Here is a 126302-nt window from a genome sequence, read left to right as displayed (position 1 = left end):
GTGTACTATATCGGGAGATGGGTGCAATTTAGGACAAGACAACACATCCCGGGAAGATATTTAAAGGGCTTCCGTCCTCCCCATTGCACCATGCAGGCTAAAATGGGCCAGGCAGGACCAAGCCCAGAAGACAGAGAGAGAGAGTCACACTACCCAACTCTTTTTATCAGGGCTTGCTGTTCCTAATGTATTTAGGACATATTATTTAGTAGAAAAGAATGCTAAAAAAGGTACTTTCTGAAACAAATTTCAAGGTATGCTTTGAGAAAGTGGGAAGTGGGTGTTTCAGTAAAGGGAAGCCTTCTTTACATGTTGGTCAGAAATGTTTGGGGAAACAAAGAAACTGTTTATAATTTAAAAGCCTGCTTTTTTTCAATCCATACAACGGAGAACTTTCTCAAGGAATATTGTATTAATCATCAAGAGAAGTTTCATTTCTGCAGACTGTTGACTTCCAAGAATCAAAAAGGACTTCTTATATATTTGGGGGGGGGGGGGGGGGGGGGGGGTTCTGTGGACTATTTTCCTTTTGTTTGTTACACAGACTGACAAGTGAACTGGTAGAGATGGAACTTAGGCTTATGAGTGTTTTAACTATGCGTCGTTCCTCCGAAGGCCGCAGATGTATCATGCATTTCCCAAAACACAAAGCATGTGTCGATACTGATTGGATAGAAAAAAGGCAGTGCTCAGATCAGCTTTCTCCATTCAAATCTTACCTTAACATCAGAATTATTTCACAATACTGACAACGGATCAGCTCCTAGAGATATAACCTGTGGCTGCAAATATTGAGGTGGCTTAACCTAGCCTATTCAAATACTTACCCAATATTTCTGCACTAAATAACATATACTGTATGGTACATCATTGCGCTGATGTTACACATTGTGTAATATATTGAGGCAAACATTAGGGTACAATTAGCTAAATATAGCTCAATTGATTGAACATGAAATTAATTTCAACATGATTTAAATATATAGGCCTTATTAGCCTATACTGTAGTCTATTTATATTTTAATGCATTCATCTCAGTTTTTTATTTGAAGCATCCTTTGCTTGTTTGTAACAATTGCAAAAACACTGGCAACTTTGTATTTGTAGTCAACTTCGTTTGGAAATATACACACCCCTTGACTTTTTTGTTGTGTTACAGCCTGAATTTAAAATGGATTAAATTGAGATTTTGTGCCACTGGCCCACACACAATACCCCATAATGTCAAAGTGGAATCATGTATTCATACATTTTTACAAATGCTGAAATGTCTTGTGAAAATAACTATTTAACCCATTTGTTATTATGGCAAGCCTAAATAAGTTCAGGAGTAACAATTTGCTTAACAAGTCACATAAGTTGCAATAATAGTGTTTAACATCATTTTTGAATGACTACCTCATCTCTGGAACCCACGCATACAATTATCTGTAACGTCCCTCAATCGAGCAGGGAATTTCCAACACAGATTCAACTATGAAGACCATGGCGGATTTCCAATGCTTCGCAAAGAAGGGCACCAATTGGTAGATAGGTAAAAAAAAAGCTGACATTGAATATCCCTTTGAGCATAGTGAAGTTATTAAGGACACTTTGATTAGTGTATCAATACACCCAGTCACTACAAAGATACAGGCGTCCTTCCTAAAGGAGAGGATGGAAACCGCTCAGGGATTTCACCCAGGCCAATGGTGACTTTAAAATGGTTACAGCGTTTAATGAATGTGATAGGAGAAAACAACAACAATACTAACATAAATGAGTGAAAAAGAAGGAAGCATGTACAGAATAAAAACATTTAAAAACATGCATTCTGCTTGCAATCAGGCACTAAAGTAAAACTGCAAAGAAAATAGGCAAAGAAATGTCCTGAATACAAAGCGTGCAAATCCAACACAACACATCACTGTGTGCCACTCTTTATGTTTTCAAGCATGGTGGTGGCTGCATCGTGTTATGGGTATGCTCATGAGTGTTTTCTGAAGGCAGTAAACTTCTTAATTCTATGTTTAGCAAAGACCTTCTGTGTATAAAGTGACGAGGAAGGGCAAAAAAGCATCTCATGACGCACTTAGCCTTTCTGATAAATAACAAGCATTTTCAAGTGCAGTAACAATGGTTTTGGGAAAAAGCTCCGAGATTTAACAATGCTCCTACAAAGGTTCTAACGATGAACTTAGCCTTAAGATGCTTTTGGGAAACCGTGCCCTGTTAAGATCTATCCTTATTTCATTGTCTTGCTGATGGATCATTTGGATTTTTGCATATTATTTTGGATTTCTTGCTTTTGGAACAAAACGTGTACTTTAATTGGAGGACAAAGACATTTAGCATGATTTAGCATTTTCATTTGTGATTCAGAGGCTGATCCTATACATTTGAGTTGATTTTGGGGGTATTTTGTTTTGCTTAGAGTCTGTATGTCAGCTGATTCAATTGTGAATACTCATAATTGTTTCCATGATATTCGTGACTTACATTATATTTCTATTCGCTGCATTGGGTTTACAGCTAGTCTACCGTTATAAAACACAATCATAAATACCTGTTACTAAATGGTTCCTAGTGGTGCAAAACACAGCAAATCTAGCATTTGTTAATGAGAGCAGTGCAATGGTTTGGGGTCACTCTGGGTCACTGTAGTGTTTCCGTGCTTCTGCCAAGGTTAAAGGCCAAAGTGGCAATCCCTGTCCCTGCACACACATGCACACACAAGCAGCTCCTCCTCCACTGCGATGGATGATTTTGGGGACAGGTGTTTCTCCCAGGGCCTTAGCGTGTGTGACGTGTAGAGTGTTGCGTGTACTGTGTGGGGTGTGAACCTCCAGATGTATGGAAGACACTGTGTAGGACTTCTACTGTGTATCACAACACAGATGGGGCCATGTATATGCGATTTTCATGGTATAACCTATCAATGTTGTGACAACATCACAGTATGCACCATAACCTTAATGCTTAATATTGCCAGCCCTCCCTATTTTTGACTTTACCTGTGGTCTACCTTGTGTGAGGCAAAATTAGGAATAACTGACTGCTACTGGCACCTGAGAGAGAAGGAGAGAGAAGAACACAAGGATCCACAGCAGTGTAGAGGGACCAAGACAGAGTGGTGACTGAAAAATAATAGAAAAGTGGCTACAGAGAATGAATGGAATAGTGGCAGTAGAGGATGAATGGAAAAGGGAGAGAGCGAGAAAGAGAGTGCGTGTGATGGTACTTCAGGCCCTTGGCTGAATGGTCCCCTATCTGGAACATGGTCACCCATGGCTAACTGTATGTTAGTTGGGCCCATTCCATGGTTAGGCTGCCTCTGGCTAGGGAGCATATGCCCGCACTGGGCTACCAGGTGTCCATTTGGAAACCTTGTTAAGTTATTACTTAACAGCAACTCTTCTGTTTCATCACACGTTAGTTCACCACAGGCCCACATAGCAGTCATTTTACCGTTAAAGCTATTGTGGAGAGTATTGCATTTTTTCTTCATGCCATTATACCTATTTACTTTTATGTGTCATGACATAGAAAACCTTACCACTATCTTTTAATAGGTCATGTCTGATCTCCCCTAACATTTATTTCATGACCCAACACACACACACACCCTCACACACGGTACACACAAACATCGTACACACACACACTTGTGAGCGTCCGTCCCTCAGCAGCCCATTAGGTGATTAGGTAACATCAAGGCCTCCCAGGCGGATGGCAGTAATGAACCACAAATTTGGATCTAGACGATCCGTACGCGCTGAGAGGCCGTCTCATTGGGTGTCTCACACTTACTCCATGTTCCAAACCCTACACCTCAGGTTCCAAACCCTACAACAGCCCCATTTTACCCCTCTGAATTGGGGCCTTAGAGGGGGGGGGGGGGGGGGGGGGGGGGGAGAGGTGGGAGGGGTATCTAATATCCTTCCACAGATCAACCAACCGGACGTTTGAGTTCTTTCAATTTCCAGCTTCATGCTGTTAGTTAGACCAGACAGGAAGCAGCTCCCAATAGATGTGGGTGTCTAGGCTACAAAAGGTGGTAAAATTAAACATTACAAATGGTCAGAGGACAAAGGTTGTGTTACCGATATGTGAGCTTAACAAGTGATACTGGCAGTGGCAAGTACAGTGTAGGATTTAATTCTCTCTAAAGTTACATTAGAGCAGACTAACAGGAAGGAAAGAGAAGGCTACGCTACCCTTTCTACACACCTGTGCCCATGTTTCAACATCAGTAACTTGATAACTCATGGGAGACCAAGCAGTGTGTACTCTGTACAATATCCTGATAGCTTCGATGAGATGGTAGCTATTTCCTTGACAGCACATGGTATCCATTGTTTAGATATTACTCACACAGAGTTGGCTCTGAGGCCAACAGAGAGAATAAGAATACATCTGACGAGTGGAAGAAATGTGAGATGTGATGAAGCATGTAAGTCCCACACAAGTATGGACTGACTGTTAATGTCTCTGGCAGCACTATCGTTGATAGTGAGGATGATAAGTAGTCTGGCATCCAAACTGATTTAGGGCTAGATTCAATCCGTAAGTTTGTATCGTGATAAACCTTTTAAGGGAATTTCCGATTGAGCCAACCAATGCAGTGTTGACCATGAATGCAGTCTCTGCAAACGCAGGAACGTTGCTTTTAAATTTCAATCCCGCTATAGGGTGGGTCTTCACTGTTTCACTGTTGTTTCACTTACAACAATGACATTAACGAAGTCAGAAGATCAGACAACCAGTGGGAGAATCACGTGAGCACAGGTGCCACAAGATGTTCCTCACTGAGACGTTACTAGCTATCAAATCATTGCCTCCTTTGTCCTTGTTTTCTCAAAGAACTTTAGAGGTGAGGATGCAAGGTCCCTCCCTAAGACCCCTTCTCCTATGAGCTTTGAGAGGAATTGAGGAAACAAGGACAGAGGAACCAAAGGTACCATATTCTTACATAGTGGACTACTGTGGACCAGAGCCTTGACCAGAAACCTATGGCTCTGATGTCAAGAATGGAGCTATAGACGATTGCTGCCGTTTTACAGGCTCCTGACCAATTATGCTATTTTGTGTGTTTTTTTATGCAGGCCTTAACTTTTTTGGTACAAAATGTGTCCGCCATAATTTCCTTTGACCGAAAATGGCTTCTAGACATCAGAGCAGTGATCACTAACCTCGATTTGAATTAAGAGTTCTAATGAGTGGGAAGCTCTAAACATTCGGCTTACTTCAGGGCAGGCCCTAATTCCCGGGACTCGAAAGAGGAAGCGACGGCGAAAAAGAGGCATGTGAGGCGGCCTCCTAATGAGATTACGTTAGCGAACAAATAGACCACCATTGCTCACTGTTCTGTTGGCGAATGTGCAGTCACTGGAGAACAAACTGGATGAACTCTGCTTGAGACAATTCTATCAACTGGACTTGAGTCTTGACTGAACAAGAACAGGGATAATATATACAATATCTTAAGGGATTCTCCATGCATTGTCTAGATCAGACAGCAACCTCAGGTGTGTTTCTTTGTTAACAGCAGCTGGTGTGCGATCTCTAATGTTAAGTAAGTTCCATGTTTTTGCTCGCCTTTTTAAGCTACTGACCAAACTATTTACAAAGATAATTTTCATCTATATTTTTCATAGCTTGTCTATTTACCACCACAAACTGATGCTGGCACTAAGACCAGACTCAATGAGCTGTATAGGACCATAAGCAAACAAAAATGCACATCCAGAGGCGTCGCTGCTTGTGTGCAGGGATTTTTTTTTTAATTAACCTAATTTTAACCAGCAGGTCACCTGTGCAACTAAAAGGCAATAAAACTCTTGATCCCCTTTACTCCACACACAGAAATGCATACAAGGCTCTCCCTCGTCTTCCCTTTGGCAAATCTGACCATAACTATATCCTCCTTTTTCCTGCTTAAAAGCAAAAACTTAAAAAGGAAGTACCAGTGACGCGCTCAATATGGAAATGGTCCGATGAAGTGGATGATACAGGACTCTTTTACTAGCACAGACTAGAATATGTTCCGGGATTCATTCAAAACAATGAGAAGTTCACCACATCAGTCAACGGCTTCATTAATATGCGCATAGATGACGTCATCCCCACAGTGACCGTACATAGCACAACCAGAAACCATGGATTACAGGCAACATCCGCACTGAGCTAAAGGCTAGAGTTGCCGCTTTCAAGGAGCAGGACACTAATCCGGATACTTATAAGAAATCTCGCTACGACCTCCTACGAGCCATCAAACTGGCAAAACATCAATAGAGGACTAAGATTGAGTTCTACTGATGCTCGTTGGATGTGGCAGGGTTTGCAAACTATTAGGGATTACAAAGGGAAACCCAGTTGAGAACTGCCCATTGACGAGAGCCTACCAGACGAGCAAAGTGCCTTAAATACTCACTTCGAGGCATGAGAGCACCAACTCTGTGTGATCTGTGTGAGCTCGCTCTCCGTAGCTGGTGTACACACACACGCTCACACACACATGAATATTGTGGCCACACGCACACTTTTAAACTCTTCACATGCACTGCTGTTACTCTGTTATTATCTATCTTGATTGCCTAGTCACTTTTACCCCTACCTACATGCATGCTGAACACAAATTTAAATGCAACATTTAACAATTTCTAAGATTTTACTGAATTACAGTTTATATAAGGAAATCAGTCAATTTAAATAAATAAATGACGCTCTAATCTATGGATCTCACTTGACTACGAATACAGATATGCATCTGTTGGTCACAGATACAAAAATAAAAGTCTGTGGATCAGAAAACCAGTCAGTATCTGGTGTGACCACCATTTTCCTCATGCAGAGCGACACATCTCCTTCACATAGAGTTGATCAGGTTGTTGATTGTGGCCTGTGGAATGTTGTCCCACTCCTCTTCAATGGCTTTGTGAAGTTGCTGGATATTGGAAGGAACTGGAACAAACTCTCGTACACGTCAATCCAGAGCATCCCAAACATGCTCAATGGGTGACATGTCTGGTAAGTTTGCAGGCCATTGAAGAAGTGGGACATTTTCAACTTGCAGTAATTGTGTACAGATCCTTGCGACATGGGGCCGTGCGTTATCAATGGGCCTCATAATCTCATCATGATATCGCTAGCATCGATAAGATGCAATTGCGTACAACGAAATCTTTTAAAACGACGTTGGAGGCTGCTTATGGTAGAGAAATGTACTAGTTCCCTTTAAATAATTTTACTCCTCATTGTTGGGAAAGGACTTTGTTGGGAAAGCATTTCACGGTAAAGTCTCCACCTGTTGTATTCGGCACGTGACAAATACAATTTGATTTGTATGGCTTCTTTTCAGATAGATTTTTGTACATTTTAATGTTGCAATAATAGGATCTGAGCCAAGTGTTTGAGCGAGCAAGAGAACATAATTTTGATGGCAAACCCTGATACCAATTTCTCTGTCTCGCAGAGAAATAGAACAGCTAATTTTCAGCCACTCGTGAGTCTCATTTGAATTTCCTGGTGCATCAGGAAATTGTGTATTACATATGTGCACTACATATGAAATAGGGTGCCATTTAGGAAGCATCCCATAGGTGTAGGCGTAGGTGTACCCCGTCCTAGCAACAATCTGAGAATGACCTAGGCACCACTGAGTGATAAGGACCATATATTGAGCTCTGAGGACCAGCATGCCTTGCTGAGTGGCATATGCTCTCTTAGTGTAACCACCAAATCACCTTCACTAGTCTAACCCTGCACAGTGAAGGGAGGGGGAGCACAAGTGGGTTTTCTGTGTGTGTGCATGTGTGTTTGTGTATGTGTGTTAATGACTAAGACAAATCTGTTCCCCCACTAAAACCGTATTTCCAATTTCAGAAAACACCTATGTCTTGCCCCCATCAAATCTCAAAACATGCTTGATGGTTTATCATCCATGATGCGCATTTCATAAATGCTCTACATTCGCCAGTGAATTCGTAGCTGGTGTTGTGCTCTCCAGCATTTCAACTCACTCTTATGTAAGGTGGGTTGTGTAACAATTGTGGATACATTTTTATTTGGGATATAGCCTCACCTCCCAAACACTCCCCAATGAGCCAGAAAGGTCAGATCATCCACAGGGATTGCCCGGACAGGGGGTGAAGAGGAAGGCGGTGGGGGCAGACAGAGGACAGGGGGGGGGGGGGGGGGGGGGGTTGGCACACACCCATGCACACGCACACACTTGCAGACACTCACTCACTCTCATGCAGCACTGAGAATTATGGCAACCCCTCTTGTTTGATTACTGTAAGTATTAAAAGGACAAGACTACACCACCTTAACCCCGAGACAGTTTTCAAGGTGGCGGCGTAACACAAACGCATATACGCACGCACAGGCATGCACACATACGCATGCACACACACTCACACAAACAAACATCTATGTAAGTTTAAACTGGCAACAAGAAATCAACCAACACATTCATGACCACACCAACAGGTAGTGCAGGTATTGGATTGTGTGTGTATGTGTGTATTTTATGTGTGTAAACTTGTGTATGTTTTGGACTCTGCAATATTATAATTAATATGTTTATGTATGGTGTCAAGGTTGTTGAAAATGTGTGTTACTTAATGTGTGTTCAGTTGTTTGTGTGTACACTGAGCATCAGGCTGCATCTCAGTGCCAACGCAGTTCTTCGGGAACGGACAAGCGCATAGTCTAAAAATGCCAACCACAGTGACACAGACGGAAAGAGGGAGGTAAGAGAGAGAGAGAGGGGGCAGTGATCAACAGTGAGTGAGCGAGAGATAGAACTGCAGCAGACCTGGATCAGATAGCAGAGATAGAGAGAAAGAGCGAGAGACAGAGAAAGAAGAGAGGGTGACTGTGGATTGGACAAGGTTGGGGGAAACGTTGATTTAAACAAGTGGACCCCTCCAGAGAGAGAGAGAGAGAGGGAGAGAGAGAGATCCCCAAAGATCATTCAGACCGGAATATCATGCTTCTTTTCCCAGAAAATTGTTACCTAGAAATGTTACATTTGGGGGTTCTGGTCATTTGCGAAGGGCTACTTTCCTTCCCAATTTTCCCATCTATCTATTTCTGAAAACGAGAACACCTATCGAGTGCGTCTTGCTGGAACAGGTGTTGTGTTGTGCAGCGGTACGGTCCCTGTCCTGTCACTGCGTTGTGTTGTGCAGACACTTTTCCTGAACGGAGAAAGAGACTATTGACGACCAGGACCAATCGAGATGAAGAAGCTCAGCGGGTTTTTCCGGTTCTGCCTCACTCGGATGGAGTGGTTCTACCCATAAAGCATCTGAAGAGAATTAGCCAGAACCCAGCAGAGAACATGCTACAGTTTGGCTAAAGAACCTTAGCGAGCAGAAGGGGAACTGGAAAACCTCTGTGGAAATCTCTGTACCTCTGTTCTAGAACAGTTGGAGAAAGGGAACTTTAACTTGAACAAATAGGGATCATCACATCACAAGGTAAGCAGCTGGACTATCAGACTGGCATTGATTGACACCTGTGAAGGAATTAATTTACCACCTCTTTCTTCAACAGCTGTCTAGTGCAGATTCATTACCCTGAAAATCTGACAACTGACATTTTGGATGTAGCCTACATTCTCTGTTAAAATAACAGTTGTTGTACAGAAATACACGTTTATAATCATACATATTGTTTTGAGGGCCGGAAAGGGTCAGAGAGGAGTCTAAGAGAACGGTATGGATATTAATTTCTCTGGTATGGTTCGCCGCTGGCATCCTAGAAACTGTATTGAGCAGCTACGGTGTGAAACACACCAGCTGGCACAGATGACGTTTTCTACCTGCTCCCAACCTGCAGTACATCTGGGACATAACGAATTGAACCTGGGGCAACATGTTAATGCTTAAGCTGTTCTAAAACTGAACCTGCATGGGTCTAATGGGAACACACTGATGAGACCGTTGAGGAGTAGATAGCTTGAATTCATACTCAAATATAGGTACCGTTATCTAGGCTATTAGTAAAGAGAGTAATTTTCCTCTCACTAAACAGTCCAGACAATTGCACCAGGAATCACTGTTTCAAAGTCAATCATTATCTAGCTAAGTAATGTTTATATTTTACCTTTATTTAACTAGGCAAGTCAGTTAAGAACAAATTCTTATTTTCAATGACGGCCTAGGAACAGTGGGTTAACTGCCTTGTTCAGAGGCAGAACGAGAGATTTTTACCTTGTCAGCTCAGGGATTCGATCTTGCAACCTTTCAGTTACTAGTCCAACACTCTAACAACTAGGCTACCTGCCGTTCGATATATATATCAATTGAACATTATATCAATTGAACATTTTCAAAATAATAATTTCTCCCAGGAACAACATTATTGAATAGTTCTCACGGTTTTGGATCTGTATTTATATATTTCAAAGTTTTTATACATAAATATTTTTAATTTTACCCCCTTTTTCTCCCCAATTTCATGGTATCCAATTGTATCCAATCTTGTCTCATCGCTACAACTCCCGTACGGGCTCGGGAGAGACAAAGGTCGAGAGCTATGCGTCCTCCGAAACACAACCCAACCAAGCCGCACTGCTTCTTAATTAACACAGCGCGCATCCAACCCGGAAGCCAGCCGCACCAATGTGTCGGAGGAAACACCATGCACCTAGCGACCTGGTCAGCGTGCATTGCGCCCGGCCCGCCACAGGAGTCGCTAGTGCACGATGAGACAAGGATATCCCTACATGCCAAACCCTCCCTAACCCGGACGACACTAGGCCAATTGTGCGTCGCCCCATGGACCTCCCGGTCGCATCTGGCTGCGACAGAGCCTGGGCTCAAACCCAGAGTCTCTGGTGGCACAGCTAGCACTGTAATGCAGTACCTTAGACCACTAAGTCTATATATATACACTAATATATATATATATATATATATATATATATATATTTTAAACATAGGGGATGGATCAGCTTTAATATTACAGATAGATTGTTGCTTCCATCAATGTAATTGTCTGCATCATTTCCAATCCCCCATATCTTTTTGGGGTACAGTTTTTATATATATATATATATATATATATATATATATATATATATATATATATATATATATATATATATACAGTGCCTTGCGACAGTATTCGGCCCCCTTGAACTTTGCGACCTTTTGCCACAGGCATCAAACATAAAGATATAAAACTGTATTCTTTTGTAAAGAATCAACAACAAGTGGGACACAATCATGAAGTGGAACGACATTTATTGGATATTTCAAACTTTTTTAACAAATCAAAAACTGAAAAATTGTGCGTGCAAAATTATTCAGCCCCTTTACTTTCAGTGCAGCTGTCACACCCTGACCATAGTTTACTTTGTATGTTTCTATGTTTTGGTTGGTCAGGGTGTGATCTGAGTGGGCATTCTATGTTACATGTCTAGTTTGTCCAGTTCTATGTTCGGCCTGATATGGTTCTCAATCAGAGGCAGGTGTTCGTCATTGTCTCTGATTGGGAACCATATTTAGGTAGCCTGGGTTTCACTGTGTGTTTGTGGGTGATTGTTCCTGTCTATGTGTTTTCACAAGATAGGGCTGTTTAGGTTTTCGTTACGTTCATTACGTCCTTTATTTTGTAGTGTTTGTATTGATTCGTGTTTTACGTTTGTTTATTAAAACATGGATCGAAATCTACACGCTGCTTTTTGGTCCGATCCTTGTTCTACCTCTTCATCAGAGGAGGAGATAGAAGAAAGCCGTTACAGAATCACCCACCACCAACGGACCAAGCAGCGTGTCAATAGGCAGCAACAGCAGCGAAAAGAGGAGATACATAGTAAGGATTTCTGGACATGGGAGGAAATCCTCGACGGGAGAGGACCCTGGGCTAAACCAGGGGAGTGTAGCCGCACCAAGGTGCAGCAGGAGAAGGAACAGAGGCAGCAGCAGCAGGAGCAGCTGCAGTGGGAGAGGCTGCACCACCTGGAGAAATGGACATGGGAGGAGGAACTGGACGGTAAAGGACCCTGGGCTCAGCCTGGAGAATATCGCCGCCCCAAGGAAGAACTGGAGGCGGCGAAAGCTGAGAGGCGCAGATATGAGGAGGCAGCACGACGTAGCGGATGGAAGCCTGAGAGGCAGCCCCAAAAATGTATTGGGGGGGGGCTAACAGGGAGTATGGCTACGCCAGGTAGGAGACCTGGGCAGACTCCCTGTGCTTACCGGGGGGCTAGAGAAACCGGACAGGCACCGTGTTATGCAGTGGTGCGGTGCGGTATATTCCAGCTCCGCGTGTCGGCCGGGCTAGATTGAGCGTCGAGCCTAATGCCATGAAGCCGGCTCTACGCAGCTGGTCCCCAGTGCGTCTCCTTGGGCCGGCTTACATGGCACCAGCCTTGCTCTCGGTGTCTCCGGTTCGCCTGCATAGCCCAGTGCGGGCTATTCCACCTCGCCGCACTGGCAGGGCGACCGTGAGCATTCAACCAGGTAAGGTTGGGCAGGCTCGGTGCTCAAGAGCTCCAGTGCGCCTGCACGGTCCGGTTTTTCCAGTACCACCTCCACACCCCAGCCCTCCGGTAGCAGCTCCCCGCACCAGGCTTCCTGTGCGTGTCCTCGGCCCAGTACCACCAGTGCCAGCACCACGCATCAGGCCTACAGTGCGCCTCGCCTGTCCAGCGCTGCCAGAGCCTTCCTCCTCTTCAGCGCTGTCGGAGTCTCCCGCCTGTTTAGCGCTGTCAGAGCTTTCCGCCTCTACAGCGCTGCCGTAGTCTCCCGCCTGTTCGGAACTGCCAGTCTGCAAGGAGCTGCCAGTCTGCAAGGAGCTGCCAGTCTGCAAGGAGCTGCCAGTCTGCATTGAGCTGCCAGTCTGCATAGAGCTGCCAGTCTGCAAGGAGCTGCCAGTCTGCAAGGAGCTGCCAGTCTGCAAGGAGCCGCCAGAGCTGCCAGTCTGCAGGATGCCGCCAAAGCTGCCAGTTTGCAAGGATCCGCCAGAGCTGCCAGTCTGCAAGGAGCCGCCAGAGCTGCCAGTTAGCATGGAGCAGCCAGAGCCGCCAGTCAGCATGGAGCAGCCAGGGCCGCCAGTCAGCATGGAGCAGCCAGGGCCGCCAGTCAGCATGGAGCTGCCAGAGCAGCCAGTCAGCATGGAGCAGCCAGTCAGCATGGAGCAGCCAGAGCTGCCAGTCAGCATGGAGCAGCCAGAGCTGCCAGTCAGCATGGAGCAGCCAGAGCTGCCAGTCAGCATGGAGCAGCCAGAGCTGTCAGTCAGCATGGAGCAGCCAGTCAGCATGGAGCAGCCAGAGCTGCCAGTCAGCATGGGGCAGCCAGTCAGCATGGAGCAGCCAGATCTGCCAGTCAACCAGACTCTTCCAGATCTGCCAGTCGACCAGACTCTTCCAGATCTGCCAGTCGACCAGACTCTTCCAGATCTGCCAGTCGACCAGACTCTTCCAGATCTGCCAGTCGACCAGACTCTTCCAGATTCTCCAGTCAGCCAGGATCTGCTAGATCCAACTACCTGCCTGGGCTTCCTCTCAGTGCTGAGCTTCCTCTCAGTGCTGAGCTTCCTCTCAGTGCTGAGCTACCCATCAGTCCCGAGCTACCTCTGTCCCGAGCTGCCCCTCTGTCCCGAGCGGTCATTAAGGAGGGTAACCTATCTAGGGATGCTAAGGAGGTGGACTAAAACTATTGTGGAGTGGGGTCCACGTCCAGCGCCAGAGCCGCCACCGCGGACAGATGCCCACCCAGACCCTCCCCTATAGGTTCAGGTTTTGCGGCCGGAGTCCGCACCTTGGGGGGGGTACTGTCACACCCTGACCATAGTTTACTTTGTATGTTCCTATGTTTTGGTTGGTCAGGGTGTGATCTGAGTGGGCATTCTATGTTACATGTCTAGTTTGTCCAGTTCTATGTTCGGCCTGATATGGTTCTCAATCAGAGGCAGGTGTTCGTCATTGTCTCTGATTGGGAACCATATTTAGGTAGCCTGGGTTTCACTGTGTGTTTGTGGGTGATTGTTCCTGTCTATGTGTTTTCACAAGATAGGGCTGTTTAGGTTTTCGTTACGTTCATTACGTCCTTTATTTTGTAGTGTTTGTATTGATTCGTGTTTTACGTTTGTTTATTAAAACATGGATCGAAATCTACACGCTGCTTTTTGGTCCGATCCTTGTTCTACCTCTTCATCAGAGGAGGAGATAGAAGAAAGCCGTTACAGCAGCAAACGCTCTCCAGAAGTTCAGTGAGGATCTCTGAATGATCCAATGTTGACCTAAATGACTAATGATGATAAATACAATCCACCTGTGTGTAATCAAGTCTCCGTATAAATGCACCTGCACTGTGATAGTCTCAGAGGTCCGTTAAAAGCGCAGAGAGCATCATGAAGAACAAGGAACACACCAGGCAGGTCCGAGATACTGTTGTGAAGAAGTTTAAAGCCGGATTTGGATACAAAAAGATTTCCCAAGCTTTAAACATCCCAAGGAGCACTGTGCAAGCGATAATATTGAAATGGAGGGAGTATCAGACCACTGCAAATCTACCAAGACCTGGCCGTCCCTCTAAACTTTCAGCTCATACAAGGAGAAGACTGATCAGAGATGCAGCCAAGAGGCCCATGATCACTCTGGATGAACTGCAGAGATCTACAGCTGAGGTGGGAGACTCTGTCCATAGGACAACAATCAGTCGTATATTGCACAAATCTGGCCTTTATGGAAGAGTGGCAAGAAGAAAGCCATTTCTTAAAGATATCCATAAAAAGTGTTGTTTAAAGTTTGCCACAAGCCACCTGGGAGACACACCAAACATGTGGAAGAAGGTGCTCTGGTCAGATGAAACCAAAATTGAACTTGTTGGCAACAATGCAAAACGTTATGTTTGGCGTAAAAGCAACACAGCTGAACACACCCTCCCCACTGTCAAACATGGTGGTGGCAGCATCATGGTTTGGGCCTGCTTTTCTTCAGCAGGGACAGGGAAGATGGTTAAAATTGATGGGAAGATGGATGGAGCCAAATACAGGACCATTCTGGAAGAAAACCTGATGGAGTCTGCAAAAGACCTGAGACTGGGACGGAGATTTGTCTTCCAACAAGATTGATCCAAAACATAAAGCAAAATCTACAATGGAATGGTTCAAAAATAAACATATCCAGGAATGGCCAAGTCAAAGTTCAGACCTGAATCCAATCGAGAATCTGTGGAAAGAACTGAAAACTGCTGTTCACAAATGCTCTCCATCCAACCTCACTGAGCTCGAGCTGTTTTGCAAGGAGGAATGGGAAAAAATGTCAGTCTCTCGATGTGCAAAACTGATAGAGACATACCCCAAGCGACTTACAGCTGTAATCGCAGCAAAAGGTGGCGCTACAAAGTATTAAGGGGGCTGAATAATTTTGCACGCCCAATTTTTCAGTTTTTGATTTGTTAAAAAAGTTTGAAATATCCAATAAATGTCGTTCCACTTCATGATTGTGTCCCACTTGTTGTTGATTCTTCACAAAAATATACAGTTTTATATCTTTATGTTTGAAGCCTGAAATGTGGCAAAAGGTCGCAAAGTTCAAGGGGGCCGAATACTTTTGCAAGGCACTGTATATATATATATATATATATATATATATATATATACACACATACTGTACATATATACACACATACTGTACATGTAGGTGAGATGGAAGGTGTGTATGAATGGACTTTGGAATGCCAACTGCCAGAATAGCTAGTAAAGTTTTTCAATGGGATCTACCCATAGTGGGAGCCTGGGCAACTGAAATGTCTGACCTTTTCAACTGTGAATATCTGTATGAAAACCGGATTAAGGGAGACATAGATGTGATTACAAAACAACTGTTGCTGCAATATGAAATAAAATGGGTGGAGGTGATTAATTATAAACCCAAATTGAGAGCCTTTTGTTTGATTAAGGGTGAATTCGTGTGTGAGAGATATATTATATATAACCTACCTAGCAAGAGATCGCTATGTGCACAGGTAAAATCAGGGATGTTGTCTCTCTGCGTATTAAAACAGGTGAGTTCAGGGATATTGCCTCTGCGTATTGAAACAGGTCAGTATTGTGGTGAAATGAAAGAGGAAAGGACATAACGAATTAATTAAATAGTATGCGCAAAACACTAGTCTCAACGTCAACAGTGAAGCGGCGACTCCGGGGCGCTGGCCTTCTAGGCAAAGTTGCAAAGAAAAAGCCATATGTCAGACTGGCCAATAAGAAGAAAAGATTAAGATGGGCAAAAGAACACAGACACTGGACAGAGGAACTCTGCCTAGAAGAGCTTGTTTATTAATCCCATAGGTATGGGTTGCCAATTGGCGATTTGACACCAAAATAACATTTCATTCATTCATTTGTCATTCTTTCATTCATATATATATATATATATATATATATAAACATTCATACATATACACCTATATGTACATACCCACATATATATAGAATATACCTTCCTTTATTATTCCCCACAAACCCTACCACCGCTCCCCCAATTAGGGTAAACTAATAAACAATAACACTTAGGCTTCTGCTTCCAGCTTATACATACTATACACATTTTATAGACACAATTTATTTTACAATAGATATATCTTGTTTGTTTTTAGTCCTGGCCTTCCTCTGTTTCTGATGTTCATCCACTTTGATTTCTATTTTCCATATATTTGTAGCTGTGCTATTTCACAAAAATTCTGAACCTATATACACTTGAGATAGGCTCGGTGATGGTGCAACTGCTGAGCATCTGAGTGTATGGTTGTTTGTGAGGGAAAGGGGTTGAGTGTATATGAGTGTATGAGTGTTTGTGTGGGTGTGTCAGTGTGTATGTTAGATGTTAGAGACAATATAGGATGAATCACAATAATTGTTTTCAAAAATAATAATTGCTTTCTAAATGTAATTTTTGTAATACTGGTAAGAGTTAACAAACCTTTGCATAAACTGCCTAGATTACTACAAATATGAATGGCTAATGGAAATTAAGAGAAACAGGATTTTTTTTTAAATACATTTATTTTTTAATAGCTATATGTAATACAAATCGAGGTGAGGGCAATGGAAATGCTTTTGCCGGTTGATCTGCTTCTGTTCTGTGGGTGGCACTGTGTGGTCTTTCGAAGGATGGTCACGGTCTCTCCAGGGCCATGGGATCCGGGTGGTTGGGGGTGGTCTGTCGGTCATTGGGATGACAACCCAACTTGGGATGAGGAAGCGTTTTAGCGGGTGGAATGGTGGGGACCAATTGGAGTTTATTTAGTAGCAATACAAATATCATGGTACAGCTATATAGACACTCAATCATCATGTTACTTTTTAATGGTACATTTACAAACATGTATTATGATAAATCTAATTGAAACTTGTGTCTCATTATGGTAATTGGTGAAATAAGTATAGCCAGTTATAATTGTAATGGCTTAGCAGATAATAAGAAAAGAAGATCAGTATTTACCTGGATAAAAGAGAAGGAATATATTATCTATTGTTTACAGGAAACTCATTCAACAATTTTAGATTAAGTTTTGTGGAAAAAAGGACTGGTGTAAAGAAATTCAAAAGGAGCCATCACCCCTTCACCCCATCTTAATCAACAGTAATTTTGATCCAAATGTGCAAATTGTCCAAACAGATCCTCAAGGTAGATGGATGATTTTAAATATGTTATTGGACCATGAACAGATATGGCTTATTAACCTATACGGTCTAAATAATGATGATCCATGCTTCTTTGAAAATGTATCAACCCTACAAGCAACATTATTATGGTGGGAGATTAAAATACGGTTTTAAATACCTTTATGGGCCGTAAAGGAAATCACACTACAAACTATCACCCTCAGGCATTTAAGGAAATCATGAATGTCATGGATATATTGGAATTAGTGGATATATGGAGGCTTAAATACCCTGACCTAGTGCGATATACATGGAGGAGGCTTAAACAAGCTAGTCATCTTGATTACTCTCTTATGTCGTTCCTTTCTGGCACCAAAAGTTTAAAAAGTATTGATTGGAGACCATCACATAATTGGCATACATATTACTCTTACAGAATTTCCACGTCGGCAGGGACATTGGAAATTGAATCAAAGCCTACTGGATGATAACTTGTTTTTAACTAGGACAGAGGCTACCATAGAGTCTCAGAGTGAGTAGAAGAAAAACAAAAATAAATGGAGGAACTTATTCAACAAAGATACAGTGTAATATATTATGAAAAATAAAGCGAACTGGATGGAATATGGGGGAAAATGCACCAAATTATTTTTCAATCTTTGACATAGAAATGCCACCAAAATTGTTTTACTGAAACTTCTTCCAAATGATGGAGTCACTCATGATTCACTGAACAATATTTTGAAAGAGAAAGTAAAGTACTTTTCGTTTCAGTCTCCTCCATCTCCACTAACCGAAGCAAATTGTATGGATTTTATTTATATTAATAATGTAAAATTAACATCTGTACAGAAAGACTCATGTGAAGGCCAAATTACAGAGGAGGAACTTCTTGATGCAATTAAAGCCTTTATGTCTGGGAAAACTCCAGGGCTGGATGGCATACCAGTGGAGGTACACCAAACTTTTTTTGATATACTCAGAGGACCATTATTAGCATGTTTTAACCAATCCTATATAAATGGCAGATCCAAATGTTTTGAGTAAATAACAATACATACTTTTTTTTGTTTAGCTCGTTGAAAGATGAATAATCAAAATAAAGTTGATGTATCATGCATTTTTTTCCCACTATTAAAAGCAGAATGATAGCCTACTCACTTGGTATTATGGATATTTTACAATATACAATGTTTCTTTACTCACTCACAACTATTTTGTTTGATCACTGAAATAAGCAAATGGTTGTTAGTTACATCAGAAGTTGAAATAAGTACCTGAAAATGCCATGTACCAGCACTATGTGTCCTGTAATACACACGTGTTCAGGTCCAATCATATTGTGGCTCCCGAGTGGCGCAGAGGACTAAGGCACTGCATCTCACTGCTAGAGGTGTCAGCACAGACTCTGGTTCGAGGCTGTTCCAGGCTGTATCACAACCGACTGTGATTGGGAGTCCTATAGAACGGTGCACAATTGCCCCACTGTTGTCCGGGTAAGGGTTTGGCTGGGGTAGGCCATCCTTGTAAATAAGAATGTATTCTTAACTGACTTAGTTGACCTTGTTAAACTGACCTAGTTAAATAAAGGTTAAATAAAAAAACATATAAACCTTTCTCTATTCCTAGGTGTCAGCTGGTATGAATGGGGATTCAGTTCAAATCAATGGATCAACAGAAACAGCCATGCTTACATTTAGTCATTTATTGTACTTTGTAGTTTTAGTTGATCATCTGGTAAAAAAATGTGTGATTACTGAATCACTGTATAGCTTGAGATCAACAAGGTGGTTTATTTGGAGTCTATCTGATTCAGGGCAAAACTTACCCCATGAGCTGTTCTAATTGTCTTTCATTTACAGTGGCAGTTGCAATATCAACCAATAACAAATGACTGTACATAATGATTTCTAGATCGAATAGACAAGTATTTACTTGACAGATTTTTCAGATACAAATGTAAGTGGAATTCATTTACATACAGCTTCCAAATATTTCTGAGACCTTCACAGAATTTAAAATCATTGTAAAATGTCTGTGTCTGTTTCATACAATTAACATTTAATGAGTGTGCCACTTCATATTTCACTATGTTTAATAGAACATGTACAGTACGTGTACTTTTGGACAGTTGTTTGGACAGTTAAATTAGTGTGTGTTCTGTTGCTGTCTGTCATCACCACCACCATCTGACACCATACCAAGACCAGCTCTGTGCTCTCTTTCCCTCTTAGTTTACAGCAATAGCAGGACACACATGTAAACCCCCTTCCACCCTCCCACCTCTCCCTCCCTCCCGTTTCACAGTTTGTTTCTGCCCCAAACTTGCCAGCTTCCAACACCAGCTGGCTGTATCGGAGTCACAAGCGCCTTCCTAACGAATCAATCAGGTTTCGGTGCACGGCGGTGGGAAACCCAATTATGTAGACGATGATGCTTCCAAGCTATGAACTACGTGTAAAGAGCATCTGGCTAGTGGTGGGGTGTGATGACAAATAGCACCCTATTTCCTAAAGTAGTGCACTAAATAGGGAATAGGGTGCCATTTGTGTTGACAAAGCATAACAAGTGTCTCAATCTTACTTTGGAACAGATAGTACCTTCAGAAAGTATTGACGCCCCTTTACATTTTTTCACATTTTGTTGTGTTACAAAGTGGGATAAAACTGATTAATTAAAACTAATAAAAAGTCATTTTTTGTTAGCGACCTACACAAAATAATGTCCAAGTAGAAGAACAATTTTAACATTTGTAAAACAATGAAGAAAATTAAAACCGTAATATATCTTAATTTGATAAGTATTCAACACCCTGAGTAAATACATGTTTGGCAGCGATTACAGCTGTGAGTCTTTCTGGGTAAGTCTAAGAGTATTGCACACTTGGATTCCATAATATTTGGACCCTATTCGGTCCCGCTTTAAATTATGTTTAGCTTATAAAAGTTATGTAAAATCCAGAAAATTATGTCATGGCTTTAGAAGCTTCTGATTGACTAATTGACTAATTTAAGTCAATTGGAGGTGTCCCTGAATATGTACTTTAAGGCCTACCTTCAAACTCAGTGCCTCGTTGCTAGACATCATGGGAAAATTTTAAAAAATCAGCCAAGACATCAGAAAAAAAATTGTAGACCTCCACAAGTCTGCTTCATCCTTGGGAGCAATTTACAAACGCCTGAAAGAACCACGTTCATCTGTACAAACAATAGTACCCAAGTATAAACACCATGGGGCCACGCAGCCGTCATACCGCTCAGCAAGGAGACACGTTCTGTCTCCAAGAGATGAACATACTTTGGTGCGCAAAGTGCATTTCAATCCCACAACAGCAAAGGACACTTTGAAGATGTTGGAGGAAACAGGTACAAAAGCATCTATATCCACAGTAAAACAAGTCCTATATCGACATAACCTGAAAGGCTGCTCAGCAAGGAAGAAGCCACTGCTCCAAAACTGCCATAAAAAAGCCAGACTACGGTTTGCAACTGCACATGGGGACAAAGATCGTACTTTTTGGAGAAATGTCCTCTGGTCTGATGAGACAAAAATAGAGCTGTTTGGTCATAATGACCATCGTAATGTTTGGAGGAAAAAGGGGGAGGCTTGCAAACAGAAGAACACCATCGCAACTGTGAAGCACGGGGGTGACAGCATCATGTTGTGGGGGTGCTTTGCTGCAGGAGGAACTGGTGCACTTCACAAAATAGATGGCATCACAAGGAGGAAAATGATGTGGATATATTGAAGCAACATCTCAAGACATCAGTGTACCTATGATGAAAATTACAGGCCTCTCTCATCTTTTTAAGTGGGAGAACTTGCACAATTGGTGGCTGACTAAATACTTTTTTGCCCCACTGTGTATATACAGTATATATATATATATGTCCCCTTGTCCTCAAGTTTTATCATTGGAGTGGGATACAAAAGGATTCACAGGTGTGCTTTAGGACCATGCGGACGCCTCCAAGCGGTCGGGTAGGCTGTTTGGAGTGTTTATCCTACTGGAGAATTAAAACAAAATACAAATATGCTCCCCCACTTCTAAAACCAAAGTTGCTCCCCTACATATTGGCTTAGAGCAGGAACTATTCTGGGTGCAGCAGTATAAGTATGGGAATACTCAGTAGGGTCTGTAGACCGTATACATGGTGTCATTTCATGGGGCTCTGAATAATACAGTGTTGCTGACCTTTTACTCCACCCATTCCACTGGCGGCTGCATCACATCACATGTGCGATTGCTGCACTACAGAAAACCTGCTAGCCAAACAACAGTGCTGGGCATGCTCACTGAATTAAAGGGCAACTACACTCAAAAATCTACATTTCTTTAGACTTCAAAAGTCATCCCCTGATGTGGTTTAAGCATTGTTGTGAACAAATAAATCCAATGTTGTTGTTCTTCTATTAAATGAGTGTGAATAAATGGGGTAAACCAGAAAAAATCGGGGAAATCCGAAGCCTGGAAAAACGAAACCAAGAAAACGGAATTTGAAAAAAAAAGAAGTAGGCAGATTTTAAAAGGCCCTACCAACCATTTATTTTGCTGTGCATGACTGCACTTTAGAGTGTGTGTCATCCTACAGCACAGCATTTTGGGGAAGTTGAGGTCAGGTCCAATATTGTCTATGCACCCAAGAGGGAAAGAGGTTGGGCCATCCTAGGAATATTTTAGTGAAATATAATATATACAGTTTTGCAGACACTTTTATCCAAAGCTACTTACAGTCATGCGTAAATACATTTTAACATATGGGTGGTCCAATGAATCGAACCCAATATCCTGCCATTGCAATGCTCTACCAATATGCATGATAGGGTTGTGAATCCTCAATTTAATATGATTTATTGGCCCTTTATTAAGTGATGCTTTTGCCACCCTTTATAAAGCACAAGTTTATGCCATATTTGTCAGTGGGTTATGTCACATTTGACATTGGTGGTTGTTTCACAGTTATGCAACATTTATAAAATCACGGCATACAGTTGTAGATGATTTGTAACACATTTAGGATGTCTTTATGAAGTCTCTATAAGCTGCATGTAATTTTAAGCGGGACCCATTATTCTCTAAAAAATTCTTCATGTTCTGTCAAGTTGGTTGTTGATCATTGTCAGACAGACATTTTCAAGTTTTGCCATAGATTTTCAAGACGATTTAAGTCAAAACTGTAACTAGACCACTTAGGAACATTCATTGTTAAGCAATTCCAGTGCAACTCCAGTGTCTTCAGAAAATATTCATACCTCTTAACTTATTCCACATATTGTATGTAAGCCAATCAGGAACATTCAATGTCGTCTTGGTACAAAACTCCAGTGTATATTTGGCCTTGTGTTTTGGGTTATTGTCCTGCTGAAAGGTGAATTTGCCTCCCAGTGTCTATTAGAAAGCAGACTGAACCAGATTTTCCTTGAGGATTTTGCCTGTGCTTAGCTCAATTCCATTTATTTTTATCCTTAAAAACTCCCTCGACCTTGCTGATGACAAGCCTACCCAGAACATGCAGCCACCACCATGGTTGAAAATATGAAAAGTGGTAGTCAGTGATGTGTTGTGTTGAATTTGCCCCAAACATAATGCCTTGTATTCAGGACTGTAACGGCAGATCTCCTCTTCTGCTGAAGAGGAGTAAGGATCGGAGAGACAACTGCCTCTGATTGAGAACCATACTAGGCCGAAACAGAGGCCAAACATAGAAAAACAAACATAGACTGTCCACCCCAAATCACGCCCTGACCATACTAAATAAAGACAAAACAAAGGAAATAATGCCCCCCCGGGCATCTGTCCGTGGTGGCGGCTCTGGCGCGGGACGTGGACCCCACTTCACCACAGTTTTTGTCCGCCTCCTCAACCGCCCCCGTGGCTTCTTATGAGCGGCGACCCTCGCCGCCGACCTCCGACTGGGAACCCTAGCCATGAGTCCCAAATGGACGGGAGATCCCCGCAGCGCCGGACAGACGGGAGACTCCGGCAGCGCCGGACAGGCGGAAGACTCCGGTAGCTCCGGAGTGAAGGGCGATTCTGGCATACAAACTCATACTACTCAACGATGCACCAAAAAAAGAGCCTATTAGTTTCCTCAAAAGCAAACAAAGAAAAGCTCCATAATCATATAAATAAAATACACTACACACATCAAATGTGCGTAAATGTTCTGACGGCTCTGGCAGCTCCTGGCTGACTGATGGTTCTGGCAGCTCCTGGCTGGCTGGCGGCTCCTGGTTAACTGATGGCTCTGGCGGCTCCTGGCTGACTGACGGCTCTGGCAGCTCCTGGCTGACTGACGGCTCTGGCAGCTCCTGGCTGACTGGCGGCTCTGGAGGCTCCTGGCTGGCTGGCGGCTCTGACGGCCCCTGGCTGGCTGGCGACTCTGGTGGCTCCTGGCGGCTCTGGCGGCTCCTGGATGACTGGTGGCTCTGGCGGCTCAGGACAGACTGGCGGCTCTGGCGGCTCAGGATAGACTAGCGGCTCTGACGGCTCAGGACAGACTGGCAGCTCTGGCGATTCAGGACAGATGGGGAGACTCTGGCGGCTCAGAACAGACGGGAGACTGGCGGCTCAGGACAGGAGACTCTGGCGGCTCAGGACAGACGGGAGACTCTGGCAGCGCTAGAGAGGAGGAAGGCTCTAGCAGCGCTGGACAGGCGGGAACACCTGTAGGCAGAAGACGGAGAGACTGGTGCGGGGGGCTGCCACCGGAGGGCTGGTGCGTGGAGGTGGCACTGTATAGACCGGACCGTGCAGGCACACTGGAGCTCTTGAGCATTCAACCTTACCTGGTTGAATGCTCCTGGTAGCCAGGCCATTGCGGAGAGGTGGAATTGCCCACACTGGGCTGTGCTGGCGAACCGGGGACACCATGCGTAAGGCTGGTGCCATGCACTCCGGCCCGAGGAGACGCACTGGAGACCAGATGCGTAAAGCCGGCTTCATGGCATCTGGCTCGATGCCCACTCTAGCCCGGCCGATACGAGGAGCTGGAATGTACCACACCGGGCTATGCACACGCACTGGGGAGACTGTGCGCTCCACCGCATAACACAGTGCCTGCCCGGTTCCTCTCTCTCTCCGGGAAGCACGGGAAGTTGGCGCAGGTCTCCTACCTGGCTTCGCCACACTCTCCGTGTGCCTCCCCCCCAAGACATTTTTGGGGCTGCCTCTCGTGCTTCCAGCCGCTCTGCCGTGCTAGCTCCTCATAATGCCGCCTCTCTGCTTTCGTTGCTTCCAGCTCTGCTTTGGGGCAGCGATATTCCCCTGGCTGTTCCCAGGGTCCTTTACCGTCCAGAATCTCCTCCCAAGTCCAGTTCTCCAGGTATCGCTGCCTCTCCTGCTGCTACTGCTGCTGCCTGTAACCACGCTGCTTGGTCCTTGGTTGGTGGGTGTTTCTGTAACGGCATTCCTCCTCCTCCTGTGAGGAGGAGAAGTGAGAAGGATCGGAGGACCAATACGCAGCATGGTAAGTGTCCATAATGTTTTTAATAAAGACAAATGAACACTCAAACAAAAACAATAAACGATAACGTGAAATCTACAAAAACCGAAACAGTACCGTGTGGCGACAAACACACACACGGAAACAAACAACCACAAACCAACAGTGAAACCCAGGATACCTAAGTATGATTCTCAATCAGAGACAACTAACGACACCTGCCTCTGATTGAGAACCATACTAGGCCGAAACAGAAACCAAACATAGAGAAACAAACAGACTGCCCACCCCAACTCACGCCCTGACCATACTAAATAAAGACAAAACAAAGGAAATAAAGGTCAGAACATGACAAGGACATAAAGTTAATTTATTTGCCACATTTTTCACAGATTTAATTTAGTACCTTATTGCAAACAGGATGCATGTTTTGGAATATTTTTATTCCTTACAGGCTTCCTTCTTTTCACTCTGTCATTTAGGTTAGTATTGTGGAGTAACTACCATGTTGTTGATCCATCCTCAGTTGCCTCCAATCACAGCCATTAAACTCTGAAACTGTTTTAAAGTCACCATTAGCCTCATGGTGATATCCCTGAGAGTTAGGAAGGACACCTGTATTTTTGTAGTGACTGGGAGTATTGTTACACCATCCAAAGTTTAATGAAATAACTTCAACATGTTCAAAGGGATATTCAAAGTCTGCTTCATTTATTTGCTATATCCACCTACCAATCAGTGCCGTTCTTTGCAAGGCATTGGAAAACCTCTCTGGCTTAGCCGCGGGTAGTAGGGGTGCTGAGGGTGCTGCACCACCCCCAGAAAAATCTGAATAAAAAAATATATGCATGAAAAAATTTAATTGTTCAAAAAAGTACTTCACTGTGTCTTTCCCAGTCCTGTATTAGCAGACCGATATAGCCGTCTGTAGCATGGGTAAAAAATAAATAATCTGCGCCTCCGTGGTAAACTCTTAACAGCTAAGACTGCAATTTCTTGTCCCAGAGTCCCACTTAACAGACAGTTTGAAACCTGCTTGACAGCTGTTAACCTGCTTAACCTAAGCTGCTAGCTAAGCTGCTAGCCATTAACTAACGAAGATAGCTGCTTTGATTTTCCCAATTTGGGACTGCCTCTTCTCATGGAGGCCTCCCCATTACCGACCGGATATTTAATGCAAGAACTAAGAAGGACTGTAGGACCGAGCTGTCTACCCTAAGCAAGCAAATCTCAGTGTTGCACAACTTGCAGAGAAAGCCATGGCCTTCTCCTTCTCTACACCTCAGGCTGGATGTCGTTTCGATATGGTGAGAGTATCACCGCCCTTTTACCACTCTTTGACTGACTGGCCAGTCCTTCACAGGGACCTCTCACAGGAGAAGTCTCCCCTGTCTGTGGACAATGGAACAGGACTGACACTTTTAGAGGACCTAGCGGATGCCACAGGCTCCAATCCCATTCTCCAGCAATGGGACGGCAGGTAGCCTAGTGGTTAGAGTGTTGGGCCAGTAACTGAAAAGTTGCTAGATTGAATCCCTGAGCTGACAAGGAAAAATTTGATGTTAACCCACTGTTCCTAGGCTGTCATTGTAAGTAAGAATTTGTTCTTAACTGACTTGCCTAGTTAAGTAAACAAATGGAAACATGTCAGTTGCTGTAAGCCTATGGTGAACAGGGCTTCTTTGGCTTTGCGAAGCCCAATCCAGACATTAAGGATCCCTGTGGCCTTGGAGGTGGGATCCTACCTCGGGTTAAGATCTTCCCAGCTCCCCCCCCCTTATCAGACTGTGAGGGTGTCTGAACTTCGGCCCCTTTATCAGCCATGATGGACTCTACGACTGGCTACTCGAGGGGCCTCCTAAACCATTCGAGGCGATTAAATGTCTGGAACTCCTCTGCCATTTCACCAGCTGTCATCATTGGCAGCTCTATGGTGAAAAAATATTTTGGTTCCCGGGGCCAAAACCCTGTGCTTTCCTGGAGGATGATTACATTACAAGGCTGCTTCTTACCGTTCTACGACAGCTGCCGGGGGCTGATGCTGTCATAGTTCATGTGGGGTCAAATGACATTAGGAATATTAGATCGGAACTAATGAAACTAGATTTTAGAGAACGTCTAGCTTTGAAAGACTCCAAAAATAGGCCAATTATGTCAGGCCCTGTACCATCGCTGGGCCGCGGCTGAGAAAGATTAAGGAGGCTACTGGCATTACACATCTGGCTAAAAGACTACTGTAGCTCTGTTAACATAACTTTTAAAGAGTCCATTCAAGTCATCTTGGTGCCTGGACCTTGTCCGCGTATTTCAAGGCCGAGTTGAGACAATTATTTATCTGTGACTCAAGCCCTGCTCACTTAATCCCTACCATTGTGTCGCTGGGTTGTCGTAGTATGCTGCAAGTGTACATTGTCCCAGGAGTGTTGTGAAGTCATAATGTAAGTAACCTAATTTATGATCCTCTAACTCCCCAGAATGCCTGTCAATGCAACGGCTATTGTCAGCAGTAATCATGTGCCTATGAACCTGAGTTATACTGTAAGCAATGAGGCGGTTTGCCCTAGTAGGGAGCCCACTGTGTGCAATTCACCCTGCACTATCAGCTCCAACATAAATATTACTGTCATGTCTACCTCTACTAAGCCTCGTAAAGCAATAAATAGTAAAGCAATAAAAACGATTGAGAATCCCAGAAAAGTGCCCACATTAACATACAGTCAGGTCCATAAGTTTTTTCATTTTTATTTATTTTACCAGGCAAGTCAGTTAAGAACAAATTCTTATTTTCAATGACGGCCTGGGAACAGTGGGTTAACTGCCTGTTCAGGGGCAGAACGACAGATTTGTACCTTGTCAGCTCGGGGGTTTGAACTCGCAACCTTCCGGTTACTAGTCCAACGCTCTAACCACTAGGCTACCCTGCCACCCCAAGTATTTGGACAGTGACACAATTTCCATCATTTTGGCTCTGTACGCCACCACAATGTATTTGAAAGGAAACAATCAAGATGTGATTTAAATGTAGACTTTCATCTTTGTCAAAATTATTGTATGAACCGTGTAGGAATTACAACCCTTTTTATACATAGACCCTAAATTTTAGGGGCTCAAAAGTAATTGGACAAACTAACATAATCATAAATGAAATTGTGAGTTTTAATACTTGGTAGGAAATCATTTGCTGTCAATGACTGTCTGAAACCTGGAACCACCAGACATCACCAGATGCTGGGTTTGTTCCCTGGTGGTGTTCTGCCAGGCCTTTACTGCAGCTGTCTTGGAGCATTTTGGCTTCAGTTTTATCTTCAGCAAGTGAAATGCATGCTCAATTGGATTCAGCTCAGGGGAATGACTTGGCCATTGCAGAACCTTCCACTTCTTTGCCTTAAAAAAGTATTGGGTTGCTTTCACAGTATGTGCCGGGTCATTGTCCATCTGCACTGTGAAGTGCCGTCCAACGAGTTTTGAAGCATTTGGCTGAATCTGAGCAGATAATATAGCCCTAAACACTTGATAATTCACCCTGCTGCTTTTGTCAGCAGTCACATCAACAATAAATACAAGGGAACCAGTTCCATTGGCAACCATACATGCCCACGCCATAACACTACCTCCACCATAATTCACAGATGAGGTGGTATGCTTCGGATCATGAGCAGTTCCTTCCCTTCTCCATACTCTTCTCTTCCCATTATTAAGGTGCAAGTTGATCTTTGTCTCATCTGTCCATAGGATGTTGTTCCAAAACTGTACATCCTTTTTTAGATGTTTTTGGGCAAAAACTCTAATCTGGTTGTTTTTGAGGCTTACCAATGGTTTACATATTGTGGTAAACCCTCTGTATTTACTCTAATCTTCTCTTGATTGTTGACTTCGATACAGATACGCCTACCTCCTAGAGGGTGTTCTTGATCTGGCCACCTGTGAAGTGGTTTTTCTTCACCAGGGAAATAATTATTCTGTCATCCACCACCGTTGTTTTCCGTGGTCTTCTGGGCCTTTTGGTGTTCCTGAGCTCACCAGTGTGTTCTTTCTTTTTAAGAATGTACCAAATAGTTGATTTGGCCACACCTAATGTTTTTGCTATCTCGCTGATGGGTTTGCTTAGATTTCCAACCTTGCTTCACTGGCAGTGACAGCTCTTTGGACTTCATATTGAGGGTTAACAGCAGAAGAAGAGAAGAGACACGAATGCCAATGGGGGTGGTGTTGCTGTTTATATTCAGAGTGATATTCCTGTAAAGTGGTCCCGTGTAAGCTCAGTTGGTAGAGCATGGCACTTGCAATGCCAGGGTTGTGGGTTCAATACCCATGGGGGACCAGTATGAAAATGCATGCACTCACTATTGTAAGTCGCTCTGGATAAGAGTGTCTGCTAAAGGATGGAAATGTAAGGCTTAGAGAGGAGGTTCACCTGCCTCACCTAAAGTCCAATCTTGTGGGAAGTTGCTAAGACAAATGAGATCATACAAGTGGTTTTGTAGTGATTCCTGTGTTGAAGCTGTAAAGAATATTTGCTTCACTGTTGTGTGTAATGAGAAGCAACCAGACACTGCACTTGATGTATTTATTAAATTAGTTATTCCAGTTACTAATAAGCATGCACCCATTTAAGAAAATGACTGTAAAAACGGTTAAGTCCCAGTGGATAGATGAGGAATTGAAAAATGGTATGGTTGAGTGGGGTGAGGGAAAAGGAATGGCAAATGAGTCTGGCTGCACAGCTCATCATCAAACATACTGTCAATTGAGAAATCATGTGACTAAACAAAAATAAGAACAAACTGTACTATGAAACAAAGATAAAGAATCATAGTGAAAAGCTTAAATGAAAATGTGGACAAAAACGTGAACTCAGCTTCATCCTTCATTGAATCAAATGGTTTATTCATCACAAAACCACTGATATTTCCAATTACTTTAATGAATGTTTCACTGGCAAGATTAGCAAATTTAGGCATAACATTCCAACAAACTCTGAATCTACATATGCATTCATAACTGACCAAATTATGAAAGACAAACATTGTAATTTTGAATTCTGTAAAGTAAGTGTGAAAAAATTATTGTTGTCTATCAACAATGACAATGACTATATTGCCACTCCTATTTGCCATTTCTTCAATCTAAGCCTACAGGAAAGGGTGTGCTTTCAGGCCTGAAGGGAAGCAAGTCATTCCAGTACCCAAGAATAGCAAAGCACCCTTTCCTGGCTCAAACAGCCGACCAATCATTAATCTCACCTTCGCTGTTTTTATAATGAGAACGTGACCAAAAAACAGGTTCCTTTTTTAACTGAAGGATTTGTATGCAAAGGCAATTGGTCAGTTTACCAACCCTTAGTAAACTTTTGGAAATAACTTTGGCAAGTCAAATTCAAGGACTTTCAGGGACTTTTTTCAAGCACTTAATTGTAATTTTCAAGTTCCTCAAAGTTATACAACTTAATATATCATATGATTGTACATATAGTGCCTAATATAGAACCCCCCTGACTAAATAGATTGTATGATTGTATGCTGTAGCGTTAAGATTTCCCTTCACTGGAACGAAAGGGCCTAGCCCGAACCATGAAAAATAGCCCCAGACCATTATTACTCCTCCACCAAACATTAAAGTTAGCACTATTCATTGGGGCAGGTGGTTGGAAAGATGGCATCCTATGACGGTGCCTTGTTGAAAGTCACTGAGCTCTTCAGTACGGGCTATTCTACTGCCATTGTTTGTCTATGGAGATCACAAGGCAGTATGCTCAATTTTATACAACTGTCAGCAACGGGTGTAGCTGAAACAGCCAAATTAACTCATTTGAAGGTGTGCCCACATACCTTTGGCCATGTAGTATATGTGGCACACATAATAAAGCCATGAATAGCGGTAGCATTAATCTCACCATCGCTGTTTTTAATGAGAATGTGACCAAAAAACAGGTTCCTTTTTTTTAACGGAAGGATTTGTATGCAAAGGCAAATTGAAGCCAACATTAGATGTTGTCCTCCTCATAATAACCGCACGTGGTTTTACCACAACAGAGTAGCGCAAAAACCCTTCAACTGAAGCAGTAGGAAACAAAAGAAAGTGACCACATCTCTCACAAAAACTGAAATCACATATGATTATAAAGGAGCAGGATAATTTATAAATTGGCTACAATAATTACAAGGACATTTCAAGCACTAAATTGACAAAATGTCTGATTTTCAGGGTAGGCCTATTCCAGTATTTGAATTTCGGAGGTCCAAATTCAAGCAAGATGCAAAACAAAATGTACGTGTCATGTTATTTCATTACCAGATCATATTGTGAATAAACCCACTAGTCCATCTAATTTTGTGTCATTATCTACAGAATAAGGAATAGAAATAGTGTTCGGTGTTGCGCAATAGTATATCCTAAACAATTGCGCACAGTAGACTCGGTGTCCAATCCGAGGCACAAAAGCATTACCTTGATACTTTCTCTGTTAAATCTAACGAGACAACGAAATCTAACGAAATCAAGTAGACAACAACCGACGATCAACATCAATTCGCTAGGGATATTTTATATCCAACGTGTATCCAGGAACAGCTGTCTTCACAGGTGTAAGGAATGAGACACCAAAATGTTCCGGACATTCCTCATGAACACCTTTTTTCCAGCACTTAGAATGTTGTTGCATTGCTCTATCACAACAGCTGTTCATCACTTGACTGTCATTCTGAAAATTCCTTCCTGGATCAGATGATGATGTGTGAAAATATCACGGCATAACAAATCAGCTGTACACAAAATGCCACTCCAACAAGTATTATGCATAATTATTGAAGAACCACAGTAATGACGGTATCAATTTAGAATTTAAGTGTCAAGGTAAGGTGACTCTTTTGGTTAGAAGCATTCAATTTTGCAATCACATTTATTATTACAGGGTTCAAGTTCCATGTCTAATTTGACTAATTAATGCTTAATATATGATATGACAACTTACACTTCAATAAATGCAGCGAAAGAAAACTGATATTTTATGTCACACAATTTTGGACAAATCCATCAAGACACCAACCAAGCCCTCAACTGGCAGCTTCATTAAATATTACACTTAAACCACCAGTATCAATGTCAACAGTGAAGAGACGACTCCGGGATGCTGGCCTTCTAGGCAGAGTTGCAAAGAAAAAGTAAAATCTCTATCCAGCGTCTGTGTTATTTTGCCCATCTTAATCTTTTCTTTTTTTGGCCAGTCTGAGATATGGCTTTATCTTTGCAACTCTGCCTAGAAGGCCAGCATCCAGGAGTCGCCTCTTCACTGTTGATGTTGAGACTGGTGTTTTGTGGGTACTATTTAACGAAGCTGCCAGTTGAGGGCTTGTGAGGCGTCTGTTTCTCAAACTAGATACTTTAATGTACTTGTCCTCTTGCTCAGTTGTGCACCGTTGCCTCCCACTCCTCTTTCTATTCTGGTTAGAGACAGTTTGTGCTGTTCTGTGAAGGGAGTAGTACACAGCATTGTACCGGATCTTCAGTTTCTTGGCAATTTCTCGCATGGAATAGCCTTCCTTTCTCAGAACAAGAATAGACTGACAAGTTTCAGAAGAAATGTCTTTGTTTCTGGCTGTTTTGAGCCTGTAATTGAACCCACAAATGCTGATGCTTCAGATACTCAAAAAGTCTAAAGAAGGTCGGTTTTATTGCTTCTTTAATCAGGACAACAGTTTTCAGCTGTGCTAAAATAATTGCAAAATGATGAAAAATGAATGAATGAATGATCAATTAGCCTTTTAAAATTATAAACTTGGATTAGCTAACACAATGTGCCACTGGAACACAGGAGTAATGGTTGCTGATAATGGGCCTCTGTACGCCTATGTCGATATTCTATAAAAATATCTGCTGTTTCTAGCTACAATAGTCATTTACAACATTAACAATGTCTACACTGTATTTCTGATAAATTTGATGTTATTTTAATGGACAAAAAATGTGCTTTTCTTTCAAAAACAAGGACAGTTATAAGTGACCCCAAACTTTTGAACGGTAGCGTATGTTTCTTCTCATCAATCTACATACAATAACCCATAATGACAAAGAAAAAAAAGTTTTTTTTAGATGTTTTTGCAAATGTATAAAATAAAAAATAAAAAAACTGAAATACCATATTTACCTAATTGTTCAGACACTTTGCTATTAGACTCGAAATTTAGCTCAGGAGCATCCTGTTTCCATTGATCATCCTTGAGATGCTTCTACAACTTGATTGGAGTCCACCTGTTGTAAATTCAATTGATTGGACATGATTTGGAAGGGCACACACCTGTCTATATAAGGTCCCACATTTGACAGTGCATGTAAGAGCAAAAACCAAGCCATGAGGTCGAAGGAATTGTCCATAGAGCACCGAGACAGGATTGTGTCGAGGCACAGATCTGGGGAAAGGTAACAAAACATTTCTGCAGCATTGAAGGTCCCCAAGAACAAAGTGGCCTCCATCAATCTGAAATGGATGAAGTTTGGAACCACCAAGACTCTTTCTATTTTTAACTAGGCAAGACAGTTGTTTATTTACAATGACAGCCTACCTTGGCCAAACCCGACAAAGCTGGGCTAATTGTGCGCCGCCCTATTGGACCCCCAATCACGGCCGGATGTGATACAGCCTAGAGCTGGCCACCGGGCCAAACTCAGCAATCGGGGGAGAAAGGCTCTGACAAAGCTCCAGAGTTACTCTCTGGAGATGGGAGAACCTTGCAGAAGGACAACCATCTCTGCATCACTCAACCAATCAGGCCTTTATGTTAGAGTGGCCAGGCAAAAGCCACTCCTCAGTGAAAGGCACATGACAGCCCACTTGGAGTTTGCCAAAAGGCACCTAAGGGCACATGACAACCATATCTGCAGCACTCCATCAATCAGGCCTTTATGGGAGAGTAGCCAGACGAAAGCCACTCCTCAGTAATAGGCACATGACAGCCCGCTTGGAGTTTGCCAAAAAGCACCTAAAGGGCTCTCAGACCATGAGAAACAAGATTCTCTGGTCTGATAAAACCAAGACTGAACTCTTTGGCCTGAATGCCAAGCATCACATCAGGAGGAAACCTGGCACCGTATCTACGTTGAAGCATGGTAGTGGCAGCATCATGCTGTGGGGATGTTTTTAAGCGGCAGAGACTGGGAGACTAGTCAGGGTCGAGGGAACGATGAACGGAGCGAAGTACAGAGAGATCCTTGATGAAAACCTGCTCCAGAGCGCTCAGGACCTCACACTGGGGGCGAAGGTTCACCTTCCAACAAGACAATGACCCTAAGCACACAGCCAAGACAATGCAGGAGTGGCTTCGGAACAAGTCTCTGAATGTCCTTGAGTGGCTCAGCCAGAGCCCGGACTTGAACCCAATCTAACATCTCTGGAGAGACCTTGAAAATAGCTGTGCAGCGACTCTCCCCATCCAACCTGACAGAGCTTGAGAGGATCTGCAGAGAATAATGGGAGAAACTCCTCAAATATAGGTGTGCCAAGCAAGGACTAGGGAGTTTTCAAAGATAAAAATAAATGCAATAGAGCTAAGGACAGGCAAAATCCGAGAGGAAAACCTGGCTCAGTCTGCTTTACAACAGACAATGGGAGACAGGGGTGTTAGACTTTGTATACACTCTTAGAAAAATAAGTGCTATCTAGAACCTAAATGGGTTCTTCAGCTGTCTCCATAGGAGAACCCTTTGAACCCTATACAGGGTTCTACATTGAACCCAAAATAGTTCTACCTGGAACCAAAAAGGGTTCTACTATAGGGACAGCTGAATAAATCATTTGAAATCCTTTATTATAAGAGTGTTGGCTCTGTAGATATATAAATCAGAACTCTGTTTGTCAAAGGCTTAGGGTAGGATGGGAGGCAGGGATGCATAGGAGTAATGTTCAGTTAACACTATTTACATGTACTTAAAGGATGGTATTGATAACACCTTTCATTGCACCTGCGAGTGTTGCCACATCTTTGTTGACCACGCATTCATTCAACATCATTGTCATTTCTAACATTACAGCTTGGCAGCATTGGTCAACATAAAAGTGTCTCCGTACTTTTTGGACATGCATTTATTCTATCTTTATTTTACTGCAATGAAAGGGGTGCTTTTATTTTCTTCTCTCCAGGCATATTATAATAAATACATTGAAGGAAAGGTGTAATGAAACATTCATGTAAGGCATTATGAGATGTTGAGATGCCACTATCCTACATACCCCCTTCTAGTAAACTGTGGCAGAACATTTCTTCCTCAGTTGTCAGACTCACTGGGACAGAAAGGGCACAAATGGGTCTTGTGTGCCCAGCTACTCCTCTCCCCCCTCTGTTCTCCCTCCCCACTGTCTCCCCTCCCTCTCCTATCTCCTCTTCCTCCCCTTGTATCTCCTCCCTCTGTGTCTACGTCGGTCCCTTCGTCTCCCCTTCCTCCCTTCTGTCTCCCCTCCCCATTTTCTCCCCCATTCTCCCCCATATCCCATCCATTCCCCCATCTCCGCTGTCTCCATCCAGGTGGGACACTTTGACCTTGTTCTGCTGCTGGCTAGACCAATCTCTGAACAGAGCTCAGATAGACTGAGCAATACCAGGCCAGCTCTTCTTAACTCAGCAGATAGTAAAAAGCATATGGTTTAGTGGTAGTTAACAACACACGTGGCTCTTATTAACAGAGACCAGGATTAGATCCCTGTGTCCACTCTTCCTGCTGTGTCTCCTCCTTATTTATCTTCCGCTCTGTTTCCACAATGTCTTATAAAACGTGAAAAAACTCTGCATTATATTAGACCAGATTTCTCTCCAGACCATCTCGCAGAGCAGATAAAAGATCCTAACGTCCTAAATTGGCAGTGTAATATTGTGTATAACATTCTGCCGTTCAGACAAACAGCCAAGCAAACAAGCATCCCTGACTGTTCTCCTGTTGCCGTGGTGATTCTTTGAGAGTGCCGCTGGGTCTCATGGGAGCTGGTTTGGTGATGGGCATGTCGACAGTCTGGTCTGTCAGGGACCTGCCGTCCTTTGCTGTCACGTCTACTCCCGCTCCTCCCCTCCAGCGTTCAACGTCGCCGGTATACTAACCACCGGTCCTGGCATCTATCATTACGCGCACCTGCACTTCATCATGAGGCATACCTGACCTCCATTACCTCACTTATTACCTCCGCTATATCTGGCACTCCCTTAGGTTCTTTCACCAGTCAGTATTGTTTATGTGTTTATGTGAAGACGCCACTGCTATGTTGTCTCGGTCCATGTTTGTTTTATTAAACGTACCACCTGCACCTACTTCAGCATTACATTTGCATATGGATGCCTTCCCCGATCAGCACGTGTCATGATGTCATCCTCCTCCGGCACTGTATGTCGGGAGTTTTACATTCAGGTTGCATCCCAAATGGTACCCTTTTTCCTAAAGTGCATAATGGGCCCTAGTCGAAAGTAATGCACTATATAGGGAATAGGGTTCCATAGGGGATGTAGCTTCAGAATATGAGCACAGTAAGATGACAGCTGTCTCATCTGATTGGGCACAGGTAAACCTGAGATGAAAGGATGCCAAGGGGGACAGAGAGACGTGTAATTATTTATTTATTTGTTTATTATTAAAATTCTGTTATGAGGGAGACCTGGACAGGGACAGATGGAAATTTATACAGAGCTAATGTCCACGTTCAGTCTGTGGTTCTCTGGCTGTAATTTGTATGAGTCTGTCCTTGATCTCATGCCTTTATCTAATCTCTGTCTCATTGGTCTGTGCAGCCTGTCTGTCTCTCCCCTAGGCATATATAAATGTGTCATAAGGTTTTATCTGCCTCGAGTTCACCCACCTTTTTGACGTCTACATCCCTGCTGTTGATGTTATTGTGGACGGAAGAGGAGATCTCGATTGACTAATATAATGGCTGAAACTAGTAGTAGTTAAAGTAGTTAAGAGGAAGGGAAGAGAGGATTTGAGGATAGGACAGAGGAAAGACTGAAATTCAACCTTCGTAGTTTGATTCAGGAAGCGCAGAGGACGCAAAGGACTGAGACAGGAGTGATGTCCTGACCAGCCAGAAACAGCCCCGCAATATGACAATAGCACACTAAAGCTCCTCTAGTCAGATGATTATCTACAGTACATCACTGAAGTCTGGAATAACCTAATCCGGACTCAATCCACCCAGCTCAAACACACACGTACACATGTGCACAAATACACATGCGCACGCACACAGTCTTATATAACTAACCTTGTGGGGACACACAATTCAGTCCCATTCAAAATCCTTTTTTCCCTAACGTCTAATCCTCACCATTACCTTACCCATACCATAACTCTAAACCCAAAATCTAACCTTAACCCTAACCCTATAAACCTAACTATAGCTCCTATTAATTGAACAGACATCCCCATTAAAGTCTAAACGGGTAACAATTTAAAAGTGCTGAGCGATGAGGTCGGTTCAGTTTTGGTGTAACGGTTCTCTTGTTGTGGAGTAGAGGCGGACCAAAACGCAGCGTGGTGGTTGTTCATTGTTTTTTAATGAAGACACTATACATGAACAAACTAACGAAAACAAGAAACGTGAGAACTCAAAACAGCCCGATCTGGTGCAAACACAAAGACAGGAACAATCACCCACAAACACACAGTGAAACCCAGGCTACCTAAGTATGATTCTCAATCAGAGACAACTAATGACACCTGCCTCTGATTGAGAACCATACTAGGCCGAAAACATAGAACTGCCCCAAAACATAGAAAAACAAACATAGACTGCCCACCCAACTCACGCCCTGACCATACTAAATAAATACAAAAACAAAGGAAATAGAGGTCAGAACGTGACATTTGGTTCGAATATTTTTAAAATCATTTGGTTTGGATAATTTTTTTAAACATTAAATGCACCATGTATTATGTGGGTTGAATGCTGTAACAACTCAGAATAAAACAATTAATAAAAGTCCCATAATGGTAGTGACTGCCCATTACTCCTTCACGCTTATTAACCATAATTTATTCACATTACTTTAATGAAATATTTCAGTTATTGTGTATATTACATTTGTTTTATTTGATGACTATTATTTAATTCCAAGTCAACATCTCATCTCTATAGAGGTGCTGCCTAACCAACATTTCTGTTAATCGCTCAGCACTACATTCTAGTAATTATATTTCTATTCCCTCCGTGTTGTCTTTTTCCCTATTGTCAAAACACCTCCACTGCAGCTGGATTCCAGATCCAGAGCATTCTGTGGTGCAGGGAGGAGAGAGGGAAGTGAGGCTTGAAGGCAGAGGTGGATATTTAGGCCATGGGCTGTGTGTGCTGTGAGAAGAAGGGGGAGAGGAGAAAGGGACAAGCAAGGTTCCCTAGGGGTCTCTTACAGAAGTCCCAGGGGACGCCACTTCACAGTCCTTCCTGTATCCAAAAGACGTCACACAACTAAACAGACACGGAATGAGCACATTCTCAACACTTGGGACCAGGTTTATTCGCATTGTCCTGACTGACCCAATGCTTCACTAAGGTATCATTCAACCATGAAAATATTTAAGCCCCAAGTAAACCCACCATGACAATTTGAAACACAGCAATTTCTCACACTCATAGGACACCCAGGAATCAGCTCAAGTTAAATGCTACTAATTATAATTTCAGTATTACTAAGAGGCATAACTTGAATACATATGACTCATGACTCACACACCAAAAGCACAAGGGAGCCCTAATACCCTCATTTACACACAGAGTTATGGAACAGGTTGCCTCTGAAGCATACTGTCTGGACTTACAGTACTGTAGGTGTTTGTCCCCATAGGTGTATGGCACCCTATATAATGTACTACTTTTGACCAGGGCCCAGCGCTGCCAACAAGACCAACCAAGCATTGCAATTTTAAATTCTGTAAAGTGAGTGTGGAAGAGGGGGGAAATGATTGTTGTATGTTGATAATGACAAGCCACCGGGGTTCTGACAACTTGGATGGAAAATTAGTTAAGAAAATAGGGGACGATATTGCCACTCCTTTTGGCCATATCTTAGATCTAAGCCTACTAAAAAGTGTGCCCTCAGCCTGGAGGGAAGCATTTATGTTACCCAAAGTATTTATGTTACCCAAGGATAGTAAAGCCCCTTTACTGCCTTAAATAGCTGACCAATCAGTCTGTTACTGTCAGGTGCGTGAATGAGGACCCAAAAGCGAATTAACAAACAGAGTTTCTTTAATGATGAACACACGTGGGCTCAGATGGACAGGTAGATTCCGACAGGACAGGACAAGGTTGCAGCAAACACGATGATAGTCTGGTTCAGGCATGAGACACACAAACAAGAATCCGACAAAGACAGGAGCAGAAACAGAGAGAGATATAGGGACCTAATCAGAGGGAAAAAGGGAACAGGTGGGAAAAGGGGTGAATGAGGTAGTCAGAGAAGACAAGGAACAGCTGGGGGAAAGAGGGACAGAAACGGTAACCTAGTACGACCAGCAGAGGGAGACAGGGTGAAAGGAAAGGACAGAAAGACATAACATGACAATACATGACAGTACCCCCCCACTCACCGAGCGCCTCCTGGCGCACTCGAGGAGGAAACCTGGCGGCAACGGAGGAAATCCTCGATCAGCGCACGGTCCAGCACGTCCCGAGAGGGAACCCAACTCCTCTCCTCAGGACCGTACCCCTCCCAATCTACGAGGTACTGGTGACCACGGCCCCGAGGACGCATGTCCAAAATCCTACGGACCCTGTAAATGGGTGCGCCCTCGACAAGGATGGGGGGGGGGGGGGAAGACGAGCGGGGGCGCGAAGAACGGGCTTGATACAGGAGACATGGAAGACCGGGTGGACGCGACGAAGGTATCGCGGAAGAAGAAGTCGAACTGCGACAGGATTAATGACCCGAGAAATACGGAACGGACCAATGAACCGCGGGGTCAACTTGCGAGAAGCCGTCTTAAGGGGAAGGTTCTGAGTGGAGAGCCAAACTCTCTGACCGCGACAATATCTAGGACTCTTAGTTCTACGCTTATTAGCAGCCCTCACAGTCTGCGTCCTATAACGGCAAAGTGCAGACCTGACCCTCTTCCAGGTGCGCTCGCAACGTTGGACAAAAGCCTGAGCGGAGGGGACGCTGGACTCGGCGAACTGAGATGAGAACAGCGGAGGCTGGTACCCGAGGCTACTCTGAAAAGGAGATAGCCCGGTCGCAGACGAAGGAAGCGAGTTGTGGGCGTATTCTGCCCAGGGGAGCTGTTCTGACCAAGACGCAGGGTTGCGAAAAGAAAGACTGCGTAAGATGCGACCAATAGTCTGATTGGCCCGTTCTGCTTGACCGTTAGACTGGGGGTGAAAGCCGGAAGAGAGACTGACGGAAGCCCCAATCAAACGGCAAAACTCCCTCCAAAATTGAGACGTGAATTGCGGACCTCTGTCCGAAACGACGTCTGACGGAAGGCCATGAATTCTGAAAACATTCTCGATGATGATTTGTGCCGTCTCTTTAGCAGAAGGAAGCTTAGCAAGGGGAATGAAATGAGCCGCCTTAGAGAACCTATCGACAACCGTAAGAATAACAGTCTTCCCCGCTGACGAAGGCAGTCCGGTGACAAAATCTAAGGCGATGTGAGACCACGGTCGAGAGGGAATGGGAAGCGGCCTGAGACGGCCGGCAGGAGGGGAGTTACCGGACTTAGTCTGCGCGCAGACCGAACAAGCAGCCACGAAACGACGCGTGTCATGCTCCCGGGTGGGCCACCAAAAACGCTGGCGAATGGAAGCAAGCGTACCCCGAACGCCAGGGTGGCCGGCTAACTTGGCAGAGTGAGCCCACTGAAGAACGGCCAGACGAGTAGGAACGGGAACGAAAAGAAGGTTCCTAGGACAAGCGCGCGGCGACGGAGTGTGAGTGAGCGCTTGCTTTACCTGCCTCTCAATTCCCCAGACAGTCAACCCGACAACACGCCCCTCAGGGAGAATCCCATCGGGGTCAGTGGAGGCTACTGAAGAACTGAAGAGACGAGATAAAGCATCAGGCTTGGTGTTCTTAGAGCCCGGACGATAAGAAATCACGAACTCGAAACGAGCGAAAAACAGCGCCCAACGCGCCTGACGCGCATTAAGTCGTTTGGCAGAACGGATGTACTCAAGGTTCCTATGGTCAGTCCAAACGACAAAAGGAACGGTCGCCCCCTCCAACCACTGTCGCCATTTGCCTAGGGCTAACCGGATGGCGAGCAGTTCGCGGTTTCCCACATCATAGTTACGTTCCGACGGCGACAGGCGATGAGAAAAATACGCGCATGGGTGGACCTTGTCGTCAGAGAGGGAGCGCTGAGAAAGAATGGCTCCCACGCCCACCTCTGACGCGTCAACCTCGACAACGAACTGTCTAGAGACGTCAGGTGTAACAAGGATAGGAGCGGATGTAAAACGATTCTTGAGGAGATCAAAAGCTCCCTGGGCGGAAACGGACCACTTAAAGCACGTCTTGACAGAAGTAAGGGCTGTGAGAGGAGCTGCCACCTGACCGAAATTACGGATGAAACGACGATAGAAGTTCGCGAAGCCGAGAAAGCGCTGCAGCTCGACGCGTGACTTAGGGGCGGGCCAATCAATGACAGCTTGGACCTTAGCGGGATCCATCTTAATGCCTTCAGCGGAAATAACAGAACCGAGAAATGTGACGGAGGAGGCATGAAAAGTGCACTTCTCAGCCTTCACAAAAAGACAATTCTCTAAAAGGCGCTGGAGGACACGTCGAACGTGCTGAACATGAATCTGGAGTGACGGTGAAAAAATCAGGATATCGTCAAGGTAAACGAAAACAAAGATGTTCAGCATGTCTCTCAGGACATCATTGACTAATGCCTGAAAGACAGCTGGAGCGTTAGCGAGGCCGAAAGGAAGAACCCGGTATTCAAAGTGCCCTAACGGAGTGTTAAACGCCGTCTTCCACTCGTCCCCCTCCCTGATGCGCACGAGATGGTAAGCGTTACGAAGGTCCAACTTAGTGAAAAACCTGGCTCCCTGCAGGATCTCGAAGGCTGAAGACATAAGAGGAAGCGGATAACGATTCTTCACTGTTATGTCATTCAGCCCTCGATAATCTATGCAGGGGCGCAGAGACCCGTCCTTCTTCTTGACAAAAAAAAACCCCGCTCCGGCGGGAGAGGAGGAGGGGACTATGGTACCGGCGTCAAGAGCTACAGACAAATAATCCTCGAGAGCCTTACGTTCGGGAGCCGACAGAGAGTATAGTCTACCCCGGGGGGGAGTGGTTCCCGGAAGGAGATCAATACTACAATCATACGACCGGTGTGGAGGAAGAGAGGTGGCCCTGGACCGACTGAACACCGTGCGCAGATCGTGATATTCCTCCGGCACCCCTGTCAAATCACCAGGCTCCTCCTGTGAAGAAGAGACAGAGGAAACAGGAGGGATAGCAGACATTAAACATTTCACATGACAAGAGACGTTCCAGGAGAGGATAGAATTACTAGACCAATTAATGGAAGGATTATGACAAACTAGCCAGGGATGGCCCAAAACAACAGGTGTAAAAGGTGAACGAAAAATTAAAAAAGAAATGGTTTCGCTATGATTACCAGAAACAGTGAGGGTTAAAGGTAGCGTCTCACGCTGAATCCTGGGGAGAGGACTACCATCCAGGGCGAACAAGGCCGTGGACTCCCTTAACTGTCTGAGAGGAATGTCATGTTCCCGAGCCCAGGTCTCGTCCATAAAACAGCCCTCCGCCCCAGAGTCTATTAAGGCACTGCAGGAAGCTGACGAACCGGTCCAGCGTAGATGGAACGACAAGGTAGTGCAGGATCTTGAAGGAGAGACAGGAGTAGTAGCGCTCACCAGTAGCCCTCCGCTTACTGATGAGCTCTGGCTTTTACTGGACATGAAGTGACAAAATGACCAGCAGAACCGCAATAGAGACAGAGGCGGTTGGTGATTCTCCGTTCCCTCTCCTTAGTCGAGATGCGGATACCTCCCAGCTGCATAGGCTCAGCTCCCGAGCCGGCAGAGGAAGATGGTAGTGATGCGGAGAGGGGGGCAACGGAGAACGCGAGCTCCTTTCCACGAGCTCGGTGACGAAGATCAACCCGTCGCTCAATGCGAATAGCGAGTTCAATCAAGGAATCCACGCTGGAAGGAACCTCCCGGGAGAGAATCTCATCCTTTACCTCTGCGCGGAGACCCTCCAGAAGACGAGCGAGCAAAGCCGGCTCGTTCCAGCCACTGGAGGCAGCAAGAGTGCGAAACTCAATAGAGTAGTCTGTTATGGATCGATTGCCTTGACATAGGGAAGACAGGGCCCTGGAAGCCTCCTCCCCAAAAACAGATCGATCAAAAACCCGTATCATCTCCTCCTTAAAGTCCTGATACTGGTTAGTACACTCAGCCCTTGCCTCCCAGATTGCCGTGCCCCACTCACGAGCCCGTCCAGTAAGGAGAGATATGACGTAGGCGACACGAGCAGTGCTCCTGGCGTAAGTGTTGGGCTGGAGAGAAAACACAATATCACACTGGGTGAGGAACGAGCGGCATTCAGTGGGCTCCCCAGAGTAACACGGCGGGTTATTGATTCTGGGCTCCGGAGATTCGAAAGCCCTGGAAGTGGCCGGTGGATCGAGGCGGAGATGGTGAACCTGTTCTGTGAGGTTGGAGACTTGGGTGGCCAGGGTCTCAACGGCATGTCGAGCAGCAGACAATTCCTGCTCGTGTCTGCCTAGCATCGCTCCCTGGATCTCGACGGCTGAGTGGAGAGGATCCGAAGTCGCTGGGTCCATTCTTGGTCGGATTCTTCTGTCAGGTGCGTGAATGAGGACCCAAAAGCGAATTAACAAACAGAGTTTCTTTAATGATGAACACACGTGGGCTCAGATGGACAGGTAGATTCCGACAGGACAGGACAAGGTTGCAGCAAACACGATGATAGTCTGGTTCAGGCATGAGACACACAAACAAGAATCCGACAAAGACAGGAGCAGAAACAGAGAGAGATATAGGGACCTAATCAGAGGGAAAAAGGGAACAGGTGGGAAAAGGGGTGAATGAGGTAGTCAGAGAAGACAAGGAACAGCTGGGGGAAAGAGGGACAGAAACGGTAACCTAGTACGACCAGCAGAGGGAGACAGGGTGAAAGGAAAGGACAGAAAGACACAACATGACAATACATGACAGTTACCAACCCAAAGCAAACTTTTGGAAAACATTGTTTGACCAGATACAATCTTATTTTTTTGTAAACAAATTGACAACAGACTTTCAGCACGCTTATAGGGAAGGACATTCAATGGCACTTACACAAATGAATGGCTGAGAGAAATGTATCATCAAAAATTGTGGGAGCTGTTTTGTTAGACTTCAGTGCAGCTTTTGACATTATCGATCATAGTATATTGCTGGAAAAGCTAATGTGTTATGGCTTTACACCCCCTGCTATATTGTGGATAAAGAGTATAACAGAACACAGAGTGCGTTCTTCAATGGAAGCCTCTCCAACATAATCCAGGAATTCCCCAAGGCAGCTGTCTAGGCCCATTACTTTTTTCAATCTTTACTAATGAATTGCCACTGTTTTTGAGTAAAGCCAGTGTGTCTATGTATGTGGATGACTCAACACTATACACGTCAGCTATCACAGCAAATGAAATCACTGCAACACTTAACAAAGAGCTGCAGTTAGTTTCAGAATGGGTGGCAAGTAATAAGTTCAATATTTCAAAAACTAAAAGCATTGTGTTTGGGACAAATCGTTCACTAAACCAGAAACTTAAACTAAATATTGTTATAAATAATGAGGAAATTGAGCAAGTTGAGGTGACTAAACTGTTTGGAGTAACCCTGGATTGTGAACTGTCATGGTCAAAATATGTTGATGCAAGAGTAGCTGAGCTGGGGAGAAATCTGACAATAAAACAGCACTGCTCTGCCTTTTAAACAACACTATCAACAAGGCAGGTCCCACAGGCCCTAGTTTTGTCACACCTATTCAGTGGTGTGGTCAGGTGCAACAAAGAGGGACCTCAGAAAATTATAATTGGCTCAGAACAGGGCAGCACGGCTGGCCCTTAAATGTACAGTTGGGAGAACAAGTATTTGATACACTGCCAATTTTGCAGGTTTTCCTACTTACAAAGCATGTAGAGGTCTGTAATTCTTATCATAGGTACACTTCAACTGTGAGAGACGGAATCTAAAACAAAAATCCAGAAAATCACATTGTATGATTTTTCAGTAATTAATTTGCATTTCATTGCATGACATAAGTATTTGATACATCAGAAAAGCAGAACTTAATATTTGGTACAGAAACCTTTGTTTGCAATTACAGAGATCATACATTTCCTGTAGTTCTTGCACACACTGCAGCAGGGATTTTGGCCCACTCCTCCATACAGACATTCTCCAGATCCTTCAGGTTTCGAGGCTGTCACTGGACAATACGGACTTTCAGCTCCCTCCAAAGATTTTCTATTGGGTTCAGGTCTGGAGACTGGCTAGGCCACTCCAGGACCTTGAGATGCTTCTATTGGAGCCACTCCTTAGTTGCCCTGGCTGTGTGTTTCGGGTCATTGTCATGCTGGAAAACCCAGCCACGACCCATCTTCAATGCTCTTACTGAGGGAAGGAGGTTGTTGGCCAAGATCTCGTGATACATGGCCCCATCCATCCTTCCCTCAATATGGTGCAGTCGTCCTGTCCCCTTTGCAGAAAAGCATCCCCAAAGAATGATGTTTCCACCTCCATGCTTCACGGTTGGGATGGTGTTCTTGGGGTTGTACTCATCCTTCTTCTTCCTCCAAACACGGAGAGTGGAGTTTAGACCAAAAAGCTCTATTTTTGTCTCATCAGATCACATGACCTTCTCCCATTCCTCCTCTGGATCATCCAGATGGTCATTGGCAAACTTCAGACGGGCCTGGACATGCGTTGGCTTGAGCAGGGGGACCTTGCGTGCGCTGCAGGATTTTAATCCATGACCGCGTAGTGTGTTACTAATGGTTTTCTTTGAGACTGTGGTCCCACCTCTCTTCGGGTCATTGACCAGGTCCTGCCGTGTAGTTCTGGGCTGATCCCTCACCTTCCTCATGATCCTTGATGCAGGTTGGTAGGTGATCAAATACTTATGTCACGCAGTACAATGCAAATTAATTACTTAAAAATCATACAATGGGATTTTCTGGATTTTTGTTTTAGATTCTGTCTCCCACAGTTGATGTGTACCTATGACACAAATTACAGACCTCTACATGCTTTGTAAGTAAGAAAACCAGACAAATCTGCAGTGTTTCAAATACTTGTTCTCCCCACTGTACATGGAGAGCTAACATTAATAACATGCATGTAAATCTCTCATGGCTCATAGTAGAGGAGAGATTGACTTCATCACTATTTGTTTTTGTAAGAAGTGTTGACATGTTGAATGCACTGAGGTGTCTGTCTAAACTACTAGCACACAGCTCAGACATGAACCCACAAGACACGCCACCAGAGGTCTCTTCACAATCCCCAAGTCCAGAACAGACTATGGGAGGTGCGCAGTACTTCGTAGACCCATGGCTACATGGAACTCTATTCCACATCAGTTAACTGATGCAAGCAGTAGAATCAGATTAAAACAACTGATAAAAATACACCTTATGGAACCGCGGAGACTGTATAAGGGCACAAGGCGAGACCCAGATGCAGACACGGGAGGCAGATAGTTTGAGTATTTGATATTTATTAGTCCAAAAGGAGTAGGCAAGAAAATGGTCGTGGACAGGCAAAAGTTCAAAACCAGTTCATAGTCCAGGAGGTACAGAGCGGCAGGCAGGCTCAAGGTCAGGGCAGGCAGAATGGACAGAGTCCAGAAAACAGGCAAGGGTCAAAACCGGGAGGACTAGTAAAAGAGAATGTAAAAGGCAGGAGCACGGGAAAAACACGCTGGTTGACTTGGAACGTACAAGACGAATTGGCACAGAGAGACAGTAAACACAGGGATATATACACCAGGGATAACAAGCGACACCTAGAGGGGGTGGAGACAATAACAAGAACAGGTGAAACTGATCAGGGTGTGACATGAAGATATACGCGAGCGCGCGCACACACACACACAGATATGCACACTCACACACTACACATACGTACATTGTAAAATTGTTGTATGGTGGTGTTGTACATTTTATGTTGTGGATATGTAGTGGTGTAATAATGTATGATGTACTGTGTTTATCTTTTGTTTATTGTGTGATATAAGTGCCGATGTGTTTGGACCCATGGAAGAGTAGCTGCTGCCTTGGATCCCTAATTAAAACAATACAATAAATGGCATATACGTGCAATGCCTAGAAAGTCTACACCCCCTTGAACTGTTTTCACATTTGGTTGCATTACAAAGTGGGATTGAAATACTGTAGATTTTATTGTTATTTTTTTGTAATTGATTTACACAAAATTCTCCTTTAATGTCAAAGAGAAAAAAAGTCTACACATTTTTACAAAATAATATAAATTAAATAACTAAAATGTAGTTGTTACATAAGTATTCACCCCCTTTGTTTAGGCAAGCCTAATATAGTTCAGGAGTAAAATGTGCCTTAACAAATCACATAATAAGTTCAACATATGTAAGGTCCATCGGTCAAGTATTGCATTTCAAGCACAGATTCAACTACAAAGACCAGGGAGCTTTTCGAAAGCCTCAGAAAGAAGGGCAGTGATTGGTAGATGGGTAACAATAACAAACCAGACATTTAATATATCTTAAAGGATGGTCAAGTTAATAATTATGCTGTGGATGATGTAGTAAATCACCCAGACACAAAGATGCAGTAGTCCTTCTGAACTAAATACAAATATACAGACTGAAGCCATTTTTTGCATATGTACAGTATGCAACAAGGCACTAAAGTAATACTGCAAGAACACACAGCAAAGGAATACACTTTTTGGCCTAAATGCAAAGTCTTGTGTTTGGGGCAAATCCTATACAACACTGAGTAACTGCCTCCTTATTTTGAAGCATGGTGGTGGCTATATGGGTATGCTTGACATCAGCAAAGACTGGGGAGTTTTTCAGGATGAAAAAATGGGATGGAGCTAAGTACCGGCAACAACCGAGAGGAAAACATGCTTCAGTCTGCTTTATACCAGACACTAGGAGAGGAATTCACCTTTCAGCAGGACAATAACCTACAACACAAAGCCACATCTATAATGGAGTTGCTTATCAAGAAGTCAGTGAATGTTCCTGAGTGGCCACGTTACAGTTTTGACTTAAATCTGCTTGATAAATCTGTCACCTTGACAGAGCTTGAGGGAATTTTTAAAAGAATAATCGGCAAATATTGTACAATACAGGTGTGCCAAGCTCTTATGAGTTTTACCCAGGACTCACAGCTGTAATCGCTGCCAAAGGTGTTTCTAACATGTATTTACTCGGGGGTGAACACTTATCTAATCAAAGTACATTAGTGTTTTATTTTTCATTTTAAAACAAATTCTGATTTTTTTTCCCACTTTGAAATTATTTAATGTAGATTGTTGACAAAAAATGTCAATTAAATTCATTTTGATTCCACTTTGTAACACAATAAAATATGACAAACAAACAAACTAACCAGACGAAACGTGACCGTTATAGAAAATTAGTGCTAACATGCAACATCACATAGACAATAACCCACCAACCACAATACAAAACAGGCTACCTAAATATGGTTCCCAATCAGAGACAACGACAAACACCTGCCACTGATTGAGAACCATATCAGGCCAAAACACATAGAAATAGACAAACTAGACATACAACAAAGAATGCCCACTCATATCACACCCTGACCAAACAAAACATAGAAACAAACAACGCAAATCATGGTCAGAGTGTGACAGTGTGTGTGTGTGTGTGTGTGTGTGTGTTTGTGTGTGTGTGAGAGAGAGAGAGTTTGTGTTTGTTTGTGTACAGTAAATCAACCACTTTTATAACATGGCTTAACAAATACTGTACTCACATCAGTCTATATTCTAGAAATCTTGGTAACACTTTACTTGACACCCAATGTCACAAGACATTATTACACGGTTATAACCATGTCATAATGTCATAACAACTAACGTTATGTTGTTATAATATGCTCATAACACTGCCATATACTTACATCTGTTGTGACATATCTTGCGTTATTTTATTGCTGGTTATGACACCAACACAAGTGTCAAAACCCATATTTATTCAAATTAGTTTTTCCCTGCCAAGAAGTTTCCTTTGATTTGAAAGTTTGTTTCTTATGTATTTTGTTGTTGTTGCAATTAATTATTTAAAGTTGTGTTTTTATCATCATATTTTAAGTAACTTGTAGAAAATACACTTTGTGGCTGTCATGTTATGACCATCATAATCAAATAAGCCAGATAGTCCTATCATGTACATGCCCTTATATCAGACATCAGTCAAAAAGAGGGTGTCTTGACCTGCTCTTGAAATCTGCTCCTCCTACATTCATCCTAGTCATCAGCTACAGAGCATTGGGGTAGGTGCATGTCTGACATCAATGTGTGCCCAATTACAATGACAATTTAACATGGTCAATAAAAAAAGAATTATTTAACATGAACATACCTTTGACAGGTAGACTATGGTGTAATGGAATGGTGTTATGACCCAATGTTTGTTGGTAGGTTTTGACACTCTTATGTAGATGTGATAACCAGCTATAAAATAACGCAATATATGTCACAACAGGTCTAAATATATGTGTCATGACAGTTATAGCAGGTTATGACAAGTTATGTCAGCTGTTATGACATATTTTGACATGGTTATGACGGTGGCATAACGTATTATGATGCTGGGTGTCAAGTAAAGGGTTACTGAAATCTTACAGAACACCCAAATAATTATAATTGTGTCTGGGGAAGACAGAATTCTGATATTTTACAAGTTTCTAAATTGTGTGATAATTCATCTCTAACTGTAAGCAGTTTACTTGGATTGGCTATGAATGTGGTATGAGACAAATATGAGAAAGAGCCACACACAAGGTTCACACAGCCATGTTATTCCATCCTGTAGTCTGTGCATTCTGTTCCATGTCAGATGAGCATTCATACATACTCTACTACGAACATTGTGAAACACTCACACACCTGTGGTGTCCCGTCTGCATGCTGACAGCTCTGGGAGTTTGATTTCAGTATAGATCAAAGCTGGGAATTATGAGGTCCTCTCATTTCAACTCAGTAAAAATAATAGTTCTGTAAATCATGAAATTCACTTGACCCTATTCTTTTGCTGTGAATATTCAGAAAGCAGATGACATAAACCAAACCAACAGGTAGTCAAAATGTCTGTAACTACATGTCAATCAAACCAAACTACAGCAACAAGATCGTCTTGGCATGGACTTCATTCATTGGACTTTAAGACCATCTTGAAATATAATAGTCATAAATACCAAGGAGATAATCATGGAAGGACACTAATTTCTGAGTCTGTCTGTATTTCGGTCTCTCTGTCTGTCTTTGTCTCTGTGTTTGAACGTTTGTGTTGTTTTGAGGGTTCGGACTTCGGAGTGTGTTTGTTAGCCAGTCAGGCAGTGGGTCACATAAGTCGAGGGTGGGGGATCAGCTATAAAGGTCGGATTACAATTGGCTATGTGCTGAATCATCTCACAGTAGATGTCTCTCTCCACAGTGCTCTCTGACTCACTTAGCCTGTGTCCCAAATAGCACTTATTTTGAGCAGGGCCCATAGGGTGCTCTGAAAGATAGTGTGCGTTCCTCTGTTCAGCTCTCATTTATTTTATTCCTCTCCCACTAACTCTGTGATAATTTCATTGCAATTGGAACCAGCAGGCTTTCAATAATGACATGAAATGTAAAGTGTTTAATTAATACATGTTCAGTGTACATTATAGACAATATTCAGCCCCACTTCATCTGAAAACCATTAAAGAGAAAAGTGACATTAAGTACAAGGCCTGATCTAAACTAGTCTAACCAGCCTTGTTTCATTGGCCAGACAGACTAATATATATTCCAATGTCCAGCCATAGACTAATATACAGTATATTCCAATGGCCAGCCATATACTAATATATGTTTTTCCCCCTCTGAAGATGTTCCAACTCCTGTCCTGTCCCCTCTACTGTGTAACATCTAACACCGCCGTGTGTCTATTCGTGGCATTAAAACTTTCATATGATCTGCGAGTCATCTGGCAATAGTGCAGCCTCTGCATGTGTGACTCTGCCATCTCAGACGGCTGATCAGGTTCAGATGGCAATTATCTCATGGTTTCACTGTCGTAGAAGAGGCATATCAACTTTGGGTAACATTAAGTGTTGCACTGGGACAGTGTAATGGACTTAAATTCTCAAGGTAAAAAACAAAATAGCAACAATAAAATAACAATAACAAGACCTATATACCCGGGTACCGGTACCGAGTCAATGTGGGGGGGTACAGGGTAGTCGAGATAATTGAGGTAAAGTGACTGACTATACATTGATAATAGATAATAAACTGAGTTGCAGCAGCGTAAAAAAAAGGGGGGGTCAATACAAAATAGTCCAGGTAGCCATTTCTTTAGCTCTTCAGTAGTCTTATGGCTTGGAGGTAGCAGCTGTTAAGATGCCTTTTGGACCTAGACATGGCGCGCTGGTACCTCTTGACGTGCGGTAGCAGAGAGAACAATCCATGACCAGGGTGGCTGGAGTCTTTGACACCACCTGGTATAGAGGTCCTGGATGGCAGGAAGCTTGGCCACAGTGATGTACTGGGCCGTACGCATTACCCTCTGTAGCGCCATTGCGGTCGAAGACCAAGCAGTTGCCATACCAGGCGGTGATGCAACCAGTCAGTATGCTCTTGATGGTGCAGCTGTATAACTTTTTGAGGATCTGAGGACCCATGACAAATCTTTTCAGTCTTCTGAGGGGGAATAAGCATTGTCGTGCCCTCTTCACGACTGTCTTGGTGTGGTTGGACCATGTTAGTTTGTAGGTGTTGTGGACACCAAGGAACTTTAAGCTCTCAACCTGCTCCACTGCAGCCCCTTCGATGAGAATGGGGCCGTGATCGGCCCTCCTTTTCCTGTAGTCCACGATCATCTCCTTTGTCTTGATCATGTTGAGGGAGCAATTGTTGTCCTGGCACCACACTTCCAGGTCTCTGACCTCCATATAGGCTGTCTCATCATTGTCGATGACCAGGCCTATTACTGTTGTGTCGTCGGCAAACTTAATGATGGTGTTGGAGTCGTGCTTGGCCACTTGGTCATGGGTGAACAGGGAGTACAGGAGGGGACTAAGCACACACCACTCTGAGGGGCCTCTGTGTTAAGGATCAGCGTGGCAGATGTGTTGTTGCCTATCCAGGATCCAATTGCGGAGGTAGGTGTTTAGTCCCCCAGGGTCCTTAGCTTAGTGATGAGCTTTGAGGGTACTATGGTGTTGAATGCTGAGCTGTAGTCAATGAACAGCATTCTCACGTAGGTGTTCATTTTGTCCAGGTGGGAAGGTCAGTGTTGAGTGCAATAGAGATTGTGTCATCTGTGGATCTGTTAGATCGATATGCAAATTGGAGTGGGTTTAGGGTTTCTGGGATGATGGTGTTGATGTGAACCATGACCAGCCTTTCAAAGCAGTTCATGGCTACAGAAAAGAGTGCTACGGGTCGGTAGTCATTTAGGTAGGTTACCTTGGTGGTCTTGGGCACAGGGACTATGGTGGTCTGCTTGAAACATGTAGGTATTACAGACTCGGCCAGGGACAGGTTGAAAATGTCATTGATGACACTTGTCAGTTGGTCAGCGCATGCTCGCAGTACACGTCCTGGCAATTGGTCTGGCCCTGCGGCCTTGTGAATGTTCACCTGTTTAAAGGTCTTGCTCACATCGACTACGTGATTACACAGTCGTCCGGAACAGCTGGTGCTCTCATGCATGCTTCAGTGTTGCTTGCCTCGAAGCGCGTATAGAAGTAATTTAGCTTCTCTGGTAGCCTTGTGCCACTGGCCAGCTCACGGCTGGGCTTCCCTTTGTCATCTGTAATAGTTTCAAAGCCCTGCCACATCCGATGAGCGTTGGAGACGGTTTAGTAGATTCCATTTTAGTCCTGTATTTACGTTTTGCCTGTGGGCATAGTGGGATTTCTTATAAGCGTCCGGGTTAGAGTCCCGCTCCTTGAAATCGGCAGCTCTACCCATTAGCTCAGTGCGGATGTTGCCTGTAATCCATGGCTTCTGGTTGGGGTATGTGCGTACGGTCACTGTGGGGACAACGTCATTGATGCACTTATGATGAGGCCGGTGACTGATGTGGAATACTCCTCAATGCCATCGGATTAGTCCCGGAACATATCCCAGTCTGTGCTAGCAAAATAGTCCTGTTTTCACGCCCTGACCTTAGAGATCCTGTTTATGTCTCTATTTTGGTTTGGTCAGGATGTGAGTTGGGGTGGGTATTCTATATTCTATTATTTGTATTTCTATGTTTTGGCCGGGTAGGGTTCTCAATCAGGGACAGCTGTCAATCGTTGTCTCTGATTGAGAACCATACTTATGTAGCCCTTTTTTCCACCTGTCTTTGTGGGAAGTTGACTTTTGTTTATATAGCTTCACGGTTTTTGTAGTGTTTATTGTTTTGTTCGGCGTCATTTTCCAAATAAAAAGAACCACGCTGCACCTTGGTCCACTTCCTTCAACAGCCGTGACACCTGTAGCTTAGTATCTGAGTCATCTAACCACTTCCGTATTAAGCGAGTCACTGGTACTTCCTGTTTTAGTTTTTGCATGTAAGCAAGAATCAGGAGGATAGAATTATGGTCAGATTTGCCAAATGGAGGGCGAGGGAGAGATTTGTATAAATCTGGTCTAGAGTTTTTTTCCTCCCTCGTTGCACATTTGGTAAAATGGTTTTAAGTTTCCTTGCATTAAAGTCCCCGGCCAATAGGAGTGCCGCCTCTAGATGGGCATTTTCTTGTTTGCTTATGGCTTTATACAGCTCGTTGAGTGCGGTCTTAGTGACAGCATCGGTTTGTGGTGGTAAATAGACAGCTATGAAAAATATAGTTGAAAAGTCTTGGTAAATAGTGTGGTCTACAGCTTATCATGAGATGAGGTGAGTAAAACCTAGAGTTCCTTATTGAATTCCTCAATAATTGATTTCGAGCACCAGCTGTTATTGACAAATAGACACAAACCACCACCCCTTGTATTACCGGAGGCAGCTGTTCTATCTTGCACGTAAAAACCAGCCAACGTTATATTATCCATGTTGTCGTTCAGCCATGACTCGGTGAAACATAAGATATTACAGTTTTTAAAAGTCCAGTTGGTAGGATAGTCTTCACCGGAGCTCTTCCAGTTTATTCTCCAATGATTGTGGCAGAAACATTACGGCAGAAACATTACGCACAAAATAAGTTGCAAACAACGCGAAAAAAACCTGACAAATTAGCATAATTGTTTAGGAGCCCGTAAAACGGCAGCCTCGTCTGGCACCATTCTATTCATGCATACTGGCATCATAATGCATTGTACCTGTTGGCTGTAGCCCTTTCCTGTAGTAAAATGACTTAGTGGCCCCATGGGTCAAATTTTATTAATATATTTCAGAATTTCAGAATTAATTTTGTAACAACATTGCGGGTGTCGGAAAATCCTGTGTTTCTATGTTAAACAATTTTGTTATATTTCAATCTTCTGTGATGCATATAAAGTGTAATATTAGGATGCAAACTCAAAATTGAATACATTTCAACTCTATATCTGACATGCCCATAACCATGTGTGTGAGGTGTACACTTTTGTTGAAAAGTAGATTTGTTTAAGACTACCAAGAAACACTATGTGACCCTGATTTCGCCAACTGCAGTAAAATGAAGTAAAATTATAATGAAATGTCTATCAGCAGGTAGGTACAAAACAAGATGAGAGCAGTAACCACAGTGACAGCATCAGTGTTTTTCTTTGGTTATCGGAGAGATAGCGGAGTCATTTCTTGGCAGACATTTGACGAAACAGACAGACAAGCTATATTTAGACCAGTATCCATTTCTCCCTCCCTTCTACAATCTTAAGGGTCCCCCCTGTTTTCTGCCTCCTTCTCTACCCTTTCGTCTTCCTTGTGTCCTTCCACAGTGCCTCCCCTGTCTTCCCTGACCTCTATCCTTTTTTAATCCTTTCTTCTCACCTTTTCACTCTCTCTGGTTTCTCTGTATTCCATTACAGTACTTCCCTCTCACCATCACTAGCCCTCTCCATCTAATCTTTCTCAATCTGTCTCTCTGTTGGCTGGTTTCTATGTACATGGGCTGAGTTCCAAATGGCATTCTGACTGTTTTGCCACCTGGAGGGAACCAGAAATACTTAAGTTTGGGTGGCAAGACACCAAGACGGGCCAGGCCAGTTATTCCTGTGAAAAAAAGGAAGATTTACAGCCATATTCTGGGAGAGGAGGAGATAGTGAAGAGGGCAGGAAGGAAAGACTGCCCCCGGATGATTTTAAGTTACCTGTGTACTGAGACAACAACAATCCACCAACATTAGGAAATTACAAACCACCTCACACCTGCGCTCAAATCAGCCTCCAAAGTTTACACATCTTACTGTAGGTATTGCTACAGTATGCTGCACACCCAATCTCAGTAGACCTCAGTCTCAGCGTGGTGACTTGTTTCCATGGTGATGGCTTTTACCACTCTCTTACATTGAGCCGTCCCACAATACCTCAGCAAATCAGGTTCCCTTTCGGCAACTCCTGTTTACTGGTTGGTCGCTACACTGGCGAGAGAGAGAGAGACTATGAGAGAGGTGCCTGTTAGTTAGGTCAATCAACAACGATGTGGTCCATATGCCATAACCTACTTTTTGTGTCGCTAAACATTTCACTGCAATATGGTATCAGTTCTGTCTTCATCTTCAGCACCTGAGGAACACCTAAGAGTCAAAACTTTGTTTCATTGGAATTAGCTTCTTAGTTGCGTTGACATGAACTGTGCTGGAGATGCATTGAAATAAAATGGTCTGTACAGTACTTGTGTTGAAAAGAAACGCACTCAGAACACAGTGCGCTCTCAGAGCCTGAGCTGTGGAAAAGGGGACTCAACATGACTGGCAGCTATTATTAGAGAGACAAATCACACTGCTCAGCCACTAGACTACAGTACAGCCAGAGCCAGACCAGGGGGTGCTGATGACAGGTGGTGGTGGGAGGTTACTCCTAAATCTGGTCCATTAATGGTATTAGATACCAATAGATTCTTAAAGAATGTCACTTATAAATAAATGCCTTATTAGCTTACTACAGTTGCAGTACAAAGGGTCTTACTTTATCTATAATTACCCCAAATCTAAGGTTGTATTGTTCAATTCAGAAGATGAGTTCCAATTCAATTTTAGGGCTATAAAAACATACATAGTGAAAATTGTTGCCAGTTCCCAATTGAATGAAAACATAGGTGATGAATTGATTGAGTTCAAATGGAATTGAACCCCCAACCCTGAATCTGTTGTTTAGATCTAGGATGCTTCCCAAATGGCACCCTATTCCTTATATAGTGCACTACCTTTGACTACAGCCCTATGGGGCCTGGTCAAAAGTAGTACACTATAAAAGGGAATAGGGTGTCATTTGGGACACAAACCTAGTCTACTGAGGAGTTTAAAAACTACTATTATAAGCCTCAAGACCAGGATCCCAGCTGAATGGCTGCTTACAATTTTCACAAGAAAGAGTGTGAACTTGGTTTAATTAGCAACATCTGCTGCTGCTAAGGCGCATCGAGCCCAAAGTGACAGAGTACTACACACTACACCTTTGTAGTGATAAAACACTGCTTGAAATAAAGTTAAAAAGCCACTGAGTAGATGAGTCTTTGAGGCAGAATGGGAGGGATGTTGTTTAACATGGCCTGCGTGTAACAGCTTAGTTTTTATTCAAGTGTTGCACATATAATACACATCAGTGTTTTAGATATTTAATTTATGAATTGTTTTATTATACAAACAGTAAGAAAATATCAGGATTTTGTGTGTAGTAGACTAACCTCTGGCTTCTCTTCTCTCCTCAGGTCAGGAAGGGTGTGTCTAGGACCCATTTGGCCACTTGGACAGAGATCTGTTTTGGCATCAGGGGGGAACCGCCTGTGCCCATTTCCTGTAATCCCCAGTGCTGTTTCCTGTGTCTTGCCTACCACTCTGACTGTTGAGTTGGAGCAGCGACTCTCTGGTGCCCCACTGGCTGAGCCTGGCTCGGTCATGAGTGTGGTCGGGGCGCACCGCTACAGCATTGTGTCCTCGGAGGAAGAAGGCCTGCGTCTCGGTGCCATGCCTTCCGTCACAATGGGCAACGGCTTCGGTAACGGCAAGATCCACACGACACGCCGCAAGTGCCGCAGCCGCTTCGTGAACAAGAACGGCCAGTGCAATGTGCACTTCTCGCACATGGACGAGAAGTCGCAGCGCTACATGTCGGACATCTTCACCACGTGCGTGGACATCCGCTGGCGCTGGATGTTCCTGATGTTCACACTGGTGTTCGTGGTGTCCTGGCTGGCATTCGGCCTGGCCTTCTGGGTCATCGCTTTGCTTCATGGAGATATGGACAACCCGGGTGGTGGAGACGATAACTTCACCCCCTGCGTCCTGCAGGTCAACAGCTTCGTGGCCGCCTTCCTGTTCTCCGTGGAGACACAGACCACCATTGGTTATGGCTTCCGCTGCGTGACGGAGGAGTGCCCCTCAGCCGTCTTCATGGTGGTCTTCCAGTCCATTTTCGGCTGCATCATCGACTCCTTCATGATCGGTGCCATCTTAGCCAAGATGGCGAGGCCTAAGAAGCGTGCAGAGACGCTGCTGTTCAGCAACAATGCAGTGATCGCCATGCGGGATGGGAAGCTGAGCCTTATGTGGAGGGTGGGCAACCTGAGGAAGAGCCACATGGTGGAGGCTCATGTCCGGGCCCAGCTCATCAAGCCCCGCATCACAGAGGAGGGTGAGTACATCCCCCTGGACCAGATCGACATCAACGTAGGGTATGACACGGGCATCGACCGCATCTTCCTGGTCTCCCCGCTCACCATTGTGCACGAGATCGATGAGGAGAGCCCCCTGTTCGGCATCAGCAAGCTGGACCTGGAGTTGTCCGACTTTGAGATAGTGGTGATACTTGAAGGGATGGTGGAAGCCACAGCCATGACAGCGCAAGCTCGCAGCTCCTACCTGTCCTCAGAGATTCTGTGGGGTCACCGCTTCGAGCCTGTCGTCTTCGAGGAGAAGAGCCAGTACAAAGTGGATTACGCTCACTTCCACAAAACCTTTGAGGTGCCGTCCACCCCCCAGTGCAGTGCCAAGGACATAGCGGAGATGGAGGACGAGGACAAGGATCCTACGCCCACAGCCAACTCTTTCTGCTATGAGAATGAGCTGGCTTTCATCAGCCAGGACGAGGAAGAGGATGAGGAGGGGCAGGAGGATGGGGACAGGGTGCCAGAGCTGGAGAGACTGCAGGCCACCGTCAGCCTAGACCAGAGGTCATATCGTAGAGAATCAGAGATATGACCTTTGACATTTGACCTTTCATAATAGTTTTATTGTAACTCAGTTCTAGCGGGTTGTTTTCCATGTGAATACATGCAGAGCAATGCAAATGCCATATGAAACCCATGACTTATCGCATCACGCTACAGCCATGAGGAAGGAGGAAATCACTCTAGAAACAGCCATGAGTGGAGACAGCAGTGCTGCTTGCTCATAGCATGGAATAACAGGAACGGTCGTCAAAAGACCCCTCTCTCTTTAAGAAAACTTTAAATATTTTGGTCATGAGATGGTTTGAGGTAGGAGCTTTATATAATGCAATATTCATTGTCTATTAGAAATAATATCTTAGCTATAAAAATATATATATTGATTTCTTAGTTGAGTGTGTGAAGTATTTTCAACAGATCAAGAGGGTATTTTGAGGGATTCTTATAACTGCCCTATATTGTAGTTTACAGAGTCAAAGACACAGAGTGTGCTGGAAATAGAAACACTGGATACCTACTGCTGTTTAGTTAAACATTTTCTATATGCACACCTGTAGTTTTAAAGGTGCTTTCCATAAATATTGCCTGCTGCTAATTAGCTATTTGAAATAAATATGAAATATAAACTTCAAATTGGAAGAATACAGTGATAAAATGCATAAATGCATACATTTGTGTTGTGTATTTTGCATTTCTATACAATTTGAATCCCTTAGAAAGTGAACAATTGATAGCATGAAATTAGATTTTGTTATATTACTGGGAACCTGTATAGAAAACAATTAGTGGGCACAATTCACTATCAAGTGAACAAAACACTATGTTTTGCTGTCTAAATCACTCTCTAGCAATTGCACCCCACCACTTTATTTGTTTTGAACAGGGAATCTGATTGATTTAGACAGCTCCATTTATTGCACACAGCTGAACGACAGACCAGGCAGCAACATTGATAAAGCACAGTTACAGGTTGGCTCGTACCGAAATCTAGCACAAATAGAACAAAGCACTGCATTAAGGGGCTACACTTGGATACACTTGAAAATCAAAAAAAATTAACCCATTAGCCACCGCACAGAAGCAAAAGATTGGCTAACAAAAGAGCAGTAGCCTTAGCTGTATATTAGGCTACATTTCAGCTGATAATACTAAAATGGGAGTTGGCTGGGTGACTGAAGTTAAAGACCAGATAATATAGAACTGTAGAATTGACCTACTGACAGTCTTACCAAAAACCTTAAAAGAGGAAATAAGTGACAAGTGGGAATAAAAGAGGAACAAAGAAAGAAGAGGAGAGATTAAAGTTGGTAGGTAAAGTCAATCAATCATCACGTAGGTAAAGTCTGGTACGGTACTAAAAATGGGTATATAATTTGCACTGTTACATCTCCTTCCAGTCATCACATTGGCTGAGGAGACATCAATCAAGACATGGGTCATGTTCATTAGGTACCAAAAGGGAATAAAAACATATGCAATAGTAAACAAAAAAATGTGTTTACTATTGCATATGTTTTTAAACGTTGTGTGCCCTAATGAACACGGCCATGAGGTTGCTTAAAGAGGAGATACCATTGGACACCCCTAAACAGACCCAAAGGAGGAAATAGTGAGAAATAGAATAATGGAGAGAGACAAAAGAGGATTACATTAGCGACCTGTTCTCCCACAAGGGCTCTTTGCAGACAGGCAGCACTTGGAGAAATGAACATGTCTAATTACAGTACGGGGGAATATGTAACATAATTTAAATAAATTAAATGTGTTGTAGAAATAGATTACTGCCTGCAAAACTTGTCACCACGAATTAGAAAAACTCTGGGTTGGAAATAGTGCCAAATGGTACCTATTCCCTATATAGTGCACTACTTTTGACCAGGACCCATAGTACTCATTCCCTACATAGTGCACTACTTTTGACCAGAGCCCTATAAGTGTGTAGGGAATAGGATGCCATTTGTGACGCAGCCCTAGTTCTTTCTACTTTTCATATCTGAACTATGCACCTTAGATACAGTTTTGAGAAAAGAAGAGTGAAAACTAATAACAACACGAAAACAATACTATAGAGTAAAGACACAGGTCATTAATTTAGGTTCAACACAACAGTAAGTGTACACCTGACAGATTTGGACATATGTCAGTAATATGGTAGTAGACCAGACCCTCTCTTAGGTTAGGTTACTACTGTTTTACTTACACCAATTTATGCTACTCCAGTTTTGAATGGGAATCAAGAAGTGTACGGTGGTAGGGACTAGTACTACAGTGGTTTATGTTACTTTAAAACTGGGTTGTACAGTCCTGCTATCCAGAATATGCCTTGTCTATCAAGGTCCATTCAGATAAGCATTATTCTCAAGGTGAAGCTTGCTGTTGGCTTTTGTGGGCGTGTATCAGAACCTCTCATGCTGTATCCAATCCAGTCAACTGACTCTTATTACTCAAACCCTTGGCGATAGACAGAAGACAGGCCCAGAATAGACCTCCTGATGCTTCTTTTCTTTCAACACTTTCAAGCAACACAAAACTTTGGCTTCAAGCCCTAACTACCCGTCGGGACTCTTCTTCCCAAATGAAACCTAAACCAAAGTTGTGTACTGGACTGTGTAGTCAGAGCCAGATAAAGCTGGTTTTAGTGCATGAGCTTGAGCAACACTCGTCCATGTACTGTATGTGTCAGGTTGCGATATCCAAAATGGCACTCTATTCCTTATATAGTGTACTATAGTGCTCTTGCTCTGGTAGAGCAAAGTAAAATAGAGTACTACAGTACATAGGGAATAAGGCACCATTAAGGGTGCACCCTCAGTCCTCCCTACAAACCCAACAGAGCCCCAGGACACTGTATGGAGGATCCACAGACCGGTCAAACAGATGACTGTTTTCTAGTATATTTTTGTAGAGTACCAGAATTCCTTGTCACTCCTACTGTACACTCACTATATAGCCCTATATGACCTATAATAGTTTTTGTGGCAATCTTTCATAGACTAGACATTAGGGACATAGAAATGTATTGTATAGAATGGCAATCCCTTTTTGAAAAGCAATGTTGGATGGATGCCAGTCAGATGGCTAATGAACTTGGAGGAGTAGTGGTTTAACAAAATATTCAAGTAATTGTTGATTTTTTTGTTTTGTTTCAGAACTTTGTGTAATTCACACACTATCTGATCTGTTAAATTGTGCGGCTATATCGTTTTGTTCATAATAATTAATGTGGAATGGAGAGAACATTATCAATACTTTGTCATTCTAAACTAGCTCCCACAGTCTCACGTCAGAATTAGACCATTCATCCATGTCTCTCAAACGTCCAATTTCTAAGTTCTTCCATACGTCAAATTGTGTACTTAGACATTTTGCGGAGTTAAAGTCTCAAAAACAACTTTCTTTCACTGAATTTGAACATGCAACCTTTGACAGCAGAGACAGATGCCTATGCCTACCCACCATCCATGTCTAAGCAAAACAAAAAAACCTACTTGAAGGTAACAGCGCTCCCTGTTGCACCTAGTGGCCACTTTTCACGTCATATCAGATATTGATATATGTCGACTACTGACTGGTGTCACGGGTGAACTGGCTGGTAATTCTACAGCATCACATTATTTTGCTTTCTGGGAAGGTTAATGAAACACATGGCAAGGAAGATTGGTTGCGTGCAAATGGCACGATATTTCTTTAATAAAGCACAACTTTGGGCCCTGGTCAAAAGTAGTGTACTTTGAAAGGAAACGTGCTGCTACTACTGTACAAGGTGTCGTCTCTGTAATAATGATGGCAATGGGCGATCATAGAGATGCAAAACCATTATCAACATCTGCTTTATCCACAGTACCATAGGGTAGTGGATGACCATTGATGTTTAATGTAACAAACTAACACTTTTGACACCAAATTCCCTATATAGTGCACTACCTATGCCCTGGTCAAAAGTATTTCACTATGTAAGGAATAGGGTGCCATTTGGGACTTAGACTTAGTTGTCCATGACTCTTAATAATACTCCCATATGGGTCCGTAGATAGGACAGTCTGTCTATGTGCAGTGGAAACTTACTTGCTCACTGTTTTCATAAATCAACACTATTCTATTTTTATATCAATCTTGATGAGCTGTTTTTTTTTCTTAATATCTCTGAATATGCTTGGAGGACGAGGAAAGGGGTTGAGTTAGCTTGATACTTGAGCACAAACTGAAACTGAAAACTTTGGGATGAGGAGGGGGAATTGGGGGGAAGATACAAACTGAAACTGCATTCAAACTGAGCTTTTAGCACGTCATAACTACTGATCTATAATCTTAAATCTAGAATTAACATACCAATAACATAAGCCATCAGATGATACCAACCAGAGAGTTGTGGAGATATAAGAGATGTCCGAGCTGCTCACTAAGTCTCTGATTAAAACTAATTGCTATTTATCTTCAGAAAGGAGAAGGGATTCTGTAACTGACTCGACTGGATGGACTGGTTGAACTTTGACCTCTATCGGACGTCTTCCACTGTCTGAACGAGCCCGAGATGCTGATTTACACTGACTGGATTGTTGTTGATATATTTTTCTCCTACCTTTTGGTTTATTTCAATGAACAATGAATGACTGAAAACGTTAATAAATCATAAAAAAATATATATAATTACAAAATGTAACTGCGTTTTAACGGTGTCTCTTTTCTCATTGACATAATGATTTGTGATGTGACTGAAGAGGAAGAAGTGTGGGAGTTAAGCGGAGAGAAGAGAGGGAAGAGAAGAGGAGTGAGAGAGAGAGAAGGATGGAGAGAGAAGAGAAAAGGGAGAGGGACAGAGAAAAGAGAGAGACAGGTGTGATTTATGATTGGCAATTTGGGGTACAGTGTCAGAGACTCCTACACACACACACACACACACACACACACACACACACACACACACACACACACACACACACACACACACACACACACACACACACACACACACACACACACACACACACACACACACACACACACACACACACACACTTTCAAGTGGAGAGGATCCACAGTTACAGCATAGATTGATGTGTAAGTCCTTATAAGGTCCCTGATCCTACAGGACTAATCAACTTTGATTAATAAATGGAAAGTGTAATCTGCTATTGGATAAATAGTGTGTGTGCGTGCGTGCGTGCGTGTGTGTAACATGTTATGTTGTGTGTGTATATCCAACAAATGAAACATTTCATGTATCTATGTAACAGGGTTATGTATAGACGCCTGAAAATATGGGGTAAAAAAAATGCCACAGCTGGGCCGACAACAAAATAACACAGCGGTCACATCCCAAATGGAACCCTACTCCCTACATACATTTGAACAGACCCTTATTGGCATTGGGCACAGACCTCAATTCAACATCTATTCCACATTGATTCAACCAGTGTATGTCCAGTGGGCAGTTACCAGCTGCCAGTATAACCACCTCTCCATTAAGCACTGTGGCTTGACCCTTGACTGTGTGTGTGCGTGCGTGCGTATACAGAGACACAGCAATTGAAATACAGTACCAGTCAAAGGTTTTTGAAATGTTCCGGATTGACTGTCTTAAAGTAATGATGGACTGTTGTTTCTCTTTGCTTATTTGAGCTGGTCTTTTACCAGGGCTATCTTCTGTATACCACCCCTACCTTGTCACAACACAACTGATTGGCTCAAATGCATTAAGAAGGAAATCAATTCCACAAATGAACTTTTAACAAGGTATACCTGTATTCCACTACTACCTCCAAAATGTATTCCAGGTGACTACCTCATGAAGCTGGTTGAGAGAATGCGAAGAGTGTGCAAAGCTGTCATCAAGGCAAAGGATGGCTACTCAAATATAAAATATATTTTGATTTGTTGAACACTTTTTTGGTTACCACATGATTCCATATGAGATATTTCATAGTTTTGATGTCTTCACTATTATTCTACAATGTAGAAAATCATTAAAAAAAATAAAGACAAACCCTTGAATAAGTAGGTGTGTCCAAACTTTTGACTGGTACTCTATGTGGTCCATTTGTGTGTGTGTGGCCAGGATTCAATCCGATCTCGGTTATAGGAATTGTGATCTCCGCAAAAGCGGAAACACTGCCTTTAAAAGCTGAAATTCCTATAATCTGCGATGGGATTGAATCCTGGCCTGTGTCTATGTGTGAGTGTGTGCGTGTATGTAAACATGTTACATGTGTGTGTTAAATCCAAGCATGTACAGAAGGATCAATGGTAATATACTTCTCTCAAAAAAAAACATCTTCAGACCAATCAGATTAGATTAGTGATGATGATGTAATGTCACCTCCATAGTTCCCATAACAGCCAGAGTGCGGCAGTGTCATGAGTCAGCGTGAAGCCTAATCTGGTGCCTAAACCTGCTGGTGCATCCTGCCTATTAATCCCTGACAAGATCACAGGTCAAAGGGTCGTACGCCATTGCTTCCCAAATGGCACCCTGTTCCCTTTATAGTGACTACTTTTGAACAGAGTAGAGCTTAGGCACTAATTAGGACATAGGGTGAAATTTGGGAGTCAACCCAGGCCTCCTACCTGGGCCTTCTACATAAGAGTTAATTTGTCAGTCGCACACCAGGCAGCACTGTGTAATCCGGGTAAAGGACGGACACCATGGCTGTGTCCCAAATTCACTTTATAGTGCACTACTTTTGATCAAGGCAAAAGTAGTGCCATTATACAGGGCCTTCATAAACTATTCCTACCCTTCGACTTATTCAACAATTTGATGTGTTACAGCCTGAATTCAAAATGGATTTAAAAAAAACAACATTTTTTACCCATTTACACAATTTCTAAAAACGTGTTTTCACTTTTTGTCATTATTGGGCAGAAATGTTTGCAAATTTATTGAAAATGTAATACAGAAATATTTCATTTACATAAGTATTCACACCCGAGTCAATATTTGTAGAAACAGGTCATCTTGGGTATGTCTGCATCAGCTTTGCGCATCTGGATTTGAGGATTCTCTCCCATTCTTCCTCGCAGATTTTCTCAAGCTCTGTTAAATTAGATGGGATGCGGCGGTGAACAGTAATCTTCAAGTCTTTCCACATATTTCCAATGGGATTCAAGTTTGGGCTTTGGCTGGGCCACTCAGGGACTTTCACATTCTTGTTCTGAAGCCATTCCAGCATTGCTTTGGCTGTATGCTTGGGGTCAATGTCCTGTTGGAACGTAAATCTTTACCCCAGTCGAAGGTCATTTGCACACATCAAGGATTCATTTTTTTCTTTGTACTTTTTTCTCCCTAATTTTGTGATATCCAAATGGTATTTACAGTCTTGTTCCATCGCTGCAACTCCCGTACGGACTCGGGAGAGACAAAGGTCGAGAGCCATGCATCCTTCGAAACACGACCCTGCCAAGCCGCACTGCTTCTTGACACACTGCTCGCTTAATCCAGAAGCCAGCCACACCAACCTGTCCGAGGAAACACCACCCAACTGGCGACCATGTGGCGTGCATGCGCCCGGCCCGCCACAGGAGTCACTAGACCGCGATGGGACAACGATATCCCGGCCGGCCAAACCCTCCCCTAACCCGGAGGATGCTGGGCCAATTGCATGCCACCTCATGGGTCTCCCGGTCGTGGCCGGCTGTGACAAAATCCAGGATTGGTCGTGGCCGGCTGTGACAAAATCCAGAACCCGTACCTGTATTGACGCCTCTAGCACTGTGATGCAGTGCCTTAGACAGCTAGGGAGGCCCTTTTACTCATCAAGGATTTGCCTTTATTTTGCTCCATTTTATTGTTCCCTCCATCCCTACCAGTCTCCCAGTCCCGGCTGCTAAAAAGCATCCCCATAACATGATGCTGTCACTGCAGTGCTTCATGGTAGGGATGATGTTTAGACAGGTGATGAGCTGGGCCTAGTTTTCTCCAGACATAGCACGCCAAAGCATTCCATTTGTGTCTCATCAGACCACACAATCTTTTGTCTTATGATCTCAGAGTCTTTCATATGCCTTTTGGCAAACTCCTTAGCGTGCTATCTCAAGAGTGGCTTCTGTCTGGCCACTCTCGCATAAAGCCCAGATTGGTAAAGTGCTGTTGAGACTTTTGTTCTTCTGGTAGGTTTTCCCATTTCAGCCAAGGAACTCAGTAGTTCCGTCAGAGTGGTCATTGGGTTCTTGGTCACCTCCCTGATCAAGGTCCTTCTTGACCGGTTGCTCAGTTTGGTCGAACGGCCAGCTCTAGGCAGAGTCTTGGTAGTTCCATATTTTTTCTATTTCCAAATGAGACCACTGTGCTCTTGGAAATTTTCAACACTCTAGAAATTGTTTTATACCCTTCCCCAGAAACAGTATATGCCTAATCACATTTCCATCTACTGTAGGAGATCTACAGACAGTTCCTTGGACTTCATGGTATAGTTTCTGCTCTGACATGCACTGTCAACTGTGGGACCTTAAATAGACAGACAGGTGTGTTTCTTTCTAATCATGTCCAAACAATTGAATTGGTCACAGGTGGACTCCAATCAAGTTGTAGCGATGATCAAAGGAAATTGAATGCACCTGAGCTCAATTTGGAGAAAAGGAGTATGAATACTTATGTAAATGAGATATTTCTGTATTTCATTTTCAATAAACTTGCTAACATTTCGAAAAACACGTTTTCACTTTGCCATTATGGGTTATTGTGTGTAGATAGGTGAGGGAAAGAAATCTATTGAATCAATTTTGAATTCAGGCTGTTACACAAGAAAATGTGGAATAAGTCATTAGGCACAAATTTATGGATTTCACATGACTGGGAATACATATATGCATCTGTTGGTCACAGATACCTTAAAGAAAAGGTGGGGGCATGGATCAGAAAACCAGTTAGTGTCTGGTGTGACCACCACTTGCCTCATGCAGCGCGACACATCTCCTTCGCATAGAATTTATCAGGCTATTGATTGTGACCTGTGGAATGTTGTCCCATTCCTCTTCGATGACTGTGTGAAGTTGCTTTATATTGGCGGAAACTGGAACACGCAGTCGTACATGTTGATCCAGAGCATCCGAAAAATGCTCAATTAGGTGACATGTCTGGTGAGTGTGCAGGCCATGGAAGAACTGGGACATTTTCAGTTTCCAGGAATTGTGTACAGATCCTTGTGACATGGGGCCGTTCATTATCATGCTGAAACATGAGGTAATGGCGGTGGATGAATGGAACGACAATGGGCCTCAAAATCCCATCATGGTATCTCTGTCATTCATATTGCCAAAATGCAAATTGCCATCGATAAATAAATGATGTTGGAGGCGGCTTATGGTAGAGAAATTAACATTCAGTTGTCTGGCAACAGCTCTGGTGGACATTCCTGCAGTCAGCATGCCAATTGCATGCTCCCTCAAAACTTGAGACATCTGTGGCATTGTGTTGTGTAACAAAACTGCACATTTTAGAGTGGCCTTTTATTGTCCCCAGCACAAGGTGCACCTGTGTAATGATCATGCTTTTTAATCAGCTTCTTGATAGGTGGATGGATTATCTTGACAAATGAGAAATGCTCACTAACAGGGATGTAACACAGATTTGTGCATAACATTTGAGAGAAATAAGCTTTTTGTGCATATGAAACATTTCTAGGATCTTTTATTTCAGCTCATGAAACATGGGACCAACATCTTTACATGGTGCATTTATATTTTTGTTCAGTGTACATACTGAGGCATAGATGCAGACATACGTACATGCACACACAAGCATGCACGCACACACATACACTTTGAAGAGGTTCAGTGACGGTGCCTGGTATCCCACTTTGGGAGAGCCTTTTCATCTCTCATCCAGATCTGACAAGGTCACCTTCCCCTCAATCACATGCACAGACTAAAAACCACTCCACACACACACACACACACACACACACACACACACACACACACACACACACACACACACACACACACACACACACACACACACACACACACACACACACACACACACACAAAACAGCTCTCTACACAAGTGGTTTGCTCTGCATTTACTGCCAGGGGAAATCAGCTCTCAGACTCACTAAGAGGCTTTCACTCTCTTAGTTTGTACAAGATCAAAAAGCCGAAACTGAATAATTACATTGCATTGTGTGAATGTGTGCAGAGGTGTGTTTTCAACCAAGTGTTTGTGTTCCAGTGTTTACATACCCTTACGAAGTGACAACATCCAGTGTATATGTGTGTGTGCCTGTGTCTATGAGTGAGTGTCTGTTTTTGTCTGTTTGACCTGTTTCTATGCGTGTGTTTCTATGTGCCTCTGTCTATAAGTGTGTGCCTAAGTGTGTGTGGGCCTGTGTCTGCCTGTGTGAGTGTGTGTGTATAGCTGTGGGTTTACCTGTGTTGCAGAGCAGGCTGTCTGAATTGGAAGGTCACATCACTGCTATTGGTGGGTGAATAAGAGTTCATTAACACCACATCAGACCTGAGGCTATCCACTTGGTCATCCAATCACTACTGCAATAAAACGTGTCTGTTAGACAGGGCTTGACACACACACACACACACACACACACACACACACACACAAATGGATGCAAGCACGCGCACACACACAAATACAAACACACACACACGCGCAGACAGACAGACACACTGACTCAGGGCCAGATTCAATCCGGACCGTGGAAGATCTGCATTATAACATGATAAAAATGTTACACTTCCAATTGAGCCGAAATATACAGTGTTTACCATTAATCTTTCGTGGTCCGGATTGAATCTAGGCCTCAGACACACACACACAGAGAGACAAACATACACTCTCTTATCAATTGTGAGCAGTAATTTTTTATCGTTTGAAAAAAGAAAAAAGACGTAGAGGGTGAGAGTAAAGGCAGTTGGATATTTTCAGCTCTCAGACGCCTACCTCCCCTGGGGTCAGAGATCAAAGGACCAGAGGAGGTCAACGTTGCCTGCTGCAGAGAAAATGTACGTCCCAAATGGCACACTATTCCCTATTTAGTGCACTACTTTTTGCTAGGGCCCATAGGGTTCTAGTCTAAAGTAGTGCACTACGTAGGGAATAATGTGCCATTTGGGACACAGACAGAGAGTGGGTCGGTTGTTTGTTAGAACACTCCGTCTTTAATTGCTGTACTTCTGTTCTGTACCGGTTCTCCTTGCCTGCGGCTCAGTATGGGAGGAGAGAAGAACGAGGCGAGGGAGGGATGGAGGGGCATGTCGCCACGCTAAAAGCCTTCCCTTTCCTCTCTCATTCCCTTTGGAGAAGTGACCTCTCTTTGGTGTGGAGGAGAGTCACCTTTTCTTCTTCTCCTTCTTTCTCTCACTCCCTCTCTCTCTCTGTCCCCCCTCTTCTGACCACACTGTAAGGGCTGTGATTACTGAACCACTCAATTGGGTTCCTAAAAGTAGACATGCTAACCTCCAAAAACATTTCTGTGAGGTTGCATGAAGGTAACAGTAGCTTAGCTGTGGGTGAATGTATGCATCTGCAGGAATGAGATGATAGACGGTTGGCTTACTGTATGGTTTTAATATCATCACGTGCTTTCTCTCTCTCTGTTGCTCTCTCTCTCTTTCCTCTCTCTCTCTCTTTCTTATACACACACACAAACACAGAGGATTTTCATATGCCCATCAGCTAAACTACACTGGTAATTGCTTGAGTCCATCTTGCTACTGAAGAAAATTCACTATAGTGAATGCAATCTCTCCCACACACACAAACACACCATCCCCCACACACACTTGCTCGCACACACACACACGCCATAATGAAAACCCAGATACCATACACACTCCTACAGGGTAGTGGGAGGAGAACGAGAGATTCAGATAGACTCCACTCGGTGCTGGGTTCCCATGGCGACAGGTGACATAACGCCTAATGGAAAACAACCAAACCTGATGACAAACAGTGAAAGATAACCACTTGAACACTGTGTGCATCTCAAACATCACCCTCTCCCCAATTTAGTGCATTACTTTTGACCAGGACTCATAGGGCTCTGGTCAAAAGTAATGCACTATATTGGGTTTGTGTGTGTGTGTGTGTGTGTGTGTGTGTGTGTGTGTGTGTGACTATTACAGTGCATTGCAAAAGTATTCATCCCCCTTGGCATTTTTTCTATTTTGTTGCATTGCAACCTGTCATTTAAATGTGTTTTAATTTGGATTTCATGTAATGGACATATACAAGATAGTCCAAATTGGTGAAGTGAATTGTAAAAAATGACCTGTTTCAAAAAATTAAATAAAATGAAAAGTGGTGCATGCATATATATTCACCCCCTTTGCTATGAAGCCCCTAAATAATATCTGATGCAAACAATTACCTTCTTAAGTCACATAATTAGTTCAATAAAGTCCACCTGTGCTCAATCTAAGTGTCACATGATCTCAGTATATATACACCTGTTCTCAAAGGCCCCAGAGTCTGCAACACCACTAAGCAAGGGGCACCACCAAGCAAGCGGCCCCATGAAGACCAAGAAGCTCTCAAATCAGGTCAGGGACAAAGTTGTGGAGAAGTACAGATCAGGGTTGGGTTATAAAAAATATCTGAAACTTTGAACATCCCACAGAGCACCATTAAATCCATTATAAAAAAATTGAAAGAACATGGCACCCACAACAAACCTGCCAAGAGAGGGCCTCCCACCAAAACTCACGGACCAAGCAAGGAGGGACATTACACAGAGAGGCAACAAAGAGACCAAAGATAACCATGAAGGAGCTGCAAAGCTCCACTGCGGAGATTGGCGTATCTGTCCACAGGACCACTTTAAGCCGTACACTACACAGAGCTGGGCTTTACGGAAGAGTGGCCAGAAAAAAGCCATTACTTGAAGACAAAAATAAGCAAACACGTTTGGTGTTCGCCAAAAGACATGTGGGAGACTCCCTAAACATATGGATGAAGGTACTCTGGTCAGATGAGACTAAAATGGAACTTTTTGTCCATCATGGAAAACGCTATGTCTGGCGCAAACCCAACACCTCTCATCACCCCAAGAATACCATCCTATGTTTTTCATCAGCAGGGACTGTGAAACTGGTCAGAATTAAAGGAATGATGGATGGCGCTAAATACAGGGAAATTCTTGAAGGAAACCTGTTTCAGTCTTCCAGAGATTTGAGACTGGGATGGAGGTTCTGTAGGGGTCCTGTGTGTAGAGAGTCAGGCGCAGGACAGCAAATATGAGTAATCAACGTACTTTTACTCAAAATGACAAATGTACAAAGTAACATCACGAGCACACAATGCCGGACCGAAAATACAATAAACAATCACTCACAAATACAACATGGGAACAGAGGGTTAAATAATAAACAAGTAATTGCTTGAGTGAAGCCAGGCGTAATAACACAAAGACAGAACAAATGGAAAATGAAAAGTGGATTGGCGGTGGCTAGAAAGCCGGTGACGTCAACCGCCGAACGCCACCCGAACAAGGATAGGGACCGACTTCGGGCAGAAATCGTGACAGTACCCCCCCCCCCCCCTTGATGCGTGGCTCCAGCAGTGCGCCGACACCGACCTCAGGGACGACCCGGAGCACGAGGCGCAGGGCTATCTGAATGGAGACGGTGGAAATCCTGCAGCAACGAAGGACGTCCTCCACCGGCACCCAGCATCTCTCCAAGGGACAGTACTCCTCCCACTCCACAAGATACTGAAGGCCCCTTGTCCAACGCCTCGAATCCAGGATGGCTCGAACAGCAAACGCCGGGGCCCCCTCGATGTCCAGAGGGGGCGGAGGAACCTCCCGCACCTCAGCTTCCTGGAGTGGACCAAACACCACCGGCCTGAGGAGAAACACATGGAACGAGGGATTAATGCAATAATCTGGGGGAAGCTGAAACCTCGTTCAGTCTCCTCAGGAATTTAAATTTAAAGCTGCTGGCAGGGCAGGCGGAGTGGCAGGTTTCAGATCGAGAGACTGACCCGGTCACCTGGTGCAAACACCAGGACCTCGCTGCGGTGGTGGTCGGCTATATGACCGCAGAAACCTACCCACATCCTGATTTACTCTCTCCAACTGCCCATTAATCTCGGGGTGAAAGCCTGAGGTAAGGCTGACCGAGACCCCCAGACGTTCCATGAACGCGCTCCAGACCCTGGACGTGAACTGGGGACCCCGATCAGAGACTCTGTTCTCAGGTACCTCGCAGAGCCGGAAGACGTGAGTGAACAGGGCCTCTGCAGTCTGTAGGGCCGTAGGGAGACCGGGCAAAGGGAGGAGACGGCAGGACTTAGAAAAACGATCCACAACGACCAGGATCGTGGTGTTGCCCTGTGAGGGAGGAAGATCCATCAGGAAGTCTACTGAAAGGTGCGACCACTGCCATTGTGGAACGGGTAAGGGTTGTAATTTCCCTCTGGGCAGGTGCCTGGGAGCCTTGCACTGGGCGCACACTGAGCAGGAGGAAACATAAACCTTCACGTCATTGGCCAAGGTGGGCCACCAGTATTTCCCACTAAGGCAACGCACCGTCCGACCGATGCCAGGATGACCAGAGGAGGGTGACGTATGGGCCCAATAGATCAAACGGTTGCGGACAGCAGACTGAACGTACAGGCGCCCAGCTGGACACTGGGGGGGAGTGGGCTCTGTGCGTAACGCCCGCTCGATGTCCGCATCCAACTCCCACACCACCGGTGCCACCAGGCAAGAGGCTCGAAGTATGGGAGTGTGATCCATGGACCACTCCTCTGTGTCATACATCCGGGACAATGCATCTGCCTTAGCGTTCTGGGAACCTGGTCTGCCCACCTTGCCTGGCGAGGGTTCAGTCTCCTCACCGCCCAGATGTACTCCAGATTGCGATGGTCAGTCCAGATGAGAAAAGGGTGTTTAGCCCCCTCAAGCCAATGTCTCCACGCCTTCAGAGCCTTGACAACAGCCAACAGCTCCCGGTCCCCCACATCATAGTTTCGCTCCGCCGGGCTGAGCTTCTTCGAAAAGAAAGCACAGGGGCGGAGCTTTGGTGGCGTGCTTCGAGCGCTGAGAGAACACGGCTCCTATCCCACCCTCGGACACGTCCACCTCCACGATGAACGCCAAAGAGGGATCCAGATGAGCTACAGTGCCTTGCGAAAGTATTCGGCCCCCTTGAACTTTGCGACCTTTTGCCACATTTCAGGCTTCAAACATAAAGATATAAAACTGTATTTTTTTGTGAAGAATCAACAACAAGTGGGACACAATCATGAAGTGGAATGACATTTATTGGATATTTCAAACTTTTTTAACAAATCAAAAACTGAAAAATTGGGCGTGCAAAATTATTCAGCCCCTTTACTTTCAGTGCAGCAAACTCTCTCCAGAAGTTCAGTGAGGATCTCTGAATGATCCAATGTTGACCTAAATGACTAATGATGATAAATACAATCCACCTGTGTGTAATCAAGTCTCCGTATAAATGCACCTGCACTGTGATAGTCTCAGAGGTCCGTTAAAAGCGCAGAGAGCATCATGGAGAACAAGGAACACATCAGGCAGGTCCGAGATACTGTTGTGAAGAAGTTTAAAGCCGGATTTGGATACAAAAAGATTTCCCAAGCTTTAAACATCCCAAGGAGCACTGTGCAAGCGGTAATATTGAAACGGAAGGAGTATCAGACCACTGCAAATCTACCAAGACCTGGCCGTCCCTCTAAACTTTCAGCTCATACAAGGAGAAGACTGATCAGAGATGCAGCCAAGAGGCCCATGATCACTCTGGATGAACTGCAGAGATCTACAGCTGAGGTGGGAGACTCTGTCCATAGGACAACAATCAGTCGTATATTGCACAAATCTGGCCTTTATGGAAGAGTGGCAAGAAGAAAGCCATTTCTTAAAGATATCCATAAAAAGTGTTGTTTAAAGTTTGCCACAAGCCACCTGGGAGACACACCAAACATGTGGAAGAAGGTGCTCTGGTCAGATGAAACCAAAATGTAACTTTTTGGCAACAATGCAAAACTTTATGTTTGGCGTAAAAGCAACACAGCTCATCACCCTGAACACACCATCCCCACTGTCAAACATGGTGGTGGCAGCATCATGGTTTGGGCCTGCTTTTCTTCAGCAGGGACAGGGAAGATGGTTAAAATTGATGGGAAGATGGATGGAGCCAAATACAGGACCAATCTGGAAGAAAACCTGATGGAGTCTGCAAAAGACCTGAGACTGGGACGGAGATTTGTCTTCCATCAAGACAATGATCCAAAACATAAAGCAAAATCTACAATGGAATGCTTCAAAAATAAACATATCCAGGTGTTAGAATGGCCAAGTCAAAGTTCAGACCTGAATCCAATCGAGAATCTGTGGAAAGAACTGAAAACTGCTGGTCACAAATGCTCTCCATCCAACCTCACTGAGCTTGAGCTGTTTTGCAAGGAGGAATGGGAAAAAATGTCAGTCTCTCGATGTGCAAAACTGATAGAGACATACCCCAAGCGACTTACAGCTGTAATCGCAGCAAACGGTGGCGCTACAAAGTATTAACTTAAGGGGGCTGAATAATTTTGCACGCCCAATTTTTCAGTTTTTGATTTGTTAAAAAAGTTTGAAATATTCAATAAATGTCGTTCCACTTCATGATTGTGTCCCACTTGTTGTTGATTCTTCACAAAAAAATACAGTTTTATATCTTTATGTTTGAAGCCTGAAATGTGGCGAAAGGTCGCAAAGTTCAAGGGGGCCGAATACTTTCGCAAGGCACTGTACATGGGAGTCAAGGTAAAGAGAGCCTTCAGGTGACCAAAAGCCCTGTCCACCTCAGCCGACCACTGCAGCGTCATCGGTCCTCCCTTCAGCAGTGAGGTAATGGGAGCTGCTACCTGACCAAAACCCCGGATAAACCTCCGGTAGTAGTTGGCAAACCCCAGAAACCGCTGCACTTCCTTTACCGTGGTGGGAGTCGGCCAATTATGCACGGCTGAAATGCTGTCACTCTCCATCTCCATCCCTGACGTGGAAAAGCGGTACCCTAAGATGGAGATGGACTGTTGGAAGAACAGACATTTCTCAGCCTTGACGTACAGGTCATGCTCCAACAGTCGACCAAGCACCTTGCGCTCCAGGGACACATGCTCGGCGCGTGTAGTGGAGTATATCAGAATGTCGTCGATATACACCACTACACCCTGCACACTACACTCCCGGAAAATCTCGTCAACAAGGGCCTGGAAGACTTTCATCAACCCGTACGGCATGTTGAGGTACACATAGTGCCCTGAGGTGGTTCTAAATGCTGTCTTCCACTCGTCCCCCTCCCGGATACGCACCAGGTTGTAAGCGCTCCTGAGATTTTGTGAAGAAGCGCACCCTGTGCATTGACTCGATCACACTGGCGATGAGCTGCAGCGGGTAGCTGTACCTCACAGTAATCTGATTGATCCCTCGATAGTCAATACACTGGCGCAGACCCCCATCCTTCTTCACAAAAAAATTAACTTGAGGGGGCAGGTGAAGAATCCCTTGCCCCAGGGATTCGGAGACATATGTTTCCATAGCCACCGTCTATGAGAGGATACACGTGACTCCTAGGAAGTGCTGCGTCTACCAGGACATTTATCGCACAACCCCCCCCGTCGATGAGGTGGTAATTTTAGTCGCCCTCTTCTTAGAGAAGGTGAGAGCCAAATCGGCATATTCTGAGGGGATGCGCACGGTGGAGACCTGGTCTGGACTTTCCACCATAGTCGCGCCAATGGAAACCCCCACACATCTCCCTGAGCACTCTCGTGACCACCCCTTGAGAGCCCTCTGTTGCCACAAAATAGTGGGGTCATGACAGGCGAACCAGGGTAAGCCCAGCACCACGGGAAACGCAGGAGAATCAATAAGGAAGAGACTAATTCTCTCCTTATGACCCTCCTGCATAACCATGTCAAGTGGAGCGGTGGCCTCCCTAATCAATTCAGACCCTAATGGTTGACTATCTAGGGCGTGCACAGGGAAGGGCATATCCACAGGAACAAGGGGAATCCCTAAACTATGAGCAAATGAACGGTCAATAAAATTCCCAGCTGCGCCTGAATCTACTAGCGCCTTATGCTGGGAATGCGGGGAAAACCCAGGAAATGAAATAAACACATATATGTGAGCAACAGGGGGCTCTGGTTGAGCCTGGTGCCGACTCACCTGGGGTGACACAATGCCCTGCCTGCTGCATCGACTCCCTGAGTAACCCCCCCAGCACCGACCAGCAGTGTGCCCTCTGCGGCCACAGATGGTGCAGGGAATGGCCCCTCCTCCGGTCACCCTAAGTGGGGGATGAAACTGACAGGTCCCGATCCGGACGTCCGCGGGCAGTCAGCAGGTTGTCCAGCCGGATGGACATGTCCACCAGCTGGTCCAATGTGAGAGTGGTGTCTCGGCAGGCCAACTCCTGACGGACGTCCTCACGCAGACTGCACCTGTAGTGATCGATCAGGGCCCAAGTTGTTCCATCCAGCGCTGGCGGCCAGAGTCCGGAAGTCCAAGGCGAAATCCTGCACGATCCTCGTCCCTTGCCTCAGGTGGAACAGACGTTCACCCGCCGCTCGACCCTCAGGCGGGTGGTCGAACACTGCCCAAAAGAGGCGGGTGAACTCTGCGTAATGGTCCAACGCTGCGTCTCCCTCACTCCATATGGCTTTGGCCCACTCCAGGGCTTTGCCTGAGAGGCAGGAGACGAGGGCGGACACACTCTCACGCCCCGAAGGAGCCGGGTGGACGGTCGCCATGTAGAGCTCCAGCTGTAGTAGAAACCCCTGGCATCCGGCAGCCGTCTCATCATACTCCCTTGGGAGCGTGAGTCGAATCCTGCTGGGACCAGGTGGAAGAGGGGTGGACAGTTGGGACCTGTTGTAGTGGGGCTGGTGGAGGCGCTGGAAAACCTCCTCCCCTCTCCCAACGATCCATTGTCTGCAGCACGCGATCCATGGCTGTACCCAGACGTTGCAACATGGTCCAGTGGTTTAAGGGGAAACATGTAAATGTCTTGGAATGGCCTAGTCAAAGCTCAGACCTCAATCCAATTGAGAATCTGTGGTATGACTTAAAGATTGATGTGTACTAGCGGAGCCCATCCAACTTGAAGGAGCTGGAGCAGTTTTGCCTGAAGAATGGGCAAAAATCCCAGTGGCTAGATGTGCCAAGCTTATAGAGACATACCCCAAGAGACTTGCAGCTGTAAATGCTGCAAAAGGTGGCTCTACAAAGTATTGACCTTGGGGGGATGAATAGTTATGCACGCTCAAGTTTTCTTATTTGTTTCACAGGAAAAAATATTTAGCATCTTCAAAGTGGTAGCATGTTGTGTAAATCAAATGATATCAACCCCAAAAAAATGGGATTTTAATTCCAGGTTTTAAGGCAACAAAATAGGAAAAATGCCAAGAGGGTGAATACTTTCACAAGCCACTGTACCACAAGCGACTAGCACACAGCCAAGGCAATGAAGGATTGGCTTCGGAACAAGTCTCTGAATGCCTTGAGTAGGCCAGCCAGAGCCCGGACTTGAATACAATCGAACATCTCTGGAGAGACCTGAAAATAGCTGTGCAGCGAAGCACACCATCCAACCTGGGGGAACTTGAGAGAATCTGCAGATAAGAATGGAAGAAACTCCCCAAATACGGGTGTGCTAAGCTTGCAGCATCATACCCAAGGAGACTTGAGGCTGTAATCGCTGCCAAAGGTGCTACAAAAAAGTACTGAGTAAAAGGTCTGAGTACTTATGTAAATGTGATATTTCCATATTTATTTCCGTTTTTATTTGTAATCAATTTGCACAAAAAATAAACACCTGTTTTTGCTTTGTCATTATGCGGTATTGTGTGTAGATTGATGAGGGGAAAAAACATTTAAGGCTGTAACGTAACAAAATGTGGAAAAAGTCAAGGGGTCTGAATACTTTCCGAATGCACTTTATCTGCAGGTAGGTGAGTGACCGAGACTGTTGAGGGAGGCTGACCCTGTCTTGTCCTTGTCTGTATCATCCATTAATCTATATTAATGTATTCCTTTGGGCTGATTTGCTTATGGAGCCCAAAGTAGAGCGCATCACTCATACAGTAATGAAAGCCTCCTCTGCCTCCAGCCTGGCAGAAATATTCAATTACACCAACAGGCCAATTCAATTACCAGACGTGCTGACAGGGGCCTGCGGGCCACACACACAAGCACACACATACACACCTTCACACAAGCCTTTACACACACACATCTTTTCACATCGAACACATACCAGACAGACAAGCACACACCTGAGAAATGAGGCACACACACACACATACACAGACACACAGGTGAGCTCCCTCATACTAGTCTCGGATATCTCTGCTTCTCTCTGACATTTCGAAAGGGGAAGAAAACAATTATTCCACCAATAACATCAGGCTTCTCCAGACAACATCTCCTGAACAATCTCGGTCACCATCTGAATAGCTGTCCTCATTCTAATATGACCAGCTAGTCTAGACAGAGACATCTCACTGCCCCACATGGAGAAGGCTATGTCTGTATCTCAAATGGAATCCTATCCCTTTCATAATCATTTATAGTCGTTTTTATTAGTTGAAGGCCAAGTAGTAGTTTTTATACTACTACTTTATTTTTATTATTAGACAGTAGAGCAGTAATGTCAGTTCAGCTAAACCTAGGGTATGGCAAAGTGGGTTGTGCGGGGGTGGTTCCAAGGAATCTTTTGGAAGTTGAAGCTCATTTACTGCATTTTTACAGAATTTAAAAACTCAAATGCTATTTGGAGAAAAGCAAAAACAAACAAAAATGACCCCATAATACCACAATATTGGTTTTAAAGGGTCTGTCGAACGACATATACAACGTCAACCACTACTCAACCTCAACATAAGTTGACTAATTTACTCATGGAATGACGCATACTTAAGTGATAATGGCCTCGAAGCCGGTGTTTGGAGGATATACTGGCACGATGAAGTCGAGGGCCGGAAAACCATGCCAATATATCATCCAAACACCGGCTTCGAGGGCATTACGACTTTTATACAACGGATTACCAACAAATTCAAATAATGACTGACATATTTTCATTAAAAACGTTATTTGGATTAATTTATTCATACTATTTCATCCTTCCACCAGATATAGTCCTGACACAAATCTAGAGTTGCTAGAGATGCGACCCAGTCATTCAATCTTGTTCTGTATCTATAGATGCAACCCAGTCATTCAGTCTTTTTGTTCTGTATCTATGCACGCGACCCAGTTGTTTGTTCAAAATGTTCCATTGCCATACTTGCTTGCAACGTTCTTATCCCTTGCTATTGCTATTGTTATTTATTTTTGCTCTTTGCACCCCAGTATCTCTACTTGCACATCGTCATCTGCACATCTATCACTTCAGTGTTAATGCTAAATTGTAATTATTTCGCCACTATGGTCTTTTTATTGCCTTACCTCCCTAATCTTACTACATTTGCACACACTGTATATAGATTTTTTCTATTGTGTTATTGACTGTACATTTGTTTATCCTATGTGTTGTTATTTTTGTCACACTGCTTTGCTTTATCTTGGCCAGGTCGCAGTTGTAAATGAGAACTTGTTCTCAACTGGCCTACCTGGTTAAATAAAGGTGAAATAAAAAAATGTAAAGTAATGATTCACAGTTGCGTGTAATGAGTGCCAGGTGTGCGTGATAATGAATCCCAGGACAGGTGGTTAATACTATGGCATTGTTGTACGCCGGAGGGACGAGCTGATGTGACAGTACCCCCCCCCCCCCCCCCCCCCCGACATGCTGTCCCAGCCGCAGGACGATGTCAACCAGGGGACGACCCCGAGGAGCGGGTCGGTCCGGCGGTGAAGGTGGAAATCACGGATGATGTTGGGGTCCAGAATGTCCACCACCTGAACCCAACACGGCTCCTCTGGGCCATACCCCTCCCAGTCCACCAGATACTGGAGCCGACCCCACGACATCGGGATCTGACAGCGTACGCCGGGGGAACAGCATCAGCTAGGGGACCAGATGTCGTAGATTTCCACATCTACGTCCCAAACCACTGGACCCACGACTCGGGAGAATGGGATTATGGGTGCCCTTTGAACAGAAGCCTCTCCCGAATCGTAGATACGGGACAGGGCATTGGCATTGATGTTCTTGGAACCTGGGCGATAAGTCAGCGTGAAGTCAAACCTGGTGAAGAGGGCCGACCTGGCTTGGTGCGGATTCAGTCTCCTCGCTGTCCGTATGTACTCAAGGTTCCGATGGTCGGTGAGGATGATGAATGGTTCCTTAGCACCCTCCAGCCGGTGTCTCCACTCCTCTAATGCTAACTTCACCGCCAAGAGCTCCCGATCGCCAACGTCATTATTCCTCTCTGCGGGGGATAGTTTCTTGGAGGAGAAAGCACAATGATATAATTTTAGGGGGCCACCTCCTTCTATCTCAACCACAAAAGGTAGTGTGGGAGTGTGGGACATTGTAACCCCTTGATGGTAGTTGGAACTGGCCATGACCTTACCGCATCTACCTTCTTGTCTTCCATCCTCACTCCCTATGGGCTGATTTGGTAGCCCAAGAAGGAGACAGCCCTCTGGTGGAATTGGCACTTCTTCGCCTTGACGACCAGGTGGTTAGCCAAGAAGCGTTCCAGGACTGCTCGAACATGAGTGATGTGATCTTCCAGGTTGATCGAGAAGATCAGGATGTCATCGATGTACACAATCACCTGACGTCCGAGCATGTGCCTGAACACCTTGTTGACGAATGCCTGGAACACTGATGGAGCATTGGCTAAGCCAAAGGGCATAACCAAGTAATCGTAGTGACCAGACATCGTGATGAACATCGTCTTCTACTCATCCCCGCTCCCGGATGCGAATGAGATTGTAGGCACCCTGCAGGTCCAGTTTGGTGAAGAACCGGGCCCCGCAGAACTGCTCGATGGCTGACGGCACCAGCAGGAGAGGGTTCCGATACTTCGTGGTGATGACATCGAGTCCACGGTAATCGATACAAGGTCGTAATCCTCCCTCCTTCTTGGCCACAAAGAAGAAACCAGTCAATGCAGGGGACATGGACCTGTGGATGAAACCCTGTTGAAGAGCCTCTTGAATGTAGTCCTCCATGGCCTGGGTCTCAGACGCCAACAGTCTGCGCGGAGGTGTAGCACTGGAAAACAGGTCAATGGCACAGTCCCAGGGGAGATGAGGAGGGAAACAGATAGTGCGGGTCTTGGAGAATACCTCCCTTAGATCCTGATATTATTCTGAGATGTTGGGCTGGAGTGCAACCACAGGACTCTCAACTGACATGGAACCACAAGGGACAGGAAAGCAGGTCTTCCGGCATTCAGGTGACCAGTCGGGGATTCTCATCCTCAACCATGAGATGGTAGGGTTATGGCGCTGAAGCCAAAGTAGGCAGAGGATGATCTTGTGAACTGGTGCACTGGCAATGAGGAAGGGGATGTTTCCCTGGTGATTGGGCTCCACTGTGAGGGTGAGTGGTTGGTTGATGTGTGTGATGGTTCCGGATCCTAGAGGCTGACAGTCGAGACCTTAAACCGGAAAAGGATAGGAGAGCGGGTAGGTAGTAATATTGAGAGAGAAGGCAAGGGTCTGGTCCATAAAGTTCCCTGCGGCGTCAGAATCCACCAAAGATGTAGACACAGGGCATGAGGGACAGTCAGCCAGAGTGATGGGCACTAAAAAGAGTCTAACAGGAAGAGCAGTAGATGGAATACTCACTCCTGGTCCAGGGGATGTAACATCACGTAGCCATCCCTCCGTTCTAGGGGATCCCGGATTCTGAAGTAACGGACACCGCAAGCGCTTGTACCCTCCCTGGCCACAGTACAGACCGAGCCCCAGCTGTATCCGTCTGCATTGTTCCACCGCGGGAAGGCGTGTGACCCCTACCTCCATGGGTTCAGGCTCTGATCCCGAACACTCGCTGGAGGGAGAGAAGCGATGGAATTGCCTACACTCCTGGAGGAGTTTATTCAGACGGATGGCCATCGCAATGAGTGCGTCCAGGGTGACGTTGTCATCTCGGCAGGCCAGTTCCGTCTGGGCCTCCTCGCGCAGACCTCTTCTAAATAACGTGCTGAGTGCCAGCTCATTCCATCCACTGGAAGCTGCTACTGTCCGGGAGGTAAGCACATACTCAGCAGCCGTCTGATTCCCGTGCTGGAGCTAAAACAGACTTTCTCTCTGCCCTCCACGGGATGATCGAAAATACATTTAACCTCTCTGGGAAATGTGGGACGGTAGCGTCCCACCCCGCCAACAGTAGATGAAAGTGCAGGGAGCCAAATTCAAAACAACAAAATCTCATAATTAAAGTATTTTACACAATTTAAAATATAAAATTCTCGTTAATCCAGCCACAGTGTCTGATTTCAAAAAGCTTTACAGCAAAAGCACCACAAACGATTATGTTAGGTCACCACCAAGTCACAGAAAAACACAGCCCTTTTTCCAGCCAAAAAGTCACAAAAAGCAGAAATATAGATCAAATGAATCACTAACCTTTGACGATCTTCATCAGATGACGCAGATGGAACGCGAGGTAACTTTCACATGAACGCGCGTCACGAGTCCATGGCACTCTGCCAGACACCTGGCTCAATCCCCTCTCATTCCCCCCTCCTTCACAGTAGAAGCCTGAAACAACGTTCTAAAGACTGTTGACATCTCGTGGAAGCCTTAGGAAGTGCAGCATGACCAATATCCCACTGTATCTTCAATAGGGAATGAAGGGAAAAATATCCCACCTTGTCTTTAGCGTATTTTGTTTTGTCGGCATTTGGAAAGGTTCCCGACAAATTAGCTTTTTCCATCAGGCCTGTGGTGAATTTTGTATATATATTTTTTTACATGTACTTTACTCGTATAAAAAGGATGGATGGAAACCTGGTTCATGTAATTAAAAAAAAGAAAACCATGATCTTTTCATCTTACAAATAGATCAAGTTCAAATTTAATGGACATGACCATGATGTCTCTGGAGAGTGGGTTGCTGAATGGTAGCCTATCCACATCTGCCACGTTTTCCCAAACAAGGCCTCTCTCTAAAGCCATCCGCAAGCACCCTGCCATGGAGCATAGAGCCTGGAACATCTGTGTCCTGTTTGGACAATCTCACTTTGTTTGATGATGTTTTAGGGGGATCCACTTAAACACTCTGGGTGCGTCCCATATGGCACTCTATTCCCTACATTGTGCACCAATTTTGACACACACCTTGAAATAAACACATACCAGACAAACAGACACACACCTTAGATATGGGAGCCACAGCCTGTCGCATGCACACGCACAGAGACCGAAGTAGTGCACTATATAGAGAATAGGCTGCCATTTGGGAAGCAGAATCTCTGTTTTAGGAATGAATAGATGTTGTGTCTGTTTAGCATAATGAAAGGCTCCCTGTCGGCTCACAGAACCATGAATTATTCATACATTATTATTCATCAGTCTAATCAAATCGACGAGGCACAGGCAGACACCTGCAGCTCAGAGATAGTCGTGCATATACACACTTTAGAAGTAGGGGTTATGTACTGGCGCACACACAACTTAGAAGTGGGGGTCACAAGTGGGGGATGTCGCACACACACCTTAGAAGTGGGGGTCACAAGTGGGGGCTGTCGCACACACACCTTAGAAGTGGGGTTCACAAGTGGGGGCTGTCGCACATACACCTTAGAAGAGGAGGCCACAAGTGGGGGCTGTCGCACGTACACCTTAGAAATAGGGGCCTCAGGGTGTCACACACATACACACCCGATGGCCAGTTCAGGAGTATATAACATTTTCAGATATAAATATTATTATGTAGATTGAACAGATATGATTTTTGTATTCATGTTATCTCTATCTGCACCATTCAGAACGTTTTCTAGAGTGGATATTAAAACATAACATGTCTCACTACCTGTCTGGATTGGAAACCCCAATGGTCCATGGTCCCCAAACCCTACGGTGGAAAACCATGGGGGGAACCCAGCTCCGGACACAGCTGGGTCGTCTTAATTAGGGTGAGCAAACCAAAACCATTTTTTTTTGCATTTTGCAACAGAAAACAAAAATGTGCTTTTGTTCTAGAACAATCTCTTGCAAAACAGATTAAAGTCAAAATGAAGTGAATGAATAAGTTGTCAATATTTTGAGAATAAAGAAGCATTCTTTTTTAAATAGTCTATATTAAGCTTCAAGAAAAAAGTTTGAATATATTTTTAATAGAGTTTAAATTTATTTTTGAGAACAAAGTAACATTTTGAGAATAGAATAAACTAGACATTTATTTTGGAGAACAAAGTCAACATTTTTATATATTTTTTTAGATAAAGTGTTATTTTTCAAGATTAAAGTAGGGGATTTGGCTAATTCCATGCCTCCCTGGCTCCCCTTTGATGTGTTGACTGTTGAAGTGCCTGAGTTAGATTACCTAGTGAAACTATACTTTTGAATTTTCTTTAGTAACCAAACATAACAGCTAAAGCCATCTATGCAGCCATGTACAGTATTGCTTCCAAGTCCATGTGGTTCCTCTTATATAAACTATATATAAACAACATTTTTCTTTGCATCATACTGGTAGTCTACACGTTGTCTTTACTGGATTACATGGGTTGTTTCACCAACTCGGTGCCTTTGAGAAGTAAGTGCCTATTAGATGACAAATAAAGTAACAGGGTTGACAATTTCTTCTTAAATCAGCCATCAATTCCTTTGTAACAGTGGCAATTCAATGCAAACTTCACAAAAAAAATGAAATTGTTAAAACATTTCCAGCCTGTCTATCCATTGGTAGTAGGGTTGACATGTTGTGCTCGGACTACTCAAAAGTAGAACTAGCTGAATTGCTCTTAATCTATGTTTTTACTATTTTCTATGGTTCTTTTGAAAAAAATATTTAAAAAGGAATAGTTTTAGCATATTAAAACGAGAGTTCAGTTTACTTAACAGGGTAACTGTAGCCCTTTCCTGCAGTCAAATGACATACAGTTAAAGTTTACATACACCTTATCCAAATACATTTAAACTCAGTTTTCCCCTGACAAAAAACCCCTGACATTTAATCGTAGTAAAAATTCCCTGTTTTAGGTCAGTTAGGATCACAACTTTATTTTGAGAATGTGAAATGTAAGAATAATAGTAGAGAGAATTATTGATTTGAGATTTTATTTCATTCATCACATTCCCAGTGGGTCAGAAGTTCACATAGACTCAATTAGTATTTGGTAGCATTGCCTTTAAATTGTTTAACTTGGGTCAAACATTTTGGGTAGCCTTCCACAAGCTTTCCACAATAAGTTGGGTGAATTTTGGCCCATTCCTCCTGACAGAGCTGGTGTAACGGAGTCAGGTTTGTAGGCCTCCTTGCTCGTACACGCTTTTCCAGTTCTGCCCACAGTTCTGCCTGTTCTATGGGATTGAGGTCAGGGCTTTGTGATGGCCACTCCAATACCTTGACTTTGTTGTCCTTAAGCCATTTTGCCACAACTTTGGAAGTATGCTTGGGGTCTTTGTCTATTCGGAAGACCCATTTCCAACCAAGCTAACTTCCTGACTGATGTCTTGAGATTTTGCTTCAATATATCCACGTAATTTTCCTCTCTCATGATGCCATCTATTTTGTGAAGTGCCCCAGTCCCTCCTGCAGCAAAGCACCCCCACAACATGATGCTGCCACCCCCGTGCTTCACGGTTGGGATGGTGTTCTTCAGCTTGCAAGCATCCCCCTTTTTCCTCCAAACTTAATGATGGTCATTATGGCAAAACAGTTCTATTTTTGTCTCATCAGACCAGAGGACATTTCACCAAAAAGTATGACCTTTGTCCCCATGTGCAGTTGCAAACCGTAGTCATTTTTCTGGCGATTTTGGAGCAGTGGCTTCTCCCTTGCTGAGCAGTCTTTCAGGTTATGTGGATATAGCACTCGTTTTACTGTGGATATTGACACATTTGTACCCGTTTCCTCCAGCATCTTCACAAGGTATTTTGCTGTTGTTCTGGGATTGATTTGCACTTTTCGTTCCAAAGTACATTCATCTCTCGGGGATAGAACGCGTTTCCTCCCTGAGCAGTATGACGGCCGCGTGGTCCCATAGTGTTTATACTTGTGTACTATTGTTTGTACAGATGAACGTGGTACCTTCAGGCATTTGGAAATTGCTCCTAAGGATGAACCAGACTTGTGGAGGTCTACAATTTATTTTCTGAGGTCTTGGATGATTTATTTTTATTTTCCCATGATGTCAAGCAAAGAGGCACTGAGTTTGAAGGTAGGCCTTGAAATGCATCCACAGGTACACCTCCAATTGACTGAAAATGTTAGCACAGCTGAAAACTGTTGTCCTGATCAAAGGACCAATGAAGCTGGCCTTCTTTAAGCTAGTTGAGTATCTGGAGCATTAGCATTTGTGGGTTCGATTACAGGCTCAAAATGGCCAGAAACAAAGAACTTTCTTCTCAAACTGGTCAGTCTATTCTTGTTCTGAGAAATGAAGGCTATTCCATGCGAGAAATTGCCTAGAAACTGAAGATCTCATACAACGCTGTGTACTACTCCCTTCACAGAACAGCGCAAACGGTCTCTAACCAGAATAAAAAGAGGAGTGGGAGGCCCCGGGCCACAACTGAGCAAGAGCACAAGTACATTAGAGTGTCTAGTTTGAGTTTGGCATCTTTGTTAAATAATACCCGCAAAACACCAGTCTCCACGTCAACAGTGAAGAGGCGACTCCGGGATGCTGGCCTTCTAGACAGAGTTGCAAAGAAAAAGCCATATCTCAGACTGGCCAGTAAAAAGTAAAGAGATTAAGATGGGCAAAATAACACAGACACTGGACAGAGGAACTCTGGGAAAGGGCAGTGCGGAGGACAATAGAGATTGCATCATCTGTGGATCTGTTAGGGCGGTATGCAAATTGGAGTCAGCCTAGGGTTTCTGGGATGATGGTGTTCATGTGAGCCATGACCAGCCTTTCAAAGCACTTCATGGCTACAGAAGTGAGTGCTACGGGTCGGTATTCATTTAGGCAGGTTACCTTAATGTTCTTGGGCACAGGGACTATGGTGGTCTGCTTGAAACATGTTGGTATTACAGACTGAGACAGGGAGAGGTTGAAAATGTCAGAGAAGACACTTGCCAGTTGGTCAGTGCTTGCTCGGAGTATTTATTTTCTGCTCTTTTGCACACCAGTATTTCTACTTGCACATCATCATCTGCTCATCTATCACTCCCGTGTTAATTTGCTGAACTGCAATTACTTCGCTAATATGGCCTATTTATTGCCTTACATCCTCACGCCATTTGCACACACTGTATATAGACTTTCTTTTTTTTCTATTGTGTTAATGACTGTACGCTTGTTTATTCCATGTGTAACTCTATGTTGTTGTTTGTGTCGCACTGCTTTGCTTTATCTTGGCCAGGTCAGGTTGTAAATGAGAACTTGTTCTCAACTGGCTTACCTGGTTAAATAAAGGTGAAATATATATTTTTTTATGAAAGCGTTGGACAAGTAACCGAAAGGTTGTAAGATCGAATCTCCGAGCAGACATGGTAAAAATCTTTCGTTCTGCCCCTGAACAAGGCCGTTAACCCACTGTTCCTAGGCCGTCACTGAAAATAAGAATTTGTTCTTAACTGACTTGCCTGGTTAAATAAAGGTAAAATAAAAGAATGTGTAAAAATTCAATGAGTGTTTAGCTAACTGGATAGCTGGATAAGGGCTACTATACTAGTAGAAAGAGGAGGGAAGCGCTACTAAGGTACACAATAGTACATTTTGATATAGAAGGTGCTCCTTGGTAAAAGGGGTAAATTGGTAATCAAAAAGAAAGGAGGACCAAGGCACTCTTCATATAATTAATAAAATTCCTTTATTAGTATGGCATGTTCAATAGAAACAAAGTTTTTTTTAAACGACGCGTTTCGGCTGCATGGCCTTCATCAGGGAGTACAAAAAAAAGGAATACAATGTCCTCTTTTGAACAGCTTTTCCAATTAGCCCTAATTGAAAGAATGAGTGGTTACAAAATTGATTGGACACACCTAATAAGCAAGAATATACACATTAAAAGGTGAAATTCTGTAGCTATGTTATCATAAAGATACAACTCCAAGCTAGAAGTATCAGAACACTTAGAAAGGTAGTTCTAACCTTAAATATGACTGGGAGAAGTGTCAAGAATAAGAAAGCAATATATTCCCTAGTACACTAGAACACAGCAACACATGAACAACAACAATCTAAACATAGCAAAATGTCCACTAGATGACAGCAAATGGACCTATCACGACCCTACAGGAAGGGTGAGAAATCCATATCTTCATTTAAACCAGGGTATTTAGTGGCCTGTAGTTTGTAAATCCAAAAACTTTCCCTTTGGTTTAACTGTTTAAGACGGTCCCCTTTTCTAATAGAGGCCGGAACATGATCAATACCCATAGCTTGTAGGGAGGCAGGGTTGCCATGGTGTAAGGACTTGTAGTACCTGTGGTCAACATTTCTGGAGAACCCCTTTCTGATGGGAGTGGGCTCACTCACAATTTTGCCTAAGAACACAGCCATGAATAAAGAATGGTACCAAAACATCCTCAGAGAGCAATTTCTCCCAACCATCCAGGAACAGTTTGGTGACGAACAATGCCTTTTCCAGCATGATGGAGCACCTTGCCATAAGGCAAAAGTGATAACTAAGTGGCTCGGGGAACAAAACATTGATATTTTGGGTCCATGGCCAGGAAACTCCCCAGATCTTAATCCCATTTAGAACTTGTGGTCAATCCTCAAGCAGTGGGTGACAAACAAAAACCTACAAATTCTGACAAATTCCAAGCATTGATTATGCAAGCATGGGCTGCCATCAGTCAGGATGTGGCCCAGAAGTTAATTGACAGCATGCCAGGGCAGATTGCAGAGGTCTTGAAAAAGAAGGGTCAACACTGCAAAAATTGACTTCTTGCATCAACTTCATGTAATTGTCAATAAAAGCCTTTGACACTTATGAAATGCTTGTAACTATACAGTATTCCATAATAACATCTGACAAAAATATCTAAAGACGGCAAACTTTGTGAAAATTAATATTTGTGTCATTCTCAAAACTTTTGGCCACGACTGTACAGAGACACAGATAAAAGGGATACACACACATTAGTGTACAAATACACCGTGGTTGAGAAACAAATAGTACTGTAAATACACATACCAACAGAGAGAGAAGCAGATTACATTTTGTCTACAGAGGGACATACAGTGCCTTGCAAAGGTATTCATCCCCCTTAAGGGGTATTCATCCCCTTAAATTAAATTGATTTTTATTTGGAAAAAATGGAACGGACATACACAAAATAGCTTAAATTGGTGACGTGAAATGGGAAAAATTACTTGTTGCAAATTATTTTTTATTTTTTTTAACGGAAAAATGGTGCTATGAAGGCCCTAAATAAGATCTGGTGCAACCAATTACCTTCAGAAGTCACATAATTAGTTAGAAATGCACACAGGTGGACTTTATTTAAGTGTCACATGATCTCAGTATATATACACCTTTTCTGAAAGGCCCCAGAGTCTGCAACACCACTAAGCAAGGGGCACCACCAAGCAAGCGGCACCATGAAAACCACGGAGCTCTCCAAACAGGTCAGGGACAAAGTTGTGGAGAAGTACAGATCAGGGTTGGGTTATAAAAAAATATCCTAAACTTTGAACATCCCACAGAGCACCATTAAATCCATTATTAAAAAATGGAAAGAATATGGCACCACAACAAACCTGCCAAGAGAGGGCCTCCCACCAAAACTCACAGACCAGGCAAGGAGGGCATTAATCATAGAGGCAACAAAGAGACCAAAGATAACCCACCCTTAAAGGTGCCAACCTTTAAAGGTGCCAAAAACTCACACACACACAGCTTGGACGGAGGGACACGGTGTGGTGCGTAGAGACAGACAGAGCCTGCAATAGTTACCTTTGTTTGAAATATTAAAGAACCATCAGACCTAGAGTTCTGAAACTTTAGAAACCTGTTCTAGAGCTCAGGTCGATAGTGCATGGTGAGTTATATGGCTCTAGAACGTCCTCAGAACGAGAAACAGCCTCGTACATTTGCAATAATTTCAATTCATTTAGACCATTACGAAAATGACGACATTTAGAAAAGTCCCAGAGTCGCAAGACTAGGTCCATTGAAACCGGCTCGGCCCATAGAGACGGACCCCAGCGTTTCTGTCCAATAGCTCATTCAAGGACCCTGTAGCAAGGCATGGAAAAAAAGTGGATTTTCAGCACCAATTAAGGTCTTGCTCGGGCACCGAATGACCTATCGAGCCGAAACTTGGGAACGTAACTTTGTGTTTTATGTTTTTATTATGGTTTGAACAGAAGGCGCTGTTAATTTTGGGCCAGCTCTGAAATATGTGATAGTTGGCTTCTAAATTAGTTGGAAAAAGTGGGTGTGGTGTCAGTTTGTATCAGTTTGGTGTCAAAATGATATCTAATTGACTGATGGACGGTGACTTGCTGGCTGAATTTTGTCCATTTGCAATATGTTTAAACAGTGAGGTACCATCACCAAAATGACATTCTGCAATCAACACCAACGAGCGATGGAGAGGAACCAGAATCACTGCCTGGCCATCCCGAGTTCATCGGGCCAGTCAATTTCGCATTCCTGTAGTATTTTTGAGCATGAAAAATTTGTGATGATAAATGCCCATTGAAACATATTGCAAATGCACAGTGTATTTGCAATATGATTCAACAGTGAAAAAACATCACCAAATGGATATGATGAAATCAACACAACGAGCGATGGAGAGGAACCACTATCACTGCCCGGCCATCCCAAGTTCATCAAGCCAGTCAATTTTGCATTTATGCAGTATTTTTGAGCATGTCAAATTCATAATGGTAAATGCACATTGAAACATATTGCAAATGCACAGCCGTGCACCTGGTGATTTTTCCTTTTTTCTAATTTTGTCTGTCATAGTTGAAGTGTACCTATGATGAAAATTACAGGCCTCTCTCATCTTTTTAAGTGGGAGAACTTGCACAATTGGTGGCTGACTAAATACTTTTTTGCCCCACTGTATATGGTGAGCTACCGAGTGGCTAGGACAGGCAAGCCCCATTCTATTGTGGAGGACTTAATTCTTCCTGCTGCCATGGATATGGCTGTGACAATGTTGGGGGAAAAGGCCCCAAAAACTATACAGACAATGCCTTCATCAAACTACACTGTTTCACAACGCATCAGTGACATGACAGGTGATGTTTTGAAACAAGTCTGTGAATTCTATGCATTACAGCCGTTACTCCTAGACGTTTCCACTTCCCACTAACAGCACTGACTTGTTGGAAAGGTGGCATCCTATGACGGTGCCATGTTGAAAGTCACTGAGCTCTTCAGTAAGGCAATTCTACTGCCAATGTTTCTCTGGAGATTGCATAGTTGTGTGCTCGATTTTATACACCTGTCAGCAACGGGTGCAGCTGAAATAGCTGAATCCACTAATTTGAAGGGGTGTCCACATACACTATATATAAACAAAAGTATCTTGGCAAAGGAGAAATGCTCACTAACAGGGATGTAAAGAAACTTGTGCACAGCATTTGAAAGAAATAAGCTTCTTGTGCATATGGGAAATGTCAGATTTTGTTTTATTTCAGCTCATGAAACACTTTACGTGTAGCGTTTACATTTCTGTGCAGTGTGTTTATATATATACATACGCACAAACATTTGTCAATCTGATAGCTGGAAAATATATTCATAATTTTTTACTTTCCTCCGCACAAGCAAACTGATTGAAAGGCCATTTCATAAACACACACACCCACTTGCTATCACGTTTGGTGTCACATGATTTCTCAGCACACGTCAGGGACTTTCGTAGAGCCTTATTCTCTATCCATTTACTCACGTCATATGTGCTTATCAGACATTGACCATAGTTTACAATCAACTTGGCAACACTGAACTACAATCCAAAACAAGCCATGCAGAGTACTTTGTCTTTTTTCAGTTGTTCTTCCAATGAGACAGTGAACAAGGATGTACATTCACAGGAAGTGCCCCAACCCCTAAGTACAACCTGTACAAAGCACAGTGGCCATTGAGATTGTAAAAAAAAGGACATATCAATTGTAGATTATAAAATTACAGTCCTTTAGCAAACTTATACAACCAACCTGTAATAGTTACACTTTTTCATGCAAAAGTAACAATCATTTTCAGTTTTTCAAGAAACATTATAAATGACAATTTATAAAGCAATTTATAAAAACTTTACACAGCAGATAAAAAGAACGAGTGTTCATTGCATTGCTTTTATCTCTGTGGTCTAGCGGAAAGTGATCAAGTACTCAGGATATGCCTGAATGTCGTTGAATACAACGAACATGGATGGCCCTAATGGGTTGTCTGTCACGCTGTCGTAGAGTTGAGCAGATGTTGTGTTTTTAGCTGGAGGCACTATCATCCCCTGTCGTCCTGTTGTGAAATCTCCAGTCAGAACTCGGCAGAGAAAAATATACTTCTGTCCTTGTGGATCTGGTCTCGAGTATGTTTTACTGGCAGAGTATCTGGCAGAAACTGCAAAATATGTGCCATTTCCATACACTGCAGCTCAAAAAATTATAGTTTAGATTTTAGACTATTGCAGAGACAAGACAGAGTATATGAGAATGACAATGTTTACATGTGGCTTTTACCAATGACCATAGGAGTAGGCAAGACAGCACAAACAGATCTGCGACCAGGCTACTTGTTCATGGGTATGTATTAGGGGTGTGCCGAGTACTCAAACAAGTATTGTAAAATATGAGGAATTTTCCTGATACGATTATGATATGGGCCCGTGCCCATCCAATAGCGGGCGCCCCTTGTCATTTTGGACATTTTTCAAAAAATCTTTAAAAAACAACAGTCCCTCTTCTCCCTCATCATACATGACAAATAGACCATCTAGGTTGATTCATGGATTAACATCGTGCTATATATCATTTTGGCAGTATAAATGCCTTTTGGACATGGTTCACTGACTTTTGTGTTTGTAAACCGACTTCCATTGATCGTACATGGCAAATGGACATAACATCCTGATTTTGGCACTTTCAAATCTTTCATATTGCATTTGGACATTTCTTATTGCATTTGGCCAAAAATAAAGTGACTTTTGACTTTGACTTCCTATGAAATCATATTGCAAATGGACAAAACATATGCCTTATGGACAAGTTAAAAAAAAGGGGGTGATAAGTTTTTTCACATTTTTTGCTATTTTTGACTTCCTATGAAATCATATTGCAAATGGACAAAACATATGCCTTATGCAGAAAGCACTTTTTTAAGGGGGTGATAAGTTTTTGAAAAAAAATTAATTTCTCAAAATTTTACTCTGGGTCTTGACTTGTGTTCCATTTACAATATGAAAAAATAACGGTGGAGCACACTCGCCATCTGTTGGATTTTTGCAGTGTTACACTTGGCATTTGCCATATGGCATTTGCAATCAATTTTGAATGAAACAACGCCGAATTGAGTGGAATTGAGTGGTATTGGACACCGTGTATATGTTTCGTAAGGTGCCAATATGTTCCCATTCATTTTTTTTTTACATTTCAGGGGGGTATTCCCTTACAGGGATTTTTAGACCTGTATGTGGGCGTCTGAAGAAGGCTGTTTTCATAGTGCTGTGCAGTGTGCGCATGAGCCACATTTGTAGTTCCCATTTGGGATAGGTGTCAATAGTGTCTGAGTGGGCTCATGGGGCATGTCAGATCTCACCAAGCTATCTCCAATATTGCAACCACTCTTATAGACCACCAGTGGGGTTCCTTTAAGAGGTGTGCGATTTTTATTTAAAAAATTGTCTGATTGTAGAATATGCCAATGCTTTTTCAGGATCGCTTTCATTTTCTCCGAACCCTTGATGTACTTAATGCAAAAGACAGTTGCGTTATTTTCTTCTTTGGTTTAGTTTTTAGTAATTCCTCTTTTGGTTTTTGAGATCTTTTTTATATATTGTCTCGAACAGGTATTCCCAAATTGGGGTACGCACCTGTCGACGACGCAAGTTGTTCCTCAGGGGTACGCCAAATAAAAATGTGATTCACATTTATAAAAATAAAAAAATAAATCTTCACATTTTCAAACAGTCCATTTATATTTTTACAACAGGGCAATACATTTGGGTGAGTTTTTTCCCCCCTTGCCTGAGCAGCCTTGTTTCACTGCCAAAAATAAAATTAAACCATCTAGTGTTCAACAAAATAACAACAATGTCAAATACAAGTAGACTAGTCAAATAATTAACATCCAATCACATTAATCGTTAATCTCTCTCGGAAATTCCACTAACAGTGCTTATGTAGCCAAACGTTGCTACTGCTCATTTCGTTTCCTCGAAAATTGATTTTAAAGACACATACTAGCTCTACTGGTAGTAATGTTTTGTCATTTTTATTAGGATTCCCATTAGCTGACGACATAACGCTAGCTAATCTTCCTGGGGTCCAACTACAGTTAACAAGAAAATACAAACAACCACTATCAAGACTTCAAACATTCAACAAGTAGACAATACAGATAATTAGAATACCTGACAGGAAACACTTAACATTCAGTTGATACTTTCTACTTTCTATTTGCTGTCCAGTCATACGGTCTATCACATTAGATGTTTTTTTTCTTGAAGGTTGATTTACTTTTTGCCTGAGAAATATGGATTGGTAAAAAGTTCCATTCAGCTATAGCTCTATATAAAATTATAAGTGATTTGTTCTTGGCTTGAGTTGTTTTAGCTGCCCTGAATTTGCCTGTCTGGTTTGGTGGTTATGCGTGTTGCTAGTAGGTACTAATTGGACTGAAAAATGTGGTTTTTCGAAAAATATAACATTCCTAAAGCTACAACATGACGCCAAGTATTTTGTTTTTCTTCACTTGCTCTACATGTATTCTATTTATCGACAAATTCAATTGCTACTACCAGCAGTACTACACCTGCACCTGTCGACAACACAAGCTGTTCTGCTTTCACGAGCACATCCAATGCTAGCGTCATGTAATTCTACATTTGTTGTTAGCCCAGCTAGCATGGACACTGACAGTTGTGAATCTGATGCAGCCGAAGAGCTACTGCCCCCTTACCCGGGAAAGCACCGAACAACAGACAGGGACGGTGGACCATCGAAGAGGCGCAAATATGATGAGAACTACATTCATTTGGGGTTCACTTATATTGGAGTAGTGCCTTTCCTCAGACACATTGTGTTATATGTGCAAAAGTACTCTCTCAGAACTTGATGAAACCTTCACTCTTGCGCAGACATTTAGAAACAAACATCACTGCTCTAGAGGAGATCTGCATGGAGGAATGGGCCAAAATACCAGCAACAGTGTGTGAAAACCTTGTGAAGACTTACAGAAAACGTTTGACCTCTGTCATTGCCAACAAAGGGTATATAACAAAGTATTGAGATAAACTTTTGTTATTGACCAAATACTTATTTTCCACCATAATTTGCAAATAAATTCATTAAAAATCCTACAATGTGATTTTCTGGATTTATTTTCTAATTTTGTCTGTCATAGTTGAAGTGTACCTATGATGAAAATTACAGGCCTCTCTCATCTTTTTAAGTGGGAGAACTTGCACAATTGGTGGCTGACTAAATACTTTTTTGCCCCACTGTATATGGTGAGCTACCAAGTGGCTAGGACAGGCAAGCCCCATTCTATTGTGGAGGACTTAATTCTTCCTGCTGCCACGGATATGGCTGGGACAATGTTGGGGGAAAGGCCCAAAAAACTATACAGACAATGCCTTCATCAAACTACACTGTTTCACAACGCATCAGTGACATGGCAGGTGATGTTTTGAAACAAGTTTGTGAATTCTATGCATTACAGCAGTTACTCCTAGACGTTTCCACTTCACACTAACAGCACTGACTTGTTGGAAAGGTGGCATCCTATGACGGTGCCACGTTGAAAGTCACTGAGCTCTTCAGTAAGGCAATTCTACTGCCAATGTTTCTCTGGAGATTGCGTAGTTGTGTGCTCGATTTTATACACCTGTCAGCAACGGGTGTAGCTGAAATAGCTGAATCCACTAATTTGAAGGGGTGTCCACATACTTTTGTGTATATATAGTGTATCTTGGCAAAGGAGAAATGCTCACTAACAGGGATGTAAAGAAATTTGTGCACAGCATTTGAAAGAAATAAGCTTCTTGTGCATATGGGAAATGTCAGATTTTGTTTTATTTCAGCTCATGAAACACTTACATGTAGCGTTTACATTTCTGTGCAGTGTGTGTATATATATATATATACATATACACACACACACACACATTTGTCAATCTGATAGCTGGAAAATGTATTCATTATTTTTACTTTCCTCCGCACAAGCAAATGATTGAAAGGCCATTTCATAAACACACACATCCACTTGCTATCACGTTTGGTGTCACATGATTTCTCAGCACAGGTCAGGGACTTTCGTAGAGCCTTATTCTCTATCCATTTACTCACGTCATATGTGCTTATCAGACATTGACCATAGTTTACAATCAACTTGGCAACACTGAACTACAATCCAAAACAAGCCATGCAGAGTACTTTGTCTTTTTTCAGTTGTTCTTCCAATGAGACAGTGAACAAGGATGTACATTCACAGGAAGTGCCCCAACCCCTAAGTACAACCTGTACAAAGCACAGTGGCCATTGAGATTGTAAAAAAAAGGACATATCAATTGTAGATTATAAAATTACAGTCCTTTAGCAAACTTATACAACCAACCTGTAATAGTTACACTTTTTCATGCAAAAGTAACAATCATTTTCAGTTTTTCAAGAAACATTATAAATGACAATTTATAAAGCAATTTATAAAAACTTTACACAGCAGATAAAAAGAACGAGTGTTCATTGCATTGCTTTTATCTCTGTGGTCTAGCGGAAAGTGATCAAGTACTCAGGATATGCCTGAATGTCGTTGAATACAACGAACATGGATGGCCCTAATGGGTTGTCTGTCACGCTGTCGTAGAGTTGAGCAGATGTTGTGTTTTTAGCTGGAGGCACTATCATCCCCTGTCGTCCTGTTGTGAAATCTCCAGTCAGAACTCGGCAGAGAAAAATATACTTCTGTCCTTGTGGATCTGGTCTCGAGTATGTGTTACTGGCAGAATAGCTGGCAGAAACGGCAAAATATGTGCCATTTCCATACATTGCAGCTGAAAAAAATATAGTTTAGATTTTAGACTATTGCAGAGACAAGACAGAGTTTATGAGAATGACAATGTTTACATGTGGCTTTTACCAATGACCATAGGAGTAGGCAAGACATCACAAACAGATCTGCGACCAGGCTACTTGTTCATGGGTATGTATTAGGGGTGTGCCGAGCACTCAAACGAAACAAGTATTGTAAAATATGAGGAATTTTCCTGATACGATTATGATATGCTTCAAAATTATTTCTCTCCCAATTTCAATTACGATCTTGTCTCATCGCTGCAACACCCCAACGGGCTCGGGAGAGGCGAAGGTCGAGTCATGCATCCTCTGAAACATGACCCGCCAAACCACGCTCCTTAATAACCGCCTTCTTATCCCGGAAGCACCAATGTGTTGGAGGAAACACTGTTCAACTGACGGCTGAAGTCAGCCTACACCACAAGGAGTGGCTAGAAGCCCGGCCCACCACAAGGAATGGCTAGATCGCGATGAGCCATGTAAAGCCCACCCGGACAAAACTCTCCCTTAACCCAGAGACGGCGCTGGGCCAATTAGCCTAGTGGTTAGAGCGTTGGACTAGTAACCGAAAGGTTGCAAGTTTAAATCCCCCAGCTGACAAGGTACAAATCTGTCGTTCTGCCCCTGAACAGGCAGTTAACCCACTGTTCCTAGGCCGTCATTGAAAATAAGAATTTGTTCTTAACTGACTTGCCTAGTAAAATAAAGGTATTAAAAAAAATAATAATAATACAATTGTGCGCCGCCCTATAGGACTCCCGATCATGGCCATTTGTGACACAGCCTGGGATTGAACCCAGGTCTGTAGTGACACCTGCGATGAAATGCCTTAGACCGTTGCGCCACTGGGTAGGCCCTATGATCCCTATATTTTTTGTAATCCATGATCAGAATAAAATTCATTTTCAACTGCCAGCATGCAACTCTCATGTCACTCAACCAAGTGAGAGGTACTAAATAACTCAACCCGCTAGTTCTGCTGTCTGTAAAGACATTTAGGTTGATCCTAGTGACACAATTGGATAGAGTGCAGCTGTAATTCGGTCTACTCACTTCATATAATAATGTCAACAGTCACTTTTCGCATGTTTTGCCCCATTTATATTGCTACTGCCTGCTGCTACTATGGTCAATCAAATGGCGAGGATGTTTGCTAGCAAACTATCACTGTGCATGATATTTAACAAGTGGAGCGAGGGTAGGAAAAAAAGAGACTGCTGATGTGCGCTCAGAATGCCTGCTGCAAGTTAAGAACACACACACGTCCGCTGCTTCTGATCTGCAGCTTTCCTGGTCTATAAAAGCACAGGTACATTAAAAGGTATCTTGCCAAACTCTATTTAGGCAATTTAAAACACTTCAATTTTTTCAACCACGAATGTCATCTGATCTGACTATCTACTGTCAATTTAAAGATACGAATACGAGTATGGTCAGATCGGCACAAGCCCAGTATGTGTATCTTACCATTTTTCCCAGCATAGCTCCGATTGAAGCCATGGTGGTTGATGTGATTGATGGTTGTGTGGCACATTCCATGGAAGAGCCTCTTCTCGTTGTTCTTATGACCGTTCCGGAGCTCCATTTCATCCTTCTTGATCTGGAGGTTCCTCCACAGGCTTGGGTTCTGGATCCTCTCAATCTGAAATAAATCAGGGAAGAATAATTATTAATCTGCCATTAATAGACTCTAAAATGTGTCCTTCGTACATTCCATAAACCTTAGTTTTTAGATGATTCTTTGCCATTGTGGGCTAAAATATATACAGTGCCTTGCGAAAGTATTCGGCCCCCTTGAACTTTGCGACCTTTTGCCACATTTCAGGCTTCAAACATTAAGATATAAAACATATATATTTATATATATACATATATATATGTATTTTTTTGTGAAGAATCAACAACAAGTGGGACACAATCATGAAGTGGAACGACATTTATTGGATATTTCAAACTTTTTTAACAAATCAAAAACTGAAAAATTGGGCGTGCAAAATTATTCAGCCCCCTTAAGTTAATACTTTGTAGCGCCACCTTTTGCTGCGATTACAGCTGTAAGTTGCTTGGGGTATGTCTCTGTCAGTTTTGCACATTGAGAGACTGACATTTTTTCCCATTCCTCCTTGCAAAACAGCTCGAGCTCAGTGAGGTTGGATGGAGAGCATTTGTGAACAGCAGTTTTCAGTTCTTTCCACAGATTCTCGATTGGATTCAGGTCTGAACTTTGACTTGGCCATTCTAACACCTGGATATGTTTATTTTTGAACCATTCCATTGTAGATTTTGCTTTATGTTTTGGATCATTGTCTTGTTGGAAGACAAATCTCCGTCCCAGTCTCAGGTCTTTTGCAGACTCCATCAGGTTTTCTTCCAGAATGGTCCTGTATTTGGCTCCATGCATCTTCCCATCAATTTTAACCATCTTCCCTGTCCCTGCTGAAGAAAAGCAGGCCCAAACCATGATGCTGCCACCACCATGTTTGACAGTGGGGATGGTGTGTTCAGGGTGATGAGCTGTGTTGCTTTTACGCCAAACATAACGTTTTGCATTGTTGCCAAAAAGTTACATTTTGGTTTCATCTGACCAGAGCACCTTCTTCCACATGTTTGGTGTGTCTCCCAGGTGGCTTGTGGCAAACTTTAAACGACACTTTTTTATGGATATCTTTAAGAAATGGCTTTCTTCTTGCCACTCTTCCATAAAGGCCAGATTTGTGCAATATACGACTGATTGTTGTCCTATGGACAGAGTCTCCCACCTCAGCTGTAGATCTCTGCAGTTCATCCAGAGTGATCATGGGCCTCTTGGCTGCATCTCTGATCAGTCTTCTCCTTGTATGAGCTGAAAGTTTAGAGGGACGGCCAGGTCTTGGTAGATTTGCAGTGGTCTGATACTCCTTCCATTTCAATATTATCGCTTGCACAGTGCTCCTTGGGATGTTTAAAGCTTGGGAAATCTTTTTGTATGCAAATCTGGCTTTAAACTTCTTCACAACAGTATCTCGGACCTGCCTGGTGTGTTCCTTGTTCTTCATGATGCTCTCTGCGCTTTTAACGGACCTCTGAGACTATCACAGTGCAGGTGCATTTATACGGAGACTTGATTACACACAGGTGGATTGTATTTATCATCATTAGTCATTTAGGTCAACATTGGATCATTCAGAGATCCTCACTGAACTTCTGGAGAGAGTTTGCTGCACTGAAAGTAAAGGGGCTGAATAATTTTGCACGCCCAATTTTTCAGTTTTTGATTTGTTAAAAAAGTTTGAAATATCCAATAAATGTCGTTCCACTTCATGATTGTGTCCCACTTGTTGTTGATTCTTCACAAAAAAATACAGTTTTATATCTTTATGTTTGAAGCCTGAAATGTGGCAAAAGGTCGCAAAGTTCAAGGGGGCCGAATACTTTCGCAAGGCACCGTATATTTTTTAAATAGCTGGCTACCAGGAAGACTAGCAGTACTGTTTGGTGCTTTATTCATTTATTATCCAAGTGCCTAACCAAATACTAACAATCAAAGTCTATAATAAACAAACCATTTCATATGGCAGATGAAGGATGTGACAAATCTAAAACAATTCTTAAATTGCAATTTCTTCTCATTTAAATGTTTTTTTAAAATCATAAAATGACGTGAATGAACAATTCAGATATGGTCCTGTGTATAACCGCTACTAGGGGGTAATGCTCTTCAATCTACCGCAGTATTGGCCTCTACCAGACAGTACTCCTTACTCCTGTCCCTCACCCACAATGGTATTAATGCCATTTTAGGGTCTCTGTTGTGTGCCTCTCCTCCATGTTCTCAGTTGTCAGTACATTAGACGTCATGTCCCACGTCTCATCAATGTGATAACTCGTTATAGTGATGTATGACAGCATGTTCATAGACGTTCAACAATCTGTTAACGCCACAGATGGTGATTGAAAGCTCACGATTTGTTCTTGCAGAGCATTCATTGTACAATTTTTTCATCAGGGCCGTCAAGGTTTTTCGACATGGCATCTTGTAGCCTGGTTCTATATATGCCATTAGGGTATTGACGCCGACATCCTCTACCATTGACAATAGCTGCATATCAACTGCAATCATTTCTCTAATCAGCACCGTGATTTTCTCACTCTGTCCCTTCTCGCACTGCTGCCAGCACTGGGTTGGGTCTCAGGGTGCCTCCCCTTCAGCACTGCACCTGTACAGCCAATGTAGCTCAATTCCACCTCGCAAATTTTGCATTTCATCCCCTTCTCATTTAACTTCTCAAAGTATTGCCATACAGATTTCGCTGCTGTCACTTCCCAGCTTCAGTCTTCACCAACTGTTATCAACAATGACGTTCGGAGCGCTTTAGAGCCGTGGCAAATCATTTGACAGATGCATATCTCCTCCTACTTACAACATTGTTGCATTAGTTATTTGTTAAATTTTTATTTGCCTTTATGACGATGATCAGGAGCTGTTAGTGGTAGTTTTGTGATTTTAACTTTGTAAAAATTGAAATTAAAAGTTTTCGGTTAGGATTTTTTTCTAAACATTAACGATCCCAAATTATTTTAAATGTCACACCCCTATGGCACATCCTGTGATCTCAAGAGACCAACAGATGAGTGAAAGTGAATAAATCGTCCCTCACCCATGCTAATAACACCCAGCATATCCCAAGACATAACAATAACTACAATGGATGTAGCTTTAGGAACAGCAGGTACCTTTAAAACGATTTTGGGACAGGTGGCTCGGAACAAGTTTAAGACTTCATTGTGCTCTGGGCTTCCTGGCTGAATGAGGCAGGAATGGCATGACGTGTTTGCTGGCATAGCATCCCAATGTTGAGGGAGACTGTCAATGGGTTGAGCTGGAGGGAGCACAGAATACAAAGTTAATGTCCTTAAGCTGACATCTTCATTAATTGTTTATATATATATATATATATATATATCAGGATCAGGATATATATATATATATATAAAATGCTGTGTCTATGCCATGTTTATCTTCTTGTTGGGGATTTCTAAACAGTGCATTTTCTGTATGTAAAGCACATTTGTGAACAACAGACAAATTGTATCTAATACTAATACTTGAGGAACTTAGCTTATCCCCTTGGTAAGTATGGTTAAAATACATTTTAAAAAAATCACGCTACATGGAATACACATACAGTGGGGCAAAAAAGTATTTAGTCAGCCACCAATTGTGCAAGTTCTCCCACTTAAAAAGATGAGAGAGGCCTGTAATTTTCATCATAGGTACACTTCAACTATGACAGACAAAATGAGACAAAAACATCCAGAAAATCACATTGTAGGATTTGTAATGAATTTATTTGCAAATTATGGTGGAAAATAAGTATTTGGTCAATAACAAAAGTTTATCTCAATACTTTGTTTTATACCCTTTGTTGGCAATGACAGAGGTCAAACGTTTATTTATGGTGGAAAATAAGTATTTGGTCACCTACAAACAAGCACGATTTCTGGCTCTCACAGACCTGTAACTTCTTCTTTAAGAGGCTCCTCTGTACTCCACTCGTTACCTGTATTAATCGCACCTGTTTGAACTTGTTATCAGTATAAAAGACACCTGTCCACAACCTCAAACAGTCACACTCCAAACTCCACTATGGCCAAGTCCAAAGAGCTGTCAAAGGACACCAGAAACAAAATTGTAGACCTGCACCAGGCTGGGAAGACTGAATCTGCAATAGGTAAGCAGCTTGGTTTGAAGAAATCAACTGTGGGAGCAATTTTTAGGAAATGGAAGACATACAAGACCACTGATAATCTCCCTCGATCTGGGGCTCCACGCAAGATCTCACCCTGTGGGGTCAAAATGATCACAAGAACGGTGAGCAAAAATCCCAGCACCACACGGGGGGACCTAGTGAATGACCTGCAGAGAGCTGGGACCAAAGTAACAAAGCCTACCATCAGTAACACACTACGCCGCCAGGGACTCAAATCCTGCAGTGCCAGACGTGTCCCCCTGCTTAAGCCAGTACATGTCCAGGCCCGTCTGAAGTTTGCTAGAGAGCATTTGGATGATCCAGAAGAAGATTGGGAGAATGTCATATGGTCAGATGAAACCAAAATATAACTTTTTGGTAAAAACTCAACTCGTCGTGTTTGGAGGACAAAGAATGCTGAGTTGCATCCAAAGAACACCATACCTACTGTGAAGCATGGGGGTGGAAACATCATGCTTTGGGGCTGTTTTTCTGCAAAGGGACCAGGACGACTGATCCGTGTAAAGGAAAGAATGAATGGGGCCATGTATCGTGAGATTTTGAGTGAAAACCTCCTTCCATCAGCAAGGGCATTGAGGATGAAACGTGGCTGGGTCTTTCAGCATGACAATGATCCCAAACAGCCTGCCCGGGCAACGAAGGAGTGGCTTCGTAAGAAGCATTTCAAGGTCCTGGAGTGGCCTAGCCAGTCTCCAGATCTCAACCCCATAGAAAATCTTTGGAGGGAGTTGAAAGTCTGTGTTGCCCAGCAACAGCCCCAAAACATCACTGCGCTAGAGGAGATCTGCATGGAGGAATGGGCCAAAATACCAGCAACAGTGTGTGAAAACCTTGTGAAGACTAACAGAAAACGTTTGACCTCTGTCATTGCCAACAAAGGGTATATAACAAAGTATTGAAATAAACTTTTGTTATTGACCAAATACTTATTTTCCACCATAATTTGCAAATAAATTCATAAAAAATCCTACAATGTGATTTTCTGGAATTCTTTTCCTATTTTTGTCTGTCATAGTTGAAGTGTACATATGATGAAAGTTACAGGCGTCTCTCATATTTTTAAGTGGGAGAACTTGCACAATTGGTGGCTGACTAAATACTTTTTGCCCCACTGTATGCATTGTAAATACCAAAGGGAAGAGTACCTGCAGACTTGTCGATGCGTCTAATTTTGAGGCTGTTGCCATGGGTATCTGTAGCAGGCCCGTCAGGAAGGGTGACCTTGTACATCTGCCTCTGGAAAGAGACCTCTACGTGGGGCAACTTCCTCCCCAGCGCCTGCTCCAGATGGAAGTTGGGGATGGGGTCAAAGCTCTGGTACTGCCCCCCTGGCTGCTGCTGATACTGCCACTCCACCATGTTGCTGGCCACTTCCACATTCCTGTTGAAGGTCTCTTTGTCCCTGGCCTTCCTCAGCATCTCCTGGATCTCGTTGACTGCATTGAGGACATCCTTGCTAAGGCCCTCGATCGTGAGCATAGCTTCCTCCTTGGAAGAATTGTATTCTATCCTCACACTCACTCCCATGGTGGTCTGCATGTCGTGGATGCACTTACGGTCAGAGTCAGACAAGTTGAAGATGGCGTCATCGGTGATGCTGTTGCTGACTTGCTCCTTCAGGATCAGGTCCTTGATCCAACGCTTGGCATGGTCCACTTTGGCCTGAGAGCCACCGCAGATAAGGAAGAAAGCTGGATCTACTTGCTGGCCCTCGATGACAAAATCCTCATCCTTTTGTGGCATGTCAGCTTTACTCCAGGTTAAAAATGCTGTACCAATATTGGACACTGCATTATTTAGACGCAATCTTAGGGTATTAGTCAATGGGAGCTAGTGCTAGTTAACTTTGTTTAGGTCTATGTGGCAGTAAATATTAGGGGGTAAAGAAAGGCCCACACACGGTAACATATAATGGTGCTCCACAATGCTTTCTCCCGGTGCAGGAAGAAAGCACTGGGGAGCCCACACACGGTATACCATGTGCTGGCCTTTCATTTCTTTATCAACATAATAAGGTAGCCCTTACATTTAATTTTTCCCCAGACGCTCCCCTTCTTTTGAGTGTCAACGTCTGTGCCCTCTTTCTTCACCATAGATTTGTGGAACTCTGTGAGCATGGCAGGCTGGAAGATGACCATCCTGACCAGCTGCAGTGTGTTTTGGGACTTCTGACCCACCACCTCCACAACAGCATCCAACATTGCGTCAGCCACCTGGCCCGCCTGTACATTGCCCTGACCTTCAATGAGAGAACAGGCTAGTTGCCACACCTAGCAAGTGTGGATATGAAGTTCAACAACGTGCAACATGTATATTATATTGCTGCAAGACATTGCCCAGCAATGAAACAAATATTTTCTGAATATGAATATGACTGTTAACCTTTACTGTCTAATGGAGGGCAAAGTTTAAAAAACAAAGCACTTAGCACAGCTAGTATTCAAGTGGGTCAAGTCAAGTTCCTTCAATCCTATGGATTCTCACTAGGGTTGCAAAATTCCAGTAACTTTCCCCAAATTCCCAGGTTTTCCCCAAAATCCCAGTAACTTTCCCCAAAATCCCAGTTAAACAATTCCCCGAATCAGAAAGGAACTCTGTCGTGGTCTCAACTTAGTGTTGAGAGTTAGAAATGTAGACTACGCAAGGTGCAATTTAGAAATTTGGTAGTGCCAGCTATCTAAACCTTGTACCTGACTATTCATTCCTGTTCTGTTTTGTAACTCACCTGTGCCGAGAGCAGGGAAGGAGATGGATGTGAGGTTATTCTGTGCACACATTTGCAGTGCTACTTTGACCGACTCCTGGATCTTCTTTGGGTCCGTCTGACCAACCAGGTGGATGATCTTCTTACACTGCATGTTGCCCGGCTGGGTAAGTATCACTCCATTGTTAGGCTGGGCTCCTGGAAATATACATTGTATACATTATTTGTTTTACTGTACATTGATTTCAGTAGGCAGAGCAGTGACCATATGTACTTGGAATTTAAAGATTCAGAACATTTCTAAGGGAGACTTTCCTGATTGTATACCAGGACAAGGAACATATATTGAGGCAAGTTTGTAGGTAAAATTTTATTTTTAAAATCCTAACGTATTTTTTACATTTTCATGACAGGACAGTAGGAAGCAGAGGCTAGGGAGACAGGTATGTACAGTTGAAGTCGGAAGTTTACATACACCTTAAGCAAATACATTTAAACTCAGATGTTCACAACCCCTGACATATAATCCTAGTAAAAAATGCACTGTTTTAGGTCAGTTAGGATCACCACTTTTATTTTAGAATGTGAAATGACAGAATAATAGTAGAGAGAATAATTTCTTTCAGCTTCTATTTCTTTCATCACATTCCCTGTGGGTCAGAAGTTTACATACACTCAATGAGTATTTGGTAGCATTGTCTTTAAATTGTTTAACTTGGGTCAAATGTTTTGGGTAGCCTTCCACAATAAGTTGGGTGAATTTTGTCCCATTCTCCTGACAGAACTGGTGTAACTGAGTCAGGCTTGTAGGTCGCACAAACTTTTTCAGTTCAATCATTAGGATTGAGGTCAGGGCTTTGTGATGGCGACTCCAATACCTTTACCTTGTTGTCCTAAAGCCATTTTGCCACAACTTTGGAAGTATGCTTGGGGTCATTGTCCATTTGGAAGACCCATTTGCAACCAAGCTTTAACATCCTGACTGATGTCTTGAGATGTTGCTTCAATATATCCACATCATTTTCCTCTCTCATGATGTTATCTATTTTGTGAAGTGCCTCCTGCAGCAAAGCACCCCCACGACATGATGCTGCCACCCCCGTGCTTCACGGTTGGGATGGTGTTCTTCGGCTTGCAAGCCATCTCTAGGAGACAGAACGCGTCTCCTTCCTGAGCGATATGACGGCTGCGCTGTTCCATGGTGTTTATACTTGTGTACTATTATTTGTACAGATGAACGTGGTGCCTTCAGGCGTTTGGGAATTGCTCCCAAGGATGAACCAGACTTGGGGAGGTCTACATTTTTTTCTGAGGTCTTTGCTGATTTCTTTTGATTTTCCCATGATGTCAAGCAAAGAGGCACTGGTACACCTCCACAGGTACACCTCCAATTTACTCAAATGATGTCAATTAACCTATCAGAAGCTTCGAAAGCCATCATTTTCTGGAATATTCCAAGCTGTTTAAAGGTACAGTCAACTTAGTGTATATAAAATTCTGACCTACTGGAATTGTGATAGTGAATTATAGGTGAAATAATCTTGTCTGTAAACAATTGTTGGAAAAATTCCTTGTGTCATGCACACAGTAGATGTCGTAACCGACTTGCCAAAACTTGAAAAACAAGTTATAATGAATGACTCCATCCTGAGTGTATGTAAACTTCCGACTTCAACTGTTTGTCTCTATAAGCTTGGCACATCTAGCCACTGGAATTTTTTCCCATTCTTCAAGGCAAAACTGCTCTAGCTCCTTCAAGTTGGATGGGTTCCACTGGTGTACAGCAATATTTAAGTCATACCACAGATTCTCAATTGGATTAAGGTCTGTGCTTTGACTTGGCCATTCCAAGACATTTAAATGTTTTCACTTAAGCCACTCGAATGTTGCTTTAGCAGTATGCTTAGGGTCATTGTCCTGCTCGAAGGTGAACCTCCGTCCCAGTCTCAAATCTCAAAGACTGAAACAGGTTTCCCTCAAGAATTTCCCTGTATTTAGCACCATCCAACATTCCTTCAATTCTGACCAGTTTCCCAGTCCTTGCCGATGAAAAACATCCCCACAGCATGATGCTGCCACCACCATGCTTCACTGTGGGGATAGTGATCTCGGGGTGATGAGAGGTGTTGGGTTTGCCAGACATAGTGTTTTCCTTGATGGCCAAAAAGCTCAATTTTAGTCTCATCTGACCAGAGTACCTTCTTCCATATGTTTGGGGAGTCTCCCACATGCCTTTTGGCGAACACCAAACGTGTTTGCTTATTTTTTTTCTTTAAATCAATGGCTTTTGTCTGGCCAATCTTCCGTAAAGCCCAGCTCTGTGGAGTGTACGGCTTAAAGTGATCCTATGGACAGATACCCCAATCTCCGCTGTGGAGCTTTGCAGCTCCTTCAGGGTTATCTTTGGTCTCTTTGTTGCCTCTGATTAATGCCCTCCTTGCCTGGTCCATGAGTTTTGGTGGGCGGCCCTCTCTTGGCAGGTTTGTTGTGGTGCCATATTCTTTCCATTTTTTAATAATGGATTTAACGGTGCTCCTTAGGATGTTCAAAGTTTCAGATATTTTTTTTATAACCCAACCCTGATCTGTACTTCTCCACAACTTTGTCCCTGACCTGTTTGGAGAGCTCCTTGGTCTTCATGGTGCCGTTTGCTTGGTGGTGCCCCTTGCTTAGTGGTGTTGCAGACTCTGGGGCCTTTCAGAACAGGTGTAAAAATACTGAGATCATGTGACAGATCATGTGACACTTAAACAAAGTCCACTTGTGTGCAGCCTAACTAATTATGTAACTTCTGAAGGTAATTGCTTGCACCAGATCTTATTTAGGGGCTTCATAGCAAAGGTATTGAATACATACATATGCACGCACCACTTTTCCATTGGATATTTTTTATAATTTCTTTAAACAAGTTTTTTTTTTTTTTTCACTTCACCAATTTGGACTATTTTGTGTATGTCCGTTAAATGAATTCCAAATAAAAATCCATTTAAATTACAGGTTGCAATACAACAAAATGTAATGCAACAAGGGGGATGAATACTTTTGCAAGGCACTGTAGAGGGAGACAGAGTGAAAGGTTCAGAGACAGAGAGGAAGAGCACAGACAGTTTGCCGAACAGAGGCTTGTTCAAATAGTCTTATTTTTTGATCACATACTCTTTTCAGATATAGAGGTTCTTACCGAGTTGTTGGCATTCAGCTACCACAGTCTGACCAGCCACATCCAGAATGGCCTTAGATACCCCTGGAGAAAGAAGTATAAGATGAACAGAAGGGTTATAAAAATTGTGTACGAGGAGCTTTATAGTTATCAAATACAGTGTAGCCATAATGTTCTGTAATGTAAAGTTAGTACCTATTATTTGCTATGTTAACAATTGTGTAATGTACAGAAAAACAGGTAAACTCCAGTGAAATGAGACAGAAGTAAGGTTAGATTTACCTGACTGGAGATTGAAGGTGTTATTGGAGGAGTTGACGATGACATCAGTGGTCTCCTTGGTGATGTCTCCTGTGATTACCTGTATAAGCACCCCTCCCATCTTCGTCTCATGCATCCCTGAGCTTGAAGTGATTTTAGAGAAAGGGCCTAGTAAAGAGGGAAGAAAAGTCAAGCCAATTACATAAGGGACCTCGGTCGATCCACAAAATGGATGCCTTTTAGACATGCACATTTTTAAGCAATGAACTTTAAAATATCTCTTCTTTCAACATTTATTTGCATGGAGGATATGTTTAGCCTATGGAAACCCTCCATTTCAGGCATTCAAATCCTATGACCTAAGAGCATTTAATCTGCATGTGTCAACCCTGTTACGGACACTTATTTAACTGCCTAACTATTATTTAAAAACATGTTTGAGATAAATCCAACATTGTCTCATTGATCAAATATTCCTTGTACAGATAAACTCACATATAATATCAAACTGTAAAGTTACCCATGGGCCTCTAACAGGCTTGACAATAACAGGGTGAAGATCAGTCATTACTCCTCATGGGGTGAAGAGCATGGGACTACCCATCTAGCACATCAAATTTGGAGACCCATATGTTTCTGAGAGCTTGGTGAGTGTGGTTGTCCTATGGTTATTTAGCATACAACAGTCCCATAACGTTTCATATAGGTTTCCTCGTTCTATTTAAAGTAATGTTCTCAAATTGATCAGAGAACGATAAGAAACAACGTTCTTCTGTGGGAATTTCAGTCATTTAACATTACGTTTTCTGCAGGTTTCCTCATGGTTCTTTTTAGTCATGTTCTCAGAACATTAAGAAAACTTACCATAAAAAAAACACAAGAAAACATTAGTAAAGTTCAAAGAACGTTCTAAGAATGTTGTTTAAAAACATATATTCTGTTTTCAGCATCAACAGAACTCTATCTTCTATCTTGTTAAGTGTGTTCTTAATGTGATCTTAATGAGTGCTTGTTTCCTTTCCCAGGGGTTGGAACCAAAATGATTTCCAATCGTTTTGTTCTGAACAGAAACCCAATTTTTTTTGTTTCATTCCACTGTTCCGACCAGGAAAATAAAGTTATGAACCGGTTCGAACCCAAAAGGTTTACAGGTTTATATCACATCTTACCTTAAGAAACAATAATTTGTCAAAATATACATATATGAATCTCGTAGTCCTCTATAGCTCAGTTGGTAGAGCATGGCGTTTGTAACGGCAAGATAGTGGGTTCAATTTCCAGGACTACCCATTCGTAAAACACATGTCGCTTTGGATAAAAGTGTCTGCTAAATGGCATATATTTAAATGGCATATACTATGAACATATTTAAATTGAATATATTATTAACATACCTTTACTCTGTTGACTGGATGCTGCTGAGCCCCTTGACGTTCCCGACTGGGTTGTGAACCTTTTTTTAAATTCATCAGTGAATGCCTGTGAGCAAAGGTAGAAGCAATTAAAAGAGGAAAACAAATTGCACCTTGAAGCAGAAAAGGGTTTTACATTTGACAGTAGTTTTATCGACTATATCACTCTTCCTTTCCTTTCCTTACCTGGATCGTCGGAGCATCACCTGGGTGGAGGATGAAGACAACCTCCTTCAGGTGCTTGGGGTTCCTCTTACTGCTAAACTTGAGGACTTCATCCAGCATCAGAGAGGCCACCAGGTCTTTGGGGAAGCCCAGGTTTCCCGTGCCGATGGCAGGGAAGGTGATCGAGATGAGTCCCTGATGCTCTGCCTCACCCAAGCACTCTTTCACGATCCCACTCAATATCTAGGTACATTTCAGTTAGACATCAGTAAGACGTGGTTTTATACTACATAGTACAGGGCTCTCCAACTCCTGTTCCTGAACAGCTACCAACCTGTAGGTTATCTAGCGCACCTGTTAAAATTACCTGGTTGAGGAGCTGAATCAGGTTAGTTACAACTGGGGTTAGAGTGAAAACCTACAGGACAGTAGCTCTCCAGGAACAGGGTTGGAGAGCCCTGACCTAGACATCCTACCTAGGGATAAGTCATTTCAAGTGTCGGACATTACATTACTTACATTTTATAGATATTTTATATATAGTGCATTTGGAAAGTATTCAGACCCACTAACTTTTCCACAGTGTTAGATTACAGCCTTATTCTTTCACTCGTCAATCTACACACAATACCCATAATGACAAAGCAAAAACAGGATTATGTAAATGTTTGCAAATGTATTGAAAATAAAAAAACAAATCACATTTACATGAGTATTCAGACCCTTTACTCAGTACTTTGTTGAAGCACCTTTGGTAGTGATTACAGCCTCAAGTGTTTTGGGGTATGACGCTACAAACTTGGCACACCTTCATTTAGGGAGGTTCTCCCATTCTTCTCTGCAGATCCTCTCAAGCTCTGTTAGGTTGGATGGGGAGCGTTGCTGCACAGGTAATTTCAGGTCTCTCCAGAGATGTTCGATCGGGTTCAAGACAGGGCTCTTGCTGGGCCACTCAAGGACATTCAGAGAATTGTCCCCAAGCCACTCCTGCATTGTCTTGGCTGTGAGCTTAGGGTCGTTGTCCTATTGGAAGGTGAACCTTCGCCCCAGTCTGAGGTCCTGAGTGCTCTGGAGCAGGTTTTCATCAATGATCTCTCTGTACTTTGCTCCGTTCATCTTTCCCTCGATCCTGACTAGTCTACCCGTCCCTGCCACTGAAAAACATCCCCACAGCATGATGCTACCACCACCATGCTTCACCATAGGGATGGTACCAGGTTTCCTCCAGATGTGACGCTTGGCATTCAGGCCAAAGAGTTCAATCTTGATTTCATCAGACCAGAGAATCTTGTTTCCCATGGTCTGAAAGCCCTTTAGGTGCAAACTCCAAGCGGGCTGTCATGTGCCTTTTACTGAGGAGTGGCTTCCGTCTGGCCAGTCGACCATAAAGGCCTGAGTGGTGGAGTGTCCGCAGAGATGGTTGTCCTTCTTTAAGGTTCTCCCATCTCCACAGAGGAATTTTGGAGCTCTATCAGAGTGACCATCGGGTTCTTGGTCATCTCCCTGACCAAGGTCCTTCTCCCCCGATTGCTCAGTTTGGCCGGGCGGCCAGCTCTAGAACGAGTCTTGGTGGTTCCAAACTTTTTTCATTTAAGAATGATTGAGGCCACTGTGTTCTTGGGGACCTCCAATGCTGCGGAAATGTTTTGTTTAATGTTTGGTAACCTCGACACAATCCTGTTTCGGAGCTCTACAGGCAATTCCTTCAACCTCATGGCTTGCTTTTTGCTTTGACATGTACTGTCAACTGTGGGACCTAACAGACAGATGTGTGCCTTTCCAAATCATGTCCAATTAATTCAATTGAACACAGGTGAACTCCAATCATGTTGTAGAAACATCTCAAGGATGATCAATGGAAACAGGATGCACCTGGGGTCTGAATACTTATGTAAATAAGGTACTTCTGTTTCTATTTTTTCATACATTTGTAAAAAATTATAAAAACCTGTTTTCCCTTTGTCTTTATAGGGTATCGTGTGTAGGTTGATGAGGGAAAAAATATATTTTTAGCAATTTTAGAATAAGACTAACGTAACAAAATGTGGAAAAGGGAAGTGGTCTGAATACTTTCTGAATGCAATGTACACAACAAATACAGTACAAATACACAAAAAATGAAACTATATATCCTTAGATAAGGAACAACATAATTTACCTTCTGTGGTGCTCCTTGTCCATTGTCCCAGTGAGGGGCAATGGTATGAAACACCTGCTTGCTCTTCAGGTTGCAGCCAGTGGTGACAATGACTTCCCCAGGCCTTCCGGCTGTGCCCTGTTGGTTTACCAGAGTCTGAAGTTGGGGGCCAGCAGCGGCGAGGATGGCATTGGAGACTGCACCATGGTTAAGTGCTAGGTCATCACCCACGGTATTGACCACAACTTCTGTCTGTAACAGTAAGATGATTTAAGAGTTAAACGTCCAATGTATTTGTTTACACATGGCAAATAAACTTGAAACAGATCTATGAAAATCTTCAAGTTGCATGTAACTGATTATAAACTGGATTGTCATTCAATGACAACTTGTACAGTGCCTTGCGAAAGTATTCGGCCCCCTTGAACTTTGCGACCTTTTGCCACATTTCAGGCTTCAAACATAAAGATATAAAACTGTATTTTTTTGTGAAGAATCAACAACAAGTGGGACACAATCATGAAGTGGAACGACATTTATTGGATATTTCAAACTTTTTTAACAAATCAAAAACTGAAAAATTGGGCGTACAAAATGATTCAGCCCCTTTACTTTCAGTGCAGCAAACTCTCTCCAGAAGTTCAGTGAGGATCTCTGAATGATCCAATGTTGACCTAAATGACTAATGATGATAAATACAATCCACCTGTGTGTAATCAAGTCTCTGTATAAATGCACCTGCACTGTGATAGTCTCAGAGGTCCGTTAAAAGCGCAGAGAGCATCATGAAGTACAAGGAACACACCAGGCAGGTCCGAGATACTGCTGTGAAGAAGTTTAAAGCCGGATTTGGATACAAAAATATTTCCCAAGCTTTAAACATCCCAAGGAGCACTGTGCAAGCGATAATATTGAAATGGAAGGAGTATCAGACCACTGCAAATCTACCAAGACCTGGCCGTCCCTCTAAACTTTCAGCTCATACAAGGAGAAGACTGATCAGAGATGCAGCCAAGAGGCCCATGATCACTCTGGATGAACTGCAGAGATCTACAGCTGAGGTGGGAGACTCCGTCCATAGGACAACAATCAGTCGTATATTGCACAAATCTGGCCTTTATGGAAGAGTGGCAAGAAGATAGCCATTTCTTAAAGATATCCATAAAAAGTGTCGTTTAACCTCTTAGAGCTCTAGGGGCGCTATTTCATTTTTGGATAAAAAACGTTCCCGTTTTAAGCGCGATATTTTGTCACGAAAAGATGCTCGACTATGCATATTCTTGACAGTTTTGGAAAGAAAACACTCTGAAGTTTCAGAATCTGCAAAGATTTTGTCTGTAAGTGCCCCAGAACTCATTCTACAGGCGAAACCAAGATGATGCATCACCCAGGAATTAGCAGAATTTCTGAAGCTCTGTTTTCCATTCTCTCCTTATATGGCTGTGATTGCGCAACGAATGAGCCTACACTTTCTGTCGTTCGCCCAAGGTCTTAGCAGCATTGTGACGTATTTGTAGGCATATCATTGGAAGATTGGCCATAAGAGACTACATTTTCCAGAGGTCCGCCCGGTGTCCTTTGTCTAAATGTGTGCGTAATCTTCAGGTGCGGTCATTTTCTCCTGGGATTCAGGAGAGAAAGCATGTGTCCAAGAACGATGTATCAATGAAGAGATATGTGAAAAACACCTTGAGGATTGATTCTAAACAACGTTTGCCATGTTTTCAGTCGATATTATGGAGTTAATTTGGAAAAAAGTTTGCGTTTTGAGGACTGAATTTATGGATTTTTTTTGGTAGCCAAATGTGATGTATAAAACGGAGCTATTTCTAATACACAAGGAATCTTTTTGGAAAAACTGAGCATCTGCTATCTAACTGAGAGTATCCTCATTGAAAACATCAGAAGTTCTTCAAAGGTAAATGATTTTATTTGAAGGCTTTTATGTTTTTGTTAATGTTGCGTGCTGGATGCTAACGCTAATGCTAACGCTAAATGCTAACGCGAAATGCTAACTCTAGCTAGCTACTTTTACACAAATGATTGTTTTCCTATGGTTGAGAAGCATATTTTGAAAATCTGAGATGACAGTGTTGTTTACAAAAGGCTAAGCTTGAGAGATGGCATATTTATTTCATTTCATTTGCGATTTTCATAAATAGTTAACGTTGTGTTATGCTAATGAGCTTGCTGATAGATTTACACAATCCTGGATACAGGGGTTTTTTCATAGCTAAACGTGACGCAGAAAACGGAGCGATTTGTCCTAAACAAATAATCTTTCAGGAAAAACTGAACATTTGCTATCTGAGAGTCTCCTCATTGAAAACATCTGAAGTTCTTCAAAGGTAAATGATTTTTTTGAATGCTTTTCTGTTTTTTTGTGTAAATGTTGCCAGCTGAATGCTAATGCTAAATGCTACGTTAGCCATCAATACTGTTACACAAATGCTTGTTTTGCAATGGTTGAGAAGCATATTTTGAAAATCTGAGATGACAGTGTTGTTAACAAAAGGCTAAGCTTGAGAGCTAGCATATTTATTTCATTTCATTTGCGATTTTCATGAATAGTTAACGTTGCGTTATGGTAATGAGCTTGAGTCTGTATTCACGAACCCGGATCCGGGATGGGGAGATCAGAAAGGTTAAAGTTTGCCACAAGCCACCTGGGAGACACACCAAACATGTGGAAGAAGGTGCTCTGGTCAGATGAAACCAAATTTGAACTTTTTGGCAACAATGCAAAACGTTATGTTTGGCGTAAAAGCAACACAGCTCATCACCCTGAACTCATCACCCTGAACACACCATCCCCACTGTCAAACATGGTGGTGGCAGCATCATGGTTTGGGCCTGCTTTTCTTCAGCAGGGACAGGGAAGATGGTTAAAATTGATGGGAAGATGGATGGAGCCAAATACAGGACCATTCTGGAAGAAAACCTGATGGAGTCTGCAAAAGACCTGAGACTGGGATGGAGATTTGTCTTCCAACAAGACAATGATCCAAAACATAAAGCAAAATCTACAATGGAATGGTTCAATAATAAACATATCCAGGTGTTAGAATGGACAAGTCAAAGTCCAGACCTGAATCCAATCGAGAATCTGTGGAAAGAACTGAAAACTGCTGTTCACAAATGCTCTCCATCCAACCTCACTGAGCTCGAGCTGTTTTGCAAGGAGGAATGGGAAAAAATGTCAGTCTCTCGATGTGCAAAACTGATAGAGACATACCCCAAGCGACTTACAGCTGTAATCGCAGCAAAAGGTGGCGCTACATAGTATTAACTTAAGGGGGCTGAATAATTTTGCACGCCCAATTTTTCAGTTTTTGATTTATTAAAAAAGTTTGAAATATCCAATAAATGTCGTTCCACTTCATGATTGTGTCCCACTTGTTGTTGATTCTTCACAAAAAAATACAGTTTTATATCTTTATGTTTGAAGCCTGAAATGTGGCAAAAGGTCGCAAAGTTCAAGGGGGCCGAATACTTTCGCAAGGCACTGTATATGGTACCTCAACATCAAAAGGGTTCACTACACAAAAATATTGGATCTTCTGATTTTTATCGTCATGAAATCTAAGACATTTTTAACTAAGGTTATTGAAATGTATACAAACAAAGTGAGCCAAAGTAACATTGGAATTTACCACAGCATCTTGGATATTCCCTTTCGTCAGGGTAATAGCCAGCCCCTCTTTTGTCTGCACACTTGAACCACTTGTGCGTTGAACCCGATTACCAGGCTGGCTGTGTGTAGCTATGGTGGGTCGATTCTCTCGTGGATGACTAGTCCCATGGCTCCCAAACACCTTCTGCACTGCTGCCTCCATAGCCTGGACTGTCTTGTCATCATTGTTCACCAGATGGATCTTCTTCAGAGTGTTCTCCCCAAACTTGTCATCACAGTGTTCTTTAACAGCTTTGACGATGGTGTCTGCACACAGGGTCAGAGGAAAGCCTAGATTCCCGGAGCTAATAGCAGGAAGCGCCACATACAGGCAGTTGTGGGTCTCTGCTAGATCCAGACTCCCTTTCACCGCCCTCCTCAACTGTCCTATGGCCTTCTGGCGGTTTGCCTGGTCAAACCTGGGTCCCACTGCATGAATGATGTGCTTGCAGCGGAGCTTCCCTCCTGCACCAGTGATGACACTGTCCCCTGGCTTGAGCTGACCCTTGTTCTTGATGATCTGGTTGCACTCATCCTGCAGTTGAGGGCCAGCAGTATCCAGAAGAGCTCCTGCAAGACCTCCACTGTGCTTCAGGTCCAGTGCAGCGGCATTGACAACAGCGTGTACAGAATATTTGCACATGTCTGCTTTGCAAACGGCTATCTCCACCCCATCTGGTGTTTGAAGCTGGTAGGTAGGTTTCATTCCTCCTCCTGCTAGCTTTATGCCTTGTCTGCCATTGCCATCATACTCTTCTTCAATCAGCTGGACCACACAGCCTGTCTGAATCATGACTGTGTCAACATACATGGGCTCATTGTCCTGGAAGAACTTCTTTGCTCCAGGCTTGGAGATTCTCAAGGCGTCAAAGAATGTGGAGGATAACAAGTTTTCAAATAATGCCTTGCAATCTGTTACGTGAACTCTGGTGCCACTCAGGTAAATAGCCTCATCCTTGAAAGAAACTTTAACTCCACTATCTCTGACTTTATCAGACCAGGCATCCCTGTGTTGTTCCTGGATGAATTTAACAATAGCCTCAGACTTAACTTCGATAGTTTCATCAACATGAGCATTTTGGTGTAAGAAATCATCCAATTCATTACAAACTAAGAGAACAGTTTCCTTGTAGCCAGACACTACCACTTGTTGTCCTGAATAATCACCTGATGTCTGGACCATAACTTTCCTGAAAGGAGTGTTTGAAGCTTCCTCCAAACGTTTGGCAATATCCTTCCACTCGGACATCCTCAGGAGACCGGAGTCTTCTACATTTATGTATTGAGAAAACAAAAGTGTATGCAGTTGATGTTCTGCTTCGCACAGGGCCTCCTCAGAGACAGCCAGAAGCTGCACTCCTTTTCTCTCTATTTTTAGTGCTGCATTGATGCGCTGTAAGGTCAGAAGGGAACTGGTTAGCTTTTCCTGGTTTTCTTCCTGCAGGAACTCAAGGACGTAGTGATCCAATTCCACTAGCTTTTGTTTCAGGGCTACTACTTCACCTGCAAGCTTTCTGTTAGCACACAACACCTCTTGCATCAACCCATAGATGGTCACACTCTGGCTCTCTTGATTATACGTCAGCTTCAACTCTGGGAATTCACCAACAATCTTGTCCAGCAGGCCGCCATGCAACAGTACCTGGTAGATTGATGGAACCAGAGGGAACTCCTCTGTTATGCTCATCTTCTCCCTCTTGATTCTTCTAGAAATCCTGTCCATGATCCCATCCAGTGTCTGCCTGAGCCGGTCCACATCTTCTACCAATCCTACCACTGCCAGAACACCTCTGGTCTCTTCATGGACTACCATCACGGCCTCCCCAGACACTGCCTTGAGGATCTCCCCTTCAGACTCTTCCCATGCAGTGTCCTGAACCTGGAGCTCCAGTGATTTAAAGTTAGACAAGGTTTGGATTAAGGCAACTTTGGTGGTGTCCTTCCATTGTTGTAAGTGCTTGGGTTTCACACCCTTCTGTTTGAGTAGAGATGGCAGTGGGCTTAACTTGATGGTAGGTTGTTGGAAGTCTACATTGCAGAAGTGTTTGCTCATTTCCTTGTGGATGGTCTCTGCAGCTTCCTGGTTGTCACAGAGGTATCTCCAAATTGCCTGGTTGATGTTTTCGGTGAAGGCAGAAGGGAGTTTCAATGTGGGTCTGTCTTTGCCGTACAAGGCCGTTCCCAGAGAATCATAGAAGGGGAAAGCCTTGAGAGGCTGCTTCTCGATGTAATGTGGTTTCTCTAGGACTCTGTGAACAGCTAATAAAAAACACATAATATTGGATTATTCCTCATACATTATGAAATATAATTTTGTCATAACATATATAACATAACTATGTAGTACCAAGGACGGCAGAAGTAGGTGGCGGCAGGAGAGGCTGCTCTACCGCACCTTTGATGTGTTAAAGGAATAGTCATTGAACTCTGGACACTGACTGTAGACCTAACTTCTCACATATAGCCAAATATAAAATAACATAATGGAGAATTAAGCATTTATTGCAGAAGAATTATACACCAATTGTTAATTTTGTCTTAGGAATAGGAGGGAGAAATATGAGCTATTTTTTCCACCATCTGAATGCACATGTGCCTGTAAACATGCTATTTTAAGCGATTTTGACTTATATAAAATCTGACAATATTTAATCAAATAAAATGATGCATCCAAGACAAACTTATGAGAAACACGTTAGATCATTCACAGCCTTAATTTCCTTAAGAGGTGAACATTTGCACAGGATGAATCCTTCCGTGTTCGATTTTCATCCTTAAAAGTAATCGCTCTGCGAGAATCAATTTGTTAAATGTATTCTTGTAGGTACCGATTCAGTTAGTCTTCTAGGGCAACAAGGTATGACCGAAGAGAAACTGCATATAGCCTACCTAACAAATAGTAAATCATTATTAGTAGAAACATACCTAAATAAGGCGTACATTTTTTTTGCCCCTGCACCCTATGGAAAAATCATTCTGCTTTCTCTTAGTACTGTTTTTACCTTTAGGATCTTGAAAGGTGAGGATTGCTGATTGGTCCTCTTCATTAATTTCAGCGTCTTCCACCTCCTCGCCCCCTTTTCCAAATAACAGTTGGAGGTGGTCTGAACTAACATTTGGATTTATGTTTTCAACTTTCACTTTTGTGGTGAGTTCCAGGAGTTTAACAGATAGTTGTTTCTGTCTGAACATCCTGTTGCTGGTGCAGCTGGTGATGAAGTTCTCAGTCTCTGACAAATAAGATAAGTAGTAGAGTATGCTGATGAGATATGGCCTTGTTTTCAAGAGATACTAAGTCATAACATTCAGTAAATAGTTGGTGTCTTTGATGACGTGTTGTAATGTAAAGGATACAATTATATACCTCTCAAAATGGTATTTACATTTTAGTCATTTAGGAGATTTACAAGCAGTAAATTCTATTACAGGTAGACTCCGCGAGATTACGTAAATGCACAAAGTAAACATATTGGGTGGAAGAGCAAGGCAAAACTTCTCAGCTGTTTTAGTCCCGTAGCTTCCACCTTGTAGCAGTGTGATGTGAACCTGTGCGCATGCGCACATAATCTGTGAATGTATGCGAGCAAAGTCTTGCATCGCCCTCATCGCAATATCTGCAGTGCTGCTCATGGCAATGTCATAATGCTGATTCTATCTTTAAGGTGGAAAAACAACAAATCATTCTTATTGTTTACCTTTTCCATTTTGGAAAGTCACCACAGCCAAGCCGGTGTCTAGGACAGGTGTCAGGATCTCCAGACTGAAGGTTTGAGTTGCAGTAGGAGAGTCAGAACCAGAGGTGTTATACGCACTCAGGATGTTCTCTATCAGCATCTCCAGGAACTCCTTGTTCATGCTCTCCTCAATGTTCCCCAACACGGCTGAGGTGGACACCAGCTTTTCCTCGGCTTCCATCGGTTCAATCTCCATCTCTGTCTGTGGCTCAGTAAGGGGAGTGTGTCCATCTCCAACCCCACTCGTTGGTAAGTCTTTTGAGTCAGTAGCATCTGAGAATGATAAGACCATGTATTTTTGGAGGTTTACGACTACTTTGTTGATTTCTACAACAACAACTGTAATACAACTTTATCAATGTATTATTAACCACTGCTGAGCCAAATCAGTTATAGTATGTTAACTTAACCATAATATAGAATGCAAACGTTTGTGTCGTATAGTTAAACATTATATATTTATGTATAATTCTAGAAAACATTCCTTTCACATACACTAGTGGTTCCCAAAACGGGGTACTGCGACCATTTAACCCTTTCAAATGTTATTGCGAACAGCCCAATAAAAAATCTTTACTTTAAAAAAATAAAATCAGGTCAGACACAAACCAATAGGAATCCCCCACAACCCTGCACCACTTGAGAAATGCTGAGATATTATTTTAGCCTACTAACCAACAGCTTGCTTTTTGAAGCCTAGTAATTCCTGCTGAGCATCAGCCTCTGCCTTCCTCTTAGCTGACGCCATGAGCTGGCTGTCAATTGGCTCCCTATAACCTGCTGAATTGTGAGTAACACTTTCCTTAAAGCCTGCAGGTGTTATGCTTTATAACATGTAAGCATGTAAGAACATACACTGAGTGTATAAAACATGTAAAGAATACCCCCCCCCTGCTCTCAGAACAGCCTCAATTTGTCGGGGCATGGACTATACAAGGTGTCGAAAGCGTTCCACAGAGATGCTGGCCCATGTAGACTACAATGCTTCCCACAGTTGTGTCAAGTTGGCTGATGTCCTTAAGGTTGTGGACCATTCTTGATACACATGGGAAACTGTTGAGCATGAAAAACCCAGAGGTTCTTGACACAGACCGGTACCCCTGGCACCTACTACCATACCCTGTTCAAAGACATGTATATGTCATGTCTTATAATACCACAATTTCTTGTAATAACACAAACGTTTGCATAGTATGGCATGATGAATAGTTTAATATATATATTTTTTTATTTAACCTTTATTTAACTAGGCCAGTCAGTTAAGAACAAATTCTTATTTACAATGACGGCCTACACCGGCCAAACCCGGACGATGCTGGGCCAATTGTGCGCCGCCCTATGTTACTCCCAATTACGGCCGGTTGTGATACAGCCTGGATTCGAACAAGGGTGTCTGTAGTGATGCCTTTAGCACTGAGATGCAGTGCCTTAGACCGTTGCACCACTCGGGAGCCCAATATGAGTGTTTAATATTGCCTGCCTTGTTAGCTGCCAAACAACTATAGATGTTTATCAAAAAATGAAATGTTTGATACTTGCCTGAGGTGACAGGAGACTGTGTTTCCTAAATATAAAAAAATATTGTGTTATGTATTTAATACAGCATTGAGATTGGTCAACGTAGTCACATGATTGGCTATAAAATTGTCACTTAAAACTTTGAAAATTCAGAACAAAGACTAGGGAACTGGTAGTGCATCTGCACAATCTGGCTGTAAGAGAGAAGAATAGCCTATGGTTCACAATCAAGACACTACTGACCTTTACATTCTTTGGGACATCATCTGATGGCAGACCAATGGTCAGTTTCAGCACCCCTCGATCCAACCTGATCTCGTGCTCCTGCTTCTCAAGAACTCTATGCCTGACTGTGCATGGGACAGAAAATAACCGCTACTAATGATGCAATGTTCAAAACACATTCAGCCATGAATAACAATGTCATAACAATGTAAGGGATAGTTCATAATTTACTGGGGAGGGGGTCCAAAATAGGGGAAGGTTGTCAAACTTTTTACTTTGCTTTGGGGAGGGTTGTGTGTTTATTTTTTATTGGGCACAGTGGAGGGTAGCGTGTTTTTTGCCTGGTTTACATCGTTTTTCAACCACTCCACAAATTTCTTGTTTACAAACTAGAGTTTTGGCAAGTCGGTTAGGACATCTACTTTGTACATGACACAAGTAATATTTCCAACATTTGTTTACAGACAGATTATTTCACTTATAATTCACTGTATCACAATTCCAGTGGGTCAGAAGTTTACATACAATAAGTTGACTGTGCATTCAAACAGCTTGGAAAATTCCAGAAAATGATTTCATGGCTTTGGAAGCTTCTGATAGGCTAATTGACATAATTTCAGTCAATTGGAGGTGTACTTGTGGATGCATTTCAAGGCTACCTTCTAACTCAGTGCCTCTTTGCTTGACATCATGGGAAAATCAAAAGAAATTAGCCAAGACCTCAGAAAATAAATTGTAGACCTCCACAAGTCTGGTTCATCCTTGGGAGCAATTTCAAAAGGCCTGAAGGTGCCACGTTCATCTGTACAAACAATAATACGCAAGTATAGACACCATGGGACCACACAGCAGTCATACCGCTCAGGATGGAGACGCTTTCTGTCACCTAGAGATGAACGTACTTTGGTGCAAATCAATCCCAGAACATTAGCAAAGGACCTTGTGGAGATGCTGGAGGAAATGGGTACAACATTATCTATATCCACAGTAAAACAAGTCCTGTATCAACATAACCTGAAAGGCTGCTCAGCAAGGAAGAAGCCACTGCTCCAAAACTGCCATAAAAAAGCCAGACTACGGTTTTCAACTGCACATGGGGACAAAGATCATACTTTTTGGAGCAATGTCCTCTGGTCTGATGAATCAAAAATAGAACTGTTTGGCCATAATGACTATCGTTATGTTTGGAGGAAAAGGGGGAGGCTTGCAAGCCGAAGAACACCATCCCAACCATGAAGCACGGGGGTGGCAGCATCATGTTGTGGGATGCTTTGCTGCAGGAGGGACTGGTGCACTTCGACAAAATAGATGGCATCATGAGGGAGGAAAATTATGTGGATATTTTGAAGCAACATCTCAAGACATCAGTTAAAACAGTTAAAACATGGTCGCAAATGGGTCTTCCAAATGGACAATGGCCCCAAGCATACTTCCAAAGTTGTGGCAAAATGGCTTATGGACAACAAAGTCAAGGTATTGGAGTGGCCATCACAAAGCCCTAATCTAAATCCTATAGAACATTTGTGGGCAGAACTGAAAAAGCGTGTGCGAGCAAGGAGGCCTACAAACCTACTCAGTTACACCAGCTCTGTCAGGAGGAATGGGCCAAAATTCACCCAACTTATTGTGGGAAGCTTGACCCAAGTTAAACAATTTAAAGGCAATGCTACCAAATACTAATTGAGTGTATGTAAACTTCTGACCCACTGGGAATGTGATGAAATAAATAAAATCTGAAATAAATCACTCACTACTATTTTTCTGACATTTCACATTCTTAAAATAAAAGTGGTGATCCTAACTGACCTAAATTATGGATTTTTTACAAGGATTAAATGTCAGGAATTGTGAAAAACTGAGTTTAAATGTATGTATGGTGTATGTAAACTTCTGACTTCAACTGTAATTTCTTCCATCCTAGCCAGATTTCCTCATCTGCTTGCATACCCCTCCCTTATATCAAAGTGTTATGGTACTTCCCTTATAGGGCTGGGCAATATGGCCAAAATATCACATCATATGGTCTTTTTCAAATTTGACAGTATTTTATGTTTTTGATTAATAAAAGTTCTACATTTGCTTTATGAGTAGTGCGTGACCCTTGGGTGGCAACACATATATTCTAAATTATTTCAATGGGTCTTTCTCCACTTGAATTGTTTTATACTGTTCAATTCAACTTCACCCTACAATAATTTATTCTGCATTTCCTGCACTCATTTAATATTCCCCAAATTAAAATCCATTGTAGCTGATTTCCTGGTGTTACATTTTTTTTATGTCTAACAATAAAAATCTATTATTTTTTGTGTCTTATAAAACATGGGGGGGGGGGTCGAATAAAACCACCGCGGCCAGTTGGGGGACCCTGGTCTATTTCATTGTGGTGTTGAAAATGAAAACGCTAACCATGATATTGAACAGTGGAGGCTGCTGAGGGGAGGACGGCTCATAATAATGGCTGGAACGGAGTTAATGTGTTTGATACCATTCCATCGATTCCACGGCGGCCATTACCATGAACCCATCTCCCCAATGAAGGTGCCACCAACCTCCTGTGATATTGAAGTGCCGGAAGTCGGTATGCTTTGTTTATTGGATGTGTGGTGCATTGGCACAGAAACACAGAAATGTGATTTGATCCCTCAACCTTCTGGCCCGTAGCCCTGCGTGTCATCAGTGCCACAAAAGAATGCTGTGTAAAATTCGATATCCACGTTTATAAACACTGGGTCGCTACCATTATTATGTGTGGTTGTAAACATTATTTTGAGTTAATCATATGATGGGCAGGGTAGGCACAAGTACATTTCGAACTTCCTTAACAACATTGGTTGAATGTCATCTCTAACCAATAGGTGATACAGGCCGCGTAAAACAAGCATTTACAATTGCTATAACTTACCCTCCTCAGTTTTGAACCGCACTACTGCTTCTTGTCCATCTTCGTATTCCACAAGACAATCACCACCGTCAGACTTTTTACTTTGGAAATATTTTATCAACTTGTTTTTCAGTTTGGGAATATTGGGATTCCTCTCCAACTCAACAAGTAGGGCAAATGCGTAGGCTTCTGCCATCCTGCCCGAACAACTTCAAATGACGAACAACACATCTATTCACTGTAGGTGCGGTAGCGGGTAGCCTATCAGTTTAGTTTCGCTTTTGATTCTGGTGAAACCATCACCCTATTTTATCCTTTGCATTGTCGTCTGAAAATTGCTTTATTATTGAAATGAATAGGCCTACACTTGCAACGTGTATGAACACTTTCTTACAGTGTGCATACTTCAAACTATTAGTATTTTTTTGTAAGCCTATTTGAGTGCGTATTTCTTTGCATACAAAAGGGGGCGTTTTTAAGTTTCTTCTTTCTGATAACTTTCACTGGTTTCCTTCAAAGTTGCACTATGCAGAAATCGCTACGCCATTTCCTGGTTGCTAAAATTCGAATAGTTTGCCTCATTTCAGTTTGTGACAAAACAAGCAAGTATAGAATCATTGTACCATCTAAACCGCTGTGAAATATATTTTCCTTAACCAAAAATATTGTACTTTCAGCTGTTTGAACGTAAAAGACGCAAAAACAAAACTTAAGAACTGGAAGCATATAGATAAAGCATCCGAGCGAGAGAAACAGTGCCCCTATTTCTCAGTATGTGTAGCCCATCTTCGTTTGAATGTTATTAAATGACAAGACAGAAGCATTGAGAGTAACATTCTTGTTCAGTACATTGCA

The 126302-nt window shown here is 43.1% G+C and overlaps 2 protein-coding genes and 1 non-coding gene across 5 annotated transcripts; 2 read left to right on the top strand and 1 right to left on the bottom strand.

Annotated features, from left to right (window-relative positions):
• The first annotated feature begins 8740 nt into the window (after positions 1 to 8740).
• On the top strand, positions 8741 to 63494 carry LOC110537899 (ATP-sensitive inward rectifier potassium channel 12). The gene is made up of 2 exons (XM_021624360.2): positions 8741 to 9467; positions 57117 to 63494. The coding sequence occupies exon 2, from the start codon at positions 57304 to 57306 to the stop codon at positions 58603 to 58605; it is 1302 nt and encodes a 433-aa protein (XP_021480035.2). The 5' UTR covers positions 8741 to 9467; positions 57117 to 57303; the 3' UTR covers positions 58606 to 63494.
• Positions 29298 to 29374, top strand: trnaa-ugc. Its single transcript has one exon. It is a non-coding gene; the product is annotated as a tRNA-Ala (tRNA).
• Positions 63495 to 96803: 33309 nt separating the features above from the next.
• parp14rs1 (poly(ADP-ribose) polymerase family member 14-related sequence 1) lies at positions 96804 to 125927 on the bottom strand. 3 transcript variants are annotated; one of them, XM_021624357.2, is made up of 17 exons: positions 125469 to 125927; positions 122582 to 122688; positions 122360 to 122384; positions 120782 to 121093; positions 120089 to 120316; positions 117067 to 119345; positions 113435 to 113665; positions 111298 to 111519; positions 111094 to 111178; positions 109721 to 109867; positions 109460 to 109522; positions 106300 to 106476; positions 105601 to 105813; positions 104720 to 105343; positions 102538 to 102683; positions 99292 to 99466; positions 96804 to 97802 (listed from the first exon to the last, which is right to left on the bottom strand). In XM_021624357.2, the coding sequence occupies exons 1-17, from the start codon at positions 125641 to 125643 to the stop codon at positions 97519 to 97521; spliced, it is 5493 nt and encodes a 1830-aa protein (XP_021480032.1). In that variant the 5' UTR covers positions 125644 to 125927; the 3' UTR covers positions 96804 to 97518. The 3 variants fall into 3 exon arrangements, with proteins under 3 accessions (XP_021480032.1, XP_021480034.1, XP_021480033.1); XM_021624359.2 differs by lacking the exons at positions 104720 to 105343; positions 105601 to 105813; XM_021624358.2 differs by lacking the exons at positions 122360 to 122384; positions 122582 to 122688; positions 125469 to 125927 and adding an exon at positions 121496 to 121674.
• Between the last annotated feature and the right edge of the window lie 375 nt (positions 125928 to 126302).

This window comes from Oncorhynchus mykiss, chromosome 12, assembly GCF_013265735.2.
Source record: "Oncorhynchus mykiss isolate Arlee chromosome 12, USDA_OmykA_1.1, whole genome shotgun sequence".
Lineage (NCBI taxonomy): Eukaryota > Metazoa > Chordata > Actinopteri > Salmoniformes > Salmonidae > Oncorhynchus > Oncorhynchus mykiss.
Note: the sequence above shows the minus strand (reverse complement) of the source record. Positions and strands in the feature narration are given on the sequence as shown.

Coding starts and splice junctions, on each gene's coding strand:
- parp14rs1 (XM_021624357.2), bottom strand. CDS start 125,643: ATGGCAGAAGCCTACGCATTTGCCCTACTTGTTGAGTTGGAGAGGAAT. Junction 122,385..122,581: donor ATGTCCCAAAGAATGTAAAG/GTCAGTAGTGTC, acceptor TTTTATATTTAG/GAAACACAGTCTCCTGTCAC. Junction 102,684..104,719: donor ACGCATCGACAAGTCTGCAG/GTACTCTTCCCT, acceptor TGCTCCCTCCAG/CTCAACCCATTGACAGTCTC.
- LOC110537899 (XM_021624360.2), top strand. CDS start 57,304: ATGAGTGTGGTCGGGGCGCACCGCTACAGCATTGTGTCCTCGGAGGAA.